The sequence below is a fragment of the Trichomycterus rosablanca genome, chromosome 3, assembly GCF_030014385.1.
Source record: "Trichomycterus rosablanca isolate fTriRos1 chromosome 3, fTriRos1.hap1, whole genome shotgun sequence".
Taxonomy (NCBI): Eukaryota; Metazoa; Chordata; class Actinopteri; order Siluriformes; family Trichomycteridae; genus Trichomycterus; species Trichomycterus rosablanca.
Window position 1 is genome coordinate 13,990,819 of NC_085990.1, and position 144,179 is coordinate 14,134,997.

The 144,179-nt window shown below is 39.3% G+C and overlaps 4 protein-coding genes across 5 annotated transcripts; 1 reads left to right on the forward strand and 3 right to left on the reverse strand.

The window, feature by feature from the left end:
• Positions 1-15,525: 15,525 nt before the first annotated feature.
• Positions 15,526-30,589, reverse strand: dedd1 (death effector domain-containing 1). Its single transcript, XM_062992742.1, has 6 exons — positions 30,511-30,589; positions 28,372-28,864; positions 28,144-28,236; positions 27,610-27,738; positions 19,516-19,903; positions 15,526-16,505 (listed from the first exon to the last, which is right to left on the reverse strand). The coding sequence occupies exons 2-6, from the start codon at positions 28,823-28,825 to the stop codon at positions 16,499-16,501; spliced, it is 1,071 nt and encodes a 356-aa protein (XP_062848812.1). The 5' UTR covers positions 28,826-28,864; positions 30,511-30,589; the 3' UTR covers positions 15,526-16,498.
• Positions 30,590-33,023: 2,434 nt separating this feature from the next.
• rabac1 (Rab acceptor 1 (prenylated)) lies at positions 33,024-44,074 on the forward strand. The gene is made up of 6 exons (XM_062991868.1): positions 33,024-33,110; positions 35,514-35,594; positions 36,876-37,085; positions 39,096-39,193; positions 41,187-41,288; positions 42,592-44,074. Exons 2-6 carry the CDS (start codon positions 35,524-35,526, stop codon positions 42,678-42,680), a joined length of 570 nt encoding a protein of 189 aa, XP_062847938.1. The 5' UTR covers positions 33,024-33,110; positions 35,514-35,523; the 3' UTR covers positions 42,681-44,074.
• A 3,657-nt stretch (positions 44,075-47,731) lies between these two features.
• On the reverse strand, positions 47,732-82,237 carry atp1a3b (ATPase Na+/K+ transporting subunit alpha 3b). 2 transcript variants are annotated; one of them, XM_062992744.1, is made up of 22 exons: positions 81,897-82,237; positions 81,740-81,787; positions 63,318-63,437; positions 63,146-63,205; positions 59,201-59,404; positions 58,975-59,088; positions 58,746-58,880; positions 58,303-58,420; positions 57,938-58,206; positions 57,653-57,851; positions 57,333-57,577; positions 56,420-56,612; positions 55,470-55,782; positions 54,535-54,685; positions 53,357-53,525; positions 53,114-53,268; positions 51,971-52,094; positions 51,356-51,501; positions 51,137-51,267; positions 50,941-51,042; positions 50,748-50,839; positions 47,732-49,324 (listed from the first exon to the last, which is right to left on the reverse strand). In XM_062992744.1, exons 2-22 carry the CDS (start codon positions 81,743-81,745, stop codon positions 49,296-49,298), a joined length of 3,075 nt encoding a protein of 1,024 aa, XP_062848814.1. In that variant the 5' UTR covers positions 81,746-81,787; positions 81,897-82,237; the 3' UTR covers positions 47,732-49,295. The 2 variants fall into 2 exon arrangements, with proteins under 2 accessions (XP_062848814.1, XP_062848813.1); XM_062992743.1 differs by lacking the exons at positions 53,114-53,268; positions 53,357-53,525; positions 54,535-54,685; ... (11 more) ...; positions 81,740-81,787; positions 81,897-82,237 and adding an exon at positions 52,209-52,253.
• Positions 82,238-108,899: 26,662 nt separating this feature from the next.
• Positions 108,900-116,879, reverse strand: LOC134310097 (nectin-2-like). The gene is made up of 5 exons (XM_062991614.1): positions 116,837-116,879; positions 115,098-115,224; positions 111,919-111,976; positions 109,703-109,771; positions 108,900-109,094 (listed from the first exon to the last, which is right to left on the reverse strand). The coding sequence occupies exons 1-5, from the start codon at positions 116,877-116,879 to the stop codon at positions 108,900-108,902; spliced, it is 492 nt and encodes a 163-aa protein (XP_062847684.1).
• Between the last annotated feature and the right edge of the window lie 27,300 nt (positions 116,880-144,179).

Below are 144,179 nucleotides of genomic sequence, written 5' to 3' on the forward strand. Positions count from 1 at the left end.
TGGGTGGTGGATCAGTCTCAGCACTGCAGTGACACTGATATGGTGGTTGTGTGTTAGTGTGTGTTGTGCTGGTATGAGTGGATCAGACACAGCAGCGCTGCTGGAGTTTTTAAATACTGTGTCCACTCACTGTCCACTCTATTGGACACTCCTACCTAGTTGGTCCACCTTGTAGATGTAAAGTCAGAGACAATTGCTCATCTATTGCTGCTGTTTGAGTTGGTCATCTTCTAGACCTTCATCAGTGGTCACAAGACGCTGCCCACAGGGCGCTGTTGGCTGGATATTTTTGGTTGGTGGACTATTCTCAGTCCAGCAGTGACAGTGAGGTGTTTAAAAACTCCAGCAGAGCTGCTGTGTCTTATCCACTCATACCAGCTCAAAACACACTAACACACCACCACCATGTCATTGTCACTGCAGTGCTGAGAATGATCCACCACCCAAAAATACCTACTCTGTGGTGGTCCTGTGGGGGTCCTGACCATTGAAGAACAGCATGAAAGGGGGCTAACAAAGCATGCAGAGAAACAGATGGACTACAGTCAGTAATTGTAGAACTACAAAGTGCTTCTATATGGTAAGTGGAGCTGATAAAATGGACTGTGAGTGTAGAAACAAGGAGGTGGTTTTAATGTTATGGCTGATCGGTGTATTTTCCACATGATAAACCATCATAATTGTCCAGTTATGTACAAGTTGAGAAGAGAAAAAGAGATAAAAACTACCAAAAAACTTAATGCCTGCTAATTCACATAAATGACACATCTGAATGTATAATATTTATTATGGTTTTACAAACAGCAAAAAAAATATTTATGAATAGGTCTGTCTGTATAATAGATTTAATATTGGAAACTACATATTTCATATTTTTACAAAATTCTTTTTTACATTGTGTATCAACTTAAGGTGCAGTAGCACCACAATGTTCTCTCCTAGTCCCTGACATTTGTCTCCTTCTGTACCTGTGAGTTTCTTTCCACCTGACTTTGATAAATTGGCTTTGGGATTGAAGATTAATTTAAAGTTGCAATGTAATCTGTGATGTTCTTCCGGCAGAAACGTTTTGGTGGAAAATTTTCATTTAACTCACAGCTCTTTGCCATTTGATTATTCACAGCAATAATAATAATAACAATAATAATAATAATCGTTATTGATACTAATAATAATTACTCTAATTATATAAAAACATTTTGAGTCATTTTTCCCATTTTCTCTGGTCACTAGACTCCCATTTCATACAACATTCATATTGTTTGTTTGTTTATTAGGATTTTAACGTCATGTTTCACACCCTGGTTACATTTATGACAGGAGCGGTAGTTACTCATTATACACAAGGTTCATCACTTCACAAGGTTATATTAAACACAGTCATGGACAATTTAGTGTCTCCAATTCACCTCACTTGCATGTCTTTGGACTGTGGGAGGAAACCGGAGCTCCCGGAGTAAACCCATGAAAACACGGGGAGAACATGCAAACTCCACACAGAAAGGACCCGGACCGCTCCACCTTGGGGATAGAACCCAGGACCTTCTTGCTGTGAGTCGACAGTGCTACCCACTTAGCCACCATGCCTCCCCAACATTTATATTTAATTTATATTCAAGAAAAACAAAAAAACATTGGTTTTTCAACTAGGGCAAGTTTTTCAACTAGCGCAATAGTAATTCACACAAATCTGTTTTGAGAATGCAGATGGTTTTTGTATTGATTTTCTGTTCTAGAAAAGATTTTCAGTTCAAATTTGAGCAAATTTGCTTGAGTGGTAAATCGCATTAGCCCACTAAGGCTAGGATCCAGGTTTTGAATCCTCAACGATGTAATCGGCCTTTCAGGTGTCTACATACAGACATGATTAGCTATGTCTGGGGGGTGGTATTCGGGGAATGGCTGAGGTCCTGCGATGGATTGACATCCTGTCCAGGGTGTGTTACTGGCTTGCGCGCCGTGTTTCCAATTGAAACTAGACCCGCCTTGACCCTGACCCAGTTGATAAATTTTTTTTTATAAAATAATAGTCATAGGTTGTCTAGTTTTCTTTTAAACAAAGAAGTAAAAAGAAGTTGGCTGGGTTGAAGAGCAATTGAAAAGTAAATGCTTACTTCTAGATTTGCACAAATTCAAAAAAATTGTTGGGTGCATTTTTATCCTGAGGGTGCACTTAAATTTAATGATTTTTAATATGCACTGTATTCTCAATGAGCTAGTGTACAGTTATTATCAACTGTAGCAATTACCAAGCCAGACTGATATTTAAAACAGCAAGAAGACATTGTGACTTTCAGAATTACATATTACTGGATTTTATACATTCTGTATTTTAATTAGAGTTGATATGTCCCTGGACCACCATGTCCAGAAATAGGCATATACCCCTCGTAATTAGTTGAGGAGTTTGGGCAACACTCTTTGTGACAGGTGAATTAAGTAAGTTATATAACATAAATTGTGCCTCTAACATTCTGGCAACATTTCAGAGAAGGCCCTTTCTTGTCCGATAATGACTGTGCTCTTGTGCACAAAGGCAGATCTGTTGGTTTGACGATTTTGGTCTGGCAAAGAGCCCTGTACTCAATGCCACTAAACAATTTAGTATTAATAAAAATGTGATTGAGTGTAACCCCATTATTGTGCTAGCTTGAACATTTTGTAATGTTCAGACCTGAAGATTAATTGGGCTGTTTTACAATAGCAGAGATTTTTAGAAATCACAGCAAAACAAAGTAAATACAAAAAAAAGAATAGAAATATACCAGCAAAAATGGAAAGATAGAAAAGAGAGGGATAGAAGACCCCAAACAAACTTGCTGCACAGATGTTCCAGTTTTAATGCACATTAGTCAAAATAGCAGCTCACAACCATGTAAGAGGATTTTTCTATAAAATGATTACAGAACAAATGTAATACAAAGAAAACCAGAAAGGACAAAGAAAAATGAAAGAAAAATTGGCTTATTTATTATTTATTAGGATTTTAACGTCATGTTTTACACTGGTTACATTTATGACAGAAACGGTAGTTACTCATTACACAAGGTTCATCAGTTCACAAATTTAATATCAAACACAGTCATGGACAATTTTGTATCTCCAATTCACATGACTGCATGTCTTCAGACTGTGGGAGGTAACCAGAGCTCCCAGAAGAAACCCATGCAGACAAAGGGAGAACATGCAAACTCCACACAGAAAGGACCTTCCCACCTGGGGATCGAACCCAGGACCTTCTTGCTGTGAAGCAACACTGCTACCTACTGAGCCACCATGCCGCCTGAAAAAATGGCTTATAATCAGGAGCTGGTGCTTATAGTGCTGGTGTGTGTCTAACAACTCATTTCAGTATGTGAACACCCCTTTTAATTATACAGGTGTTTTACACCACAACCATTGCAACCAGTTATATACCATTTATATAAAACCAATGGTAAGCCTATAGCTCAAGCCCTTTCTGATTTCAGCACAAAGCAAGGTTTACAGAGAACTGTAAGGCCACTTTGGGATGAATTGAAATGTTAGTTGTTACTCAGTCCTGCTTGTTTAATTTTACATGCTCTTTTAATGACCCCAAATTCTTACATAAACACTTTTTTGAGAAGCCTTCAGAGAGGCAACTCAAGAATAATGCCTATGGTTTTGAAATATGATGTCCAACACGCTCAGGGTCAGGTGTCCACATACTTGGTTATAAAATGTTTGTGGTATATAAAAATAATAGTTTTTAATTTTCATGATCAAACCGTTGTTTTTTTTATGTCCACAGTAAGAAAGTTTTTAAGTAATCATTGTGAAAAAGAGTTATATGGCAGTCAAAAACAAGTTTTGATTATAGCGGTCAAGAACATCTTAGTTTTAACTTTATCACCACATCATTAAAAAAACACCAATGGAAGGAAATCCGATTACAGCTGGAGAAGATTTGTGCAGGTTAAGATGCACGATGTACAATATCAAAGCAGAATATGTTTGGAAAAAAGACATGTGAGGGAAGACTGAGAATTATTCAAATGAGATTAGATTAAAATTGGATTAAACTGAATAAGATCTTTTTTCAGATTAGAACTGGATTAAATTGAAGCTTTTTTTAGATAAAAGCTGGATGACAGTGAAACTGGAAAAGACCAATCTAAAATAACACAGGATGAAAGTCAACTGAAAAAATAAGAGCTGGCTGAGATTAGAGTGGGGTGAATAAAATCAGATTGAAGCTGGAAGATATTGGAACAAAACAGGGTAAAATAAGAATGAAGTTTGGGACCTTTGAGTTGGATAGGATAACATCAACAATAAATTAGATGAGATTGGAGCTGGATAGGATCAAAAAAGGTCAAATATGCATATCCCTGTTTTTACTAGCTGCATTTTACCTTTTGTTTTTAAAATGAAATGTTGCATTGTGGGATGAACTGAACCTTATTGGTCCTTTATAAGACCAGAACTAGAAAAGATCAGTCAGACAAGATTGCACCAGAGCTGGTTGATGTTAGATTAGAGGTGAATCGGACCAGATCAGATCAATGAGATCGGATCAGGACTGAATATGATGGGGAGATAGGAGCAGGATCAGATCAGAGCTGAATCAGATTGAAGCTACCTGTGTTTGTTGGGATGCCGGGTGCCATGCTTTTAGCCCTGGCAGCATACAGGAAATTTCAGAATAATCAAGTGGTACTTAATCCAGTGATAATTAATCTAAACTAAATCTGTTTTTAAGTGATATAAGAGCTAGATAAAAGATGGAAGAAATTAAGTCAGATCTGGATGGATCTGATCACATCTGAATGACACTATTGCTAAATAAGATTAAGATTAACTTAATCATTAGTCATCTTTATAGTGTGTACTATTACTTTTGATGTAACTTGCTAAGAGGCCTCACTTTCCTTTGGGATTAATAAAGTATCTATCTATCTATCTATCTATCTATCTATCTATCTATCTATCTATCTATCTATCTATCTATCTATCTATCTATCTATCTATCTATCTATCTATCTATCTATCTATCTATCTATCTATATCCATCTTTCATACTTTGACTGGATTAAAGCTGGAGAAGATCAAATTGAGGTTTGATGGGAGTTATAAATTAGTGTTGCCTTATCGGGTGTAGTTTTCAACTTAGTATTTTGGAAACAGTATTACCATTTGTTTCTGGGATGCCATACAGAACAGTTTAAGCAGAATAGCTTTGATAATGTCGCATAAATTGACTGTCAATCGATTGGTATTTGTGTACTAAGTCTGAACCTGATTTGGTTCTGGATAAAATCAAAGCTGGAAAGGAGTGAAAATTGGTAATATTGAATCAGACTGGGAAAGCATCAGACTGAAGCTGAAGGAGATCAGATCAGAGCTGGATTACATCGAAGCTGGATGAGATAGAATAGGAGCTAGAAGAAGTGAGATCGAAACCGGATGAGATTGGATCAATGCAGGATGAGATAGGAGCTGGATGTGATCAGTGCTTAAAAAGACTCAAAATGGACATCAGCATTGCCTTCTTGACCATAGCTTTCCAATTATTTTAGAAATAAAAATGACCTTTTTAAAGTAAAAAAAACCAGCATCCTGGATAATTTTACCTTACTGGATAGTACATCAAATGTGCCGAATCTGAAGGATTCTGGTTAAGCTCAGCGCTGAAGGAGATCAAAGCTAGCAAGCATGTTGCTGGATAAAATCTGATTGGAGACAAACGGCATCATATCCAGGTGGGCTTGAATTAAAACCTGATTAAAGTGAAATGAAAACTGTATGATATTGGATTAAAGCTGTTCCAATCATACAGTATTTGCATTTTCTCTGCTTTTCACATAACCTAGACATTACTGTTGGATGGCTAATCAAACAGCTGACTCTTTTGTGCCTCACAGAGGTAACATGCAGAAATGCACTCGCTCCTGGTGGACTCGGACCACAACTAGGTTTGGAGTGGAGACAAAATCCCTGTTCCTCTGTCTGTTCACCATTAGTCTAGTGTTGCCAAACCAAAGAATGATAGCAAGGACAGCTCTCACAACCCAGATCTGCTGGCTTTTTTGTGCTGGCATTATGATCAGTGAGCATGCAGGTGCTTTCAATGGGTCAGTACGGCCTCTGTAGGTTATGCATGTGTCTGAATCTATTTGCACTATTAAATGAACAGATGACATATTCAAATTCGATGACCATCTCAGTAGTCCCAGTCTGTTCCTCGCACCCTCCACCATTGTACCATTACTCTTTGACCCTCGAGGTCATGCAATCGAGCAAGGGCGTCTGGATCTCTGAATTTGACCTCTGGCTGAATTTGACCCCTGACCCTGATGCCTGATCAGGTCCTAAAGACGCATAAAGCAAACAGCCGCACACACCAGACGAGAGTGGACATAATCAGGGTTATTTTGATCCATGTTTCATCATGCTGCAGCAACCGAAAGATCTGACCATGACCAAGACTGACTAGCCGTAAGGATTATCATTTTAAGTAATTTATATATATATAAGTGTGAAAATAAGTGTGAATTGATTACACAAAAAATAAAATACAACATAATAAAAAAATATTAAGAAACTCTTAAGCTTATTTTGCATGTTTTCCACAATTACCTATATATACGTATATATATATATATATATATATATATATATATACTGTATATATATATATATATATATATATATATATATAAATCAATTGTATTTATATAGAACAACAAATTATGCTCTAAATCTGTGCGTGCAAGAAGCTGTACACTACCGTGAAATATAAAACAATGAAAACATTTAATAAAAATGACTACATATACAAACACCAAAAATGGAAAATGGAAATCTCCATCTCTTTGGATCTGTTCTGACTAATTTGTAAAAAAAAAAAGAAGTCGATTCTATAAGCCCTGTTTTCTGCATGTTAAAGGATTTTGGTAAGAGTACAATTGCATAATAGTGTTTTTAGTCAGTCAAACTGGATACTGTTGCACCATTTGGAATAAAGTACCACTACTACTGTGCAGTTCTTGTGCAACACTTGTGAATGTAAATGTAAATATTGGAAATACCTTATCTTAGTTATTTCTTCCAGTTTTTTAAGTCTTAAGATTTATTTTATATTTAACATAGTTATTTGTTATTCATATTTCATTATGTTACACACACCGAGACCTGAGGAACTGCATTTCGTTCTAATCATGTACATGGTTTGAATGACAATAAAGCTGAGTCTGAGTCTAATCTAGTACTTCATAATAGTAAGACTATTAGAAAAAAATTATTGGTTTAGTACTACGTTTCTCATGTCCCATCTTGGAGGCCAACTGCCCTATACAGAGCTTTAACACTTAATCCAGCCCTAAATGACTTGTAATTACCCCGCAATCTTATATAAGAGCTTTTGCGTCAGGAGTGACGTTGACCAACCATTGTGTATATGTTCTGCAGGACACGACATATATCCATAGTGTGTTTCATTTGCTTAAATTCATAGTTTATCACACATGTAAACCGTGCATGTAAACGTTCAGATTAATAAAATCCGTTTTAAGGAAAGAAAATGATTAAAAAGTTATTAGCACAAAACAAAAAGATTTTGTGTAAATGCTTAAGTGATATACAGCTAATTGGTAGTCAATGTTTTTTATTTTATATATTTTTTTACATTTTAAGCTGAACATGCTTTATCTTCAGTTATATAAATGTTGCAAACATTGGCCGGTTTAAACAAGCAACCAACGGATTTGGTCTAAAGGTTCATTTAAGCAGCTGCTTCCAAAAATGCATTTATTTATGGTATCATCATTATTTTTAAAAGCTGACATTTGATTTGAATGAATCAGACTAAAAATCACAGCGTCACATAAGGTTCATTTAAATCGTGATTGAAAATTAATACTAGCCCATTATTATAATTGCAAGGCATATATACCACTAGAATGAAATTAAAATTATGTTCTAATTCATCACATTTAAATATTTAAAATTTAAATAGTGAGGTAAAATTTTATTAGATTCATTTGAACAGTTAACCGACCTTTTCCCACTTAATCATATGGAAATTAATACGGATTGTGCAGAACAGATCTATACAAAAATATTTAACTACACCAGTTCTCAGGTGCTGGAATGTATTTGTTGCTGGAACAAATTTATTAGAATACATTACATTTCTAACTTTTTGCGTAGTTCAGTAAGGAATTTTTTTTCCAATATGAAATGTCTTGGTATCTGGAGACATTTAATATAAAAAAAACTGTCCTATTGAATTGTCAGGATTTTATTAGGAACGTGATACAACATTTTAGAAAAAAAAAAACATTTTAGAGAAAATATGAGTCTACATTTTGCATATATTTAATTAATTATGAAATTACCATAATAAAATACATTTATTCTTACACTTACTAAAATATTGCGATAAATTAATTAAATTAAATAAGTACTGTTTAAATAAGTACTGCTTACAACAACGGATATTTTAGTGTCACTTCTAAGAAGGTTGGGGTTTTTGTAAAGAAAGAAAAATATTTGCTTTAATTTATGCCAATAAGCTCTTCTGAAATTTCTGTAAATAATGGTTATTATTCAAATATAATAACTACATTTACTTATCCAATGCTTCCATAGTAAAAATTACCTTACTCTAGTTTAAATAGACCACAGTCCAAGAGCACAACTCTGTTAAAAACCCTGTTGGGCGTTTTTTTTTTTTTTTGTTTTTTTTTTTAATATGCAAGAAATAAAGAGCAGGAGTAAGTGCATGTCAGCTTAAGTGCTTAGTAAAAAGATGTTTTTTTTAATTGTCTTTTGAAGACAGTAATGTAAATATAAATGTCAAATATAAATGTAAAATATAATAACTAGAATGTATGACATGTTAATGCTCTCGCTAGTAGAAAGCCGAACTCCGCGAGTTATCCCTAAAATAAACTGACTAGAGAATAAAACTCTTTTAGCGTAAATAAGGAAAAGTGGTTTCCTCCAGGTAATCAAACTGTAAGGTATACTGTACATGTTTGTGCTGCGATCTTAGTCAAGGTAACTGTATATTTATATGCAAAAGAATGAAATACTAATGTAAAACGCATGTATAAGTTTGGTGCTGGTACTGGAACCACATGGGCGCACACGCACTATCGTTCTGCTGACTAAATTCTACATAGTGCGCTAACAAAAATAGAAATATTTTGATTACATTTAGCACAGTTGCTCTAAACGAAGTCCGTTAAATTTGACAAAACCCAACAATGTAAACGAATGGGTTATTAATAACAAAACAAACTCTTTATCCTTCGGTTGTTATAAAGCTTAATTTCTTACTCTATCCCAGGAATATATAAGTGAAATTAAGGGGTATGAATTTCTAGTTGGAATCAATGCACACATTTTCCTATTAATTTTTATCCGATAAATATGTAAATTAATGAAATCTTAATGTATAATAATGAACACCTATGTATGTATGTTTTTTTATTTTATTTTATTGAAAGTGATGGAGCACTGAGCCTTGGACGTTTTATAGTTTGTTAATAAAGATTAATTATATTTTTGAATTTATAGATTAAAATAAACAAAATAAAAAGTAATTACTGGACTAACAATATGTCGCAAATAACCAAGCCATTTTTAAACATGTTCTTTATTTAAATGAAATTTCTTTGCAGATATTACTGGTAACTAAACTCAGCAGGACATTTTTTTATATGTTAAAACATAATCACATGTATAATTATTAGAGTACAGGCAGGTTTTGGTCATATAAAGTCCGAGAGACACAACCTACAGTGTATCAGTAATAAAAACCTGAGAGCACAAAAACACTCAATGCGGTTGTAGACTGTAGACACACACACACACACACACACACCTATCCATAGGCTACATCTCAGATGCTTCTTCACATCAGTAATCAAGAATAGCACCTACTGCACTAATACAAAGATACCACCAGTACATCAAATGTGTCTATAAGCCCAGTTGGTCCAAGAACATTATGTGATTATGTGAAGTAATGATGGAAATGCTGCAGTGTTAACACATAAAAAGCATTTTTAATAAATTTAGGTCTGGCCTAAATCTCTAAACTGTTCACAGGTGAACTGGTTAATATTTGTAGCCTGTTTTTCTTACTGTCAAATGCACTATGAAAAATCAAAAGAACACTGTGAGGAAGCATTGTTGAAAGATCTGAACAACTGTATTGTATTCTAAGAAAACTGTAACTGAAAACACCCACGGGTCGGTGTTTATTCTTCGTTAGGTTTACATCCTTCCTGTCAGTCAAGTTCTAAACAGACAACGTTTCAGAATAAACCTGGTGGACTCGTGTGCTGAACCACTTGTGTTATGGGGTCAACAAAACAAAACGTGTTTTAACATTGTATAGTTACACAATGTAGCTACAGTACATTAAATTCAGGGCTTCAAAAGTGGAACCAACAAACAATATCAGTAATATATTAATAAAAAAAAAAAAAATTAAAGTTATAGGTCTATCAATCATTGAAGTGTCCATTTGTGTCACAGTCCTTAAAAATAAAGGGATGTTGTAATAAAAGACCAGAGTAAATATATGATTTGGTTCCAAATAGACTCTAGACAATGTTGGTGTTGCAACAGCAACAGGCAACATTTTAGTATTGAATTTACATTTACATTTTTGGCATTAAGCAGACGCTTTTTTATCCAACCCGACTGTTTCAGTACTGTGCAGTTTTTGTCTAAGCAATTGAGGGTTAAGGGCCTTGCTCAAGGGCCCAACAGTGGCAACCTGGCAGTGGTGGGACTTGAACCAGCGAACTTTTGATTTGATTTGCCCTACAATAATTAAAAAGGGATTAGTAAAAAAAACAGTCGATATAAAATTAGGCTTATATATTTTTTATAATTATTAGATTCTGCAACAAAACATCGGGGTTGATTCTGCTGTGTTGTTTTCATGTGATTGTAATTGCTGGACAAAAGCACCGCATATTAAGATTTTATCCAAAAAAAAAAAAAAAAAGAAGTCCATGTTATGTGTGAAATGATGATATTATGTTATATTATAAATATGCATAAATGTATCCATATGTATAAATTAAATTATTGTCTAGTAAAAGATCTGTGATTATATGGATCATTCTGACAGAAATGAGCACAATTTGTGTTGATTGGTGTTTACATTTAGCTGTGATTGAATTGCTTGAGAACAGCACATCCACAAATAAATAAATCCACAAATAAGATGAATTAATGTGATTAATTAAATTCTATTCGTATTGCATATCAGCGTTTTAAAGCTATAAATAACACCTGGAGTGTTAAATGCACCATAGTGTAAATTATGAATAGCACTAACTGTGAAACATTGTGCACTGTAAGTGTTCCTTTTTAACACGATTCAGTGTCATATTAACACTATATGTTTAACACAATTATTGGTGTGATATTTACTCTCTGTAGAGTGGGACCATATATGCTCCAAAATCGTGTAAAATTAACTCACTAAACAACACTAGTGAGAGTAACAAGGTACACTGTAAGTGTTCTTTGTTAACACTGTTTGGTGTCATATTAACACTGCAAATGTAACACTCTTGGTAGTGTCATTTATACTCTATGTAGAGTGGGATCATATATGCTCCAACATAGTGTTAAATTTAACTCTTTAGGTGTTGATCTAACACTACTGATTTTACTGTGTAGTAGGTATTATTAAGGGATTTCGCAAAGAATAAAAAACGGTTGGACCCAAATATCACTGCTGCTGTTAGATTTAGCAGTGAGTTTAATTTCAAGCAGTAAAACAGGCATCGAGATTTTATCAAAAACCAAAAAAAAAAATTGTTCGTATATGTAGTGATGAATTAATCCCCAATGTGCATTCGTATCCAAATCAAACCCCGCAGGTTTTCATCGGCAGTTCTCGTTGTGTAGAAAGGAACCACTGATGTCTGGAGGAGCTGCAGCTATAGGAGAAGTATCCCTTCTGTCTGTACTGCAGCCCTGCTCGCTATTTAAAGACTGATCTCCTCCTCTTGATTGATTTTCACCTATAATTAACTCGGTTTGTTGATCGATTTCCCTTCGGCACGACTGCGCTGCGCTGTTATTTTACCGTCGTTATCGCGGATACCGCCGCCAAACAAAAATCGACCATATTGATTAGACAGCCGCGCCAAGGACTAAACACGATCTGATTCCCTGAGACTAAACCAAAGGAGAAAGAGATGCTGAACAACGTGCTGCCAGAGTAAACCTCACAATCTGACCACAACACATAACTAAAATCAGTGTTAAGCGTTTGACAATTGTTTCCTCAATTGGGACACATTGTGATTTGTTTGACACATTGTGATTTCACATGTTTAGTAATAATTCCGTTGTACAAATCAAGTGTTGAGATCCAGCAGCTGGACTAATGCATTTAAATAATATAGTGTAATAAAAAAAATAAAGACCTGTATTTTTCTACCACATCATATCAGCTGCAGGAAAAAATGGGAAAAGATCAAAGCCACAACAAAGGCAATGCAACAAACAAAGGCAGACAGGCTTCCAGACAGTTAGATAAAAGCTAGTGCTTTTATGATACAAAATCAGCACAAAAGTGCAAACTCAATCCGCAGTGTAATCCTCTCACATGCCTAACACATAGGGGTTATATTCAAATATTCCCGCGATGTGGAATATTCCACAGAGCGCGAGTGTATGCACCTATACACACCCAATGATCGTGGTGGCCACATGCAGAAGGGAGGGGGGTAAAGAGACAGAGCAAGAGGGAGCACACGGGTTGCCCAAAGAATTAGTTCAGACTAATCAATAACAGAAACTCCCAGCCTGCACAAAAATCATTAGAGGTCAGAACTTCCCGACGCACCGACTTGTTTACCTCTCATCTTTACTCTTCATTTAAGATCAGAATTAGTACTATGAATCAATAATGCACAGGTGATAAGAAACAGAAGAGATTACAGAGGAAAATGAGACGTTCAGCAGGACAGGGAGGGACTAAACCAGCAAAAAGAAGGCAAACGTAGAAATAAGCAGGTTATAAACATTACCAGCATTTCCCGTGACGCACGGCCGCAATCTCCACCATAAATGCGCAGTGTGGCTGGTAGACGCGCAAAGAGAGGCAAGAAACGGGGGGGGGGATAGATGGAGAGATGGGGGCGGAGGGGTGGCAGTAGGAGGCCGTTGCAGGGACAGAAGGGGGGACCAGGGTAAGGAGGCCGAATTTGAATCCGAGGTGAAAGGTGATGGGGGTCAGGCGCAAGGGGGGAGTGGGTCAGACCTGCACCTCTCATCACCCCCAACACCATCACCATCAGGCCCCCCTATCACTCACTTCGGCCGTGTCTCTAAACGGTTTCCATGGCGACCTGGTGACTGGTTTGAAAAAGAGATGGAAGGATCGAGGAGCCCAAAAGATAAAGGTCAGAAAGATGCAGATGTGATGCACCATGGACTGGTTTCTAGATGTTTGAAGGAAATATTAGTAATGGTACAGTCATTGCATTTAAAAGCATATTTATACTTATATTTACCTCCATCTGCTTAATGGTCTCAAATGGACCCAAAACACTTAGGGCAAGGCTGATTGACACCATGGAGAGAGAGCTAATTCAAGCCTGGACTTATTTACACCCAGATGGATTTTAAATCAGCCAATTTAACCATCCTACTTGTTTTTGAAAGGTATGGAAAAAGGAGAACCCACACATAGAGAGAACATGCAAAACTCTTTACAGACAGTGGCTGAAGGAAAAAAATCAAATCCAGTTCCCCACTGATCCATGTTGCAGTGCTGCCCTTACTCAAAAGCAGGTGGACATTTCTGGATTACAGTGCCACAAAGGGCAAGGTGAAGAGGATTTCAAAAGCATCTAGATGACCAGGAGGCACAAGGGACCATAAAGAAAAATAATTAAAGTAAGAGACCAGGGTGTTAACAAATCAGAAGACAAAATTCATATTGGTGCCTCAGGATAAAAAACATGCATCATTGGAAGTGATGCTGAAAAATCTAGACCAGTCGGTAAAAACGTGGCATGGCATTATGTATGTTTTTATTTACTAATGGGTGATGTAAAGTGTTAGTGAGGTGTCACCATGTGCAACCAAATCAGTTTTCACATGTCCTGGCATAGATCCTACCCCTCCTCGGAACGGAACTGGAGAAATGTAACACCAATATTTACGCTTCAACCCATTTTCTAGCCCACCACCCCTGCCAGCTTACAAATGCCCCAGCATATAAAGTTATAAGTAAAAATGACTTCAAATAGATCTGACCTGACCCTTGCCTTTAAGGGGACAGGTACACCTAAACATGCCAGTAAAATACTCCCACATAACAGAGACTCTGTTGTAAGGTTACACATTAAGTTCTGTACTTTTTTTTTTTGGTGTATGCCACACATGCACTCACTCATTAAGAATATAATAAAGAATAGCTTATTTGGCAAAATCTACATTTGATAACTGCTGAGCAGTGTTATGGAACAAACCTGGCTGAAAGCATCCGCATTTGTTATGTTTCTCCACTTATTTATATTTAGGTCGTTTCTTTGTCTCCCATTTGATTGAGTCGAGGCCCAGTAAAAAAAAACGTCCACATATGGGCTATAAGTTTATGTCAATGTAGCTTCATGACAACCCCTTCATCACCATGATGGTCAGTGCAGCGCTGAAGACCAGCTTCAGCACCATGGACAGCAATGATGCAACTGTTAAAATGCGTGGCTAGACCCCCTACCATTTCATTAAATTTCATTTTCACCATGGCTGTATCCTGGACAAGGTCTTGGTAACTTTGGTTTTCACAAAAACACTGGGGGCAAGGCAAAATTACACACCGGATGAGGCACCAATCCACAGCAATGCTTAAGCCTCACAGCATATCCTTTAAAAACTTTTTAACAGTAAGAAGTTGAGAGTCTTGGATTGCAGATTGTTGTTAGACCTTTCAGACTGGCTGGGATCCACAGGTTTGGGCATGAGAGTAAAAGCAAACAGGATAAGGTTCCTCCACATGTGGTAAATCTGCAAAAGACCCCAGCTGAGAAACCTGAAATCCCTACAAGAAGCTTTAATCGCCTTAGAATCCCAAGATAAGTCTTGGTGAGCATGAGATCTTCGATATTTTTTTAAAGGTTCTCTGTTCTGGGTAAGTGTGTGGAGCTTCTGTATTTGGAGCCTCAGAAGTCAGGCTGCTTGAATGGGAGCTAAAACAGGTTCATCATGGGCTTGTAGGAAAACTCACGCACTCCTGATCATGAGTAGCCAGTATCAAATTGTGAAGCAGATTCTATTTATTTTTGTTTGTTTTCTTTTCTTCTTTGATAACTAGTTCTGTAGCCATTTTAATAATAGAGAGTCATTTAGGTATCTTAATAATTCAGTAACATAAAGAGTTATAACTGTTTGCAAAAAAACTGACTTGTGCATTGTTGCACATTTGCTCCTCATTCTTTATGCTTGAAATCTGTCATATGAAATATGGGTTGAAAACATTTTCTAAGACAATTAAATAGAAAACAACATCAAAAATTGGGCAAATGTGATGTTTTATTTTTAAATAAATTTGAAATAAAATTTTCTACACACGTGTCCATTAAATTAACAGATTAAACAAAACAGACAGAAGTTTTCACACTTCACTGGCCTTTTAACTCCAAGTACAGACAGATCAGCTATGAACAACTAGAGTTTTTTTCTAAAACAATACAAAGATAACAAATATTAATCACCCATATATTTATATTACAAAACATATAAAGGCCCAGTGTGGTTGTGGTTTAAGTCAACTCATTTCATTCCTCTGTTCAAGTGATTGTGTGATTTTTTCTCCACGCATTTTGTTCTCTGGACACGGACATTTGGCTTGTCAGGCATGTCTGAGCATTGCTCAGTCATTTTGGACCTGGGACTCAGACTGCTGTCGTCTGTTAAGACAGACAAACTAATCCAATTATTACACTGCATCAAGCAGCCCTGTACCATACAGCTTGCAGAAAAGACACCATACCTGTATATGTATGTTTGGGTCATTTTTTTGAAATAAGGATAACTGAGCGGTGAAAGATTTGGGGTGGAATTTTAGTACTCTTGGTTACAAACCAGCTGCTAAAGCTTAATCTCACCTCTGCTATATAAATACCTAATCGTAAAAAATAATGTTGGTGAAAGCCCAGCTACTTTTAAATTACAACATAAAATACATATGTATTTTTATGTTCTCTTTTTAATTAATCAGTAGCTTAATCAAAAAGAGAAACCCGATCCGTCATGCAATTTCACAGCAGCATCATGTGTGTAGTCTGGGCATGTGTTCCCTTATTTTGACAACAAACATATTAATACAGCTGTGTCACTTCACTTTTTGGTAAGGTGTCCGTATCCAATTCTGCCAGACATGAGTCCAAACCTTTTTGTAAACCTTTAATCCCTACATAGCCTTTTCATTGGAAATGAAATAACTCATGAAGAATTTCCTTCTCTTTCTCCGTGTCCATGACGCTCTTCAAGACCTGTAACGAAATATAACAAGAGAAAAATGAGCACACATTAGTACTGGCACTTGTAATATTATAGCCAATCATTGGAGAGCATGTTTTACAAAGAGAAGGAAAAGGGGGGGAATAAAAATAAATGATGAGCAATAATGGGCAGAGGACAAGTGACACAAAAGAGGAATGAATGGAGGAATGGAAATAATGAGCAGCACATAGAATTAACATAGAGCACAGGTAAAATGAAAGGCAATGAATAAATGAAATTCTGCAAAATATAAACATGTAAATAAATAGATATGATAAAAATACTGTAAATAAGCAACATTAAATGTAGTGCCTTTTCAGACATTGCTAAAATGTAACAGAATTTAGACAGTGATCATCGTCAAGGGTTCAATTCTTTTGCATTCATGTGGCTGTTAATATTGACAAATGAAAACGGCTTAATATCATCTGCTGCCCCCTAGTGGCGAATCATTTTAAGTGTTCAAAAATCGCCAGTGGGTTTTAAGATACGATTTTATTAAAACAAACTTTTAAAACACCTAAAAAAAGAATAAATACACTTTTCAGCACATTACTTTATTTATTAATATAACGACATTAAAACATGTTGAGTTTTTATACATTAAAATTTTATTCCAAACATAATCCACTCACTAGCTTTGTATAATGCTATGAGCTGTCAGTTCTTAATGGGACGCCTCTAGTAACACCGCACCGCCTGCACTTCACTTCAGCTTTCAAGTCTTTGTAACAGCTCTGATTTGCACGAAAAGGTAAATTAACGTTAAGTATTTCATTTTGTGCTGGAACTGTTATTGCAGTAATAAAAAAAAAAAAGTCAATATTTTAAAGTAAAAACAAAACTTTTAGGTGAAAACGGGCCAATTTTCAAGTGCTAATCAATAGACCTTCACTAACGTTAGCCATCATAGCTAATTTACCTGGAAAGTTAAACGCAGCGACCAACAACAGTCACCAACATATTTAACTAACATTAGTGTCTTTATGTTTGCTTTACATTTGTTAAAAACCCATGTGGAGTCAAAGTGTTATTTATTGGAGCAATTAATGTGTTATAGAGTAGAAGTGCGTAGCTGCACAACCTGATATTGCAGAGTGAGATGTGGCCCTGGGTCAACAGGGGAGGTGCTTCAATCAAAACCGTTCAACCAATCACAAACTAGCTGCAGCTATGACATCACCACATTTGCTGGGGCTAGCTAATCCTAGCTAGGTAATGAGTATGCAAGCTAAAAGATCCGGCAACTGTGTTACTTTCTGTATTTGAAAGAATGTTGGAAATCATTGTTCCAAGCAAAATATTAACAGTGTGCAAAGCGTGAAATACATTTCTCAGATTTACCATTAGGTTAGCCAGCTAGCTTAACTACTACTAGCTAGTATAGCAAAAAGCTATGAGAGATTAGCCAAGCCAAGGCTAGCTACAATATGTAAAATATTATTCTGTGTAAAGCAAAAAAAAACGGTACTACTACATGTTAAGCATGTATTAGAACAAGGGGATTCAGTGCGTGCGTGGCACGGAGCTTTTTCTCTGGTTGAGGTTAAAAAATTAGAAAAATAGAAAAAAATGAGAAAAACGAGAAAGGCCCGGCAAATGTGGTGATGTCATAACGGCGGCTAGTTTGTGATTGGTTGAACGATTTCGATTGAAGCACCTCCCCTGTTGACCCAGGGCCACATCTCACTCTGCAATATCAGGACGTGCGGCAGTAGCTATCATTTATAGCATTTTCGTATCTTTCTGTGTAGCTACACTTGCTTAAAAATAGCATTATTGGTGTTTGATTAACGTGCTAAAAGTTTTTTTTACTAGTTAGCTTTCATTAACAAGTAAAAAGGGTGGCAGTGATATTCATGACTGGTTTTTTTTTTTTCAACAGCCTAAAAAACAGAAAGTTGAGAGCAATATGAACATAAATAATAGTCAGATGATTAGAGGTATACAGTAGTACAAAACATGCATCAGTTTTCCTTGATAATAATAGTTGCCAGTCAGATCAGATATGGTCAATATTTCATTCCTGAACATCATGGTAAACAAAAAAACAGTTGTTTATTAATATTTCTTTCATATTCACTCTGGTGCATTCAGAGTGCAGAAAGAGAGAGATGGAGAGAGTACAAAAATGCTGCCAGGGCAGTGAGAGCAGGGGACATGGAGGCGAGTGTAAAAAGTAGCAAATATTAAGGAGAAGATTATATATATATATAAAAGACTACAGCAGTGGTCCCGAACCACCGGGCCACGGCCCGCACATTTTTTGTCTTTGTGAAGCAGGATTTTCTGCAGTGACGGCAACCAAAACAAAGTTACGGAGTAGACTGTACATAAGGAACACACTTCAGGTGTTATTGTCTCCTATCACCACCAGGTGGGAGCATCTTGTTGCAGCAAAAAAGCTCAAGGTTCCCACTGATTTTCCAACATTGATGAGAAGTGGTGTTGTACACTAATTTTGTTTTATTAAATCCTCCTTCCCTCGCCGGTCCGTGAAATTGTATCTTATATGAAACCGGTCCGTAGTGCAAAAAAGGTTGGGGAGAGGAAAGCAGAACAGAGCAGGTGTCCTTGCTGTCCACCCAAGTGTACTTAAACATAAATAAAAACAATTTCCTAAACTTTGGTCATGGTAGCTGCAGTTGGCTTGATATACCAATGCATAGATTTCTGTTCATGTGGTTGTACTTTAATAATTCCTTTAATTCTTCGCCTTGATATATAGACAGACCAAGGCCATTTTTGTCTCGATAAAAAATTTAATTTAAATTTTTACAAATTAGTTTTGGCTTCTACCCATGCACAAATTTGCATACATTTTTATTTATTCGCATTTAAGGACTATAACGACTCTAGAGAGTGATTAGAGGTACCCATCATGCACTTTACATACAGCCTAAAAATTTGTAGAAAATTTGTCACTGTAATCACAGAGGAAAAAGTAAACTTTTTCTCATTAATTAGGCCCTGATCACTACACTCATTACACAAACTTACCTCTGTGTTGGTCTGTTTGCTGTGCTGTATTGCTGGTTGTTTAGCAGAAGCCTCCTGCCCTCCTCATAGTCGTCCTGGTCCACACAGACAAGCAGACGCACGCCCTCCTGACCGGCTGCTCTCTTTAGCGAGTCTGTGATAAAAACACCTTTGAGTGCCTCCAGGAGTGCGCCACTTAGATAGTCAGCCCAGAAAGCATCCAAGTTCTGCAGCTCTGAAAACTTGATGTCACATACGATAGAGCCAAGGTCACGGGCACGCAGCAGCATACTGGCTCGGCTAAACAGCTCGAACTTGCGCTCCAGCGGGTGTTGCTTGTCCGAGGAGACCCGGGATCGCAGGGCTGACTCGTGCTCAGAGTACTCGGCCCGAACCCGCAGCCGGATATCTGGCGTGAGGACAGAGAAAATGAAGACGAAAGAAAGGATGGAAGAGAAGAAGGGTGGTTGAGGAAAATAGGCAGGAAGAAGGTGTGAGAGTATACAGTATTAAATAAAGATAAATGAATAGGATATATTGGAAAAGGAGGTGAAAGAAGAAGCATGAGAATAGAGAAATAAAGGCAGAGTAAAAATAAACAGAAAAAGAAAAATCGTCAAATACCAAATAGACACAGCATGGGCATTTGTACTACTAGGTTGCCTAGATCTTAGGAATATGTTTCACACAATGCAAACTTAAAGCATTTCTTGATGGAATACATAATGGACTTTTTTGGTAGGAAAAGTCCTAGCTGTTGGCAGCAGAAAGCATCAAGCATTCCAAGCTTAACAGCAACAAACTTGAGAACTTAATTACCAAGAACTGAAATTCTTAAAAGAACATTCAGCTGGTCTAGATAAGGGCACAACTGAATGCTCATCAATACTTCCAAAGAATATGGAAAAAAACGGAGAGTAACAGAGCACAGACAGTCAAAAATGTGAAAATGTTTCCAGTTGAGCAAATTCTTGGGAAATAAACAATGGATCGGTGCAGACTATTTACTGTAGTTGGTCTTGTCAAGAGTAACATAATCAGTAAAGAGCCATGATGTTTTTTTTTAGTCAGCATCCACTGATGGCACACATAAATAAACTTTCAGCAACATTGGGGAATCGAAGCATCGTTTTAGGCCAGCGGCTTGATATGTCCTGTTTTGAGGTCTGTCAACCTATTACCCTTTTTGCATAAAGGTTTGTTTTTGACATTTCAACTTAAATTTATCACTTGAAAGTCCATCATAAAAAAAAAAAGAAAAGTATTTTTTTGGGAAGTTTAGTGGTTTAAGACCAAGGTTTCCAGACCCAAAAAAAATCAGAACTGGTATTTGGCTTTAAACTGAGTGGTTGTAACTTTAAGGGCCAGTAATCTGAACGATCACATGGTAACAAAAGTTGGCTCGACCCCATGATAATTTTGAGAACAGGAGGAAGAACTCATGTCATGCAACAGCACAGGGCACAGAGACGGCAAGATACGATTGGAAGATACATACTGAACCAGAGTTTCGCTGTGATGTCATTTCCTGTCATGTCAGAGGACGGTGTGGACTCAGCGATCTTCAGAACATTGCTGCAACAAAAATCCAACCTTCCCCAAACCAAATTTCACTCCCTCTTCACTAGTTTCTTTTAAAGCTTGCTAGACTTTCAGGAACTTAGAGGAGTGTATTTAAAAGTGTAACAACTGATAAGTAGTTTCATAAAGATTCTTTTTCCAAAAATCCAAAAGAACATGAACAGAAATCCATTTTTTCAGAGGCTAACAATTCTGGTGTATTCATTATAAAGGCAAAGTAAAACTAACTAGACGGGCTTACTACAAGTACAAGTCCATATATTTTGTACAAGCCAGCACACTGAATCCACCTACACTTTTTTTTTAGATGCGAAGCACCTTATGAACATGGCTTAAAATGTATTTACATATACAAGGGGAGTCACAGTTCCAAGGGGCTGGGTGGCCAAAACAGATTTTTTTCATCAAGTGAAATATTAATGACAGTAGTATCATTCTTGAAATGCACTATATTTATAGTTTAATTAGAACTAATATGTGAAAAATAATGACCTACTTGAGATCCAGGTAAGAACAAAGCTGGAGCGGATATACAGTGACAAGACTTGAAATGAGCACAATGAAATGTGTTTATTGTAAGATCACACTTAAAAATGACTTGTTTTTAAATCGTTTCATTAATCCCTTATGTTAGGTAGGTTTTAAACGAGAAGGTGTACAGAAGGACACGGGTTTAATAAGGGTTGTTAGAGAGAGGCTGTCACAAAACATGTTAAATTAATTTGATTATCTATTTGATTGAATAAAACTATTTAAAAGCAGCTAAGTAACAGTCACTGTGCCTTGTTGTGGGTGGAATAGGTCAAAACACTGATTACATAAATGTTCGCCATGAGTGTTACTGTTCTTGCTGAACATCCTCGTAACATAACTTCACAACATGGCCTTTATCATGTATAAATCAACTTTCTGACATTGAAAGTGACTAAATTTAAATGTCTGTTATAGCTATTCACAGTGGTGATATCAAATAAATAGGAGTTCCTTACAAACATCTGTAAATAAATGTAAATCATCCAGCCATTAGATTTTCAATCTAATAACTACTTGAAATAAAAAGAAACCGGAAATGAAGGTTTGTGCTGTGCAGTTTTAATGGTTGCATAGAGGTTTCCTGTCCCCCCTTAAATGGCTAGTACACCTCGATTGTGGTTGTTTTTGTTAGGACCACTCACACTGGTGCTTCGCATTAACAACACTTAGTCATTTATTTTCTTCATTGATTATATTAAATTGAAGCAAACAAAACTTAAAAAAACTGAAATCAGAGCAGTTTTTTTGTTTCTTACAGGTTATAATTCATCCTCCAAAAAATCTCAAAAATATTTGAATAAATAAATAGGTAAGCAATAGGTAACCATATACCTCAACTTTAATCCAGCTGAGTTTTTTAATCCATCACTGGTTTGAAAACAACAAACTAAAAAACACAAATCGTTGAGTTTCGAACAACTGGTTCATTAACAGTGTACATTTACATTTCCCGTTTGTTCCAGCACTTCTTATTTTGATCCATTTTCAAGCACCTCACAAGCTATCATGCAGCAGGACAGTGTTTTTCTACATGTTTTTTAAAAGAACAATGAACAGCCTTTACAAAAAGAACACCCTTTACAGCGACTCAGAAAGGAGCTCATTTTAGCATCTACAGAGCATCATTTGAGCTAAGTTACATTGATCCATAATGGAAGAGTTATGCATGTTTTCCTTTTTTTTCATCATTAGATAAAAAAATAAATACAGCTTTTTAATTTTTATTTCCCAGCAGCACCATCTTTAAACACACTTTCATAAGAAGTTGCTCCATGCGAAGAGCTTCCACAATATATCCATGCCTCTTTTCTGATGAGCAACAAACCAAGATCGAGGGAGAGTGAACAAGAGCTGACGATTGCTGACCAACAGCTCTGTTAGGCCATTACTGGCTTTTTTTATTGTTCTTTAATTTCACTCTCTCGCTCTCTTAGTATGTGAGGATGGCCAACTGTCAACTGTGGACAAAAGGAGAGAGAAAGACAAGCAGAGTTTGGGATAAACGTTTCCAAAGGTTGTTCCTTTGTTGGAATTAAAGCAGACAATTAAAAAAAAGCAATATTTATATAAATGAAAACCAGCTCATGTTCATTGTAGTATCTCAAATAATATTTAGCTCCACTATTAAAAATATTTTCAACGGGAGCTCTGTTGCGTCAATTTCCTCAGAACTGCTTACAATAGTAAAAACTGATGCTTCTCATCGTAGCTGCAAAATCAATTCTTGCTTGAATACAATGATTGAGCTACCACTCAAGGTAGATTCTAGTTTGAACATGTTTTTTCCAAATTAGCTTAATGTAGAAAATATTTGATCACACATTTCATGTCTTTTGGGTTTCAGTGTAGAAAAAAATCAATCATTTTAAAATATTTTCTCATGAAGTGTTTTCTAAGTGTTTCATCAGGTTAGCACTGTGATGACCATATCAGGAAAACTTCCAGAGCACTTACAAAAGGTTTCAGCTTTTTTGAGTCAGTTCTGTGAAACTCTGAGGCCCATTACTACTACAGAGTTTTGCACCAGTTCATTCAGAGCTGAATTTAACTAAAACTATGAAAGACTTTGTACGGTTTGAGGAAGTGGCCTGTCTAAAATTCAACACTTTAATCTTTAACATTTAGCACTTTCAGCCCTCCTCGTATCTGAGTGAGGAAGGTAAACTTTTTACCTTTGACATGGACCAGGCTTCATGAAGGAGCGAGCAAGTGAGAATGTGCGCAATGATCGCAGGGAGAGAGGAAAGCACACACACCATTTAGTGTGGCCTGCACACTCTCTTTTTCTCTATCCGTTCTCCTGCTTTTCCTACCCATTCCCGTGTCAACCTGCTGGAATCAAATGTGGAGTCAACAGAGCACAGAGCATTTTCATAAAGTTTAGGAGCAAAAAGTCAAAGGTCACAGGGCATTCATGGCAAAGCAGGACTGTAGCCTATAAGGCATTAGGATTATCTTAAGAGTATTAGTTTAAAGCCAACATGTTTGCAAAGCATCAGTAAAGCTCATGAATAGACAACCCAACTGCTGTTTTAAAATAAGGAACGATTCTAGACACCATGAACTAAAGCTATACATGAGCAACACTAGTCTGTCTTTCCTCAAGACAGGCATGCAGCCCTCCAAGTGTAATGTATTTTTATTTTTCAAGAAAAGGGACGTTTACCGAAATTTACAGTGGCAGTGCGTATTAAGGTGTAACAACGCAGGTACTTTTATAAAAGGTGTGCATCTTTACACCTCTGTTTAAAAGTAATGGGACAGTTGTTTTTTTTTCTGTTGTAAGGCTAAAGTAAGATCTACATTTAAAGAAAAAATGAGATATATTTGTAGTTACTTTGGAATTCCAGATTTTAAATAATAGCAATGCATCTTTCCAATCTGGGTCAGTACAGAGTGTCCTCGGTTAGAGATGATCTGTATTGGTCAGTATCGAGTAGTGGCCGTTAAATAAAAACATAGCATTGCAAGATTCCTAACATTTTAATATCAAACCAGAGGTTTAAATTAACTGTATTAATGATTGCAGGTTTGCAACACTCCCATAGCGCAGGTTTCACTTTCCAAATGATAAAGGAAGGGGAAATAAATCCAGTCCACTGTACTGCCACACATACCCACAATGACTTTGGGGTTTTCTGTAAATTTCTCAAATGCCTATAGTTCACAGCAATTACATTTATTTTAAAAGAAGTGAAAACATGACCATGCACAGTAAAAAAATGCCTTTCTCTGATGAGGTTTTTCATAAACTCTACCATGATCAGAAATGGAAAGCGGACAGAAATCACAGAAGGAACTCAGTTCATTGAAGTAAAACTAAAATAAACATTTGATGATATCTTCCAGAAAGGCAAATGTCACATGTGAGATATTTCAATACCAGTTAAAGGTCCACTAAGTAATACATTTAAATTTTAAAACGAATGCTAAACTTCAATAATTACAAACGCTGGTTCATTTATTATTATATGCTTCTGGTATGCAAAATCAAGCATGTGAGAACTGTAAAAACTTAATTTGATTCCTAAAAGTGTAAAAGCATTATTGCTTATTAGTTCCTATTACAACTATTAAGATAGGCCATTGTTTTTGTTCTGTTCATAGCCAATTAATGTAAGACAAAAAAAACTTAATTAATGTTGTATATGGTAAAGTGTAAAACAAATACACCTTGTCAGCAACTTTTTACATTTACACTGGCAGTGTCATCATCGTCTGTAAGCGTTTCTAAACTTAAGCAGACCTTTGGTGCCATGGTTTCTCTGATGCCAAGCAAAAGAAAAATAAACAATAGACGTGGCAGTACAGCATACTTTACTGGCTATTATCTAATAACAATTTGATCAGAAATAAGATTTCTTTCCCACCCAGTCTTTGCTCATAATTTGATTAAATTAAATTAAACTTTGCTCAACTTTCTTGTGTCATCGCTCACTTTGCATTGCCAACATTCACGCTGCCTCATGTCACTGGAAATTGTCAGTTCTAATTGAAAATGAATGACAAGACAGTTGCTTTGTCGCATCACTGTCAGTGTAAACGCAGGGTTAGTAAACATGAATGTAATGTTCATGCATTATATAAATAAAAAATGATTGTGGCTCGTAGATTGTCTATCACCAGCACAATTAATGCCAAAAAGTGCTATTTTGCCATAAGTCACCTATTTTCCAATAACTGCTAACATGTAAGAAACCAGAATGAAATATAATGTTAAAAATGCAATGGGAGCATAGTATAGGAAACGCTGTTCGGCCAACACTGGGGCATTCACCCTTAGTATAAGTACATACAAACAAATCAAAGTTGGCAAAAATTCTAAGATGTTAAGACCCCCCTTTTGTTTTTAATATTAAATGATGCATAAAAAAATAAAAAAACTTGCTAAATGCCATAGTATTTGTACAAATAATGTTAAGACGAATATGACCATGTAAACCTTCTTACAATGTTACAACTTAGTGGACCTTTATTACTGCATAACCCATGCTCACTTTCAGTTCCAAGGATCCAACGAATGCTGTTGTTTCTTTACCTGGGTTGGCTGGGGAGCCTTACACATAGCAGCAATTTGTAATGATGGTGAGGCCAGCTATTACTCATATATCACCCTTTATGCTGTTTAAACAGAAAATATGAACCATCAGCCATGATGTCGTGTTCGGGTATACTTGAGCATACAAACACTGTTTCCCCCGTTGCTAATTTATTTTGGGCGGTCACCTTGTGAAAGACCTAGCATTTGTTACCTCACTGAGTAATGCACGGCTCTATGCATGAAGCAATAAATAATTTTTTGTGTGTTCACTGAGAACAAAAGTACACAGGTCAGAACAAGGCCATTCTTTTAAATGAAGAATTAATTCATCCACACATGTTGAATATGTTCCCTTTTCCATTAGTAGAACCACATTTATTCAATAAACGCTTTGATCAGCTGTGATACACTAGCTAGGTCCAAGGTGTCTGCAGGTACCATCAAGTGAGACCAAAATGTATTGACTTGCTATCAGACAGTGACTGGTCAACCATTTCTAACACTAAATTACTTTTAATTATTTTTTTCAAGTGAATGACAGCAGGCACCATGTTTAAGTACAAACGTTGGCAAAGACAATTTTAGGTGTTTACAATTGTATTGTGTTCTGTAGCCTGTCTGCCTTTTGCTGTGCATGAAAGATTTACTTTAATTCTCTCTATTTTTAAACAAACACATTGTACAGTATAATATGCACTGTGCTCATAAATTGTTAAAATGAGTCTTTAGCCAGATTGAAGTCACCATATTAACTGTAGGTTGTGGCATTAAACTGAAATTTACTCTACTTTTAGACTCACAGACACCATGTCAATTTCTTGCTTGTTTTTACTATAGTCAGTGAACACACAGGATTTGTCATTTGTGCACCCACTGTGTTCTGTTGCTGGATACAGTCAACAGTTCCAGCGTTCATATTTTAACACAATTATATTTTAATGGTTTTCGCCCATATTATCAAGAATGTAAGTATCACTATTAAGATCATAAAATAAACTTACAGCCATGTGAATGTGCAGATCAGATCAGAGCCGGCTTTTTTTAACCAACAGCCTTTGTGTGATTAGCAAGACATGTGTCAAACTGTAAAATAAGTGAGGAAAAAAGCAACCCCCTTTTCCTGGCTTGATTATGAAAGACATGGATTTTTTTATTCTGGTTTCTACCTTTAAACAAAATTAACACTTGTGATCTGAATACATTACAGTTTTTTTGACTGCACTAGATGAAAGACTAAACACTTTTTACTGCTTTATGAAGTGAAATGTCTGAGGCTGTTGACTGTTCAAAAAATCCCCAACATGTTAAAACAACTGATTCAAACTGTACTTTAAAAAAATGTAGCTAAGATAATAAAGGATGAAAAGCAAAATGCACATAAAGACAACAAAGAATATCTCTAGTAAGGTTTGAGAGAAAACAATAGGGAAAAAAGAGAATGATGGGGAAAGTAGCCTTACCACAGGTCACTTTGTTAGGTGTAGGCTGAGGTGTGGTTTCTGTGGTGTCTCTGGTTTTTCTGGTCCGGCCACGGCCTCTTCCCCTTCTTCTTCGGACTGGGGCAGATGCCGTGGCAGTTGCACCCACACCTAATTACCAGAGACAAACATTAAACATTGTGACTACTACTAAAGCATAGTTGCATTAACTAATAGAGCACAGACTGTTACCAAAGATCAAGAATTGGGCTGGGGTTAGCGGCAGCAACAAGGGAAAGATAAGCTCCAACTGACTTGGATGAAAAATTGAACCTTTTTTTTTTTTTTACCAGATCTACTCTTAAGGTGTCTCATAAGGTATTAAAACACACCTGCCAGTCAACCGAAAATGTACTCTTCCCAGGGTCATTTAGCAAAAACACAATTTAAGAAAAAAATTATTGTTTGTTCATGTCTGCTCAAACATTTATGACAAAGCTTTAAATGCCTAAAATAGCTTTTTATAAGTTTAAATTACCCTAGTTCCCAAAGGGTTACATTATTTCCCCATCTTACCTGTTTTCCACTGAGATGCCAGGTCTGTGTGTGAATCTGTGAGGGTAAGTCCTCCACTTTCTCCATAAATTACAGATTCTCTTTCTGGTGACACTGATGGAAAGAATTAAATATCATTCAACACATGCCAAAAACGATTAACCTTGATCATTTTAAGTGATGTGGGGACAAAACATGTCATTATTCGTATAAAAAGATGCTGTAAAATAACAAAGTCTAATAACTCACCTGTTCTCCTTTTTTTGGTGGAGACAAAAGGCAACAGATCATGTCGAGTAAGGATTCGAAGGAGCTGCAGCAGAGGTTCTAAGTTTCCCTCGTGCAAGATGCCACGTCTTTCAAGTTCAAGCAATACAGCAACACCGCTCTTTGGCCTACAGAGGGAAGCGATGGGGCATGGGTTACCCTTAGGACGTATTCTACGCCAGGCCTCTAGGAGGCGTGGGCAAGGAGGTTTTAAAGGTAAATCAGAGTCCGGTGAAACTTCTACATTCCACCCCTCTGGATCAAGTGGGTGTTTGTTGGGATAGGCTTCATCTAGAAGGCATGACAGAACTTCAACATCAGTCTCTGTCAACTGGGAACCCACAATTTCAAAAACTTCATGAAGAGACAGCATGTCATAGTAGCTCATGCAGTCAGTCTCCTCCCAGTAGAGCGGGTATCTTGGGCATGCTGCCATGGTTGTAGATGCAACAAAACAGTCTGGCACCAAATGTATCTGCAACAGAAATATTTTTTGTCAAAATGAGAAATATTAATTACATGGCTATTTATTTATGCCATCATACTGCTAGCTTAACAGTTTATAAATATAATAAACAAATTGTTTATTATTTATTTATTTATTAGGATTTAACATCATGTTTTACACACTGGTTACATTCATCACAAAAATGGTTACTCATTACACAAGATTCATCAGTTTACAAGTTTAATGTTAAACACATGCATGGACAATCTTGTACTTTCAATTCACCTCACTTGCATGTCTGGACTGTTGAAATAAACCGGAGCTCCCAGCGTAAACCCACGCAGACACAAGGAGAACATGTAAACTCCACACAGAAAGGACCCGGACCGCCCCACCTGGGGATCAAACCCAGGACCTTCTTGCTGTGAGGCGACGGTGCTACCCACTGAGCCACCATGCCGCCCAATCAACACATTGTTAAAATCTTCATAATCATGCACAATTCACTATATTTAAATTCTAATTATTCTATTTTAGCTTGTTTAACCAATTCCACATAACTCATACAGATGCTTGGTTTTTTGCAGGCTAAACTAAGGTTTAAGATATGATTAATTAATCTACTTTGAGAATAAAATTGGAAATATTCAAAATTCTTTCATGACATCTGTCATTTAAATATTATTTAAAACAATACATATTTTAATTGTATACTAAAAAATAAAGTATTGGCTGAAATTAGGCTGCAAAATTAGTCAGAATAGCAATTATTGAACATAATACTAGTGGATAATTAGAAATTGATTTAGCAATACATTTAAAAGTAGTAAAAATTTACGTTCTTAGTCAGCTTAAAAAATTATAAAAAAAAACACTCTTATTGTATACCTTATGCTAGACTTTATTAAAAATATCCAATTTTGTCTATGCAAAACACATAATATGCTACAGACAACTGTATCTCAAACCCTTAAAGTTTACTGTTAATACCGCAAAAAGTAAAACAAGTATTTTGTTCTTAAGCTGTCAAAACAGCTGAGAAATGTTAACCTATATTTTAGGTTAGGGAAATCACTGGGCAGGCCTGTAGACTGGGTTTCACAGAAACGCCCTGACAACATAAGGACTTACATAACATCACATGTACATCTCATATAATGTCGTTTTAAAGCATGAACAAGTGGCTCGCATTTGTAAGAATAATGTCATGAGCTATAAAGCATAACAGCAAAGATGTTTATTTCAGCGTCAGGGCCCTGTGTAGAGCTGCGTCAGCTGTTAGCCTGTCTGCTCGCTAGCAGCTAAATACTTAACCACTCAGAGACTGTTTACCCTAACCAACTGCAAACACCGTTAGCTTGCAAACATTCCCACTGTAACTATATAAATGGTCCATAAATGCTTGTTGTCGCTTACAAACTCGAATATTTAGTCGAACATATTGTAATATATGACAATTATTTTATTTATGATAATTCTATATGGTTCACACTATAAGAAAAAAGCAGTTGCTATTGTAGGCTAGTTTATTTGCTTCCGTGACGTTAACACCGTCAAGTGACTACAGCTATTTCTAACGGGGGTATAATACTGAATTACTTTTCATGACATTTTAGTCCTAACTAACCACTAAAATAAACTATTCTACCTGTTAAATTTAATTTAATACTTACTTTAGTCAACGACCATCGGCGGCCAATAAACAGTTTTTTTCCGAAAGCTCTTTTTTCAGCAGCGGGTGGTAAAGATAGAAACAGCACAACAACACAGACCGACCAATCAGGTGTGAGAATAACAATACCAAGCCACCAAAGCCACACCAATCAGGTTTAAGTATAGCCATGCAGCCCGACCAATCATGTATGCAGAAATCGCCCTTAGAAAGACGCCATATTGTTAAGGAAAACATACAGATTCGTTTGTATCAGTGGAGTCGACTATATTTGACTGAATTTCACACTTACACATACACATACAAAGGGGCATTGTCCTGCTAATTACACTTTTTAATAATTTGAGAACTGAAGACACCACTTATTGCTGTTCAACAATCCATAGTTATAAGCTGTTTACTATAACCAGTCAAATCAGAATCGTGCTTTTACAAAGATACAATGATTTATTATTCTATCCTACCCATGTCTGATTTATTTACTTATAAATTATTTATCAGCTGTGCATGATTATTAATTTATCAATCATACACAGGAGGTGCGTACCCAGATTATTTCAATATTACATTATCTTATTCGCATAAAACGCGCACTAATATATTAATAAAAGAAGGAACAAACGTGTTAAATAGTTCGTTGTGTTTATTAACGTGATTTATTGAAAGTAATTATGATATTCTGAGGTGAATGTCCGCTAGAGAGCGCTGCTAGACTTTAATTTGCATAGGCCTACATTTTAAGTAGCGCCTGAGTAGTGTGTGTTGCATGGTGTATACGAATTATTCAAACCTCAATCCTCCAGTTTATTTTTATTACCTACACTTAGTGAACCTGAGATATTTCATGGTTTGTCTGGTTAACTTTATTTCATTTATTAATAAACATCCATTCCTGCATTTCAGGCCTGCAACACATTCCAAAAAAGTTGGGACAGTAAAGCATTTACCACTTTTTGTAATGTTGAGATTCCTTTTCACTACACTTTAAAGGCGTTTTGGCACCAAAGAGACCAAGTGATTTAGAGTTTCAGCTTTTGTTTTGTCCCATTCTTCCTACAAACACATCTTAAGTTGTGCAACAGTACGCATTTTTCTTTCAAAATTCTCCACACATTCTCTATTGGGGACAGGTCAGGACTGCAGGCAGGCCAGTCCAGTACCAGTACCCTCTTCTTCCGCAGCCATGCCTTTGTAATGTGTGCAGCATGGGGTTTTGCACTGTCTTGTTAAAAAATGCATGGACGTCCCTGGAAAAGATGAGGTCTTGAAGGCAGCATATGTTGCTCTAAGATCTCAATGTACTTTTTTGCAATTTTAGGACTAAGCTGTATTTTTACTTTGTTCTTAACTTGACATACAAATGATAAAACAATGCAGGTCACCTAATTAATAGTGGAAATTAAAAATTGGCCTGTTGTTCATATGGGTGGGACTAAGCTGGATTTGGTCTCTCTCTCATGACTAATGCAATTACGACCTCTGCTGGCTGATTGATGGCGCCTGCACAGAGATGAGAAAAGAGTGCTCTTTGGGTGTGTCCCTCCGTACACACAGCTAAGCTGCACTGCACTCGTCAAAGTGTAGCCGATAAGATGCATACGGTATGCTGCCCACGTGTCGGAGGGGGCGTGGGTTAGCTTCGTTCTCCTCAATCAGAGCAGAGATCGGCATTGGTGGAGAGGAAGCATGATGCAATGGGGCAATTGTACGTGCTAAAAGAGAGAAAAAGGGAGAAAATGCATAAATAAAATATTTTTTTTAAATTAAAAAAACAATTACTGAATCAGACTCGATCAGGCACAGCAGCACTGCTGGAGTTTTTAAATACTGTGTCCACTTACTGTCCACTCTATTAAACACTCCTACCTACTTGGTCTACCTTGTAGAAGTAAAGTCAGAGACGATTGCTCTACTGCTGCTGTTTAAAATGATCATCTTCTAGACCTTCATTAGTGGTCACAGGACACAGACCACGGGGCGCTGTTGGCTGGATATTTTCGGTTGGTGGACTATTCTCATTCCAGCAGAGACAGTGAGGTGTTTAAAAACTCCATCAGCATTGCTGTGTCTTATTCACTCATACCAGCACAACACACACTAACACACCACCACTCTGTAGTGGTCCTGTGGGAATCCTGACCATTGACGAACATGGTGAAAGCAGGCTAAAAGGTATGTAGAAAAACAGATGGACTACAGTCAGTAATTGTAGAACTACAAAGTGCTTCTATATGGTAAGTGGAGCTGATAAAATGGACAGTGAGTGTAGAAACAAGTAGGTGGTCATAATGTTATGCCGAATCGGTGTACATGGATTTAAAATTAGAAGGGGCGTCCCAATACTTTTGCCCCTGGAATGTACTGTTGATCCAGCTTTTCTTGAGACGTGCGTGTGTGTGTGTGTGTGTGTGTGTGTGTGTGTGTGTGTGTGTGTGTGTGTGTGTGTGTGTGTGTGTGTGTGTGTGTGTGTGTTTTCTGAGCAGTAGATGTCAGTGAAGCGCAGTACACACAAAAATCTGACTGTAGATAAGAAGAAGAAAATCAACCGCTCCACATCATCACGTCCGCCTTTTAACAACACCACAAAACACCTCAGATACAGTAAGAAAATGATACTTTTATTATTATATCATTTAGTAACATTATAGTATAGTACATACCGTATTATTTGGTTGGTGTTCTTCTATATTGTGCGTATATAAGAACGCTAAGAGTATTGGGTGTAGTTCGTGTCCAGATTAGTTATTGTTTTGCTTTGTAAAAGATGTACTATTAGCTGATTATATTTTACTTTAATAGATTTTAAAACCTTGGTCTTAATTTAATATAGCTTATTAATAAATATCTGGTGTATTGACATTTCGGATAGATTCTAAGGGTGGAACAATGTGACGCTGTTTTTTCCACCACATCATCTGTTCTTGCTCTAACACACCCTGGAACACAAAGCTGTTTACTTCTTGTTTCTGTCTAAGAAAAATGTTCTCAAATCTCAAAATTAAAGATCTTAAAGTACTTTAAAAAAAGTAACATCCCGGCTGAGCCTAAACTGGTTGTATCACCTTCAGCAACAACAATTGCAACCAAGCACTTTGGTTACTGTAGTTCAGTCTATAACACTGTTCTGGAGAAATTTGGGTCCATCTGTCATTGGAGGATTTATTCTTTTTGGACACATGGGGAAAAAAACAATCAGGTAGGGCTGGTCGGTATGACGGTACATTCGGTATACCGTCTTTGATTCCTTATACCGTATGGATTTTTCAAATACTGCCATACCGAAGCATAGTTAATACACCAACTGTAGGCTTCAGTAGGCAGCAAATCATATAATATTCCTCTATAGACAGTCGAGAAAGAAGCTTTCAGAGCAATATTTAAAACTGTGGATTCCAGGTATGTCTTACGGGGCGAAAATACTTCATGTTAGTCGTTATAAGCGAACTAGAAGCAGAGATATATAAAGTCATCCACTTTTCTACAACAGACCTGTGGTTAAGTTGTACAGTGGAGTTCACAAACGTCGATTTATTTGGTAAAAGGAGAGCCTAGGGTAATTGTACAATATTTTGATATTAAATAAACAATACAAATTTTATTTATTGCAACAGTTTCACGCTGACTGATTTGATCATATACTGTGTCATTTTATGGGGCCAAGCATAAAACATACTGTGATGTACTGTGAAACCATCAGAATCTTAAAAAATACTGTGATACAAATTTTTGGTCATACCGCTTTTGATGGCCAGACATACTTTGTGAGGATTTTCTGGTAGAGAGCAGAGGTTTCATGAATTCTCTCAGGTCGTCCATTGCCCTAAATAAGTCCAGCTTACCTGTGTCATTACACTTTCAAGACCATAGTTGGTCTTGTCCTAAAAGGACTTGTTGTCCATATTTTAAACATTTTATGTGTTGTTCCTATTTAAAATTATAATGTGTGATTCGATGAAATCCGCTTCAGGACCTTTATAATCACCAGATTTTGACATCCTTTAATTTCTGAGTACTGCTTCATCACAGAACCTTTCAAACAGGGGTGTCAAACTCACTTTCACCGAGGGCCACATCAGCATTATGGTTGCCCTCAAAACGCCATTTGTAACACATCCTGCTGCGATTACAGTCTGACCTTTATTTACAATTGTTGTTTTTCTTGAAGGCTAAATTGTGCATACTTAGCTCTGTGTTTGGTGTCAAAATGGAAAATGTATATTGTATATCTATGCTGTATATCTATTTTGTTCTCCTTTAGCACCGACACGGCCTCATAACACAAAAGACATATCGTTTTTTCTTCTTGAAGCACAAACTTGTATTGGCTTTCCCATCTTTCATTAAAGTGCCTTCCTTCTGCATCAGTTTTCTCTGTTTGGACATTTTGGGATTATTTGTAGATATTTCTTAACATCACTTGTTGGAAAACTGAATCATCTAGTGGCGGGATGCAGTCACTTTACAGGTCACAAAATCGACATAAATTGTGGAAGATGTAGTTGATGTATGATTTTACAATGTATTTTAAGACAATCATACACTTTTTAATCTCGCGCAGGCCACATAAAATTACGTAGTGGACCTTGAGTTTGACGCGTGTTCTAAAAAAAGGCCCAACATTCCACCACGAACAAATGGTTGCCCTGCTTTTATTATATTAATTATATTATATTATATTATATTATATTTATTATATTATATTATATTATATTATATTATATTATATTATATTAATTATATTATATTATATTATTATATAATATTATATTATACTATACTATACTATACATTTTTTATCCCCTATAGTATTATATAGTTCATATCATGCCTGTCATAATTACTGGCAGTGTGGGGACACTTATGATTTTTATTTTTATTTTATTATAAGTACTGTAACCTTATTTGTATAAGTGACTTGACCATATGACAGCAAGCAACAACTGTTTTGCATTAACTCCCAATATTCCAGCCATATGTAATTTTTGCATATTTGTTATGAAATAGGTGAGTAGAAATGGATGGAAAGATGACTGATCCCTTCAGCAGTGAGGCGGAAGAGCTTCCTGCAGCACGACTAGTCAACAGGTGAGTAGGATTATTTATTATTACTTTTTTTTTACAATAATAGCTTCAATACGTCTTTGCTTGATCTGTCACGATTATTACATAATTACCAAATCACAATGAATTGACGCAATTGTGATTAAGATCCCTGCAATGTTTGTCAGATTCCAGAGAGCTTAATATTCATGCTTAATCAAACATAAGGTTTATTATTAATGACATTGTTATATTTTATTTGTTTATTGTTATATTAAGTAAATGGGCAGTTATAGCCTAGTGGTTAAGGTACTATACTAGCAATCAAAAGGTCGCTGGTTCAAGCCCCGCCACTGATAGGTTGTCACTGCTGGGCCCTTGAGCACTGCCCTTAACCCTCAATTGCTTAGACAGTATACGGTAACAGTACTCTAAGTTGCTTTGGATAAAAGCATCTGCTAAATGCCAAAAATGTAAATGTGAATTAGGGCAGCATAGTGGCACATCAAGTAGAGTAGATGCTAAACAGCAATGTGGGTCCTGAAAACCTGGGTTTTCTTTATTCAGAAGGTGGACAGGCTTCTCTAAATTGCCCCTAGCTTTACGTAAGTAAGTGAGCGAACAAATGTGCGAGGGTGTGACACACTGTGACGGATTGGCATCCTGTCTAGCGTGTGTTTCTACTTTGTACTGCAGGTTAAACATAGACTCTGAGCAGGATATAGCAAGTACTAAACAATTAATATAATCAACTCGCTGTATATACTATCAATTTCTGCACACAGGCTTTAGTGGTTGGGGAAAAGTAGATCACAAGATAAGATAAGACTTGATTTCAAGTGTTCTATTACTTTTATACAACAGGTTTGCATCAAATAAACTGTTTAATATGGCATATTTTGAAATGTAGTTTCACCACAAGTGCCTAATATAATATTTATCTTAAATAATAGCAAAACGAAGTTTACAGTATTCATTATCTAACCCTTCTAAGTTATCTGACATACAAATTCAAATAAGCAACATATCAAGCACTACACAAACTCCCCCAACAACATATATACAAACATATAAATAGCCTAATAAATATGGAATTTACCATAGTAATGTCAAGTCTGATTAAAAGTCAGATTTCACTGTAGAATCCATCTTTTATACTATTTAAGGCTGGTTACTCTCAAAGTTTCTACTAAAAATGACACAGTAATATTGTCCATGCCATTGTCACCTTACTCATTGGAGGTCTAGATTTTGATTTGCTTAAAGCTGCTTTGTAATAATGTCTACCTGTCCTCATTCTCTTCTCCTCTTTCTTTCTGGCTTTAGGCTTTTCCCCAAAGGCTTCTCAGGTATGGTAGTGAAGGACTGGCTGGACCGACGTCGGAAGTCTATCAGGCCATGGGCTGGTTTTGTCGATCAGCGCAAGTTCTCCAAGCCTAAGAACTTTGGAGAATTGTGCCAGCGTGTTGTGAAGAACCTGGACACCTACCACAGCAACTATACCTTTATCTTCTTGGGGCTTATTCTCTACTGCATGTAAGAGATACTTTAAACTTAATGTAAATATGCACACTTAGACTATATGGCCAAAAGTATTTGCACATCTGACCATAAGCTTGTTGAACATCCCATTCTTATAAACAAAGGGTTTTGAAATAGAGTGACCTCAAGGTGACTTTTTATCTATAGCATTCACTCCTCTGAGAAGGCTTCTCACACGAATTTAAAGTATGTGTGTGGAAATTTGTGCCCATGCTATCAAAAGCATTTCCATGGCTGGACACTGATGTTGGTCAAGAAAGCTTCAACTGATGTTCCAGTTAACTCCTAAGCTGTTTAGTGGGACTGAGGTCACCGCTCTGTGCAGGACACTGGAGTTTAAACCGAGCTTCTCTTAATGTCTTTAAAGACCTTGCTTTGTGCACAGGGGCTGCAAAGTTGGAAGCATATCATTTCCTTTATATAATTGAAATAAATGTATATAAATGATTTATTACACTTGTTAGCAGTTGTTTTGACTGGTACACATGAATTTAAAAATTAGAAGGGATGTACCAATAATTTTGTCCATATAGTCTATAATAGGATTATTATTTAGGTTTTTTTCACTGATTAATCAGATGGACTGTGGGTACTCATTCCTTGCTGTTTCGGAGATACTTTCAGCCAGTCATCTGGTTATAACAACTAGTCTCTCCAGAGTCACTAAGGTCTTTATGCTGATCAGATCTGCTGCATTCAACACGTGAACTACAGGTAGCTACCATCAGCCCAGCATTTAATATATCCCTGACCATGACATGCATCATTGTCATGAAATAAGCATTGCCATGCAGATGTAGGTGATAGTCCCAATGTTCATCTGTGCTACTTGCTACTCACTGGCAAAAATACTTAATGTAATTTTTCTGCCATCAACATAATTAATGTTATGTAAGAAAAATGTACTTAAACACCAGCTAAGACTATTAAAAGATGAGTGCTTTAATTATGAAGTGTTGCTACATTATGGGTCACTCAACATTGGAAACAACATGAAAATGATAGTATATTTTATTTAAAACTGTCACAATGTCTGCTGAAATAGTATTATATAAGGAACATGCTCTATATGGCCCAAAGTATGTGGTCATCTGACCTTTTGGCAGTGTGTCTGTGGAAATTTGTGGCCATTCAGTAAAATGTGCATTTGTAGGGTCGAGCACTGATCTGGACGAAAAGGCCAAACTCAATAATTAATGTTCCAGCTTCTACTAAAGGTGTTCAGTTGGTTTAAGGTCAGATCTCAGGCCACTGGAGTCATTAAACCATGTCTTAATGGTATTTGAGAACAAGGGGCAAACTGGAACAGAAAAGAACCTTCTCCAAACCAATAAGCAGAAAGCATATACACCGATCAGGCATAACATTATGACCACCTTCCTAATATTGTGTTGGTCCCCCTTTTGCTGCCAAAACAGCCCTGCAACTGTGAGCTGCCCTGCAATTTGAGCTACAGTAGCTCGTCTGCTGGACGCTCCCCACGTGCATCAATGAGCCTTGGCTGCCCATGACCCTGTAGCTGGTTTACCATTGTTCCTTCCTTGGACTACTTTTGATAGATACTAACCACTGCAGACCAGAAACACCACACAAGAGCTGCAGTTTTGGAGATGCTCTGACCCAGTCGTCTAGCCATCACAATTTAGCCCTTGTCAAACTCGCTCAAATCCTCACGCTTGTCCATTTTTCCTGCTTCTAACTCATCAACTTTGAGGATAAAATGTTCACTTGCTGCCTAATATATCCCACCTACTAACAGGTCCCGAAATAAAGAGATAATCAGTGTTATTCACATCACCTGTTAGTGGTCATAATGTTATGCCTAGTCGGTGTACTTTCCCTTGCACCTGAACTCAGCATTTAGGAGGGGTGCCCACATTCTTTTGACCATATAGTGTACTGTTCATAGTTATAAGTGCAAACTACAGCTACATTGTGTGCAATTTGCAGCTGACATATTTTCCTAACTCCATATTTGCTGACACACTACTGTTTTTTTCACAGAATCAGCTCTCCGATGCTGCTGATCGCCATGGCTGTTTTTGCCGGTGCATTTTACATCATCCACCTAAAGTCTTTGGAGTCCAAGCTGGTTGTTTTCGGTAATTGTGTGTGTGTGTGTTTGTGGCTGTACAAGCTTTTATGCTCATCCAGCATAATTTGCATTTATCTGCACTTTCTTGGCTTTTCGTCATTCTCACATGCAGCACAATATATCAGGTTGCTCCATTTTGCACATAAAACCTGGTATAACCATGTGACATACAACACATAGCACATTAAATAACTGTTATGGAATTTATTATTTAAACACTGTTGTTAATGTTGGCATGGTGGTGCTGCATAGCATCATAGATTTTGGGAATTCTAGTTTGTTCCTTACCTCTGATTACTGCCTTTATGGAGTTTTGCAATTCTTCCCATATCCATGTGGGCTTCCTATGAGTACTCTGGTTTCACCCACCTCACAAAATCATGCAAAAGGTTAACTGTACCTAAGTGAACATGAGGTTTGTCCTGCTATGGATGCTCTAAGTCCGGGGTGAATTCCTTGCACCCCGTGTTTATCAATCCTGGTCAAGCCTAAAACATGAAATGCCAAAATATATACTACATTTAAAAAGATGTAGTTTGAATGATGCTGGTTGTACATACACTGATCATCCATAACATTAAAACCACCTCCTTGTTTCTACACTCACTGTCCATTTTATCGGCTTCACTTACCATATAGGAGCACTTTGTAGTTCTACAATTACTGACAGTAGTCCATCTGTTTCTCTGCATGCTGTGTTAGCCCCCTTTCATGCTGTTCTTCACTGGTCAGGACTCTCCCAGGACCACTACACAGCAGGTATTATTTAGGTGGTGGGTCATTCCCAGCACTGCAGTGACACTGACATGGTGGTGGTGTGTTAGTGTGTGTTAGTGTGTGTTGTGCTGGTATGAGTGGATAAGACACAGTAATGCTGCTGGAGTTTTTAAACACCTCACTGTCACTGCTGGACTGAAAATAGTCCACCAACCAAAAATATATCCAGCCAACAGCGCCCCGTGGGCAGCGTCTTGTGACCACTGATGAAGGTCTAGAAGATGACCAACTCAAACAGCAGCAACAGATGAGCGATCGTCTCTGACTTTACATTTACAAGGTGAACCAACTAGGTAGGAGTGTCTAATAGAGTGGACAGTGAATGGACACGGTATTTAAAATCTCCAGGAGCGCTGCTGTGTCTGATCCACTCATAGCAGCACAACACACACTAACACACCACCACCATATCAGTGTCACTGCAGTGCTGAGAATGATCCACCACCTAAATAATACCTGCTCTGTGGTGGTCCTGTGGGGGTCCTGACCATTGAAGAACAGGGTGAAAGCAGGTTAAAAAAAGTATGTAGAGAAACAGATTGACTACAGTCAGTAATTGTAGAACTACAAAGTGCTTCTATATGGTAAGTGGAACTGATAAAATGGACAGTGAGTGTAGAAACAAGGAGGTGGTTTTAATGTTATGGCTGATCGATGTACATACTAAGTTGTAGATATATTTATTAGAAAATGGTAAAATAATGATTAGGTTTAGCATGTTGCTGTGACAACTAAAAACCGGCTCTGTCCCCTCTTGTCTTTGCACCCTATTTGGATACGCTCAAGCTCTCTATACACTCCGGTCACACCCAGATGGCCGAGGACCACACTGATTTCCACATATTCTTCCACTGCCTGTGTTGGTGCTTCCACCTGACAGTAGAAGTTGTTGCTGCAGCAGCAACAAATTGATTTCCCAATCCAGTCTTTCCTCCTCCTGACATTTCCAGTTGTGTCTTTTGTGCAGCCGACCAGGCTTGACTGGGTCAATGCATTAACCCCTCTGCAACCCCCTTCCCTCCTGAGTGGCCTTATTTGCTTTTATTTGTTGCATAATGTTCTGATTCAGCATTTCAAAATGGGGATGTGCTTTTACATAACACCTAGCTGGTGAAGTGCAGTGAAGTGTGAAAGAGTGTTGTGTCTGTTCATGTTGGAAATGCCTTTGAAATTTCAGTACTAATTAATTAAAGCAATTAACACATCACTGCCCTTTTTGTCAGGCCGAGAGCTGACTCATGGTCACCAGCTTGGACTGGCTGGAGCGGTTTCACTACCGGTCTTCTGGCTTGCAGGGGCTGGAGCGGCTGTCTTTTGGGTACTGGGTAAGTGTCGTATTGTTCACATGCTTTTATGGGACTTTTGGTTATTGGAGTAGCATTAATAGTGTAAACAATAGCTTGTGAGCTAGACCACAAGTATGAAAAATGCAAACAGTGAAATATGTTGCAGATTTTTTTTTATTCACAATAATGTCACTTTCCCAACAGCTGCACCATGAAGTTAAACAAAAATGAGTTTTTATATATAGTATACCCATTATGGTGTATATATTTTTTAATGTGTTTTTGTTTTTAGTAAGTTAACATAATTGCTATGAGATATTTAATTACTTGAAATTTTAGTGCTTAATTGTAATTTATTTGCTGAATTTAAGAATTAGAAAAAAAAAACCAGAAGAAAGCATACAAACCGATGGTATCCAGGGTTCAGATCCCCAGCTGTGCTATCAACTGGTTAGGTGTCTTCCCCAAAGACATAGCCAGTCATGTCTGTATGTAGAGAGGGTTGTGCCTGAGGCCCTGTGATGGATTGGCATCCTGTTTGGAGAGTGTTAATGCACTGTGCCTGGGGATTCTGGAAAAACCAGACTCATCGCAACCATGACCAGGATAAAGGGGTGGTAAAACATGACAAGGGGGGCAAAACCACATACAGCTATTTAGATTATTAATTATATGTTATGACACTACACTGCAATGACACTACGTAGTAATAACATTATTGGGCTGTATTGGGCTGTATTGGGCTGTATTAGTGTGTATACTTACATTTTTGACCTTTTATCCAAAGCGAGACAGTACTGTGAGAGTATTCTGTCTAAGCAATTGAGTGTTAAGGGCCTTGCTCAAGATCCCAACAGTGACAACCAACTACAGCAGGTGCAGCAGTGTTATTTTAAACACCTCAAGCCAACAGCATCCAGTGATTAAAAGGTGTCCACTGATAAATGATTAGAGAAAGATCAACACACGTTATGCATGAAAAACTGTACATCTACAGCCAGTGCTAGGAGGGCATGTGTCCAGTATTCCTAACAACACTGCTGCACCTGATATACCAGAAGAACACACACTACCAACACACTTGTACCACTTTAATGCTGGGAGAACTGTCCACCACCCAGCCATCATCTGGTAAATAGGGGACCTTTAAGGTCCTTTTTGATTGATAAGTGGGTACAGGGTGGTGTTCTACAGAGCAACAGATGGGCTACAGCCAGCAATTGTGTACTTACAAAGTTGATCTGATTAATAATTGTACATACCAATTTGGTAAACCTAGTGAAGTGCTTAGTGAGTGTATGTCATTTAATCACTGATTGTTATTTGGTCCTGTTTCCTGCAGGAGCTACTCTGGCCGTGATCGGTACTCATGCTGCCTTCCGTGAACTAGAGCAATCAGACATGGAGGAGCTTCTGATGGAACCGGTTTAACCCCTCGGCTGTTGTCTGACCTCTCGTTCATCCAAACCGTCTCCTTTTTCTTGCTGCAGCCCCACACATGAAAGGCCTAAACACTGACCCAATGACTAGCCTGTTTATTCTGGACTGAATGCATATTATGCACATAAGGAAAAATCAACAATTTTATAATTTTTTTAAATGATGTCAGCCGATGAATAGAGGAAATGCATGTTTACTGAAGGAATAAGCACAGTAGATTACATAATCATTGATTGATCATAATCAATATTATACTATGTATCTTACATATCTGTTACATATACTGGGGCTGTGCATGTATCTTTTAACTGTTGTCCATTCAATCTATTGTCACAAAGGAAAACCCCATGCACACATTAAATTATGATGTGTAAAAAGCAAGCACATCAGTTAGAAACCAAAATTTTGGCTTTCTATATTAATATTCAATGTTCTTACAGTGGCATTATTTAATTGTGGATGTTTGGTGCCATCTCTGGTAGAAATGCGTTATTGCAACATGTAACCCATAGATTCATTTAGAGCTTCAGTTTGTGTCTTTAATTAGCTTCGCCTTAATGGTAAACATGTGGCATTGCAGGGTATTCCTACCTGAGTATTTACTTAAAGCTGCAGTATGCAACAGTAGTGACCTACCTGGTAAAATGCAAATAAGCAGATTTGTGAAACCAGTTTTGCTCCTCTATCCTTAAATTGAACTGATTTATTTAAAGCTGCAGTATGTATCTTTGGGAATTTGGTTCATCATACTGGCAGCAATGTGTCATTGAAAATAACCTACAAATCAACATTTTGAAAATCTGGTTCTTTACTAAATGAAACACATAGTCATTGAATTAAAGCTGCAGTGTGTAATTTTGTATTATTTTGAGAGCTGATAGCCAACAAAAATGGCATAATTGAAAAACGTACATGTTTGTGCTGTGATGTATTTTTGCGAGAGTTTGCTATGTTTTGGTCTTTTTTCTGCAGTTTTTACAGAAATGGCTTTGTCATGAGACAGCATTTTTCTTTATAATATATCATCAAACCTAAAGCTTTATTTTTACAATAATAGGACCATCACAGTAGTACTAATTTGGCATATTTTGCATAATAGAGTACAATTTCTTAATGCAGCTTGAGATGTTCTTATATATAAAACAAATCTTAAATATGTCTTTTCATATAGCTTTACATTTTCTAAGTTCTCTATTTTTTTCTTTACATGGTATAACAAAATATATCGAGCTTTTATCCATTATGTGGTATCAATACACCAAGTGCATTTATTGCAGGTTTGTTTCTTTGTTACTGATGCTTTTAAAGCTGTTTTTATTTAATTTCTCAACTTTTATCTTTGTTACATTCAGCTCAAAATGAAAGTGCAATAAAATCCTCATCCTGTAAAATGCTGTGTTCAGAGTCACTGAGAATAATGTGAAGAGATGAGATGAAGACTGAGTCTGTAATCCTTCAATTCAGCTACAAACCCTTTGCGTTGTGCAGTCGTAATTTTTCTTTCTCTCCTGTCTGACTCCTTGTCTGACTCCGTTGACCTTTCGCACCTCTTCTCCCTTCCTAGGACCATTTTAATTTCTCAGGTTGCCTTAGTGACGACCTTGGAGACTAGGCTTCCCCTCTTGCTTTAAATCAAACTGCGGCAAAAGCGAGCAGCGATCGATACTCCATTACAGTGGTGCAGTGAGCACAGGAAGGGAGGGGGACCCCACTGCAGTGCACCCGGTGTGTGTGTGTGTGGGTGGGTGTTGGCTTGGGTTGCCCACCCACCGCAAGTCACGACTTGGTGCTGATGTGGAAACATTTTGGGGAAAAGTGCAGCCATCAGCATGAAAGGTAAACAAGCTATTGTCTTTAAAATACATCAGTGTGTAAAATTATACATCATAGGGCCAAAAGTATATAGACAGCGCTTCTATCTACTAATTCCAGATGTTTAGGCACACCCATAATACGAGGTCCATAAAGGCAAGGTTTGACAAGTTTGGTGTAGAAGATCTTGACCTGACATGAACCCTACTGAACATGTTTTGGATTAATTGGAACGTTGATTGCGAGCCAGGCCTTAGACCAACATTAGTGCCTGACCTCTCAAATGCTCTTTTGACTGAAAGGCCCACAGACACACTTTAAAATTCTGTGGAGAGAATTTTTAAAAGTGTAGAGGCTGTGGGGCAACAGAGGGGGCAACTCCTTATTAATAACCATGGTTGAATAGAATGTTCAACACAGCTCATGGCTAGGTGTCTACATACTTCTGGATTAAACAAGTAGTTTAGCTATTACACATTGACCTCTGCATCTACAGGGATGAACAAAGCAATGGAAACTTTTAACAATATATTAATATCAGTACGTCCACCGGTGGCACGATGGACGTGGTGGGTAGCACTGTCGCCTCACAGCAAGAAGGTCCTGGGTTTGATCCCCAGGTGGGGCAGTCTGGGTCCTTTCTGTGTGTGTGTGTGTGTGTCTGCCCTGCCTGCGATGGACTGGTGCCCCGTCCAGGGTGTTACTATGTGCCTTGCGCCCATTGAAAAGACAATGAGTGAGTGAGAGTGAGTCTAGAAAAATTGTTGCATTGCTGCTGTAATGACGGAGGGTAGCACTGTCACCTTACAGCAAGAAGGTCCTGAGTTTGATTCCCAGGTGGAGTGGGCCGGGTCCTTTCTGTGTGAACTTTGCCTTGTGTCTGTGTGGGTTTCCACCAGGTGCTCCGGTTTCCTTCCACAGTCCAAAGACATGCAGTTAGGTTAATTGGAGGTACTAAAATTGCTCTTAGGTGTGTGTGTGGGTTCACCCTGTGATAAGACTGCCGACCTGTTTGGGGTAAATTCGCCTAGTGAATCAGACCCACTGTGACCCTGAATAGGATAAAGCAGAGGTACAACAAACAATAAATAAATAAAAGAATGGTCTGTGACAGAATGTTGAAGCATTTTTTTTAAGAATCTGACCATGATTGGCTATGTCTTGGGGGGTGTTGGCCAAGGCTCTGTGATGTATTGGTCTCTTGTCTGTCTTAATATTAGGCAGTGTTTGAATTCGCCTACTACATACGGTGTACTGCATACTGCATACTGCACTCAGTATACAACATACAGGTAGTATGCAGTATAGTATAGAGTATGCAACAAACGTATGAAGGTTCCACCCACTTTTAAAAGGCTGTGTTGCATGACGGGATGCAGTACCCTACAAAGATAACTCTGGTCACATAGCAGAAATTTTGGCCAGAGTAGTTGGTCATCCAGGTACCTTTCTCATACTGGAACAAAATCATTTTGGTCACGTACTGTCTACTGCTTACTGATCCCATCAGTATGTGAGTAGTATTAAGTAGGCTGTTTGGAACACAGCCTTAGTTTTAAATAAATTATTAGCTGCAGTTCTTATTGTTCTGCTGTAAAGAAAATTGCAGTTACAGTATATTAGTACAAGGTCTCATGTTGTGATTGTGCTCCCATGTCTTGTTTTTCCTAATAAGTCTGTGCAGTTCATCTTTCTGTTTCCTATTCAGTGCAAAGTCTATTCCCTGCCATTTCTAGCTCTGTCCTAATCTTGTGAAATCTCTAGATAATACTTTCTTGCACTGTGTATTTCCTAGTTTATGCTTTTATCTGAGGTTTGAACTCATGATTATGAATTATTATTAAGTTTCGGCATCTGCTTGTCCTCTGCTTTGGATGCTGGCTGTGCCCTGGCTGTGGGACTTGGGAACAAAACTTTTGTGTTTCCATACTAGTGCTAATCCTAACATCATCTTTGGTTTGACATTGTAAGGCTGCGTTCACGACTGTGTTTGTGGATAAGCTTATTTTTCCACTGGGAGTGTCACTGGGAAATTTGCATCTGAATGACATGCGTAATACAAAAAATATGAATAAAGAAAGAAAAATGATGATGATAATGTGTCAGGTATTTTGAACAGTATGTGAAGTGGAACACAGCCAGAGATCAATTTTTGTGTGCATTTATTGGCTTTCCTAGACACTTGATAAGACAAATGAAAAAAACATGCTGGTGGTAAAATTTGCACACATACCCAAAATAATAATGATGAATATATTTAAACCTGTAACCTATTTAGGTTTCTATTTTGTGATGGTAAAATTCACAATAGAGCTAAGCTTACCATGAGTTATTTGACTGTTTCTATTCCTAAACTATGAGCTGTATGTTTGAGCTGTTACTCCACAAGGTATTGGAGACAAAATAATTTGTCAGGTCAAGCCACTGATATTCAATCCCAGAATATGGTTGGATTTAATTACTTGATGTTCCAATTTATCTCAAGGTTTCAGTGGGGTTGACATCAGGACTCCCTTCACACCACACTCACCAAACCATGTCATGCCAAATAAGGGCTTTCCCTGACGTCCATTTTCCTCTGAAAAATAAACTGAAATGTGGACTCCTCTGACCAAAGCACATGCTTCCACTGTCGTTCGATTCACTGGAGATGAGCTTGGGTCCTGAAAACAGATTGCTTTTCTTGATGCAGCGGTAGGCTGGATTAGGTAACAACAGTTTTCCTAAGTATTTTTAAGCCCATGTGGTTATATTAATCACAGAAGCATGACAGTTTCATAAGTATTTGAGGGTCATGCACATTTAACAGTGGTTTCTGTCTTTGCCCTATGTGAACTGCGATTTCTCTGGCTTCCCTGAATCTTTTCACAATATTATGTATGGTAGAAGGTAAAATACCTTAATTATTTTAATTGAAAATACTTTCCTGATGTTTAGCACAAAGCTGTGATTTGTGTGCTTGTCAGTTATAAAACCCCCACAAATATTCAGTGGACTGGGAGACTAAAGACAATTTGTTGAAGAGAATGAACCAAAATTTAAACAAATCATTACTGCTTACAGTAGACTAAAAGTTTTTTTGACATTGTGCGTACACTTAAAGTGCATATATGCACTACAATTATATTAAATACCAAAAACAAAAGTGGTTGGACACTGGAACCACTAAAACCTTTATTGGTACACTGCAGGAATTCTAAATAAAATAAAAAGACACAGATTTTTCTCAATTGTATTAAATGTTCTAGATGTTTTATTGGTGTCAGTTTCATTGCTTTCAAACACACTGGTTTCTACAAGTTGGTATAGTTATTGTTGTTTTTATTCTTTAATCTCACCCCCCACACCTTGCTGAGATGGATGTAGCCTTGGGCAGGCTACAGTGCTGTCCCCCACCATACACGCTCACACACACACTTTCACACACACACACACACACACACACACACACACACACACACACACACACACACACTCATACACAAACACACAGATCAGGACCTGGAACGCTCCACACCCCATACACCACCGCACCACACGTTCGTTTGATAAACCATCAATAAAGACCCAAAACACACCAGGTTCTTGGAATAATAATTGAAAATGTCATATGTTTAGATAACATTGTCTAGTCTAAAAATAATTGTGGTGCTTAGAAATCTAAAAACATATGAGATAGAATTTAATGCTAATTAACCCCCAGCAAAACCTGTTTTGGTCAGACTTGGTATGGCAGTAGAACCGGAAACATTATATCAGAAACATACTGTATACTGATACTGTATACTGACCCTACCTGATCATTTATGTCCCTGTTTTTTGCACCTAGTTTCCAAAAATAAAATAAACATGCAAGAAAACCATTCTTTCTTTAGTGTTTCGTCTTTGGACAGGATGTTTTATTGAATCTACTCTGATGTGATATTGATGTATATGTTTTTTTTCTCCTTCCTAAAACACACAATCTGAGGTGGTATTTGAAATAGTTACTATAGCAGTGAAATACAAAGACTGGCAGAAAAAGAGAACAATATTATGTTTTGGATGGAAAGAGCCAACACACTTCTCTCCATCGTAATAAAAATGACAACCAAGACAGTAAAGCTGCCCTGCTTCTCACCTAGGTACATTACTGCAAAATAAATAAAGATCTCCAACATGAACAGCAAAAACTCGGATGTGGACGTGTCTTCTTCCAGACATGAGCCAGAGTGAGTATTAAAACCAGAGTATACTGATGTCGCAGGTGGCGTCCAAGCTTGAGTCGTGCACACCCTTGTGCAAGGGAGGACAGGCGGAAAGATGAAAGGATGAACAGGATGAGTAAAGCGGAGCAAAGAGGCATAAGGGAGTTGCAGGATAAATAAAGGAGGAAAGCAAATGTGAGGAAGAAGCAAAGGGCCTGTATTAGCCAAACTCACAAACACACACACACACACACACTCATACTCCTGTATAGTTTTGAAAGCTCCCCTCGGATCCAGATGATTATGCAGCTGCCACTGGTAAATATATAATAGACTTTATGTACACACCCAAGTGAAAAGACATGCAAAGAGTAATACAGGGGCAATGGGAGCTGGACGGGGCAGGTGGGTCAAGGACACAGACATCTAAAAGGTGTGTCGCAGTTTTCTTTGGGGCGGACAGGGTGTTGGCTCTAAGCTGTTGTCTCTTGTAATGGGGAATGAGAAATGGGGAGAGCATGGCTGTGCATCCTGAACAGGAATGGGAGGAAAAGGAGTAGAAGAAAAATGGAAGATGTAGGGGTGTGAGTAAAGAACAATTTGTTGATCAATAATATGTCTCCCTTTCCACCCAACCTGCAGTAAAGAAGAGAGAGAAAGAGAGAGATAGAGAAAGAGAGAGAGAGGTAGATGTCATTTAACAGTGTTCCATACAATGTATCGCATACAATAAAGTGGGGACATTGTTTCTTGAAATCTTTCATGAGTAAAAAGGCCAGACCAGACCAGACATCTAAGTAATGACATCTTTGTGTTTGTATCAAGCAGGAGAAGAACTCACCCTGATACATTTTTACCATTAAATGATGCACGTTCCAGTTTATGGAACAAAATGTACTGTTAGGAGCTGAAACCATACCCTGCATCATTTTAAATATATGGCATTACACAACCTTTAAAATAAAAAAGGCAAGCCTGACTGTTTTCCTTTATTTGTCCATATATTTAGAGTCTATTTTCACCCCTCCCTAACACTGTACTTGGCATGAGGGTTGCGAAGGGTCTGGTTCAACTGGAAACACATTGCACAAATAAGGAATATGCTTTGGACCAGGTGACCATTCCCTGCCAATTATCAGCCTCCCACCCCACCCCCAAGACAAAAACAATTATGTCCGAATGCTCATCTTAGCATTATTATATGCATTTTGTAGTTATTAATTGTAGTGTAGTTCTATTTAGTTATTAGTAGTTGTTTGGTAAGCCGTTCTTCACTGTACCAGTCAGGATATGGTTGGCCTGTAACCATCGCCTTCAATCACAGCCAGTGATCTCAGCAACCCAGGTGAAGTAACAGTTCCAACAGGCTTCTTATGAGTGGCTTCGTTTGTGAACTAAGCTTAGAAGTGTGATCTGACCCAGGCAGTGTGGCTGTAATTACATATTTTTCTAATATGAGGTATGTTTAGTGCTGTCAAAATAGTGTTATATGTGCAGGAATTAAAAACAGCTGATTTCTCTGAATTTTTTACACAAATGTGTTACATAATTAACTTTTTTTTACTGTAAGGACACTGTTAAACAGCTTTGGCTTTTTTATTTTTGATAGTTTATTTTATAGATCTACTGAAAAAAATACTAAGTTTGTATTGCTTGTCAAAGTTTTTTCATTTATAATAAGAACTATTGCTCATACATGAAATTACCAGAAGGAAATGGACACTCCTTCTGAATTTAGGTGTTCCAGCCACACCCATTGCTAACACATTAAGACATTTATGCCTCCAACTTCCAACTGTGGCAAAAGTTTGGCAAAGGCCATTTTCTGTTCCAGCATGACTGTGCCCATGTGCACAAATACCAAACCATAAGGATTAGTTTGGTGTCAAAGACGCACAGACGGGATGATTATCCAGTCCGACATCAGTGCCTGACTGATTGAAAAGACACACTCTAGTGAAACTTGGAATGTAATGTCCAACAAGCTTATTTTAGGTGTTCACATCCTTTGGGCCAAACAGTGTTTGTATGCGTTTTAAAGAGGTGGATAAAAACGTACCTCCAGGGTTTCGGCGCAGGAGAAGCTTTCGGATTTCATCATACACAAAGATTAGGAAACTGTACGGGAATGCACAGAACCACCAGGAAGGTCTGGACAAGTGAGAGAAAAACAAAGAGAATGCAAATATGATTACGTACAGTTCATTAAAATTAGAATATGAATTTATATTGAGTGTGTAAGTGTGACTCACTTTAATGGGTACATTCTAAGTGCCACATCCATGCCTGGGCAGTAGGACAGGAAGGCAGCCAAAGCTGTTTCCTCAAATAGGCCGAAGATCAAAATCTTATTCCTGTAAAACATAAGCAGACAAGTTATGTATGAGCCCCAAAACTGACACATCATGCAAATGCCCTTTTACAAATAGAACGAACGTAAAAACTCACCTCATTCCCTGTTGGAAGACAGAGTTGCGCCTGGTCTTGCAGATAATTACATCAGCCCACTGTACCACCACAATACTGACAAAGAAAGCTGTGTGGCATGTAAACTCCACTATCTTCCTCTGCTCATAGGTCTGAGAAGATCAAATACATTGCATTCTAAGCATCAATCCTAATAACACACACACATATACAAACTGAAACACAGTTTCATGTACTTACCCACTGCTGACCATAGCTGTCTTCTAAATCGTTGACAGAGCGGTTGTCCCATAACAGTCTGATGCCCACCAGGTGAGAGGGAAGGAAACCGTTTTCAGCCAAAATCACAAAGTAGCTGAAAAAACCTCCCAGAGCCTGGATCATACCTGCACACACAGAAATAGTTTGTAATTTCTCATCCACCACAATTTTTCTCGCAAAAAGCATATAACTGCAGGGCGCTCCTTTGCATGCATTTGTAAACAGAACGGGTGCATGTGCACTACAGGTGGATGAGGCTAAATCCAAGTGTAAGCTTTGGAAAAGAATTTGAAATGTCATTTTAACCTGATAGCATCTTTGTGCAGTTATCTTTTAATCATTACCATCTCACATTTTAATACAAACTTGTTTTTCATTTTCGGTCACACCAAAATGCAAATGTCAGTGATATTATTAACTATTTAATATACATACACTTTCCTACATTATAGAACACAACAGTGGGTCTTTTACTAATACCAGCCATGCACTCTGGGTTTTTTAATCATGTTGATGAGTTGTATTATTTGCTAAGACTGATCACTTAAACAGACGCTTCACCAAATACATGTTTAATTAATGTGTTAACCTTACCAATCTGTCCATAGGCGATGCTGATGAGACGCTCATTCACCAGTTTGTCCCGACTTGGGTTCCTGGGCTGCCTCTTCATGATGTCACTCTCAGCTGCCTCATATGCCAATGAGATAGCAGGAACCTAGGGAAGTGCAGAGTGCCAATGCTTCAATTTCTCCACGAACATTAGCCAATAATTAACACGCGCCCACTTGCAACAACACACACACAGATCTTGCACATGACACAGACTGACCTCATTTAACTTGGCTAAAAAACATGAGGAGTTGAATGGATTACTGTAATTCGTTGGTTTTAAATCTCTATCTGATATCGGCTAGTAAATGAAGCTCAGGTATCATTATGGTATTGCCATTCTATCTGAAAGGAACGACTGTTATTCAGCTTAGTTGTCTTCTCAATGGCTAGTGGTTTCTGGGGGAGACACATTTTTAAATATAAGGTGTCTTAAATAGGCAGAAAAGAAAAGAATTATGTGGAAATGAGTTATCTAACTGGTGCATCCATATACACTAACTAATTATGTGAAGACCTGACCATAAGTCTGGCAATAATATGACCAGAATTTGGGTTTAGATTATAACCATCTCCACTCTGGAAAGGCTTTTCACAAGATTTTGTGTACCTATTTAGTCAAAAGAACTTAAAGGCCATCTCCAATTGGATTAAGCATTTCTTTATAGACCTTGCTTGTGCATATAATGTTGCCACAAAGTTAGAAGGATATCATATTGATTTTATACACTTGTAAGCAATGGGTGTGGCTAAAACACTCATCATTAGTAGGGGTGTCTACACATATAATGGTCATATAATGTACTTCCCAAAAGACACTTAAAAAATATACACTAGCAACAGAGCTACATTATGTGGTTGTATGCTTCATAAAAGAAAAATCATACTTTAATCATACAAGTTTTTTTTTAGTTAGAAGAAGATATACTGTATTTGTCATATATACATAGTCTAGTTAGTTACATAGATAGTTCCTAGTCTCAATAAGTTTTTTAAGACACATATTTCTACATCTGGGAACAAGAGTTATGTTTAGCTTTGCTTGAGGCACCTAAACTGTTTTTGAATATAAAATTATAAACACTGAATAGCATATGAACATGTATATTTGCTCTAAAATCTCACCATGTCTGTTCCCAGATCGATGCAGAGGATGGTGATGGTACCCAGGGGCAGAGGGATGTTAACAATAATGAAGAAGAGGAAAGGTGTGATTTCAGGGATGTTGCTGGTCAGAGTGTAGGCAATGGATTTCTTTAAGTTATCAAAGATCAGACGACCTGCAGTGAGAGGGAGATACATCCTTAAGACACTCATCCCCATGACATATCATGATTACTATACCTTCCCGACTTTTCAACCACTTACCCTCTTCTACACCAGTAACGATAGAGGCAAAGTTGTCATCCAGGAGAATCATGTCGGCAGCCTGCTTAGACACGTCGGACCCAGCAATCCCCATGGCAACACCAATATCAGCCTTTTTCAGAGCTGGAGAGTCATTCACACCATCACCAGTTACAGCGACAATAGCTCCCTGAGAGACAAAGACACAAAGAGTTTAGACAATCAAGTCATCAGTCTGTTTAAGACTACAGATAATAAAAAAACTATCATGTATATGCATCAGTCTGAATACTGGCATTAAGGTCCTTCTCAAATAAAATTCATTTAATGTTTGCTTTCCTATGATGTGCAAAAACTGTGAGAAAAAAGTAACAAAGTTTTACATAGTTAGGGATTTTTTTGGACAAGGAGAAAGCAGGAAATCATGCTATCCCCCTACCACTGACATCCAGGGTTCAAATTCATAGCAGTACATTTGACCAGTCTGGCATCTACATACATACAATGATTCCAGGAGAATCGGACCCACCTCAACTCTGACAAGGATTTTGGACAATTCTCACTTACTGTTAAGTATTAAAGACATGAGGCCAAAATTATGTGGATGACCCAACCCTACATATTAAATGTTTAGCCACACACGACTAATAGGTGTATGAAAACAATTACATTAAGTAAATTATATGCTTCCAGCTTTCTGTTTCAACATGACCGTGCCGATGTGTACAAAACATCTATCAAGACAAGATGCTTTGACTAATTTGGTGTGGAGGTACTCCAGTGACCTGCCCTAACCTGTTCTAATGTCAGCTACACTGAACATCTCTGGGACGAATTGGAACACTGATTGCCAAACAGGCCTTTAAGGCTGACATTGTTGTCTGAACAGTCAAAATGAATTTCCCACTGTCTAAAATATCATGGATGTCCTTCAAGAAAAGTGGAAAGGGCTGTTATAGCCACTAGGGGCAGGACTCCATATTACATTGCCTGTAGTTAAACTGCATAGGATGTCAAACAAACTCATGGTGAAGTGTCTACAAACTTTTGCTCATGGGTAATTAGCATAAGCATTATTAGCAGAAATCTTTGACTTGACACACAGCCACTGTTTTACCATGACTGGACCAAATGACTACAATAAAGGAAAATGTGAACACTGATATTGTGGGGACGTATATTGAACTGTGTGAGTGTACCTGTCGCTGACAACCCTCTACAATAATAAGCTTTTGCTGGGGAGAGGTCCTGGCGAAAACAATTTCAGTGTGGTTTTGCAGAATCTCATCAATTTGCTCCTGAGACATGTCCTTAAGTTCTGTGCCATGGGTCACACAGGCTTTAGCATCCCTGGAACACACACATTAGCACATTTCTTTGAGTGAAAAGTGAACATAAAAATATCACCTGAAAGTGTGGGCCTACTAGACCGGCATTCCTTTTGATATGTCTCTTATTTTACGATTTGTAAAATGCATTTTTCTATGGAGAATTACACCTGATTAATGAATATAACACAGTTTCAATTAAACAATCTGATTCCATAATATGAAGTGACATGTTGCTTTTAATACAATCCTAAATTCACTGGCTACATACTGAATACTGGGTCACATGAGCAGCACTGTTGGAGAAACTGGTAGAATGGGCGTCACACAGAAACATGGGTTAAGGGTCTGGAATTTAATGCTCTTCACCACTGTCTGTAAGGAGTTTTGTATATTTTCCCAGTGTCTACATGATATATAATAAAATTATTATTAAGTGCAGCGAACCTGACTAGGATAACATGGTTGATCAAAGATCATTGATTTTAGGGTAGCACATAAATATTTTTTTTCTGATTTACAGGCTCAGATAACAGTATACTTAATTAAACCCTATATACCAGAAATGGGATGGTCAAGAGCCATACTTTCTGGTGGACAATGTGGCAGTGGGAAAAAATGAATAGGAGCTAACAGCACAATTAACAACTATGTGGCTTCAGTAGTCTCAGTCTTCATTATGAATCGCTATGGTAACTACGCATGATTCACATTTGTAAAAATGAATAAATGTAATGTGTAATGGTGTAATGGTGTAATGGTGTTTATTTTTACATATTACACCTACATATTAGTGTAGGACCTACCTGGGGTTGACCTGGCTGACTGGGATGTTGAGACGAGCTGCAATGTCTTCCACTGTCTCTGTGCCTTCAGAGATGATGCCTACTCCCTTGGCAATGGCCTTGGCAGTGATGGGGTGGTCTCCGGTCACCATGATGACCTTAATACCAGCTGAGCGGCACTTGCCCACTGCATCAGGCACGGCAGCACGTGGTGGGTCAATCATGGACATCAGACCCACGAAGCATAGGTTATCTGTCTGGAAGTTAACATCCTCTGTGTCAAAGGCAAAACCTTTGGGGTACTGATCCTCGGGCATCAAGACGTGGCAGAATCCTGTAAAAAGGAAACGGAAGTAATGTTATATAAAAGTGTTACTAAGACTAGTGTTTGTGAGGTTTGTCTTTTCAGACTCAAATCAGCATTTACTATTTTAATCAGTTTGCAATATATTTAAGTAATGATAAAGCTTAAGCAAATTAGACAATGATTTTGTTGTTAGCCTGTCACATGACTCACGTATACCATGAAAATACACACGCACCAAAGCTCAGTCTCTGTTCCTGATTTATTATAATTTAATTCAAATGTATTAATTTTATATAATTTATTGTATTTATTTAGGCTAGCCCACCACTGCTGAGACCCAAGTTCGAATGTCAGTGGTGTTATCAGCTGGCAGGACATCTACACAGATGATCAGCTATGTCTGAAGAGTAGATGGCCATAGCCTGAACTGGATCGGCCCTGTCCGGGGTATTCCTGCCTTAAGTCCAATGTTTCCCAGTTGACTCAGACCAGATATAATCTGATTCACTCCAACTGTATTTATTTAATTGTATTCAATGTATCTGAATTGAATAGTATTTGAAATAGTATTTCAAAGACAACCAGTAAAACAAATTCAGTCCCATTTTTTTGCTGGAACAATTTTCACAGTTTTCACTCTCTGTTTGTCCCCTCTCTCACCTACCCAGCACTCTTTCTCCCAGTCCTCCAAGCTCCAGGTAAGCATTTTGGAAGGCCTCTTTCATCTCCTCATCCATGGGCTGTTCTTTGCCCTGCAGCATGATGGTGGAGCAGCGATCCAGAATACGCTCTGGAGCCCCCTTCATCACCAGCAGGTAACGATTATCATTGGGGTCTTCAGTCTCATGGATAGATAGCTATGGAAACAAGAGAGAGGGGTGAGAAGAGGTGTACAACAGTCAACTGTTTAATAGAGACAAGTCATTAACATGTTAATCCTAGTAACCTGATTCATGCAACTAAACACAGATTAGAAAATGCAGTGTAGAATCAACAACATATTTTAATATTGTGATTGTGATGTGTGTAAGCCTACAAACAATAAAGTACACTATCCTACATTGTTTAGTTTGGCACAGCAACAATACTACAAAAAGCAACTGTGAGTTTGGTTAGATTAATGAGTTGTTGGAAAGCAAGGAAACAAAGGAAATTAGACAATGGAGATTTGTATTAATTGATACTGTGATTGAGTTGTGAATACTAGTGTTCAGTGCCTTCCTTGCTTCATATGTAATATCCTCCTGTTTAACAAAAAGCATATAAGCTCTATAGTGCATTGACTGATCAAAGCATCCTGTTTCTAACCAGTGTAAAAAAAAAATAATAATAATGTGGCACATTTGACCAATTACATTACTTGATTGGCGGCCTCAGAGTGAATAAAAATGACACACAATGTGGTCAACAGCAACCTCGGTTTACTCAAATCCCAGGGCCTATTTTCAAGTGGACCAGAGTAACCTGATTATATACCAAACTTAACATTCCACCAGACTTGATTTTAAGCTGCTATTCCATGAATATCAGACTTTTTTTAAACGTCTCTGTCTTTGGATGATTTTTTTAATACTGACCTGATATTTGTTGGTGGAGTTGAATGGAATCTCAGCCACTTTCTTGTTCTTTTCTCTCATCTGTTTAACGGAGCCGCATGAGAGCTCGATGCACTTGAGCAGGGCGGACTCAGAAGCATCACCTGCCACATCCCTCTTTAGGATTGGTAAAGCGCCCTGGGCAGCCTTAAATACTGCTCTGTTACACAGGGACGCAACACGAGCCAGACCCACCCAGGTCGGTGAGGTCTTGTCAAATGATGCACCTGCAGAAAGGAAGTTAGTTGTGTTAGTTGTGAGATGTTAGCTAGATGTTGTTGGATGTGGTGATGATCACTAACCGGACTGGTCTTCAGTGGTGTCAGCCTCGTGGATCTGGTTGTCGAACCACATATGGGCCACGGTCATACGGTTCTGTGTCAAGGTTCCAGTTTTATCTGAGCAGATAGTGGAGGTGGAGCCCAGAGTCTCTACAGCCTCCAGATTCTTTACCAGGCAGTTCTTCTTTGCCATGCGCTTAGCCGTCAGGGTCAAACACACCTAACAGACAAAGAAGAACACGATCAGCTTTGTGTATTTCCTGTATGTCTCTCCTTCATATTGTACGAATGTCCGAGAATGCTTACAGTGACAGTAGCCAGCAGCCCCTCTGGCACATTGGCCACGATAATGCCAATGAGGAAAATGACAGCCTCCAGCCAGCTGTAGCCTAGGATGATTGACAGGACAAAGAAACTGACGCCAAGAAAGACGGCTACTCCTGTGATAATGTGGATGAAGTGCTCAATCTCCTTGGCGATAGGGGTCTTTCCTGTCTCCAGCCCCGATGTCAGAGTGGCGATGCGGCCCATCACTGTACGGTCACCAGTGTATACGACAATGCCACGGGCAGTACCTGGGAGACAAGGGAAATTATTTTGTATATTTAGTTTATTCAGATTATAAAGAAACCATTAATATGTTGAATAATTGTGAGCTTAAGAGGAGGTACCTTCAACACAGTTAGTGGAAAAGAAGGCAATGTTGCGGGTTTCCAGAGGATTGTCATGGGTGCAGTCAGGTGATCGTGTTTGTGGTTCGGATTCACCAGTAAGGGAAGAGTTGTCAACCTGTAAACAAATGCGTTTCAGTTTATGACTGTGCAGGATTAAAAACTTGTTTGCTTCATTATATTTGCACGTATTTATTCTTCATCCATCAATTGTTGGATTTAACATTAACATATTTTAGAACTTTTTGCAAGTGCTCTTTTTTTGTGAAACAAACAAAAAACCTTCTACAAATCAAGCTAATTAATTATGGATTTTGTAAAAATATGGATACATTCTCAAAAAAACAAAACAACAGATGATCATTTTGGTCGTCTAGAAAGTTTTATAATGTCATTAATGCACAAACTTTTTTCTTTTAACTCTTCATTATGACTGTACGTACCTTGCATCCATGAGAGGAAATGACTCTGAGATCAGCAGGAATTCTGTCACCGCCTTTCACCTCCACAAGATCTCCTGCAACAACCTCCTCTGCATTAATCTGCATCTTCTCTCCTTCACGGATCACCAATGCTTGCTGCAGGCAGAGAGAATGTTTTACACTCTCACAAATGCATCACCTGTATCTTCTCATCCCTGCATGTTTAAAGCATGTGGTAAGTGAACCATACCTGGGGCACCATGTTCTTGAATGACTCCATGATTTTGGAGCTCTTGGCCTCCTGGAAGTAGGAGAAGCAGCCGGTAATGATGACCACAGCTGATAACACGATACCTAGATACAGCTGAGGGACAGAGAGAACAGGAAATTAGATCAGTTAGTAAAACATTTGTATAAGTATACATTTGTACATTAATACATTTATATTTAGATCTAGAAATCTTTTTAGTTCTTACATTATCCCCGGCGGGATCGTCCTCAGTGACAGCCTGGATGGCATAGGCCAGAAAGCAGAGAATGGCACCGATCCACAGCAGGATGGAGAAGCCTCCAAACAGCTGCCTGCAAAACTTGACCCATTCCGGAGTGGTTGGGGGAGGCGTGAGGGCGTTCGGACCATCACGTACAAGAAACTCAGCTGCCTTGGCATTGGTCAAACCCTAATGATGGGAAAGAAACAGAGCTGCACTTTACAGACTGCCATGAAGACTAGCTGATATTGATATGAACTATGCTTTCTGGCTGACTGAAATCATTCTGAGGAATCTTGTCTGGCAAATCTGTCCAGGGATGATTTGTGGTTCCATTAACGTTTTAAAAATAACAATTGCTAATTGTGTCAATTCCTCACAACCACTGTCAATGTTAAACCAGGTGTAAACATTTTAATATCTGCAACAACATTTATTTGTATAAAACCAAGGTCTGAGATCACTAGTAAAAATGGCTAAAAAGTACAAATTATTATTAGCATAGATGGAAAATGTCAGTAAATAGCTTGGGTGAAAAGTTTAATCTTTAAAAACGTACATGAACTTTAAAATTCCTTACTAATTGGTATGCCAATTATTAATTGGCTTTTGTTGTAATGACAGCATGGGCTCGAGCTGGCATGGATAAAATCTAATGATCCATGTTTTCCCAGCATGATTTCACAATATTCCAAAGAGCATCTTGTGTTAGTACTGACTGTCTAGCTTTTCTCTGTCTTCAAGTGCCTCCATAAATGTTCAGTATGGTTTAGGTCAGGTGAATGGAGAAAAGTCCATGTCAGTCAGCTCTTCTTTGACTTTCCAGATCTTCTTTGGTTTTCAAGTAGTTGTTGCATAGTTTTGGAGTTTGAGATGTGTAATAAAAATTTATGCAACATTTATAAATATTAATACAGTAGACCCTTGAGTTACGACGGTTTACCACATTTTGGGTTACGAACGATCCTTTTCAACTTAACGTACCAACAAATTTCGGATTACGAAATGAAATTCGCAAAACACGTGACGTCATGAACAAGTTGTCTCCGACAGTCTCTCTCTCTTTACATATACAGTGTATCACAAAAGTGAGTACATCCCTCACATTTCTGCAGATATTTAAGTATATCTTTTCATGGGACAACACTGACAAAATGACACTTTGACACAATGAAAAGTAGTCTGTGTGCAGCTTATATAACAGTGTAAATTTATTCTTCCCTCAAAATAACTTAATATACAGCCATTAATGGCTAAACCACCGGCAACAAAAGTGAGTACACCCCTTAGTGAAAGTTCCTGAAGTGTCAATATTTTGTGTGGCCACCATTATTTCCCAGAACTGCCTTAACTCTCCTGGGCATGGAGTTTACCAGAGCTTCACAGGTTGCCACTGGAATGCTTTTCCACTCCTCCATGACGACATCACGGAGCTGGCGGATATTCGAGACTTTGCGCTCCTCCACCTTCCGCTTGAGGATGCCCCAAAGATGTTCTATTGGGTTTAGGTCTGGAGACATGCTTAGCCAGTCCATCACCTTTACCCTCAGCCTCTTCAATAAAGCAGTGGTCGTCTTAGAGGTGTGTTTGGGGTCATTATCATGCTGGAACACTGCCCTGCGACCCAGTTTCCGGAGGGAGGGGATCATGCTCTGCTTCAGTATTTCACAGTACATATTGGAGTTCATGTGTCCCTCAATGAAATGTAACTCCCCAACACCTGCTGCACTTATGCAGCCCCAGACCATGGCATTCCCACCACCATGCTTGACTGTAGGCATGACACACTTATCTTTGTACTCCTCACCTGATTGCCGCCACACATGCTTGAGACCATCTGAACCAAACAAATTAATCTTGGTCTCATCAGACCATAGGACATGGTTCCAGTAATCCATGTCCTTTGTTGACATGTCTTCAGCAAACTGTTTGCGGGCTTTCTTGTGTAGAGACTTCAGAAGAGGCTTCCTTCTGTGGTGACAGCCATGCAGACCAATTTGATGTAGTGTGCGGCGTATGGTCTGAGCACTGACAGGCTGACCCCCCACCTTTTCAATCTCTGCAGCAATGCTGACAGCACTCCTGTGCCTATCTTTCAAAGACAGCAGTTGGATGTGACGCTGAGCACGTGCACTCAGCTTCTTTGGACGACCAAGGCGAGGTCTGTTCTGAGTGGACCCTGCTCTTTTAAAACGCTGGATGATCTTGGCCACTGTGCTGCAGCTCAGTTTCAGGGTGTTGGCAATCTTCTCGTAGCCTTGGCCATCTTCATGTAGCGCAACAATTCGTCTTTTAAGATCCTCAGAGAGTTCTTTGCCATGAGGTGCCATGTTGGAACTTTCAGTGACCAGTATGAGAGAGTGTGAGAGCTGTACTACTAAATTGAACACACATGCTCCCTATGCACACCTGAGACCTAGTAACACTAACAAATCACATGACATTTTGGAGGGAAAATGACAAGCAGTGCTCAATTTGGACATTTAGGGGTGTAGTCTCTTAGGGGTGTACTCACTTTTGTTGCCGGTGGTTTAGACATTAATGGCTGTATATTGAGTTATTTTGAGGAAAGAATAAATTTACACTGTTATATAAGCTGCACACAGACTACTTTTCATTGTGTCAAAGTGTCATTTTGTCAGTGTTGTCCCATGAAAAGATATACTTAAATATCTGCAGAAATGTGAGGGGTGTACTCACTTTTGTGATACACTGTATACAGTGAGCAAACATTCGGACAGTGGGCGGTGTTTTTCTGGTGTTTTCTTTATATTTTGTAAAAATTCAATATTAAAATGTCCCCAAAGAAGCTGGAGAGAAAGCCTAGTGTTGAAAAATTAAAAAATCTATTACATTTGTTGTTGTATAATTACTCCTGCCAGTAGCTGTCACTGTGTATCAGACAGCGGGGACAGTGAGTAAGAAAAAAGAAGGATGTCGGCTGAGTAAAGTATTCTTTCTTTCATGCAATTACACTTACAAAATACAACGTTATTGGAATAAAGAAGGAAATAATAGAGAAATATGAGAGTTACTGTTGTTTCTGTTGATACATTTTATAATAAAAAAAAGGACATTTATTATGGTGTATGGTACTGCACACGTACTGTACTGAAATGTGATGTGTGTGTTTTTATGTACAGTACAGTACTACTGTGTATTGTTGTTTATTATTGTTTATTACAGTAATGTCTATTCTATAATTTAAGATTTAAGGGAAAATATACTTGTATTTATAACAAAAAAGACAATTTAAGACATTAGAGAGGTTATGTAAGGGGGTGGTTTGGGAGGTCTGGCGCACGAATTAATTCTATTTACATTATTTCTTATGAGAAAAATAGGTTTAACTAACAAACATTTTGACTTAAGAACAGCCCTTCGGAACCAATTAGTCAAGGGTCTACTGTACAGCGAAAACATTAAAAAAATTTTTTTACATATCTTTTGTATCCTTACAAATACGTTCATGGCACTAAAATAGCACAGTGGTTTGTTATTCTGGCTACAGCTTTTTTGTTCATGTTCTTTTTTGTAAATTTATAAAATGTAAAAATGCATACTGCTTGTAAATCTAAAGTTGTAATAAATAAAAACAAACCTACAGTTTGTTAAATTCTTTCCCTCACTGTACATCGGTGTTTTTCAAATTTGGCAACATGATTTCCTATAAGAACTACGACGTACTACGTTGGGAAAGCTAAAAGGAAATTGGTGCCATTTAAGAGAAACCTGCATATTAAATGAAGAAATGTTGCTGTCAATGCTAAAACCACCTGGCTTTAAATGTCATTGAAAGCAGAGATGGCAGCTACTGAAATGAACTGATGCTACAAGAGGTAAGCAGCGCTTGAATACACTGACACCTAGTGGATAAAATGAAATGTTGCACTAGAATCGTGTGAATTGTGATGAATGAACGATGTTCACCTGAACGATATCTGTCTGGAACTTCCGACACACTTCTTCCACTGACATCTTATGTTCCGTCTGACAAAGGGGAAAAAAATGAAACACTGTTGTAAACACATGTAAATGTGTGTGAGAACTGTAAAACGTACTGGAAGCAAAACATTTGTGTTAGATTTGTGCATCATATTACCAGGGGCACTTCCTTCTTCAGATCATCCAGATCCTTCCCCCCTTTTTTATTCTTGTCGGGGGATCCACCATCATTTTTGTCCTGCGTGGTAGCCACGCGGTAACTGTCTGATCGTCCATACTGAAACACACACAGAATACAGAACAATCAGAATCCACCAAACACAAGTGCTCAGGTCAGATATGGTGCGAGGTGTGATTAACATATTTAAGTGCATGCTGAGCTTTCACGCTGGGAAACACTCTGAATTAAATTAAACTGGATTAAATTAAACTGAATTGAAATGAATTGGACATCTACTTGTGTCTCTTGAATAGAAATGATATCATTTACATTATACAGTACAGCTCTGTCAGGAACAGTACAAGCAGTAGGCTAGAGCAAAATTTGTATAATTGTACACATTTATATTCTCATCAATATACTCTGTGTGAAGTTTACATGGTACGAACACGTTCAATATATGACAAATGAGCATGGACAAGCATATCAGGCAAATTTGTTTTCCTCAACCACAAAGACCTGTAATTAGGCCTATTGACCATCGTTTTTAAAGATGCACTGGTTTGTCTCAGTCTGTGATCTTACCCAGATGAAACGATGGTTTGAAACCTAAAGCAAGCCCCACACAGGTTTAACAAGAAGCGCCTGCATGCTTCAAATGGACATTAAATTGATGTCGGGTTGCTTTATGTTTTGTCAGGATGAGAGACTAGAGATCAAAGCCGAGACAACCTTTGTAGTAATAATATACTATATGATTATTAAAATTACATTTGGGTTCATTTGGTTTCCTCTTCCCATCGTAAAGCAGCTGCCACGAGATGTGAGCTATAATCAGGATAGTGTGCCCATCACTGAGTGATTGTCCAATCAAGTTTTAGTATTTAAAGGCTCTGATACTGTCAACACTCAACCCTTTCCTACAACCTCAGGCTCTGTATATTTAGCAATCTGAGAGAGTGATCACATCCACTAAACCCACTTTAGAGAGCCAAGCCAGCATTATTGTAAAGGTCAGAGGATTTGTTTTAGTAAAGCTGACCCTTCTGAATGAATCATTCCAACATAATTGTCATTTACACAATTATCCCCTAATGTGTCCACAAATAGGTCAACCAGCTGATCAGCGGTACATGATAATTTAGCTTCGGTAATGCCTCAAAATTATGTTGAGGAAGATATTCATTTGAGGGATACTGTAGAAATGTCAGTTTGACTCTTTTTGAAATTTGATTTAATGTTCATATTTAATTACTGCTTTATTAAACTTAGGGTTGCGGAGGGTCTAGTTTTCTTGGAATCACTGGGCCCAATGCAGCAACAAACCCTGGACAGGACATCAACATATCAGTGTCAATCGGGCCTCGGCCATCCAGAGAGAAAGCCAATCATGTCTGAATGTAGATGCCCAACTGGTTAATTGAACCCTGAATCCCAGCAGTAGTGGTCTAGTTCATCTAGTTCAAATCTAGTTCATTCTGTCTATAAAAGTAATGTTGCTAAATTATTAGACATATTAAGGCTCTGCCTTAGATCTTTGGAATGGGCGTAATAAAGTGCCATTAAATATGCAGACGAAATTTAAAAAACAGAAAAAAAACATGCAAACTTTCTTTGCATTAAAATAAAAAAGTCAGACAGCAAATGTGCCTTGACTGCGTAGATTCCATTTCTGGTTCTTTAGAGCTTGCAGTGAGTAATAGCTTTTTCATTTCAGAAACCCAAGTTCAGTCTAGTACAGTCTAACGAACGGTTTTCTGAATCGATATGAAGCTTCCAGTAGAAAAGCTGGCCAGACATCCTCCAGGATAATTGAGAGATGCTATTTTGGTCACACTGCTGATACGCAAAGTGAACCGACTTCCAGGAAACCACTCAGGAGACAACAAGGGTGTGAGTCAGAAGGTTTTAATTCGGCCGATAAGCTCATAACAAACCGGGTGCAAACGTGTCCGAGTTCGAGCCAGAGAAGTTCCCTGCTGAATGACAGGTTTAGAAGAGTGGCTCTTAAAATTTATCAGCTGTGTTGATTGCACTTTGTGGACTGTTGTAAAGTTGCTGATCTAAAAAAAATCCCAGGCTTGTTTACAAGACGTGTCCTCAAATGACAGTTGAGCGTGTGGAAATGTGGTGCTTATTTTATGGACATCAAACTCACAAGCTCATTTTTTAGTAATTCTATTCAGATGCAACTTAATTAATTATCTGTCACTGGCCAAGCTGTTTTTTTATGTAAAATTATTTTCGGTGCTCAGCACAGCAATCTGTTGAACTAGGTTTGAATAATTGAATGTCTATTGCCGGAACTGGGGGACAAGCCCTGCTTTGGATTGGCGCCCTATCCAGGGTTTTCCTGCCTTGCGCCTAGTGTTTCCCGGTGGAAGCCGCGACCCAGACCAAGATAAAGTGGTTGCTAAAAATTAAATTAAATGTTGACAATGATTGCAGATATAAACATTATAAAATTAAAGTGCTAAGTCAAAAGTAACTGCCTATTGTATATTTAGCACAACAAATCATGTATAATTCAAAATTCTACATCATTTTTAAATATTTTTACACATAGTAGCAGCATTCAAACTTAGCCTAACTGGTCATGTAATTTATACCGTAAATACAAATAAATTTGGTCTATTTAAAAAATATTTACCTATCATTAGATTTGTCTTTATAACTCCTTTGTACACAAACATTTTACAGCTGCAAGAAAACGTATGTGAACCCTTTGGAATAACCTAGATTTTCTCAATGACAAAACAACATAATTAGTAACACAAAGACTGCAGTGACTCATTGAACCTTAAGGTGAATGGGCTACCACATCAGGTTTCAGTCAGTCAAGAACAGGAATCTGAGGCTACAGTGGGCACAGGCTCAACAAACTAACAACTGTGGATTGGAAAAATGCTGCCTGGTCTGGTAGTCCAGCTCCTCCAGGATGGCACATCCATATGTGCTGTCACAAGACGGTTTGCTGTGTCTCCCAGCACAGTATTCAAGAGCATGAAGGAAATATAGTACAAGCCATTACATGAGTAGAGCTGGACTGGGACACACCATTCAGCAGCAGGACTGGGATCTAATCCTTTACTCCGGGCTAGTTGTGCATGTTTCTAACCAAACTGTCAGCAACAGTCTCTATATGTTTGACATCTAATGGATCTTGTGCTTACAGTCCAGCACCATGTAGCTCGATTGGCATTTGCCAGAGAACAGCAGAATTGGCAGGTCCACCACTGGTGCTCCATTTTCTTCACGGATGAGAGCAGACTCACACATGTCACAAATGTGAAAGAGTCTGGAGATGCCGCAGTGAACAAGATGTTGCCTTTGTCTGATCAGGAGGATGCCCAGACATTGTCAAAAGTGCATACGAGCATGTGGGTGCAATACACACTACTGAGTCACATTACGAATTGCTGTGATAAAATTCACACAAATTGGATCAGCCTGTGATTTCCATTTTTGCCGTTAATATTCGGTGTGATTTTGAATCCAGGCCCCAGTGGGCTGATTTTGTGTTTTCTTGACTGTTGTTACATCATTTTGTTCTCATAAAACCTGACAATCAGTCCGCTCTTTTTATTTCCCAACCGTACTGACCAAGGACACACCTGCCAACACCCCCACACACATCCACAGATGTGCATACTGGTATACAGCCACCCACCAGGTGACATGCAATTAAAAGAGAATGAGCAGGTGAGAGGGGAGATGGACGATAAAACAGAAGCAGAGGACAGATGGAAAGAGAGAGCAGTGTGGGGGAGGAGAGACTGACAGCCTGGTAGCGATATCCATCCAGATACACATCGCTCAACTAAACGAGACAGAAACAAGGTGAGCAAGAAAATAAAAAGTGTGATCTAAAAGGAATTAAATTCATATTACAAATAGAGCTGCAGATGAGCATTTTGTCAGGGTGATGAACAGCATGCCACTTAACAGCATGCATAAGCTACTAAAAGGCTTTGACATTTGGCAGTTTAATAGGTCAAATTTCAAAGCAACATGTGGCAACTAACTGTCTATAAAGGCCAGATAGTGGGTGCATGAAGTGTAGGTGCAAAAATAAAAAAACTATATAACAAATATGCATGATCTGTGTAAGGAAAACCTAGAGGAAGCCAAAGGAAGCTTCAGCACATGTGTGCTGGTTGGAGATCCATATTAGAGTAGACTACAGCCATCAAAATGAAGGCAAACATTCTCTTCCGATGACCTAATATTTCAGGATGATAATACCTGTATAGATACTTGGGTGGCGTAGCAGTCTACTATGCTAGCCCACTATCAGACGGCCATGCGGCTACTCACACATCACAGTCTATGTCTATTGATGGGTAAAGCCCTGTGATGGGTTGGCACCCTGTTCGGGGTATTCCTGCCCTGCGCCCCAGGGGCATAACTACCTGGGGGGCAGATGCACTGGGGCCCATGGCGAGGGCTCCACGACATGAACTCAACCCCCCACCGCACTGCCCCCCATTGGCTGCACTTGCCAGGACGTTATTATTATTATATTATATATTACTTTTTCGTTAAGTAAAATATTGAAATAGCTAAAAGACAATGAAATATCAGAATACAAGTAATAAAAATATGCAGTGAGTGCACAGCAAGGGATTTTGGAAATACATATATACATATATATATATATATATATATATATATATATATATATATATATATATATATATATATATTGTATATATATATATATATATATATATATATATATATATACAGTGTATCACAAAAGTGAGTACACCCCTCACATTTCTGCAGATATTTAAGTATATCTTTTCATGGGACAACACTGACAAAATGACACTTTGACACAATGAAAAGTAGTCTGTGTGCAGCTTATATAACAGTGTAAATTTATTCTTCCCTCAAAATAACTCAATATACAGCCATTAATGTCTAAACCACCGGCAACAAAAGTGAGTACACCCCTTAGTGAAAGTTCCTGAAGTGTCAATATTTTGTGTGGCCACCATTATTTCCCAGAACTGCCTTAACTCTCCTGGGCATGGAGTTTACCAGAGCTTCACAGGTTGCCACTGGAATGCTTTTCCACTCCTCCATGATGACATCACGGAGCTGGCGGATATTCGAGACTTTGCGCTCCTCCACCTTCCGCTTGAGGATGCCCCAAAGATGTTCTATTGGGTTTAGGTCTGGAGACATGCTTGGCCAGTCCATCACCTTTACCCTCAGCCTCTTCAATAAAGCAGTGGTCGTCTTAGAGGTGTGTTTGGGGTCATTATCATGCTGGAACACTGCCCTGCGAGGGAGGGAGGGGATCATGCTCTGCTTCAGTATTTCACAGTACATATTGGAGTTCATGTGTCCCTCAATGAAATGTAACTCCCCAACACCTGCTGCACTCATGCAGCCCCAGACCATGGCATTCCCACCACCATGCTTGACTGTAGGCATGACACACTTATCTTTGTACTCCTCACCTGATTGCCGCCACACATGCTTAAGACCATCTGAACCAAACAAATTAATCTTGGTCTCATCAGACCATAGGACATGGTTCCAGTAATCCATGTCCTTTGTTGACATGTCTTCAGCAAACTGTTTGGGGGCTTTCTTGTGTAGAGACTTCAGAAGAGGCTTCCTTCTGGGGTGACAGCCATGCAGACCAATTTGATGTAGTGTGCGGCGTATGGTCTGAGCACTGACAGGCTGACCCCCCACCTTTTCAATCTCTGCAGCAATGCTGACAGCACTCCTGCACCTATCTTTCAAAGACAGCAGTTGGATGTGACGCTGAGCACGTGCACTCAGCTTCTTTGGACGACCAACGCGAGGTCTGTTCTGAGTGGACCCTGCTCTTTTAAAACGCTGGATGATCTTGGCCACTGTGCTGCAGCTCAGTTTCAGGGTGTTGGCAATCTTCTTGTAGCCTTGGCCATCTTCATGTAGCGCAACAATTCGTCTTTTAAGATCCTCAGAGAGTTCTTTGCCATGAGGTGCCATGTTGGAACTTTCAGTGACCAGTATGAAAGAGTGTGAGAGCTGTACTACTAAATTGAACACACCTGCTCCCTATGCACACCTGAGACCTAGTAACACTAACGAGTCACATGACATTTTGGAGGAAAAATGACAAGCAGTGCTCAATTTGGACATTTAGGGGTGTAGTCTCTTAGTCTCTATATATATACAGTGTATCACAAAAGTGAGTACACCCCTCACATTTCTGCAGATATTTAAGTATATCTTTTCATGGGACAACACTGACAAAATGACACTTTGACACAATGAAAAGTAGTCTGTGTGCAGCTTATATAACAGTGTAAATTTATTCTTCCCTCAAAATAACTCAATATACAGCCATTAATGTCTAAACCACCGGCAACAAAAGTGAGTACACCCCTAAGAGACTACACCCCTAAATGTCCAAATTGAGCACTGCTTGTCATTTTTCCTCCAAAAAGTCATGTGACTCGTTAGTGTTACTAGGTCTCAGGTGTGCATAGGGAGCAGGTGTGTTCAATTTAGTAGTACAGCTCTCACACTCTCTCATACTGGTCACTGAAAGTTCCAACATGGCACGTCATGGCAAAGAACTCTCTGAGGATCTTAAAAGACGAATTGTTGCACTACATGAAGATGGCCAAGGCTACAAGAAGATTGCCAACACCCTAAAACTGAGCTGCAGCACAGTGGCCAAGATCATACAGCGTTTTAAAAGAGCAGGGTCCACTCAGAACACACCTCGCGTTGGTCGTCCAAAGAAGCTGAGTGCACGTGCTCAGCGTCACATCCAACTGCTGTCTTTGAAAGATAGGCGCAGGAGTGCTGTCAGCATTGCTGCAGTGATTGAAAAGGTGGGGGGTCAGCCTGTCAGTGCTCAGACCATACGCCGCACACTACATCAAATTGGTCTGCATGGCTGTCACCCCAGAAGGAAGCCTCTTCTGAAGTCTCTACACAAGAAAGCCCGCAAACAGTTTGCTGAAGACATGTCAACTAAGGACATGGATTACTGGAACCATGTCCTATGGTCTGATGAGACCAAGATTAATTTGTTTGGTTCAGATGGTCTCAAGCATGTGTGGCGGCAATCAGGTGAGGAGTACAAAGATAAGTGTGTCATGCCTACAATCAAGCATGGTGGTGGGAATGCCATGGTCTGGGGCTGCATGAGTGCAGCAGGTGTTGGGGAGTTACATTTCATTGAGGGACACATGAACTCCAATATGTACTGTGAAATACTGAAGCAGAGCATGATCCCCTCCCTCCGGAAACTGGGTCGCAGGGCAGTGTTCCAGCATGATAATGACCCCAAACACACCTCTAAGACGACCACTGCTTTATTGAAGAGGCTGAGGGTAAAGGTGATGGACTGGCCAAGCATGTCTCCAGACCTAAACCCAATAGAACATCTTTGGTGCATCCTCAAGCGGAAGGTGGAGGAGCGCAAAGTCTCGAATATCCGCCAGCTCCGTGATGTCGTCATGGAGGAGTGGAAAAGCATTCCAGTGGCAACCTGTGAAGCTCTGGTAAACTCCATGCCCAGGAGAGTTAAGGCAGTTCTGGGAAATAATGGTGGCCACACAAAATATTGACACTTCAGGAACTTTCACTAAGGGGTGTACTCACTTTTGTTGCCGGTGGTTTAGACATTAATGGCTGTATATTGAGTTATTTTGAGGGAAGAATAAATTTACACTTTTATATAAGCTGCACACAGACTACCTTTCATTGTGTCAAAGTGTCATTTTGTCAGTGTTGTCCCATGAAAAGATATACTTAAATATCTGCAGAAATGTGAGGGGTGTACTCACTTCTGTGATACACTGTATATATATATATATATATATATATATATATATTAGGGCTGTCAAACGATTAAAAAATTTAATCGCGATTAATCTCAGAATTTTATATAGTTAATCGCGATTAATCGCATTAAAAAAAATCTGTGTAAATGTTATAGAAAACAAGGATTTTTAAGTGAAATGTTAACATTAAAATGGTGAACACATTTTATGCTATATGTACTTATGTTAAAAACTGCTGGGATAAGAGAAAACTGTAAAGGGAGTTTTATTCACTCACATACTAGGCAGTAAATGTCAGATTGTAGGTTAAAATTTCTCCATCAGCAAACATTGTAGATCAGCGGTGCTTTAGGTGGGATAAGGCGTAGTTATTGTAACAGACTTTTCTGTGGTTGTATTGTGACAATGGTTTGATGGACGTTTCTACACGAAGTGAGTGTGTTTTGACCCTTTTGGGCTTCCATAGTTCATGGACTAACGTGCTTGACTCAGCTTTCCGGTATTTGGTACCGTAACAGAATAAGTAAAAAAAAAAAAAGTATTCTGCTCCCGACAACTTGTGAATATAGCGTGTATTTATTTCTTTATTAAGCAAGTACATCCCTACAACGCTCGGTTACATTATGATAACAAACCGCAAATGAAAAACGGTGGCAAGTCCGACATTAAAACGTTTGTTCTACCAGTCAAGTTTCAACATGAACTAGAATTTGCGTTAATGGCACTATTTTTTTTAATCGCGTTAAATTGAAATCGCGTTAATGCGTTATTATCGCGTTAACTTCGACAGCCCTAATATATATATATATATATATATATATATATATATATATATATATATATATATATATATATATATGAAATTTGTTGAGGGGGCCCAAAATGTTTTTTGCACTGGGGCCCATAAGCTCCTAGTTACGCCACTGCTGCGCCCAGTATTCCAGCTTAAACTGGACCCGTCGTGACCCTGACCAAGATAAAGCAGATAAAACCTTTATATATACTTCATAATGATTTAAGAATGGTTTGATGAACATCACGATTTAGTCAAAGCAGCATGTATGGTTTTACCAGATTTTAACATGGAATCCTAAAATTGTAGTCCTGGACCTTAATCATTCTTTCAAGAACTGAACAGTTTTCTTCATGAGGAACGATCTACAAACCGGTCTCTTGTTTGGCAGCATTCCAAGAAGAATAAACGCTGTCTTGGAACCGAAAGTTCACCATATGCCGAAATTAGCACTTTTATATCAGAATATTATTACATGCTTTAATATTTCAAACATGTAGGAGAGCAATTTTGAGTCATTTTCTTCCTGCATGCTAATTAGATATTAACCTGCTGCTCTTTCAGCATGTGAGCTTGTTGCCAACGGCGATGGCATTTATCGCCTGATGGCTCGTTCTAGCTCACCACCTGCCCCTTTTAATTGAACACAAACGCTCACATTCATGTAAACACACAATGTCCATTGGATCACATACAGCAGATTACTTATGAAAAAGCTCATTCTATAGCTGCACGTATCTGTGTGTATTTGGTGACTTTTGAATGATTAATGAGAGCTTAAATGGAAAGGATTGCCCCTATCAAAGCACCCTTGTTTTAAATTTCCTCACTGACACATATACACTGTCTAACCTGCCCTGCTTTAGGCCTGGAATGTTCACATAGCAAGATGAACTGCTCAATTCCGATTTTTTGCTACCTTCTGACTTTTTCCCTAAACTGGCATCCACATGCAGCCTGAAATGTATTTAACCATACAGACTACATTATTTGCTTAACAATAATAGACAAACAGACTGGCTTCACACTGGCAAATAAGTACTGACAAGGCTGCATTTCATCACCATTCCAGTTCAACCTGTATGCTGAACATATAATCAGAGAAGCAGGACTGGAGGAAGATAATCAAGGATTCAAGACTAATGGAGGAAACATCAATAACCTTCAATATGCGGATGACACAGCACTCATAGCAGAAAATCAAGGAGACCTGAATGCCCTTTATAAGGAAAGTCAAAGAACAAAGTCGACAAGAGTAAGACAAGACTTTAGAGGACATGACAACAGGAGACCAATAACTTTACCATATATATATATTAGTAATTTTCAAGCTGTAACCACAAAAAGTAGACTGTTGGATAAGGGGGGACTACTGTATTCTAATTTAATATTAAAAAAGAGAAAAATGACACCTGACAGCAATGGGTGTGACTGAAGCACCTAAACTAAATGATAAGGAAGGTAAACCAAAGCATATGTTAATCTTTCATGGAGGTCTAAGAACTAAGATGAGGGGCGATTCTGTCCATTTGATATCAGATAAGAGTCGCTCTAAAGATCGGATGGAATCAGATATCAGATGAAAGTTAATCAGATATCACATGAAAGACGATTGTGCTATAAATGACTGAAAGGATGAGACTATGCAAGGAATGGGAATTTCAGTTAAATATGCGAAGGATCACTGGTTGTGAATTTCCATTAGTATCTCAGTATACGTAATATTGTATGTTTTGGGGATTTGCTTGTCTGAAACTTACCCATAAAGTAACCGAACCAGAGTGCATGGGCTGGAATTACATCCTAGCACATTTCTACTGACTGACTGAGGACACAGCAGCAGCCAGCTTCCTGAACCCTGATCACTAATTATTAATGTTCCTGAAACTGGAGGCCTCATAGTGTGTTGGTGGAGCGAGGAAAAAGGACAGAGATAAAGATATAGAAGAAAGTAGAGAGAAAAAAATGCAAGACCTTGCAAGGTATTAAATGTCTGAGCTGAACATGTGGGCATGACAAAGCACTAAAACAAAGCAAATTCTACATTCTGTAATATCTTTACCCAAGTGAATCATGCCAGAATTGGTTAAACGCAATGCGACAGAGAAAGAGAAAGAGAGAAAGAGAGAAAGAGAGAGAGAGAGAGAGAGAGAGAGAGAGAGAGAGAGAGAGAGAGAGAGAGAGAGAGAGAAATAATATAGTCTTTCTGACTAAGGGGAAATATTCAGATATGGATTTACTTCTAGTTCTTAGAATAATAAAAGCATTATTATTTAAAGTAGGGGTGCTTGGGTGGCACAGCAGTCTATCACAATAGCCCATCACCACTGACATCTGGGTTTGAATCCCCAGCAGTGCTACTGGTCGGCCAGACCAAGATAAAGCGGTTAATGAAAATAAAATGAAAAAATATATGAATAAATATATAAAGTCTAAGTAAAACCATTATAAAAATTATAAAAATAAGAGAAACATCTTCTTTTGATAAGATGATTTGGTAAAACTTCATTCAAAGAGTACCTACATGGAACTAAACTATCACCTGATTTAATTGTAACAAATTCCCAGTAGCCTAACATCACATTGGTGGATAAAATTGGGTCTTTGGTTCATTTCTTTTCCTGCTGACTCCACGTCTCATGAGACTGTCCACTAACCAAAGATTTTTATCTAAGGATCAGAAAAAAAAGATTTATTTTCATCAACTGCTTTAGGGTTGGTCCACTGGGAAACACTGGGTGCTAGGTAGGGAAACCCTGGACAGGACGGCAATCCATTGTAGGGCTTCAGTCACCCCCTTCCCAGCCAATCATATCTGTGTGGATGACAGGCCGGCCGATAGCAGCGCTGACTTTTATAAAATAAATATATTTGCAGATCAGATCAACGGTGATACATAAATAAATTTAATTCAGTCTGATACTGATCTAGTATTTTAGACCACCATTGGCTCTGAGTATTAGTATTAGATCTGTAAAGTAAAACTATTGGTTCTAAAGTTTTATTATTGATTGTACTCACAGTATGTTCTAGTGGCCATCACTCGCTAACATGACTGTCCACAAACTGTCCATCACAAATTTGAATGTGGCTGGAAACAAAATAAGCCCTATTTTTAGATTCAGATTATGTTGCTCTATAACACACAGAAGCACTACCATGCTTTAATAAAAAGATTTTATTAAAGCATATTTTTGATGATGAGATGTCCTGAGCATTACTCTCAAGCTGTTTAATAAATCTGTGCACTTTTTGCTAAAGTTCAGTACGTCATGTGGAATTATCCTCTACACAGCACACAGATGCTGAGGGCTCTGGGCTGTCCTTTCCAGATACATCTCAACATTAGGCCTGATTTGCTGCTCACAGAGCATGAAGAAACATCCAATCTAGCAGCAAGACCATGAGGCAGCTCGCTCTCCTTCACTAACCCCAAACTTAGACACTAAGCTAAAAAGAGCTGCTCCCACTAATCTGAACATGTTGTTCACTCTAGAGACTCCAAGGTCAAGTAAACCGTACTTAGCTAAAAGCATTTGTGTATTTGCATTGAGTATGTTCCTAGTCTAACCCAGAAAATCACAAACAGTACTCATTTAACCTTTGTTTTGATCTAAGATCAGTTTCTCTAATGTGGTTTAAACTGGGGGAGAAAAATATTATGTTAATGACAATATAAAAAAATACCAATATTTTCACAGGTGTCCAGTGGGAGATTAAGCTGTAAATGAGAAAAATGGTGACACTGCCCCCAGAGAGCTGTGTGATTCAAAGTGTGTATGTGTGTGTGGCGTTAATGTGCATGTCCATGCATGTGCACATCATTTTTATTAAAGCAGACTTGCTGATCTTGCCCGAGTAGACTGACCTCACATTATATCAGAAGCTCTTGCCCTTGCGACTGACATTGGTTCTGTGAAAATGATTCAGCAATTGTGACTGACAGCATGTGTGTATATGTGTGTATGTACTGTATGTGTGTGTTCAAGTGCGAGTGTCCTTGCTGCTACTCAGCCATCTGCTGCAGTTCTGCTGTGGGTTACGGTAGGACTGAGTGAGTACAGATAACATAATCTGATTATAAAATGCAAGGATTAGCCTCCACTTTACTCACTAATTCACCACTGCTTAGTTTGGAGCCTGTTTGTACTGTCCTAGCTAATAGTTTTACGTAAGCAAAATGTTCTCGGAATGGTCTTTGCAAAGTTGGTTCTTTTAACATTAAAACAGAAATGATTCAGGTGTTCTTATAATGTTTTAACACTGATATGCATTGAATACCAATAACACCAATGATTCAGACGAAAAATGACATTCATTTGAATGAAACATGCAGCAATGAGTGAATCTGCATTTGTGGCCAATAGCTCAGCTTCTCTGCTGTGCTGACTTCCAAATGAGGCTGGTGCTTTACCTTGGTTTACCTTGGTACCTTGGTGCTACCTAAATCTTGATGTGTACCGGGTGAGATTTAATACAATATTATGCAACATAACTACAAATGATTTGGTCAAAACCTAGAAAAATGGTTCGCAGTTAGCTGGCACCTTCTGGAAACCTTTAAAAATATGGTGTCTCTTGTTCTTTCTGCAATGAGACCAGCAGGATCTGCAAGCAGCAATGCAATTTCCCACCTATTTCAATCAGGCTTGTTGACTAATTAAAGTTACTTTGTTAGAGCCTGGGCTGTAACAATTTGGGGGTTCACTCAGGATCCCGAATGGGAGAAGAGATGCTATTTTTCACAATGTTGTTTAAGCAATGTTGTAAAATATTTTATCATTATAATGAATAAATATCTATATAATATAGGCAGATGGAATGCCTGGATTTGTTATTTATACAATTACACCTGCAAAATACAATGAAATACTTTTTCTGTACATCCAAATAAATACAAGACTGGTTAAAAATGCATACTGTTTTACTACTATTTTTTTGTACTGTTTTCTTAAAAGAATGCAGTTTAATCAACATTTGCTAAATTAATTTAAGCAAAAATGAACCAAATATTTCTACAATGCATGCCACCAGTCACCAATTTACCAGAAAATTTGAAGGCAGTTTAGAAATGCCTTGCGTGTAATTTGGAATTAAACAAATACGAGACAAAATCTAAAATCCCTTTCAAAGCCATACCTTATTTGCCTCCCCCCCGACTAACCCCAACCACACATCTGTCTATTTATCTACTCACCCTGTCTAAAAGCTTTGCTACATTTTAGCTTTTCTGTGTGTGTGTGTGTGCTTTCTTTATACTGACACAGTACACAGTACATAAAATATGTATACGATTGTATTGGTTCCAGTATAAAAGTGGACTGTCAAAAACCTTTCTCCTTATTACCACCCAGCGCACAAACACAGAGAGAAAAGCAGATCACTTTCTCTGTTTCCCAGCTATTCAGTTGCCTTCAGGACCAAAACCTGACACCTCGTAGGTCTCATGTCAAACTATGTTGCTTCATGCCAATCATACTTTTGAAAACATTTCCATCTGACCTGTTATTCAGGTGAAACAAAAAATAAAACAAAAGCAAGATCCATTTTCTTTCAAAAAATGTTAAGTATTTTTTTGCACTTTATCTAACAGTAAAAGAGAGTAGCATAAATAAATCATGCTGTGTTGGATAGGAATCCGAAGCCAGGCCCTCGTGAAGGGGGCTGAAACCTCACCACACCACTACCCATCAGGGGGAACAGTAGGAGGGGTAATCCTAGCTTGGGAACCAAAACACACATCGATATACCAGGCAAAATGTAAGACAATAAAATCCCAAACAACCAATCAAACTTCCCATCATAAGTTCTACCTAACACCGTAACACTCCTCCAGGACCAGAACTGGTGTACTTCATTTCACTATGAAGATCTAAGATCCAGCTTGGTCAGATCCAGTCAGAGATTACATAATACATATTTTTCAGTATTTAAGAAAAAGCCACTAGGTAATTTATGAGTCAATACACCATCACAGAGAATTCAAACTTGTGTTTGAAAGTTCGAATGAGCAGTGCTACCTGTCTGGCTTGGCACTCATCAGACACAATTGGTAGTGTCTAAAGAATACAAGGACTGGATAGGGTTCCTACCCACTGCATCTACAACAGCAACTTTTTTTAAAATTCTTTAAAAAGTTGAATTATTTGGAACTGCCAGCCCACCTATTGGCATGTTTTGGGTGGTAAGAGAAAATTCCCATACCGAGAAGTAATGGGTAAAGGTAGGGATAATGCAGTTTACAAGATGCACTTTATGGTGCACCTGAAGTCTATTATCGAGGGGTTGTAATCTCGATATTCCTTTTATATCCTTTTATATAGGCAGTGATAGCTCAGTGGTTAAGGTACTGGACTAGTAATCAGAATATTGCCGGTTCAAGCCCCACCAACACCAAGTTGCCACTGTTGGGTCCCTGAGCAAGGCCCTTAACCCTCAATTGCTCATCGTGTTCAGCTCATTGTGTAAGTCGCTTTGGATAAAAGCGTCTGCTAAATGCTGAAAATGTAAATGTAAAACGTAAATGTAAATATCTGCACTATCAATGCATGGTGAGGCAGAAGAGGGAATTTCCATTGGTGTGGCCCCGCCCAGCGGCCGACGCTGAACGCGCAGGGGCGCACAAGTGCAGGACCAGGCAGCACTGCGTCAGGATGAGGAACACCAAGTGAAACTGACGAGACTAAAATGCCGGCCGGCACCGTCAAGCGACCGGCGCAAGGATGAAATAAACCGATGCTTGCGGCTAAACGTGTTCTTAAAAATCATTTTGCATGTAACGCACAGACTTTACAACACACACAAGGAGAGACACAGAGCCGCCATTAACGCATGGCTAAGCAGATACCGTGCGCATGAACACAAGAGCATCTCAGAACATTGCTGATCAGGTCGTTTTGCCGCAATGGCGCAAGTTTGACATTCAGATCCACACCTAACGTATGGATCACATCTCCATCAGTTCCCAGGTACCACTAAACCTTTCTGTTCTGCATTGATGATTCAAACGTAATGATGTGACAATGCCATGTCCTAAGTCAAACACTTTCGTGCTGAACACTGCGCCCACTGCGCCACATGCTAACCTATCAATGTCTATAATGGATACAGTTCAGAATAGGACATCGTGTCCTTCACATACATTCAAAAAGCAATCATCGAGTGTGCTTCAGTCAGATCACCAGTAAGCCAAAGGAATCACCTCCCTGATTATTTACAAAATGTAATGGATTGCGCGTGGCTTTTTTTTCCTTCTAATTTTACCCATGTATGCACATCAGTTGACATTACAGGGTCCTAAACCATACATTTACGCACTTTACAGTGTACATACTGTGGCGCCGGCGAGCAGGAAGGCGAGCGTCGGGACCTCGAGTGAGCTGCCCTTGGCAGATCTCTCAGTGGTTTAGGACGTACACTCATACATTCACACATACATTCATACAACAGACAAACATATAAGCTACCTATCCAGCTCTCACCGCAGCCACCCAGTCTCCCACACTGGGATACACGCTGACGGTAAGCCTGGATACCACGGCTCCTCCCACTGACGCTACAATACTATGACAATCTTAGCAAAAAATCTATTGTAATGTACTGTTCTGTACATCCTTCACATGAACCTACAAATCTGAACTGATATTGTTAAACACATGCTTTTTTATATAAATAAGATTTCTTATTTATCGTCATGTGTCCGTTTGGAGGTGCAAGTACTTCTGTCTAAACAATGTGCATTGTGCAATATTGCTTATTTGAGCTGAATCAATAAAGTAAACCGACTCCGAAGAAACAGGAGTCGACTCTCCTGACTTAATAGGAGTATTGAGGGAATCGACTCTGGAATCGATTCCCAGTTCTGCAAATCGGTACACTAATTCCCCAGGGTTTTTTCTTTTTCCTGGGTTTGTTTGTTTGTTTTCCCCGTGTTCGGTCATTATTAATTCCTGTACAAAAACTTGCTATTGTATATTTAGGCATAGTTTTGTAATTGTCAAAAGTACAGATGGCAAATTTAAGAAAGGCCTAAACTTTTCAGTGATTCAGTGTATTCCCTAAGCTGAATACTTACATACTTACTAGTAGGCCTATTATAGTAAGAAGTCCGAGTTGTATATCATACAACGTAAATGATGTACAATGCGATATGACACTTTGCCCTTCACATAGACTGTAAGTCTTCATTATGATAAAATGATACTAAAAATGACATAGCATAATACAGTCGTATAAGCCTCGCCTAATGACCAACATGTTTTCGCAAGGTCATGTGTTCTCAGTTATTTTTAATGAGATGGCACAGCAAGATGCTCACTATAATAACTCGTGTGGATCGATGTTATATTTCCTATAAATGCTGTTCAGTGAGACAGGACACGATGTCCTTTACATAGCCGACATTCCTGCCATTATATCTAATCCGTTAAACATGCCAATAAAGAAGCAGAATTGCCTTTAACAGAACTGCTTTAATGCACACAAATCATTTTGTCATTTCATCCGACCCAGATGATTGTGCTGAAATCAGGTCGAGTGCGATTGGTCAGCGGCAACTGTCGCTGTTTGACGCATTGGCACACTGGTATAGCCTGTAATCCTCAGCTTTTAGAAGGAAGGAATATACGTGGCTATGTTTAATCTGCCAGCGGGAACAGATCACTCAGATCCCTGAATGCTGTTATGTCAGACATTAACCGGAGAAATAAGCCGACTGAGCGGTGATACCCGGTAACCGCATTATGACGCACGGCTCACCGGTGCGGTTTTTATTTCAAGGACGTCAGGTGCGCTTCTGATCTGTCCTGTGTAAAATGTCTTGTATGAACCCCTGGGTATGTACACATCTTTTTGGAAAACGTGCTGAAAGTATGCCATAAGCGACCACTATGACATTGACACTCCGGTTACTAGAACATGACTGAGGGGATTTATGCTTACTAGTGTACACATTTATAATAAAATGTATGATTGGGGAAAGGCTCCTTTAAAAAAACAAACAAAAAAAACCGATTATACTAAAATGTAAACGTTTGAATTTGCAAAATCTGTAGTTAACCAAAGTAAACGTGCTCTGCTCACCTGGGTAAACCGCTTAACCCAAACCAACAAGGTTATCAATCACAATACCAGTAAAATAAAGTGAAAATCAGATCATAAACAGGACCGCGGTTTAATTAGAAATAAGCTAATGCCTAATGTAAGGTTACAGTATTGCCTACTGCAATCCCAACAGTTGACCTTCATCAATGAAATTTCCATTGATTATATCTCTGTCAATGAAACAAATACATATTACTGCAAATTGTATTCGTTTTTAACACTGAAATAAGAATAGATGTGAATGTAATAAATAAAAAGCTAAATGAGCAATGTATAGATTCCTGTGAACTGTACAGTACGACAGACAGTGAATAATTGTCATTTGACTATAGTTGAAATTAAAGACATCATGCAGGTAAGATCACTATTAGTTGAGACCATTAGCTGCTGTCTCACTTACGCGTACTTAAAATAAGAGTTTAAAACTACAGATGACCGTGGTTGCATTTCACCAGTCTATCCTTGAACATAATCAGTACGCACTACATTAAGACAATGTAAAAATGCAACTGTCTCGTATCATTTAGACGGGGCAGAATCCGCATTACAGTCAATGTCACAGATCAAGCGTGACACTGCAGAACGAAATTGAACGCAAAGTTCGCGACGCCGATGAATGTTGCACAACAATCCGTCTTCTTATAAACCTATATAACAAAGACGTAAACAGAAGTGGCATTTAATAATAAAAAAAACGAATGTGAGTTGTTGGTCCTTACCCCCATGGTTGCGCACTCAGTCTGGTTTCTTCAGAGACGTTGTCAGCCCTTTAGAATGAATGAGAAATTCATGAAAATTAGGTTTTAAAAACATGAAACACGACTTTAACTGAGATAAGGTTATAGAGCTACAGAGTATTTTCTAGAAGCGCCTCACCGCTGGTGTTTAAAGTTGACACAGGTTTTGGAAATGAGTCTTTCCTCGGAACATAAAGCTATTATGTGTGAACTTTAAAAAGACTAAAGGCGAATAAAATTAATGAAACAGAGAGCAGGGCAATGCCGGGGGTTGAGGATGCCGGCGGTGTTGAATGCTGCTCTCCTCCGTTATACCAGAGCCGGCAAAACTGAAACCGCACTGGAACGCGTCTCTTCTTTCGGACACTGTCTCCCTCCGCGCCGTAGCACTACCTGAAAGTAGTGACTGTGGCTTGATGAAAATCCGCCGCTCAATTTAGTGCGAGAGGATGCGACTGATGCAGCGCCCTGAACCTGTCGACCTGACTCATTAGCCAATCTGAAACGCCTCCATGCAGGTTCGGGTATATTGACGAATACTCTGACCAATCAGTATGCACCAGGTTGATTGGATGGACCAATCGGAGAGAAGTAGATGCCCCGCCTACGTTACTGCAGATTCCAGGTTGAGTGCTGGAATATGAGTCTCTCCTCTAGTGCGGGTTCTGTAAAAACCCAATCCTGACTACTACAGTGCATGGTAGAACATGTATGGCTTAAAATTCAGCTGGAATATACGATCATTTAAATGAATCGAGTGTTTGTGCTAGCAGATTTAGGTGTAAATCCATTGCGGTAGGCCTCAATGTCACTTTCAGCTGACAGGATGTCTATTCTCAATAATAATTTGGTCACCATGTCCTACGTCAGGAGATACATGTGTCCCTCCGCCCAATAAAATAGTCTAGGTGTGTTCTGTACAACACATATTCTTGTTTTTTTTATAATAAATGCATATATTGCATATTTCTTGTATTTCATTATTTTTTAAGAATGATAACAGTTATAGCAACAATGTTTTTAAACTACCCACAGGCAGGTGACACTATCCACAGTTTGACAAGCTTTATATCACCGTAATCTTTAATTCAAAGTTAGTGATCAGGAACTAACTTTGAGCTCTGACAGTCAAGTTAAGATATTGGCAAATTTTCACATACACTCCTGATCAAAGTCTTAAGACCAGTTAAAAAATTGCAAGAATTTGCATTTTGCACTATTGGATCTTAAGAAGGTTCTAAGTAGAGCTTCACAATGCTAAAAGAAGAAATGGGAGCAAGAGACAAAAGTTAAAGACCACAGCCTTTAAAAGCCAAAATCTGCGCAAAAATTTGGATTCCATGTCATTTTCTGTCAAGTATTCACACTGTCAAGACCTGATGGCAAAAGCAAAAAAGCTCACTGACTTTGAATGTGGTAGGATTGATGAGCTGCATAAGCAAGGCCTCTCACAACGTGCCATAGCTGCTGAGGTTGGACGCAGTAAGACAGTCATTTTGCATTTATTAAAAGATCCTGAGGGTTATGGAACAAAGAAGTCAAGTGGTAGACCCAAAAAAATTTCACCGGCGCTGAGCCGCAGGATCCAATTGGCTGTCCGTCTAGACACTCGGCCATTACTGGTGCTGACTGCAGCTCAATAACCATCAGACGGCATCTGCAAGGGAAGGGCTTCAGAAACAAAAAATGTCTTTAAAGGCCACGTCTCCTTCAACGCCCCAAAATTGCCCGTTTGGACTTTGCAAGGGAGCACCAAACATGGGACATTGAAAGGTGGAAGAAAGTTTTATTCTCTGATGAGAAAAAATTTAACCTTGACAGTCCTGATGGCTTCCAACGTTACTGGCATGACAAGGAGATCCCACCTGAGATGTTTTCTACGCGGCACAGTGTTTTTTTTTTTGAGCTATGGTCTTAAACTTTTGATCAGCTGATGAACAGCCTATTTCAGTTAAATTGTTGTTTTCAATAAATTGCCTGCTCAAAATCTTTTGTCTCTTGCTCCCATTTCTTCTTTTAGCATTGTGAAGCTCTACTTAGAACCTTCTTAAGATCCAATAGTGCAAATTCTAGCAATTTTTTAACTGGTCTTAAGACTTTGATCAGGAGTGTACCCTTAATTTAAAACAACAGTGACAAAACAAAATGCACTCATGATATACCCACCTTTCTGTGATTTTCACACTTTACCAGCTGTGCCAGAGTGCTATCCTAAACTGTAGTTATGTGAGGTGCTATTGAAATTGCCACAGGTAGAAGGTTTTGCCAAAATCATTTGAATGCCACTGGCCCAGTGGGATGTATCCTGTAATAAAACGTGATAAATGTCATGGTTTCATACAAGCACGCACAAATGCACCAGAAATGACATTTCTAATAACAGAATAATTAAATCAGAACTGATATTATCAGCCAGATGTTACTAGCGAGCTGACATTAATGCATTGTGCCAGAAAGATGCCTAGCTAGCTTGATTAATAACACATGAAACTGCCAGGGGAAAAATCATATTCATTACTATGTATTAGGAATTTGTCTCAGTGTTTCGTCACATCAGTCTACATTCAACATACAGTATAATGCACCTTTAATAAAACATAATAAATCATTACTTTGTACATGTAGCCACAAATAAAATCAGCTGCATTGCATTAGGCATTCAATGAAGTAGTACAGAAGTAATACACCTCATGAATTACTATTATGATACAGTGTATACAATAAATGTATTAGCTATAATAATATTTGACATTATAGGGATGCTGCAATTCAGTATTTTCCATTTTTAATGATACTGAAGTTGTGTCCTGTATACAGTATTTCAAATTAAATTCACTACTCATGTTATACATATAATAGAAAATGGCTAGAATAATAAGCATCAATAACAATTATAATAGAATAGCTGTAACATTGTTACAACCAGCCTGAATACTGCTTAGCCAGCTAAATCATTGAAAGAAATTGCATTCCATTTTTGTTAAATGTGCACAACACATATCCTCATTTCATTTGTTTATTTTGCAATGTAAATGTTGGGGCTCAGTGAATAGCACTGTCGTCTCACAGCGAGAAGGTCTTGGGTTTGATTCTCAGGTGGAGAAACAGACAATGAATGAATTTGTTGATGCAAAAAGCTCTATAATGTTGTTTAACTTTGACTTGGCTTTTCAAATCCTTGTTTATAAATGAACTGGAACAGTGGTTTCTTTGCCAAGGTTGCAAAGCAAACTGTCACTTTATGCTCTAAGGAAATTTGTAGTCATATGTTATCCAAAAACCTGCAAAAAACAGGTCTGCCATGAATGAGAAGCTGTTGGAACACGGGTAACATATCCAAAAGCTTAAAGACTTCAGTAGATTTTACCAGTTCCAATATTTTAGCGTTAGAACAATACTGTAAAATGGAATTTTTATAAGATGCATTGAAACTAACCCTATCTGTATGAGCAGACAGAAATCATACAGTCAAAATCACTAAGAAGGAATGAGGATGACATGCCACTAAGTTAAATGACATTGTAGAACCTTCTATTCCACAAAAGAGGACATATGAGTGGCTTTATGTATATATTTATCTAGCATACTTATGTTAAATCCTATTAAAGATAAAAAGGAAGTTCTTATAAATCAGCTACCACAAAAACAGAGAAATCATTAAACTCTATTTGTCTTACAATCGCATGTATTCTTCTGACTTTAATTACATATACAGTATTTCATGTCTAAAGCACTGGGCATCTGAATCATACCTGAAACACACCCATACACTCATACACACACAAAGCTGAGTGATGGGTTAATTTGCAATGGAAATCAGGATCATGGTGGACGAGGAGGAACACTGAGCTTATGTCTGAGGTTAAGCCTGACTTATTAGTGGATGAGGCAACCTCCTCTAATGACCTCAGACACTGCAGTATGGCGGAGACCTCCTCACTGATACCTGATCATGCAGAAGGCTTGTTGTACGAACTGCACCTGAAGAGACAGAATGTACCAGAGCTCACTGTGTGTCTTTTTAGGTTTTATATCTTATCAATAGCAAACAACGGTCATTCAATGTACAATACCAGACCAAATGTATGTAGACACTGCTCCTATTTATTATGGTTATGTGTTTTAGCCACACCTATTGCTCAAAGCTGTAAAATTTACAATATTATGTAAATTATACGCTTTCAGCAAAGACCCTGAGTGGTCCCTGGCCTTATAAAACACTGTTGTTGTCGCCCCCCCCCTTTCTCCCACTTTAAGCGCATCCATATTCTGCCCGTCAATCATCCTCTCACTAATGCTGGTCCCTGCTCCTGATTGGGGAGGACGAGGCTGCTCTACACCCCCTCCGACACATGCACAGCAATCGAACATCTTATCACCTACACTTGACGAGTGCAGTGCAGTACAGCGCTGTGTACGGAGAGCCACACCCTCTACCGCACTCCTTTTCCATCTGCATGCAGGCACCACCAACCAGCCAGCAGAGGTCGTAATCGCACTAATCTGAGATAGAGTCCCTATCTGGCTTATTCCTGCCCCATCTGAACAACAGGTCAATCGTTGTTCATGTGGCCGCTCAGCCTCAGCCGGCAGGCAGAGCCGAGATTCGATACGATGTATTCGAGATCTCAGCTCTGGTGAACAGCATGTGTTTTGAAGAAAGCCTTCCCAAAACAGTGGAGGCTGTTACAACAGGAAAGGCAACTCAATAACAATGATAATAATAATAATAAAATGGCATGTCTGTAATGCTTATGGTCAGGTGTCCACATACTTTTGGCCTTACAGTGTTTAAAGATCATTTTCTAGAATGGAAAAGTGTGTCCATAACATTATGACCACTGACAGGTAAAGTGAATAACACTGATTAGTTCTTCAACACGGCACCTGTTAGTAGGTGGGATATATTAGGCATGTGAACATTTTATCCTCAAAGTTGATGTTGTTAGAAGCAGGAAAAATGGGCGAGCGTAAGGATTTGAGCGAGTTTGACAAGGGTCAAATTGTAATGGCTAGACAACTGGTTCAGAGCATCTCCAAAACTGCAGCTCTTGTGGGGTGTTCCCAGTCTGCAGTGGTCAGTATCTATTTAAATTCTATTGGTCCAAGGAGGGAACAGTGGTAAACTGGCGACAGGGTCATGGGCGGCCAGAGGTCATTGATGCACGTGGGGAGCGAAGGCTGGCCCGGGTGGTCCAATCCAACAGACGAGCTACTGCAGCTCAAATTGCTGAAGAAGTTAATGCTGGTTCTGATAGAAAGGTGTCAGAATACACAGTGCATCACAGGTTGTTGCGTTTGGGCCTTCAAAAGGGAGACCAACACAACATTAGGAATATTGGTCATAATGTTATGCCTCATTGATGTATTTTGTACTGTATTGCTTGTATTGTATTATTTGTTTTTTATGACAATATAGTAGCTTTAAGTGTAATTAAACCAATAATATACTGTACATTATATTGTATAACTTTTAGATTTTACAGTAAAGTACATAAAAAGATTAAATATTAAGTCTTTTTTTTTATTTATTTCACAAATGTCACTATGTCCAGATAATAACCCTAGTAATTTTACCCGCTGTAATACTGTTAGCGGTTCAGTTTCTAAAAAATGTTCCTGTTTCTGCTTTCAATAAAGTTTTTTCACATTTTTTGAAGAACCAAAATGGCCACCACCATGTCTGTGAAATCTCCTTCACTCTCACAACCCCCATCACCCCCAACCCCCCACCTGCCATCCCCGTTCTCTCTCTCTCTCTGCAAAGAGGATGGAGAGAAAATGATCCCGGATTCTTGGTCTTCGGGTTCCATGGCAACAGCGGTCAGACGACCTTGCATCAGTCGATTTGCTGATTCAGAGAAAAGTAAAATAGAGGGAGATACAGATGGAGTAGATGAAATGTGTTAAAAATACAGAGAGCCTGGCTTCTCACAAATGTTTCATCTTTATGCCTGAGTAAGCACTTCATAAACAGAATCACTGAAACACTGAGAAATGAGTATGATATTTCACTAGAACTGCTGTGTGTGCAAGTGTATGTGTGAATATGTGTCCTTATCTATTTTAGATGTGATATCTCTGATTCTTCTGTACAGGTTCTCCTGTGGTAGCAGAGCAATAACTGGGTGTCTTAAAAGACGAGAACATGGACCATGTGAACAGAGTAAAAAAAGAAAAGAGGAAGAAAGGCAGATGACAAGGAAATGGGCAGAAATGAGTCAGCTAACTGAGAGAAGGAAGGATGGAAATGTTATTACTTATTTATTATACTTACAGTGAAAAGCACTGTGAGTTTGAAGCATTGTGGTTCAAATTCAGCCCATGTCTTTAATGGACTTACAATTTCAAAATTGTCCATATGTTTTCAGTGGGATTTCGATCGAATATTTGGCTACACCATGCAAGTAGCTTCACCTTTTTTAAGAGTTGTCATGTAGAAATGTCCAGATTTGCAGATAAGATTACATTCTTCTCTAATAAATAACCCTCCGCCCATTTACATTAGCATATGTATCAGCAGGTATCAGCAAATCCTGACAATTTACTTTTCAGTTAATTTTTTAGACTAGCGTTAACATTCATTGTCTTGAATACTTGTCGAGAGAACAGAAACAGGTGGGCATCATAGTGCACCCTGGGAAAAGCAGTTTATATATGGTCACTTTTCATTATGAATCGGAATGGCACAGTGGCTAAGTGGGTAGCACTGTCACCTCACAGCAAGAAGGTCCTGGGTTCGATCCCCAGGTGGGGCGGTCCAGGTTCTTTTCTGTGTGGTTTGCATGTTCTCCCCGTGTCCGCGTGGGCTTCCTCCGGGTGCTCCGGGTTTCCTCCCACAGTCCAAAGACATGCAAGTGAGGTGAATTTGAGACACTAAATTGTGTTCGATATAACCTTGTGAACTGATAAACCTTGTGTAATGAGTAACTACCAATAAGGAGTACCGCAGCTGGTGAGAATTGCTGGTAGTCCTTACCAAGAATAAGTCACATAAGTACATTTGCCAAGAGTAAAATGTACAGGTGCCAGTACTGTTTACAAGTGAGTACTGGCTATTTCGCATCCAATGTATAGCCCAGAACCCATTTATAGAGAGACACAATTCATGATGTTCCTGTTTTTGTTTTGTCTGACCATTGTTCTGATTTGTCCAACAATATTTAAGATGCAGCTCTGTGTTTGAGGTGGGTTGTAGGAATGAAGATGATTGCGATAGTGTTTAATCTGAGCAACTGTTGTTCCAGTTGTCTTTTGGTCACCCTGCATATTGTTTGAGTTGCTGCTGGATTCTCTCTGATCTTCTAGATGCACCTGTCCGATAGAAATGTTCTGGTACCATGAATGTTCGTTCTACTTTCTACTTTAAATTGCTATTCATTATGTGAATTCTTTCAAGCCAATGGCATCATCTTTTATAATAAAACCAGGTACAATTAACATTTTTCTTTTTCTTCAGTGCTACGTTATTATGTTATAATAACATTATTTATTTTGATGTTACCTTTACTTGTACAGGACATATTTTAACATACGATCTGAATTCTTTTTTCATTATTTATTTATCTATACATTTCTTTATGCTCCTTAGGATAGTTTTTATAGTTTTATAGTATAAAGCCTAAAGGCACTGTGTGTATGTGTGTGTGAATTTGAAGTGGATATATGCACTGGATTTGAAGAGGCTGACAGTGTCAGTGTGCAAAATATGGAAAAGGTTGGTGCTCGAGCACCTGTCTCTTATCTCTTGGTGTCAACAATTTGTTTGTTTTAGCATTAAAATGGAGAGTTAAGCTAATGGTACAGCTGGCAAAGTAGGGGTAGCTCAACAACATGGGTCACTGTGAGTAGTTTTCCTATGTTCAAGTGGGTTTGTCTGGATACTACAGTTGTTGCTCATTTTGAACTAGTTTCCTTCGTACTGTGGAGTCATAAAAACTGGCCATATCTAAAGCTTTTTTTCCAAGATTTTTTGCATTTGTGAATGAAATGCAGCTATGTACTGGGAGAAATTTTAGCAGACTGACCACTATAGTAAATTTACCAGTGATCCAAGTTGAGATAGTGATGGTCATTCTTATAGTGATTTGGTGGCGTCCTAGAACCTTAGAGGATGGAGGATATGGCTTTGCATTTCTTTTTAGACATCTACCATTTATTTTAACAACATTTCAGTTTAAACACATTCCATTTAAACACAAATGCACTGTGTATAAAATGCGTAGCAAATAAATAGTAAAATCAGATCTGACTGTCAGTCTTATCTACTTAGGCATCTGCATTTGTCCATCTGTTCTCTACCATCATGTCTCCTCCTCTTTCTCTTCAGCACCAAGCTCCCATCCCCCCAGCGCACACCTATTAAGCTAAAGTGGGTCAGTTAAATCTCTCAAAGCACTATTCTTTCCCCAGAAGCTCAAAATACAGCATACTGAAGCTAAAATCAGTAGGACGCATGCGTCATCCATCTCTGCGCCCTTAAAGACCTGTATGTGCTCAAATCCACTGCACAGCTGAAGCAACCAAGTTCATTAGGTTGGCTTGATGCCTAGATCATGAATAAAACAGCCGAGTTACATAATCATAACAAGTCGTTCAAAGTAGAAGTTTTTCAATTTGTGTGATGGCATGAGTGCTGACTCTGCAGTCATAGCTGTCTTACAATGCATGGATGCAAAGAGCCATGTGTTCGGCAGGATGCTGTCTCTTTAAAACATAGCCAGCCCACCAGGAGGCAGACAGTGTGCCTGGGGTGTCCTTGGTAACGACCTTGCAGGGGTACAAGTCGGGTGAGAAAAGAGAAGAGGAAGGATCTTATGCTTTTAGAAAAGATGCTATGCTCGTCCCCAGAGATTTTACAGTCTTATGACATTTCGAGGGGCACACAAGGTGAAAAGGGAATGGAGATGAGAGGGAAAAGGATTATTTTAGGAACAGGGCATTAAGATGATGAAAAGTCTTTGACTCAGTCATACATGCATGTACTGGTACATCATTCCATCCAGATTAAAGTGACCCAACCCTACTGATACTCAGAACTAAAGGAATTTTCAAAGGGATACTAATAGAGGAGAACAGTAATGAGGGGATACATGGGGGAAAACATGGTTCAGGGTTTAAAAAAGGTTCCCACAATCCACATTCTGCTATGGTCAAAAAGTACATGCTCAAGAACAACACAAAGCCTTTCTAACATGCAGTGATACCTGCAGGCCTACTGAATCTGACAGCAAATTGATTTTTGGCCATATGTAGGGGGTTGGGCATTTAGTATACGTTAGATGAAGTAGAGTCAAATGAAGCGTGTTACTTACACTATATGGCCAAAAGTATTTAGACACCTGACCATGAGCTTGTTGGACATCCCATATCAAAAACCAGTTGTAATAAATAGAGCTATAGGTGTCTTCAGCTATAAGAACAACCACTCTTCTGAGAAGGCTTTGAATGATGTCTGTAGGAATTTTTGTCATTTGTGCCATTCATTCAAAGAGCATTTGTATGGCTGGGCATTAATGTTGGTCTAGAAAGGCTCAATTTATGTTCCAGTTCATGCCAAGGCTGTTTACTGGGGCTGATGTCAGAGCTCTGTGCAGGACATTGGAGCTTCTTTAAACCAATCTTTTCTTCATGTCTTTATAAACCTTGCCTAAACTGTGGTTGCCAAGTTGGAAGCATATAAATTAATGTCTAAAATTTAGCAATTGTTGTGGCTGAAATACATGAATTCAATAATTAGATAAGGTGTCTCAATGTGTCTATATGTCTATAATGTCTATATAGTGTACGTGGTTGCTTCTCTGTAAAGAACATGGAGGCATGACATTTAGTGGATGCTTTTATCCAAAGCGACTCACAATTGTGACTGAACACAATGCAAGCAATTGAATGTTAAGGGCCTTGCTTAGGGACCCAACTGTGGTAGCTTGGCAGTAGTGGGGTTTGAACTAGAAACCTTCTGATCTTAACCAACAAGCTACAATTGCCCTTGCAAATACTGAAGGGCACATAAATGGAGTGAATGGATTTTAGTGTTCCATTCGATTAGGAGCCTCATTGGCTAAACTAACTGCAGATATAAAGCCAAACTAATTAAAGACTGGTTAACAAAAATGGAGGTAAAAGTTCTTGCAAGATGAAGCCAAATTTCTGCTTTGAATCAAGTTTAAAATATTTATAGACGATTTGCAAGTCAATCAGAGAAATGTGCGTATAGAGCAGAAGCTAAATGGGCTGATGCATTAGTGTACCTCTCTTGTGTAAACTGGTTGTGCTAACTAAAACAGCTGTGTACGAACCCTGTTATGCTCTTGTGAAACATGCACATCCTCACTCGTGCATGCTCCCATGGCCAGCTGTGCAGTTGTTCCCATTCTATCAGTGGTTATAATAAATGTTGTTGGGATGATAAATGAGACTAAGAGGAAGGTGCGGTGCTGATACATTCAACAGAGGGAAGTAAAATCCAATATTGAGCATCAGCTATAATCCAACATTGATCTGTGAGCTGAATACTCAAAGATACTGGATGGTCTTTCTGTATGCAAGTTATGCAGAATGTTTCAGACATAATGGCGACATACTTTAAGATCATTAGTGTCCTGTATTAATGAGCAATATTTGTATAATATCATAAACCACACTATATGACACTATTTGACACATGACCATTAGCTTGTTGGACATCCCATTATAAAATCATTTGGCAATAATATGCAGTTGGTCTAGTTTTCAGCTATAACAGCAGTCAGTCTTTTGAGTGTGTCTGCGGGATTTCTCCCATTTCAGTCAAAAGAGCATTTCTAAAAGCATTTGTATGCTCAACCATACAAATGCTCTTTTAACTGAATGGGCACAAGTTCCCACAGCCTTTTCAGAAGAGTGGTTGTTGTTATAGCTGAAAAGATCACACAGAGATCACTCTATTTTAATACCTATTTTTAAGCTCATGGTCAGGTGGCTTTAGGGCAGTTGTAGCCTAGCAGTTAAGGTACTGGACTAGTAATCAAAAGGTCACTGGTTCAAGCCCTGCCGCTGCCAGGTTGCTGCAGTTGGGCCCTTGAGCAAGGCCCTAAACCCTTAATTGCTCAGACTGTATTCTGTCACAGTTCTGTAAGTCCCTTTGGATAAAGGAAATGTAAGTGTATCTAAGGCCAGGCACTGATGAACATCCTGATGGTGATTGGGTCACAGTCTACATTTTGATACATTTTAAAGATGTTCAGTGGGGTCAGATTGAGGCTTTGGACTTTGCTCTGTGCACACTGGAACAGATAGGGCCAAAACATTGGACACATTTAGTTTGATTTTATCACAAGTTGGTTAATACCTCAGAGCTCAGTAATAAAAGAGGGTGGTTAGGTGTCCACATACTTTTGACCAAATAGCAGTTCTCAGTCCTGTATGGATGATTATTATAAACCATTAATAATGAGATTATTACCAAAGCATATAATACATTTTTATGGTGTGTAGAACTTTGGGCTATTAATCAGAAGGTCTGGGTTTAAATCACAGCTCTGGCATGCAGCCACTGTTGGGCCCTTAAGGAAGGCCCTTTATTTTCTCAGTTCCAGGGGTGCCGTTAAATGGCTGACTATGTGCTCTGACCCCAGCAACCAAAGAAACTGGAATTATGAGGACAAGGAATTTCATTGAACTGTACGACAAGTAAAGGCATTTCTATTCCTCGAACGTTAGGATTAGACTAGAACCCCCTGCAATCCCCCACACACGGTACACACATCATGATGAATAAAAAGCTATTTATAGTGCTATGACGTCATCGCCCCACCTCCACATCTGCCCGTGTGCTATTTATGTTCCTCTCTCTGGGGAACACACATGTACGCGCAGTGGGTTCACAATGACACCATCACTTCATCCTCCCAGCATCATGCAATTAATTTATAAAAAAACCCCTCTCTCTCTTTCTCTCTCTCTCTCTCTCGCTCACACACACACACACACACACACACACACCCACAGGCATACATACACACATGCAAGAATGACCTTGATGAACAAGGTTTGTCCTTAGGATGCAAGATTATTCACTAGGCCTTACATTCCCCCACTCACCCACACAACCACCAACACAGAGCAGCCAGTCAGACTGCAGCCTATACCTGGGAGCCATATGATTGGCTAAACCGCATCATATAGCCAAAGGAAGTGAGTGTATAAAGGAGACAGGGCGAGAGAGAGAAAGAGAGAGAGAGAGAGAGACTGATCTTGGTCACTGCAGTGTGTGTGATGTAAAACCAATAAAATGCTTAAGCATCATATTCTAAAGATGCTTTACAACAACTAGCAGTCTGATCATGATTGACACCAAAATGAATAGTGCACAATATAAAGAGGTCGTGAATAAAAAACTGCTCTCCTCTAAATATAAAAGCTTAAACTGTGAAGAACAGGTTTGCACACTGACCCATAGCACACTGTCACTGGCTTAAAATAAAGAAAACAGTCGTGATCTTAACACCATTACACATCTGTGCTGATACCTTAAAACTACTGTACACCACAGCTTCCCAACAAATCTAGCAAAAAATTGTCCATCACGTTGTTGAAAACTGAGACATATCCAGAAAACTACTTGCTGTAATGGCGGTCAGTCATCTCAGAGAAGTATAATCAGTAGAAATAATTAGTGTTTTGCAGCATTGTGATTCAGTTTTGACCCACTACTATTGGCAAATTGTCTTCAATTCTGCAAGGTTACGAGAGCCTCACTAATGGACCAACAACATTAAAATCCTCAGTAAATGTTTAATAAGCTCTAAGTAAGCAGATCGGCTAGGCCATGTAAGTACCTTCACCTTTAAAAAAAAGTCTGAAGTTATTTTAGCTTTATGTTTAGGGTTGTTGTCTTATTAGGCATTAAAGATTTTTCCTCTGGTATGTCAGTACATTGCTTTATTTTTTTCTTTCCACGATGCTTAAAAGTTAATGTCCTGGTACAATTTGCAGACAAGCAGCCCCGAATCATGATGTCATTGTTTTGCTGATGCAGACATGGAGTTTCTGTAAAAGGACGTCGGGCAGTTGTAGCCTAGTGGTTAAGGTACTGGACTAGTAATCGAAAGATCGCTGGTTCAAGCCCCACCACTGCCAGGTTGCCACTGTTTGGCCCATGAGCTAGGCCCTTAACCCTCAATTGCTTAGACAGTATACTGTCACTGTACTGTAAGTCGCTTTGGATAAAAGCGTCTGCTAAATGCCAAAAATGTCAATGTATTGACGGCAACATAAGTCTCTCCAAATTACCAATATAATCCTTTGCATCAATGGTCCCCTCACATATATGCAGATCAACCATATGCTATCACAGATTCTGATTTTTGCATTTTTTATTGGTAACAGTGTTGATGGTCATTTTCATCATTGGCTCGTTGCAATTCTCAGTGCAGCGGTAGACTGTGTCAAGTGACAAAGTACTCCCAAGCCCATGTAGCTCTGTCCCTCACAAGAGTATGACGGTTTCTCTTTAATCACACATACTAAGCAACAGTTTCCAATTTTGGCTTTTATGCACCAAGATTTCCCCAGACTCTCTGAATCTTTTCATGATATTATCATAAATCACATTCTATTGTTTTACAAAATACAAGTAGTTAGTCAGTGAAAACACAAAAAAAATGTTTTTTTGTACTTTCATGAGTTCATTAAAAGTGCAAGAGATTTAACAGATTAACTGATTTAACTGGTTTTTATCTTTTGTTGAATTGTTAAAGTGTTCCAAAGTTTCTGGAAATTGGGTTTGTATAAATACAGCCATGCAGTTGTAATCCAACTAGGAGACGTATTACAACATAATCATCAAATGCTAATATTAAATGTGTGTGTGTGTGTGTTTGTGTGTGCGCAAACTGCCAGACACATCTGATTCTTAACAAAATAGTTCAATCCCCGAGCTATTACAATGCATCTCCTTTCCATGTGTCATTATGTAACACACACACACACACACACACACACACACACACACACACACACACACACACACACACACACACACCATTTAATGTTTCTAAAGACCCAATCTTTCTAAAGTTAACCCTAACCTAAACTTCCCTAAATGTTTATTCACTATTAGCAATGGACAGTAAAGAAAACAAATGTTGTGAATACAGGATGTGATGTCAGTCTTGGGATTTAATAAAGTATAAACATGCTGTAATGTATATATTATTATATATTTTTATCTTATTTTTAAATTACATTTTATTTTATTTTATTTTATTTCCTTTGCACTACATTGACGTGTTTTGTGTGATGCTTGTGATGTTTGTGAATTGCTCCTGTACCACTGCAATTTCCCTTTGGTAATCAATAAAGTAATCAATAAAGTAATCATTCAATTAATCAATCAATTTAGACTCAAGTTAGCAGGAAGAAATTATACAAACCACAATGAAAGAAGATTTATAAATGGGCCACAGATGGCAGGAGCTTTAGTCACCAGGACTGTTTAGTGGCTTTTGTTTTAATAGAGAATGTGTGGCAAACAAACACCAGGAGAATCGTAAAAACCTAAACGCTTAATTCATACAGTAGGGGAGTCTGGTAGGTCTGTTACTCTGTGAGGAACATTTCGTTAGCATGGTTTGGATTTTTCTCCTTGAGAAAATGTTCTCTGTACATCAATCTCAAGTAATTCTGGTTGAGTATGATTGAGGTTGATATATGGAAATATTTCTATTGTATTGGAAGTGGTTTTTCCAAGAAATGTCCCCATCCACAGGACAAGAGGGGTCACCTAATAGTTTTATTAGTAGAAAAATGATTTAAGCCCTTAGTACTTGGCTTTAAACTCAACAGATGAACCAGACATAGCCCAGTTAAACAGAGATTCTGAATGACTGCCATTTAAAAAAATGCTGTTTCCTTTTCTTTGATATATTTCTATAGTAATTTATACCAAGAGAATTAAGGCTGTTCATGTAGCTAATGGTGAACCAGTCTTAATTTCTTATCCTTCTGTACCAAAGTGTAAATGTAGTAAGTTTTAATGTGTCATAAACATGTGATATGTGAATAACAGTGTTGGGTGTGGTGGGCTCCCACATGATTCATCAGTTCCACCCAAACAGCTGCACATGAACAACAGTTTATTGAATAAGAACAGAACAGTTCAGATCTTAGTCAATGCCTGAATGTATTGCACAACTTTGATGGATGCATATATTGTACGTTTTACTGGAAAGCATTTGACTGCCGCACCTTTTTCCTCTCCCAAAAAACATCTGATGAACTGCAAATGTTTCACCTATTCAACCGTCTTCCCTCAATGCCTGGCAAAATCTATAGTGCCACCTGGAATTAAACTCAAGAGCTTAATATCGCTGCAGTGATGGGTTGGCGCAGTCAACTGCTAAGTGTTTTAATACACTATATGGCCAAAAGTATTTAGACACCTTACCATGACCTTGTTGAACATCTCATTTAAAAAACAAAAGGTATTAATATACAGTGACTTCTATATGTTCTTTTCAGTCAAAACAGCAGCCATTTTTTCTTAGTAGTGTATATTTGTGCCCATTCAGTCAAAAGAACATTTGTATGGCTGTACACTGATGTTGGTCAAGAAAGCCTCAGTTGATGTTCCAGTTCATTCAAGGCCATTCGGTAGGTCAGAGATAGGAGCTCTGTGCAGGCCACTGGAGTTTCTTTAAAGTGAGCTTTTCTTCATGTCTTTATAGATATTGCTTTTTGCATACGGGTACAGCCAACAAATATATATATTAATTATATAATTGATTTATTACACCTGTTAGCAATTGTTTTGGCCAAAACACATGAATTTAAGAATTAGAATAGGTGTCTCAATACTTTTGTCTATACAGTGTATGTTTAATTGACTACTTATAATTGTTTTGCAGCCTTTGTTTGTGATGCCTGATTTTGAAGTGGAATTACTTACAATTTGCAGAACTATTCATTTTTTCTGGGTGGGACAGTTCTCTTATTAAAATGTCCAAATTTACTTTCTTAGCCCAGATTACTGATTAATAATTATCTCCTAATGTGTCCCAGGCCAGTTATGTTTCTTATGATTTATGCTTCTTTCTCTGATGTGATACCCAGTGCAGGATATCATGGTGCTCCCACCACTGTAGGTACAATATTTACTGTAGGTATGGTATTCCTGAGATTATACATAAAGCTCATTATGACCAATATTTGTATTTGTTTTAATGCTTGTGTGCAAATTTAAGAGACACTTTTTTAGCAGGAGGTTTGTGTTAAGTGTAGGTATAGCAAAGCCTGAAGAAGTTAATTATTTATAGCTTACCTTTCTGATACTTGAGACTTGTGCCATATTTTCTCACTGTCTTTCCCAGAATCTATTTCTTGTGTCATACATCTCCACCCCTTAGGGTCACTAGGAAAGGACACAAGGAGAGAGAAATCAATGACAATCATATTTGGGCAGTGAGAAGTTCTCGCTCACCAAAGCACCACTTCAAAGTGATGTCACTTATTGACTTATTGATGATTTTGCACAACTGTTATCACCTGCCTTTAAAGATCTACACACCCTAAACTGGAAGGAAACTGTAATTCGAAACAAAATGAACATCAATAAAAAGTGTAAATTACCTTTGCCAAGAGCACTGACACAGCCCCATACCATGACAGACCCTGGCTTTTGGACTTAACAGTCTGGATGGTCCTTATCGTCTTTGGTCCGGAGCACACGTCATCTAATTAAAAAAAAAAAAAGACCTGAAATGCTGATTCATCTGACTACAATACACGTTACTACTGTGTGATGGTCCATCCTAGATGCCTCAGAGCCCAGAGAAGTCAACGCTGAATGTGTTGCAGGCATGAAATGCAGGAATGGAGATATATTAACAAATGAAATTAAGTTGATCAGACAAAACATGAAATATTTTGGGTTCAAACTGTCTGCAATCAAATAAAAGTCAAAGTAAATGTAAGGAACATTGCATTTTTATTTTATTTGCATTATTCATACTGTCCCAACTTTTTCTAATTTAAAGAAAAACAACTCAAATAGTCTGACTAAAATAATGCTCAAACCTCAAAATCATTTACTCTTCATACAGTCACACAATTTCCATTTTCATGGTTTATTAATTCTGTATTGTTTTGCCTTTGTTATTATTACCTTTTTATTTTATGTTGTAGGGGTTGAGAATTTATGTCGTGCACTTACATCGGCTCTATAAAAAAGGCATACTCAGAGGAAGACACTGTGTTCTTTCACTGTGATGCTCCTCTTTTTTCAGTTCCTCTGAAGATGGCAGACTATGATCAATAAACCGAAGGACAATGGATCATGTACTCATCAGTTAGAATGTTAGGAAGCATCTTTGCCTGCACTGGGTTACATTTAATGGTAAGAATGTTTCCATTTTCCAATACTACATCAGTCCATGTCAAAGCTGAGACATGGTTCTTCCTGAGTGCTTCTTTCAAGAAGAACGTTTTTAATCAGCAGCTTTCCTTTTTATTTACTTGGACAATGTTTGCATCTTGGTGTCCAGCACTATGACACAATATGTCCTTCTTGTTGATTAACATCTGGGTCATGGTCTGAAGGGCGAAGGAACGGAAACTCAAGGAAACATCAAACAGAGCATTAAGAAGTGCTAGTAATGTGATGGACAGCTCCTGCTATTATTTATGTGTAGGGCTGTAATAGCATGCAGCAGAAGAATTCAACACCAAATATTGAAATAATGTATTAAAACCGATCCTTTGAGTCAGTGGGTCTAACAAAGGGCTGCGTAAATAATTGAAACACTCCACAGAGCCAGCAAGAGTCCCTCTAATTACTCAACCCTGTACTACGCCTACACTGCTGTCCTTCAACATGCTCTACAATTACCCCCCTTTTGTCACAGAATTGATTGTCACAATCTGGGACTTGTATTGATTTGAATGGAAATTTTTACCTCCACTGATTTACACGTACAGAATGAAAAGTGGAGAAACAAAACATGTAAATACAGTCAGTGGTTTTTGGATAAGTCTCTAAGCTTTCAGGAGCTCTTCATCCAAGATCTCTTTGTACCATTTATACATTGATTGGTCATTTGACTCTTTATATATATATTTATATATTGCATTCTTTATATATAAATATTTGTTTATCGCCTTTTTCTCCCTTTTAGCGTGTTCAATTGCCCGATTGTGTCATGCTTCCTCTCCACCAATGTCGATCCCCACTCTGATTGAGGAGAACAAAGCTAACCCACGCCCCCTTCGACACGTGGGCAGCATGCCATATGCATCTTGTCACCTACACTTTGACAAGTGTAATGCAGATCAGCACTCTTTTCCTATCTCTGTGCAGGCGCCATCAATCAGCCAGCAGAGGTCGTAATTGCATTAGTTATGAGAGAGTCCCTATTTGGCTTTTTAATATCCCACGCCTATCTGAACAACAGGCCAATCGTTGTTCATGTGGCTGCCCATACGATGTATTTGAGATTCCAGCTCTGGTGTTCCAGTTTGTGTTTTTACCGCTGCACCACCTGAGCGACGCTAAATAGCATTCTTATAGCATGATGCTACCAGTACGAGATTTGACAGAAGAAAGCTGTTGTTACTTGGCTTATCAACTTTAGTAAGAATTTTGCCACACAGAGCATTAACAATTTAATTACAAAACTCTACTTTAGTCTTATCAGTCCATTTGGGAGTCTTGCAAGTCTTCTTCCCTTCAACTTCTCCTCGACTTTTCCCTTTTAGTGTTCAGCTTTAGCTGCAGTCACTAAAGTGACAGTAACTGTTTTAACTAGTCCACTTTAGTTCATTGACTAAGTTTAGGTGAGTAGCCTTATCTAGGCAGCAAGACTGTTGTTTTATACTTCCTTAATTTTTTTAATCATTGACTGTGCCCTTGAGATGGTCTTGTATCCTTCTGAATGCATATTTATATTGATCAGCCATCTACTACAATAATATAAGTGAGGGTGTGTGGCCTGACCTAGGTGTATGGCTGCAGTTTCATATTTTCACGACTTTAGATGTTTGTTTGTTTATTAGGATTTTAACGACATGTTTTGCACTTTGGGTTACATTCATGACAGGAATGGTAGTTACTCATTACACAAGATTCATCAGTTCACAAGGTTATATCAAACACAGTCCTGGACAATTTTGTATCTCCAATTCACCTCACTTGCATGAAGTGGCGATTTCTCTAAGACTGCAAGGGCAGCCCAGCTTCCCCTAAAATGTCAAAAATTAAATGGTTGAATATGTACAGTTGTGTTAACATTTCACTGACTACAAATGCGTTAGAACACGTTCATCTTGAAGACGAGTTCGTTCAGAATCAGCTATTTATCACAAATCGACTGACTCGAACTTCTCATACATTCCCGTAGCTCAATGCATTTGCCCGCAGACGCTGAGCGTCTCTTCACTTCTAAGGGGCTGCATGGGTTTTTTTTTTCATTGCTTCGAAACTCGCCGGTCATTGGATTAATGCCGTGATTTTGTCCCGCCCCCGGACGCTGAGCGTCTCTGGGGGTGAATGGAGCTGTGGGCGGGTCTGGACGCCGAGCTTCTGCAAGATGATTGGAGGATCAGTCGAAAGGCTGGATCCCGTTTTGATTGACAGCTATCACTGGGAGCTTCAGTCATCGCGGATTTTGCGAGTGAAGTCGAAAGACAAACTGCAACCCATTTCAGGACATTTTCTTGAAAAGGAACGGAGGGCAGAATTTATGTATAAATAAATTGACAAATTTTATGATGTAAGCCGACAATGAGCTTCCCCTCTTTGAAAGACCAGCAGCCGCCACTGCTTGCATGTCTTTGGACTGTGGGAGGAAGCCGGAGCTCCCGGAGGAAACCCACGCAGTCACAGGGAGAACATGCAAACTCCACACAGAAAGGACCCGGACTGCCCCACTTTGGGATCGAACCCAGGACCTTCTTGCTGTGAGGCGACAGTGCTACCCACCAGCCACCGTGCCGCCCTCACAACTTTAGATGGACTGTGCTGTTTGGGGGGGTCTTGTATACCTCTGAATGCACATTTATATTGGTCAGCCATCTACTACACTAATAGAAGTGAAAACAGCAAATCCAAAGCTAGGGGCATTAATATTTTTTCTAATCTACTTTCCTTTTACACTTTAGTATACACCTTTCTCTCCTTCATACCAACATTCACTCACCATACTGTCTGATTGTTCTCTTCAGTACCTTTACACTAATTTACAGTCCTCTCTTTTCACAAAGTGGTCGGAGGTAAAACTGAAATGAGGTAAGTAAAGAAGCTGAGATGTGGACTACAGAAGATGTAATTTAAAAGAGGCAGAATAACAAACACAATTGGTCTGAATATTGAACCACTAATCCCCATGATCAACCTGCCTTACTGCTGTCTCAACACACACACACACACACACACACAGACGCACGCACGCACGCACGCACGCACGCACGCACGCACGCACACACACACACACACACACACACACACACACACACAAACAATTACATTACAGGAGTGGGAGAGGGATGGAATTTATTGTGGACTGGGAAACCTTCTGTCCATTTTTTATTATTTATGTCTACCTATGTTTGAACAAATATTGCCTATTTTACACAATTACAAGCAGGGGTATCGGGTGTTTGGGGACCAGTTCCACGGTCATTGAGTCAGAGAGGGACACAGAAATATTGTAGCATGTATGTACTGCATATCATAATTAAGCTGAGCATATACAGTATGTTGTAGCTGTAATACATGACTACATGGTCTTTGGTTTCACTTTAAAAAAATACTCATCTAGTTCAGCATCCAAGCTAAAGATAGGACTAGCTAATCCGATAGGAATAGCTACTCACTTCTGCATTAAGAGCTGACTGCATAAGTGTCCATACTTATTGTAACAGGGGCATCACTCCCCTAACCGACTCCCAACCCTTATTCAGAACTGCAACTGTCTGCAACCCTGTCCTAACAAATGTGGAATAAAAGCGGGACGTCCTGCAACAAAAAGCTACACGAAGCCAGAAACGTTCCTTCACATTCCTCATCCCTCCTCTCAGTCTATCAGTTGTTGCTGCAATGATGTCACTGGTTACCTGGCAACAGCTGTCCCCGGGTTAACCCTGACTAAGACTGCAACGGGAACATTTGGGATTATTTAGGGGCATCCAGTTCATATCTCTGATGTCTGAGCCTAAATCTCTGTGAGAACCCTTTCCTTCTCTGAGAAAAGCTGCTAAAGCGTCAGCATGCCATTTATACCTGAGCGGACGGGGCAGAGCTAGCACAGCGCTAGCAGAGAGCTAGTCTGATGACACAGCACATTGAGACTTACTCGTCTGCTTTTCATGGATAAGCGTTTTTAGATGCATTTTTTTCCAAGTTGCTCTTTCAAATTTGGACGTCAACGTTTGTGGCAAAGCCTGAAAAGTGTCTGAGGTGGCACTGGGTACTCCTGAAATATGATTAGCCACTCTGTGTGCCCAATGCCCAATCATTAAACTCATTAATCATTCAATTCAGAATGCAAAGAGTTCACAGGAGGGAAATGCAAATACAATAAAATAGAAAATGCAAATACAATAAAAATGTTCCTTACATTTACTTTGACTTTTATTTGATTGCAGACAGGATGAACCTGAGATATTTCATGTTTTATCTGCTCAACTTCATTTAACTTGTTAATATACCTTCATTCCTGCATTTCAGGCCTGCAACACATTCCAACACATTCCCCGTTGGGATGGGGGCAATTTAGGTGATTGTAATTAAAACCACATGCTGCACATATTACAAAGGCATGGCTGTGGAAGATGAGGGTACGGGTACTGGGCTGGTCTGCCTGGATTTGCTTGTTTTCTGTTTTGCTACAAACACTTTGAGTCTTTGTACTTTGCGTCTTTTGTACTATCTTTATCTGTATTATTTGACCAGAGTTTAATGAGGGTTTATTTTTTACCAATATCATCTTCTGAAAGAAGTTTGTTGGCATGGAGGTGATGTCTATTTTTAGATTTAAAGACCCCCTCATTTCATCTCCCTCATTTAAACTGTTATTCTTAATTGGGGCAAAATAATTTTGCATCCTGATCCAGGCAGGTTCATTTCAGCTTTTCATTAAATGACAGTGAATCTGGCTGTTATATTTATACCCCAGAGAAACATAACTGATACTTGGGGAAACTTGATTCAGGTACTTCAGATCTTGGTAGCCTAGTGGTTAAGGTACAGGACTAGTAATCCAAAGGTCGCTGGTTCAAGCCCCACCACTGCTAGGTTGCTGTTGCTGGGCCCTTGAGCAAGGCCCTTAACCCTCAGTTGCTCAGATTGTATACTGTAACTGTAATGTAAGTTGCTCTGGAAAAATGTGTATGCTGAAAATGTAAATCTTTAAAGATTAATTGTAACCTAAGGCTAGATTTTACTCAGATTTTGAATCTGAAATTAATTCAATAATTTTTTTAACAACCTTTATCAAGGGTGCCAACAATTCTGGAGCTGACTTTAGGTGATAGCACGCTTAATCTAGCCCTCTATATCATCTAAACAATGAGCTTTAGTGAAACCCCTTTCACATCTGAGATCAGTTAATTCATATTATGGGGACTGATGTCACATTTAATGTAAATATGTAACATTGTAACATTGAACAGAGTCAGTGCCCATGTTCATACAGGGCTTGTTTAGTAGTTTGGGTTGTAAGACAGCGCCCTCTTGTGGAAAAGATAAACACTGAGGCTAACTGTGTTAGTTTAGTAAGCGAAACCCGATGGCGTTCGACTAACCTGCCTTATAAGTCATTGACTTATTAGAATCCTCTCTACTGAGGCAGCTGCCTATGTAGACAGTAAGACAGCAAGGCAGCTCCCTAGGTTTTCGAACCCTATAACACCCGTAAAAAGTAGTGTTTTCATTGCTGATGTATCAATCTCTAATTCTTTATTCTTTCAGTGCGGCCTGGTGGTTGTGCGGGTCCGCGGCCCAGTGGTTGGGGACCACTGCTATAACTAACATGAACAACAGTCTGCTCACCTTTAAACCACAAAGGCCAGAATTGCACCTGTAAGGAAAGCCAACAGAACTGGCCAGTAATGAGCGCACACAGAATGAGACAGACTGGTAAAATGTTTTAATATCATTTTATCCCTCTAATACATGTTTACAAGATATACGTATAAACCACCACCAATTTACTGAGCGAATACTGTCAGTTACGATATATTGTAAAGACTTTGTATAGATGCGTACAGATTTTATCAAAAGCTAAAAAAAACAGCAACAGAAAAAATAGTAAAAAAAATCTTGTGCTTGTCACAGTATAAACATCGTCAAATGGCACAACAGAAATGTAAATAAAAAAATCAGAGTCAAGAGCAGAGAGAAATCTTCTTTGTTTTCTGTTCATGTCTGATATAGAGCAGTTATATAGTATAAAGACTAAATCATAAAATCAAAAACATATCGTTTCAAGTGTAATGCAATTATGTAACAAAAGAAAAGAAAACACTAAAACCTGCCTTTCCTTTACAGCTAAACAAATCAGAATTCACATTTAATCACTGGTTCATTGACCTATACAGCAGTGTACTAAGTAAAATCAGATCAGCTCTAAATAAGCACTTGCTAACACTTTATTTAAAAGGTAGGTTTATCAGGCCTGATTAACACCTTCATAAGCATTACACACTTTTTTAAATAGCAATTCTAAAGTTGGGCAGCACAGTGGTTCGTTGGGCAGCACAGTGGTTCGGTGGGTAGCACTGTCGCCGCACAGCAAGAAGGTCCTGGGTTCGATCCCCAGGCGGGGCTGTCCGGGTCCTTTCTGTGTGGGGTTTGCATGTTCTCCCAGTCAGGTTAATTGGAGACACTGAATTGCCATATAGGTGAACGGGTGTGTGTGTGTCTGCCCTGCAATGGACTGGTGCCCCGTCCAGGGTGTTACTATGGTGCCCCCCCCCCACGACCCTAATTGGATAAGTGGTTAAGAAAGTGAGGGAATTCTAAAGTTTTTATGAAGACTTTGTGTCAAAACTCATAAGGAAATCTGAATCTTGGATGTAATTGGAAGTTGTAGGAGGACAATGATCTAAAACACACATTGAAACTGGTTTTGGAATTGCTAAATCAGGCTAAAATTAAGCTTCTGACCTAAACACGGCCAGTCCCGTTACCTGCTGACCTACATTCAGATCTAAAATTTTCTTCATTACTTTATATACCGGTGACATTTGCTTTTATTCTTAAGTTTAGCAAACCTTTCATTACAGACACAGTGTTCACTACAATAATCTATTCCCTGTTTTGTTCTATTGCTTAATTATAACACTGTACTAACAAAATTTTACTGTATATTAATTAAATACATGATACCTAAACTAAACTAAAGTGGCAAATTAGAGTATTTGTCATCACCCTCCACTCGTCTTTATCTCCCAATTTAGATATTTCCAATACATGATAGTGCCGCTTACACAACACTTGGTCAATCTGCAACCAGTGTCTATCACCTGCTAGTGTTGGGTTCCCTCCCTCAAACCCGGCCAACTGTGTTTACATACATTGCTTTATATATAATTTATGTAGTGCTTATTTATGTGTTCCACTTGCCTAATGTAGGCAACATTCAAAAAAAGCATTAGCAATTACATAGGAAAATAACTAAACACAGGAAGGACGATGAGAAGACGATTAATTACCAAATACATTCACTGCTCTGCATCACTCTTGGCAAAAAGTGCTTAAAACCTTAAAGGCTAGTAAAACCATTAGTAAAATGTTTTGATTTGTCTTGTCAAGGTGCATCCATATTTTGCTAAAATCAGCCCAATGTTAGGAAATTCTGATGCTTCTGAGAGAAAAATGCCAGACAGGCTGCAGCAGTTTAATGCGCTTGTCCACCACCGCTGAGATATGAGTTTGAATCTCAGCTATGCAAACAACCAGCTGGATGTCTACACAGATACAAGTGGTTGTGTCAGTTGGCAGTGATGGTTAAAAGAATTCCTTATTACAGCTGCAATTGTGCCCTCTGATGGCTTGTCACAGGTGACTGTAAAGAGATGGTGAATAATGGGGAGCAGTGCGTGGCTCTCAGTATGTGATACTGTGCTCTGTGTGTACCTGTCTCTGGTAAGTGAAAAGAAGAGGTTAGGAATTGCATACATGTCAGAGGGCCCTCCTCGGTCAAAGGGTCCGCAGCAGTAGAGGAGAGATACAGTTGGGGAATTGGATATGACTAGTTTGGGAGAAATAGGGAAAAATGCAATAAAAATACAATAAAAACATCTAAATAATTGATTTCAACATCTGATCTATAGTTTAGAAACTACCTAATCATGGTAAATCATTACTATGTAGATTACATAGTAGGTCTTAATTGTAAACTTCATAATTAACCCAGCCAATCACAACACAGCTCACAGCTCCAGTACAATCAGTGCTTAATCCCTAATAATTTCTAATCAGACTCTACATCATGTTATAACATAGTGTTATTTAAGAAAGCCCTAAGACTGCAAGGAATTACAGACAAAACCAGGATGCTTCTGGAATACAGTGGTCAGTTAATATTTCTGGTGTGCTTTCAGTAATAGATAAGTAAAAAAAAAAAAACTTGTAGCTCTACACTGCTGCAGTGCAACTGAATTACAAAAGTCAAAATCATACAACACTAGTCTGTGCATGAGTGTAGTAGCCTTATTTAGAGCAGGGACAGAATAGCTAGATGGGAGAGACATTAGTAAAAGCCTGAGGAAACTACAACTGACTCAGATACTATATTGATAAATAACTATAGGCATTTTGTATGTATCCAGCATGCAATATTTCTCTAAAACAGTTAGCATTTTATTTAAAAAGACATTTCATAAAGGAGCTCTAGTATGTTCTCAGTATATTAACCACCCCTGGATCCTGATGATACTGGAGCATGGTAAATAATTTGCCTGAATATATTGATTGGTGAATTCGTTCGTTTTTAACATTTTGATGAATTTCAATGCAAAGACGTCTGGTCCCCTGATTAACAAGACTAAGCACTATGTTCCAAACTGCAAACTGCATAGCACTTTGTGTAAATGTTTTATCCAAATAGTAGTAGTGACGCTATGGCAGGGCCTACAGCGCGCTAATGAGGAGGTTTTGGCACTGATCAGCCCTCTAGTAAACACCAGTCAGCCATAACATTAAAACCACCTCCTTGTTTCTGTACTCACTGTCCATTTGATCAGCTCCACTTACCATATAGGAGCACTTTGTAGTTCTACAATTACTGACTGTAGTTCATCTGTTTCTCGGCATGCTTTTTTAGCCTGCTTTCACTCTGTTCTTCAATGGTCAGGACCCCCACAGGACCACTACAGAGCAGGTATTATTTGGGTCACTGCAGGACTGAGAATAGTCGACCAACCAAATATATCCAGCCAACAGTGCCCCGTAGGCAGCGTCCTGTGACCACTGATGAAGGTCTAGAAGATGACCAACTCAAACAGCAGCAAAAGATGAGCGATTGTCTCAAGATGGACCAACTAGGTAGGAGTGTCTAATAGAGTGGACAGTGAGAGGACCAGGTATTTAAAAACTCCAGCAGCACTGCTGTGTCTGATCCACTCATACCAGCACAACACACACTAACACACCACCACCATGGACACCTCTAGTGTCACTGCAGTGCTGAGAATCATCCACCATCCAAATAATACCTACTCTGTGGTGGTCCTGATCATTGAAGAACAGGGTGAAAGCAGGCTAAAAAGGTATGTAAAGAAACAGATGGACTACAGTCAGTAATTGTAGAACTACAAAGTGCTCCTATATGGTAAGTGGAGCTACAGTGAGTGTAGAAACAATGAGGCAGTTTTAATGTTATGGCTGATCGATGTATATCTCTATCTCTATCTCTAATTTTTAGGCACACAGAAGGAAAGCATACCAGCACTGCTCATATCACATCTGTACCCATGACTGTACATGCAATTATGAACAGTATAATTTCAGCCATAGAAGTAAAAAACATAAATCCAGTTCACAGCTCTGCAAAAAATCATTGGTCAGACTTTGGCTCTACGATACATTAAAACAATTTGTGGAAAGTTTAAACTTATTTCTGTTTCTCCAGTGTAATCAATATAATCTGGCCCTGTGTGAGCCTCCCTACACGTTAATGGGGTCGGAAACAAAACTGTCACCCCTAGCGAGATTGGAGGGCAAATGGAGCTGGCCTTGACCATCCAGCTCTCTGTGATCGTAATATGGAGGCTGCATGTCTCTCTCCTCCCAGCTGTTTGGGATTTTGTGGTCAAGTTGGCTTGGCAGATCCTCGTCCTCACCGTGGTACGAGTCCAGATCCTGTCCAGAATTAAGAAAAAAATTGAAGTAATTTACTATACATGTTACATAAAGAGAGGTGTTTTAGAGCAGGGGTCCCCAACCTTTTTTGCACCATGGACCAGTTTAATATAAGATATAATTTCACGGACCGACCAAAAAGTGTAACAATACTATTCCCCAATGATGGAAAATCAGTGGGAACTTTGAACTTTTTTTCCTGCAACGAGTCGCTCCCACCTAGAGGTGATAGGAGGCAATAACACCCGAAGTGTGTTCCTTATGTCCAGTCTACTCCGTAACTTTGTTTTGGTTGCCGTCACTGAAGAAAATCTCACATCACAAAGATAGGATGTTGGAAATGGAAGCAGTGTTTCATTGCTTTTGTAGCAATCTCTAATTATTTATTCTTTCTGTGCGGCCCGGTAATAAATGACCCAAGGACCGGTACCGGTCCATGGCCCGGTGGTTGGGGACCACTGTTTTAGAAAATAGCATCATAGCATAATAAATGAAATGAATAATAAAACGTATTTTAAAAAAAGGATTTATAAAAAAAAGCACATAATAAAGAAATGAACCATGAAATTGTGAGTGAGTAAATGAGTAAGAACAGCAGGTTTTCTTACGGTCACTGGTTCTGCATTTTGAGTCTCATAGTAGGTAAGTGGACTATGAGTATCTTCAGTGTAGGTCATCTGCACAAACACACACATTTGTTTCTCTGAAACCGATCATTATTATTAGAAAGGTCCAAATCTAGTCTAAAAAATAAATAATAAATATGAATATAATATACAGTGTATCACAAAAGTGAGTACACCCCTCACATTTCTGCAAATATTTCATTATATCTTTTCATGGGACAACACTATAGACATGAAACTTGGATATAACTTAGAGTAGTCAGTGTACAGCTTGTATAGCAGTGTAGATTTACTGTCTTCTGAAAATAACTCAACACACAGCCATTAATGTCTAAATGGCTGGCAACATAAGTGAGTACACCCCACAGTGAACATGTCCAAATTGTGCCCAAATGTGTCGTTGTCCCTCCCTGGTGTCATGTGTCAAGGTCCCAGGTGTAAATGGGGAGCAGGGCTTTTAAATTTGGTGTTTTGGGTACAATTCTCTCATACTGGCCACTGGATATTCAACATGGCACCTCATGGCAAAGAACTCTCTGAGGATGTGAGAAATAGAATTGTTGCTCTCCACAAAGATGGCCTGGGCTATAAGAAGATTGCTAACACCCTGAAACTGAGCTACAGCATGGTGGCCAAGGTCATACAGCGGTTTTCCAGGACAGGTTCCACTCGGAACAGGCTTCGCCAGGGTCGACCAAAGAAGTTGAGTCCACGTGTTTGGCGTCATATCCAGAGGTTGGCTTTAAAAAATAGACACATGAGTGCTGCCAGCATTGCTGCAGAGGTTGAAGACGTGGGAGGTCAGCCTGTCAGTGCTCAGACCATACGCCGCACACTGCATCAACTCGGTCTGCATGGTCGTCATCCCAGAAGGAAGCTGACGCACAAGAAAGCCCGCAAACAGTTTGCTGAAGACAAGCAGTCCAAGAACATGGATTACTGGAATGCCCTGTGGTCTGACGAGACCAAGATAAACTTGTTTGGCTCAGATGGTGTCCAGCATGTGTGGCGGCGCCCTGGTGTGAAGTACCAAGACAACTGTATCTTGCCTACAGTCAAGCATGGTGGTGGTAGCATCATGGTCTTGGGCTGCATGAGTGTTGCTGGCACTGGGGAGCTGCAGTTCATTGAGGGAAACATGAATTCCAACATGTACTGTGACATTCTGAAACAGAGCATGATCCCCTCCCTTCGAAAACTGGAAGGATAATGACCCCAAACACAACCTCCAAGATGACAACTGCCTTGCTGAGGAAGCTGAAGGTAAAGGTGATGGACTAAACCCAATTGAGCACCTGTGGCGCATCCTCAAATGGAAGGTGGAGGAGTTCAAGGTGTCTAACATCCACCAGCTCCGTGATGTCATCATGGAGGAGTGGAAGAGGATTCCAGTAGCAACCTGTGCAGCTCTGGTGAATTCCATGCCCAGGAGGGTTAAGGCAGTGCTGGATAATAATGGTGGTCACACAAAATATTGACACTTTGGGCACAATTTGGACATGTTCACTGTGGGGTGTACTCACTTATGTTGCCAGCCATTTAGACATTAATGGCTGTGTGTTGAGTTATTTTCAGAAGACAGTAAATCTACACTGCTATACAAGTTGTACACTGACTACTCTAAGTTATATCCAAGTTTTATTTCTATAGTGTTGTCCCATGAAAAGATATAATAAAATATTTGCAGAAATGTGAGGGGTGTACTCACTTTTGTGATACACTGTATATCTGATCTAGGTGTTATTTTACTGCTCTGGTGTTATCTACTGTATATAAAGGCCGACCTATTTCTGATCCTACACTGTTTAATCAGTCCATCTCAGATGACTTTGGGCTCAGAGAACTCACTGGCGAACTTTTGTTCAAAATTAACAAATAGCTTTCACTTTGCATAATACAGTTTTAAACTGCATTTTAATGCAGTGGCTCACTGTGCTAAGTGACAATAATTTACTACATGTTAATGTACAATAAGTAGTTCTAAGTGGCTATGCATATCATGGTACCATAACGATTTCTCAAACAATATAAACAGTGTACCATTAAGACATATTTAAAGTGTTATGAGCTAAGCATTTTCATATAATTAGATTACTGATTTTGGGTCTACATAATCCACAGCAATGTTCAGGCACCTTTACTTTGGGTATGTGATTATTTATTGTGACATTTAAATGGATTAAATGGATCTGACTCACTGTGTCTGGGATCTTGGAGTGCTTCACAGGAGGAGGAGGCTTGTAGGTTGGAGGGCCACTGTGAAACAAACACACAGGATATACAGTTAAAGTCAAATGTTTGCATATACAGGAAAAGGACACATGGAAGTGTGTCATGGAAGATGGAAGTCTTGGGCTTTTAATGATTTCTGCAACTGTTCTGTTTGTGTATATATACAGTACAGGCCAAAAGTTTGGACACACCTTCTCATTCCTGTGGTTTTTCTTAATTTTTTAAAATTTTCTACATTGTAGATTAATAATAAAGACATCCAAACTATGAAGGAACACATATGGAATTATGTAGTAAACAAAAAAGTGTTAAACAAACCAGAATATGTTTTATATTTTAGATTCTTCAAAGTAGCCATATTTTGCTTTAATGACAGATTTGCACACTCTTTGAAATTTTCTCAACCAGCTTTATTAGGTATCCACCTGGAATGGTTTTCAATGAATGTTTGTGCCTTGTCTGGAGTGAATTTTTGGAATTTGTTGCTTTTTTAATGTGTTTGAGACCATCAGTTGGGTTGTGCAGAGGTAGAGTTGGTAAAATATAAAACATATTCTGGTTTGTTTAACACTTTTTGGTTCACTACATAATTCTTCATAGTTTGGATGTCTTCAGTATTAATCTACAATGTAGAAAATAAAAATAATCAAGAAAAAACATTGAAGAGAAGGTGTGTCCAAACTTTTGACTGGTGTGTCCAAACTTTTGGCCTGTACTGTATATCCAGTTACCCAATTGCATTACGCTTCCTCTCCACTGTTGCCGATCTCTCCCTGATTGAGGAGAACGAGACTAACACCCCCCCCCCCCCCCCCCGACATGTGTGCAGTAGCCGACTGCATCTTTTCACCTGCATGAGATGAGTTCATATGCAGATCAGCTTTGTGTATGGAGAGCCACACCCTGATCAACGCATTATTCCTCGACTCTGTGCAGGCGCCATCAATCAGCCAGCAGAGGTTGTAATTGCATCAGTTATGAGGTCCCTATACGGCTCCCATCCTGTATGAACAATTGTTGTTTATGTAGGTGCCCAGCCCAGCCCAGCCCAGCCGGATGGCAGAGAGCTGAGTTTTGAACCAACGAGTTCGAAATGTCAGCTCTGGTGTGCTAGCACGTTTTACCGCTGCACCACCTGAGCGCCTGAGTAAGTTTTTTTTTAATTTAACAAACACTGTTGGCTCAAATATACACTATAGTGCACATAATATTTGATTATTTTTCACTTCAACAGCTCTGTTCACCATTATAAGCCATCAACAATCTGCTAGCACAACCTTAAATGGATTATTGACCAACATGAAACAAAATTTGTTGTTTTAGTGGCACGGACATAACCTTTTAGTTCAGCCCTTTTATTATTGGACATTGAAAAGGCCATTTATATCTAATTCAGACATTCCAAAGCCAAGTTTGACAAATATTTTGGGTCAGTGTCCCATTGGAAAATACGGCTTTGACCAAGATCTAACCTCCTGACAGATGGTTTATAGGCTGTACTAAAAAAAATTGAGGTAATCTTCCTTCTTCATTATTTTGTCCACCTTCTGCAAGACACCAGTTCCACTAACAGACATAACACTGCCATAACAACATTTGTCAGTAAGTACAGTGATGTTGGGTTTTAAATGCTTACTTCACACCCCATCCATTCTGTATAACATAAAACACAAGGTGGAGATTTAAAACAGGGGCTATTTTTGGAGCTTCAAAGCCCATGTCAAGGTAAAGCTGATTGCTTCTGTCCATCCAGTTTAATTTTCTGCCAGCATAAGATGTCAGTTTGAGTTTTCTGTTATGTCTTTGGCAAAGTGACCTTGGTTCCATGTACTTTGTCCTTACAGACCATTGTTTGTGCAGATGATCTTGGACACTAAGTTGCTTAGAAATGGGTATAAGTCAAATCTGTTGTCTGCATTTTGAGACCTGTATGAAGCTTTCTAGACTCTTCAATTTTATACATACACCGATCAGCCATAACATTAAAACCACCTCCTTGTTTCTACATTCACTATCCATTTTATCAGTTCCACTTACCATATAGAAGCACTTTGTAGTTCTACAATTACTGACTGTACTCCATCTATTTCTCTACATACCTTTTTAGCCTGCTTTCACCCTGTTCTTTAATGGTCAGGACCCCCACAGAGCAGGTATTATGACACTGACATGGTGGTGGTGTGTTAGTGTGTGTTGTGCTGGTATGAGTGAATCAGACACAGCAGTGCTGCTGGAGTTTTTAAATACCGTGTCCACTCACTGTCCACTCTATTAGACACTCCTACCTAGTTGGTCCACCTTGTAAATGTAAAGTCAGAGACGATCACTCATCTATTGCTGCTGTTTGAGTTGGTCATCTTCTAGACCTTCATCAGTGGTCACAGGGCGCTGTCCATGGAGCGCTGTTGGCTGGATATTTTTGGTTGGTGGACTATTCTCAGTCCAGCAGTGACACTGAGGTATTTAAAAACTCCATCAGCGCTGCTGTGTCTTATCCACTCATACCAGCACAACACACACTAACACACCAACACCATGTCAGTGTCACTGCAGTGCTGAGAATGATCCACCACCCAAAAAAATACCTACTCTCCCAGGACCACTACAGAGTAGGTATTTTTTTGGGTGGTGGATCTTCCAGGACTCTTCCTGACCATTGAAGAACAGCATGAAAGGGGGCTAACAAAGCAAGTAGAGAAACAGATGGACTACAGTCAGTAATTGAAGAACTACAAAGTGCTTCTATATGGTAAGTGAAGCCGGTGAAATGGACGGTGAGTGTAGAAACAAGAAGGTGGTTTTAATGTTATGGCTGATCGGTGTATAGTGGCTATAAGTCTAATGGATGAAGTTAAACTACCCCTATTTATTGGGCACAGAGAATTTACCAGTTGTGATAAAGCATAATAACTTACAAGAAATTGGGAAGTCATGTTGCAAATTTAAATGCCATTATATTACTTTATACACTTTTAATTAATAATTTAAATGGCAAAATGTGCATTTATGAACCCTTTCTGTAAGAGAAAAATACAGTCGCAGAAATCACTGAAATCCCAACACTGGCTCGACATACATGTCCCTCACAAGTGTGTGTAATCTTTTGCTTAGACAGGTAGAATTAAAAGAGAATAGAGATACTGACTCTTTGTTACAGCACTGTTTGCGGATCAAGATCACAGCAGTGGCGATGAGGGCGAGAACAAGTATGGCTCCAATAATACCCCCGATTATACTGCCAGTGGCAGCGCCCTTCTGTGGCAGTGGTTGTTCTGTAAGGGAAGGAAAAATTAAATATGAGTCAAACCAAAATGATGTATTAAAGTGGGCTAAAACACTTCAGCTGCTCATCAGTCTGGGACCGAGTTATATATTGTGGTTCATAATGCACCACACGTTTTAATGGGTCTGGACTGCAGGCAAGTCAGTCTAGCACCTGCATCTTATTCCAAAATAATGCTGCTCTATGAAATGTGCAGAATGTGGTTTGGCACTTTGTGTGACTAAACATGTCTAGCTGGCAACTTATATTACTCCAAAATTTGCATGTACCCCTTAGCATTAATAGTGCATTCACAAATAAGCAAATTACCCAGGACCATAACATGATAGTTATTTACTTATTTATTTATTAGGATTTTAACATTATGTTTTACACACTTTGGTTACATAGATGACAGGACATATAATTACTGGTTACACAAGATTCATTACTTCACAAGTTTAATATCAAACACAGTCATAAATAATTCTGTATCCCCAGTTTATCTCATGTGCATGTCTTTGGACTGTGGAAGGAAACCAAAGCTCCTGGAGGACAACCCACAAAAACAGAGAGAACATGCACACAGAACTCCACACAGAAAAAAAACGAACCCAGAGCCTTCTTGCTGTAAGGCAACAGTGCTACCCATCGAGCCACTGTGCTGCCCCCACACTTTAGAACTTTCCATATTTAAGAGATCGAGATTTCCTTACTGGGTGCAATGCTGTTGCAACACACCCTAGACAGGATGCCAATCCCTAGCCAGTCTGGTCTGTATGTAGATGCCTGACCAGCTGATAGCACTTGGGGATTTAAACCCTAGATCCCAGTGGTAGTGGGCTTGCATAATTTACTGCAAACTGCACTACCTGAGTGCCCTGTAGCTGTATAATTTAAATAGAGTAAATAGAAACATCCACAGAACATCCACTCTGTGTCCACAGAATTGGTCGGGAGTTTTCCAAACTCAGTTACCCGAGTTGTGTTTTTAGCTTGCTTTATCTTGGACATTTTGACTAAGCAATTGCAAACTAAATTGCTGTAGGATTGCTAGGACGCCTCACAGTGCAAATTAACCAGTAATCGTGAAGCACTTAAACGCTACACGAATAATACATCTTAAATCACTAAACACAAACCTTACATTTTGAACTTCACATCAAATTGCATATTACACAGAAAAAGGCTCATTTCATGGTCCATGCCGTGAATTAACCCTTTCATGCATGAATTATAACAACATGAATTAAGATTTTTTTTCCAAAATGGTTTAATTTCCCTTTCAGGCTAATAAAACTATTGAATTGCTTTTTTAAATTTTAAATGTAATTTATTAAGAGTTATTCATGTGTCCACTCAGGTGGACAGCATGCATTTGAGTTTCACTGAGAGTGATATTTCATTAACAGCCCAATGAGTAGAACAATAATTTTTAGAAATAAATAAAGTAAAATACAAACTTTTAAAGATGTACAACAAATGCTATCATGTTTTAACATGTACTGGACCGGCTATAAAAAAACTTGAACAGTCTACTGCCCTGTGAAAACATAGAAATTTACGGTACATTAACAAGACAGCCAGGGCAAAAAGGCACAAAACGTTTCAAGCTAATGTACTTGGTCTATTGCGTGCATAGAGCATCTTGGCATCTGTGTGCATTTTTCATTCCTTGGGCGAAGGCCAGTAGTTTCCAGGCCCAAATCTGATCTCAGTACATCTCATCTTGGTACAAATGGTAATAAGAACACGTTGTGATTCTTTTCTGTATATAATCACAGAGATGCAAAATAAAAAAATATTAATTTAATACTATAAAAAATAGTGTGGTTTACAAAAGAAATCAAAATACGATGTATTTTCTTTAAAATATGGATTTACAGTAAAAACATTTGGTAGTTGAAATATCCCCAGAATGCATGATGTCAATTGTAGTGGACATGTGGTTAATTGTAATTTACTGCTTCCAAAAAATACATATTTGAACAAAACAATGATTGTATTGCTTCTTAGATGTTGCTTTTTGTGCTTTATTTACCAGCAAAGATGCCTTTCAGTAGAAGAATTTTACAGAATTCCCCGAAGCAGATGGAGTTTCTGACATTCCGTCAGCTATTTTGGTTTACCATATAATTTGTTGCACCTGCAATTATTGGCCAGATGGTGGCCAATACAGAGTTGTTTGGTAGTGTCCCCTTAAAAGGCTGTCATGCATGAATAACAGTAAAACCTGTGCACATAGAAAATGACTTTTAAATAGCTGTCCACTGCAGTGACCACCATGCACAAAAGGGTTAAGTAGGGCCTTAAATATAAAGTAAAATGCAATCACATTGTCATCCACAAGGTGGTAATATAGCACTGTGCATGAGAAACCCATTCTCCAGCACTATGAGGACCTGACTGGATTCTAATAGACTATTTCTGTCCTATTCATTTCCAATCTAGATTCACTTTCTGCCAAATTGCTCTCTCAGAATGAGCTGAATGCTTGGTTCCAGAACATCAAGTGTAGTGTATTTCACGCCAGTGATAATTTATGTAGATGCTATGTCTGCATGTACTCCATTACAATGATCAGTGCCTTGGATTTCATTTAGCTTTGAATTGATAATCAGTGTTGCACCAGGGTGGTTTGCAGCTTTAATATGAAAGAAAGAAGGAAAAATAGGAACAGAAAAGCTGCAATAGATAGTTACATACACGAATAGGGTTATGTGTCATGGTAGGGTTAAGATTTTAGACTACCAAGGCATGCATGTCCTTACAGCTGTATGTAAACTTTAGAATTTAGTCGTATGTGACCGACCAGAAAGACCTGCTTACAAGCACAAACAGGGCAACGCTAAAAGGAAACAAAAGAGCTGCTCCGGGCTGTGTGTAATTCAGCAGTCCGAAAAAACTAAAACCCTGGCACAATGGCACAGACTGCAATGCTGGTTTGAATTCTCACCGGCTAAACCGGCCAAGAGCTTGCTTCACACACACACACTCTCTCTCTCTGGCTCTCTTTTTCTCACACACACACACAGACACACACACAGACACACACACAGACACACACACAGACACACACACACACACACAGACACACACACACACACACACACAGACACACACACAGACACAGACACACACACACACACACACACACACACACACAGACACACAGACACACACACGGCTATCACGTCTCAATGCTGTCAATCAGACATCTTCCTCCCCGTATTGTCCCTTGCTGTGTCAATCTCCCAGCATCGCCCTCCAGCATTCCTTTTTAATCTCTCCACCACACACACATCCACCTACACCCCCCCCCCACACACCTACACGTATAAGGCTAAGTATGTGTGTTTAAACTGTAGAATAGAAAAGGAAAAAGCCAGCAAGTGTGTGCAAGAGAAAAAAAGACAGTAAGAACGAGTGAGAGAGACAAAAAGCCAGAGAGAAGGAGCGAGGAAGGGAAGAGAGAGATGTATAGAGAAAGTGAAGGTCACTGCGGACAAAGATGGAGTGTGTGCGCGTGTGTGTTTGTGTGGAGTGAATGTCAGTAAGTAAAGAGCAGAAAAATACAACCTCACCGAATAAATCCCCTCCATCATCCCCACGACATCTTCATTTAGAAAGTCATGAGTGCAGCATCTTCTGTGTGTGTGTGTGTGTGTGTAGTGGACTGAATGTGTGTTTATACACATTATATGGTCAAAACCATGTGGATGCCTGAACATAAGCTTGGGCTCATGACGTACCCCCCTTCACCCCTGAGCATGAGTTGCTCTCATTCAAAACTGTGCAGTGTTTTTTGTAATAACTTTAAGACCACAGAAATCAAACAGGTTATACAGCCCCAATTCAGAAAAAGTTGGGACAATATGGAAAATGCGAATAAAATAAAAATGCAGTGTTCCTTACATTTACTTTGCGCGATCCCTCAGACAGCACTGCATCAAGAACCACTACTCAACAACAGCTGATATAACCACATGGGTGAGGGATTACTTTGGCAAACCTTTGTCAAGCACTACAATACAGAGTTACATGCACAAATGCCACTTAAAACTTTACTGTGCAAAAAAGAAGCCTTATGTTAACCATGTCCAGAAGTGGCGTCGACTTCTCTGGGCTCGGCGGCATCTAGGATGGACCATCACACAGTGGAAACGTGTGCATTGTGGTCAGATGAGTCAGCATTCCAGATCTTTTTTGGAAAAATGGACCAAAGATGAAAAAGACCATCCAGACTGTTATCAACTGCAAGTCCAAAAGCCAGGGTCTGTAATAGTATGGGGCTGTGTCAGTGCTCTTGGCAAAGGTCATTTACTCGTCTGTGATGGCAGCATTAATGCAGAAAAGTACATTGAGATCTTAGAGCAACATGTGCTGCCTTTAAGACGTCATCTTTTCCAGGGACGTTCATGCATTTTTCAACAAGACAATGCAAAACCACCTGCTGCACACATTACAAAGGCATGACTGCAGAAGAAGAGGGTACGAGTACTGGAATGGCCTGCCTGCAGTCCTGACCTGTCCACAATAGAGAATGTGTGGAGAATTTTAAAACAAGAAATGTGACAACAACGACCCCGTAATGTTGCACATCTTAAGACGTGTTTGCAGGAAGAACGGGACAAAATAAAAGCTAAAACACTAAATCACTTGGTCTCCTCGGAGCCAAAACGTCTTTTAAGTGTGGTGAAAAGGAACGGCAACATTACAAAGTGGTAAATGCTTTACTGTCCCAACTTTTATTGAAATGTGTTGCGAGCCTGAAATTCAGGAATGGATGTTTATATCTCAGGTTCATACTGTCTGCAATCAAATAAAAGTCAAAGTAAATGTAAGGAACACTGCATTTTTATTTTATTTGCATTTTCCATACTGTCCCAACTTTTTCTGATTTGGGGTTGTACAAATAAAACGGCATTTTTCATAACCAGTCTACAGGAAAGCTGGTAGCGTTGGGTAAAAACATTTACAGCTGTTCCCCAATCCACATTATTTCATTCTTTATGCATGACAAATAAATACACCATCATTAGTGTTGGTACCATTTAAAACACTATTGGATTTAGAGTGGTTGGAGTACCACGTTTTCTAGTAAAAAAAAACTTGATCAACGAACACCTGTGACACACATGAATGCACAAAAACATCTAAGTAAATACAGCCTAATACGTGCTCAATACAGAGATTAGTGGATCATTTAAAAAACTGAGCTGTTTGCTTCCCACATGTACCAGTATGAGGGTTGAGAGACGATCTGAAAAAACAACAACACTCTGTAATTGCGGACACTAATTGTATGAACTTTGATTTGTGACACCGTGCTCATCAGTCTGGGTCCCAGTCATACACTGATCGGCCATAACTTTAAAACCACCTCCTTGTTTCTACACTCACTGTCCATTTTTTCAGCTCCACTTACCATATAGAGGCACTTTGTAGTTCATCTGTTTCTCTACATACCTTTTTAACCTGCTTTCACCCTGTTCTTTAATGGTCAGGACCCCCACAGGACCACCACAGAGTAGGTATTATTTAGGTGGTGGATGATTCTCAGCACTGCAGTGACACTGACATGGTGGTGGTGTGTTAGTGTGTTTTGTGCTGGTATGAGTGGATCAGACACAGCAGCGCTGCTGGAGTTTTTAAATACTGTGTCCACTCAGTGTCCAATCTATTATTATTATTAATTATGACACTCCTACCTAGTTGGTCCACCTTGTAGATGTAAAGTCAGAGATGATCGCTCATCTATTGCTGCTGTTTGAGTTGGTCATCTTCCAGACCTTCATCAGTGGTCACAGGACGCTGCCTACGGGGCTATGTTGGCGGGATATATTTTTGGTTGGTGAACTATCCTCAGTCCAGCAGTGACAGTAAGACCAGAATTGCTCTGTCTTATCTACTCAAACCAGCACAACACACACTAACACACCAGCACCATGTCACTGCAGTGCTCAGAATGATCCACCACCTAAATAATACCTGCTCTGTGGTGGTCCTGGGAGAGTCCTGACCATTGAAGAACAGCATGAAAGGAGGCTAACAAAGCATGCAGAGAAACAGATGGGATGGACTTTCAATATTTATGGTGGTCCGATAAATAACTTGAATATCCAAAATTCTCAAGCTTTGGTCTGGAAAAATGGCCAGATCAAAGAAAAGTCAGCTTTTTCAGCAGCGTTTTGGCAATATGTGTGTGTTTCTTTTATTTCTGATCATTTGATATAGACTCAGTCGTTCTGCATTTGAATCACTGTCAGAGTCAGACACGCTGCTCTCTGCCCCGGTTTCGTTCCGTCTCAGTTCTAAGTAGCTTTGCATAAAAGCATCTGACTAATGAAAAAAATTTAATTGAAATGTAATATGTGTCTGTGTGGTTTTCGCTTTGAGGAAGAGTGCAGAGCAGCAGAGGCGGTAATTCGGTTAACAGGCCTGATTAACGTGGCCCTTCATTACTGATGAGAGCAACCGAAGTGCAGGGTAGATAGAGAGCGGGTCATTACACTGTTGGACTCTGTAGTCAACCAAGCATAAAATAACACAAGAGACCATTTTTATAGATAACACTGTGGCACACAGTTTCATTCCAAACTGGGTTCATAGTCTGCACTCTGCTGAACTGCCAGCCATGAACAAAGTTGGGCATTACAAACATTTTTTTGTACTGACTGGCATTTTTGCTTGTATTTGAGTCAGGACAAACATGTAATTTTATTGTAACATATAAAATTATGTGGCTAAATCCTAAAGTCCAGAAATGGCAATGACTTGTCTGGGCTTGAGTTTACCTAAAATAGACTGATGCACAGTCAGTATGTGTGTTGAGGTCTGACGAGTCGAACTTTCAGATTACCAACGTTCTCCGGGCCAGATAGAAAAAGGATCGCCCAGACTGTCCAGTTTAAATGCCAATGTTTGTTATTTTGAGTGTGTGTGTGTGTGTGTGTGTGTGTGTGCAACTGTGTGTTAGTGTGTGTGTGAGAGATTGTGTTAAAGTGTGTGTATTTAACTGTGTGTGAGAGAGTATGCTGGTGTGTGTGTGTGTGTGTGTGTTTAACTGTGTGAGAGAGTATGTTAGTGTGTGTATTTAACTGTGTATGAGAGAGTATGTTAGTGTGTGTATTTAACTGTGTGTGAGAGAGTATGTTAGTGTGTGTATTTAACTGTGTATGAGAGAGTATGTTAGTGTGTGTATTTAACTGTGTGTGAGAGAGTATGTTAGTGTGTGTATTTAACTGTGTATGAGAGAGTATGTTGGTGTGTGTGTGTGTGTGTGTGTATATTTAACTGTGTATGAGAGAGTATGTTGGTGTGTGTGTGTGTGTGTGTGTGTATATTTAACTGGGTGTGAGAGAGTATGTTGGTGTGTGTGTGTGTGTGTGTATATTTAACTGTGTATGAGAGAGTATGTTGGTGTGTGTGTATATTTAACTATGTATGAGAGAGTATGTTGGTGTGTGTGTATATTTAACTGTGTATGAGAGAGTATGTTGGTGTGTGTGTGTGTATTTTTAACTGTGTATGAGAGAGTATGTTGGTGTGTGTGTGTGTGTGTGTATATATTTAACTGGGTGTGAGAGAGTATGTTGGTGTGTGTGTGTGTGTGTGTTTAACTGTGTGAGAGAGTATGTTAGTGTGTGTATTTAACTGTGTATGAGAGAGTATGTTAGTGTGTGTATTTAACTGTGTGTGAGAGAGTATGTTAGTGTGTGTATTTAACTGTGTATGAGAGAGTATGTTAGTGTGTGTATTTAACTGTGTGTGAGAGAGTATGTTAGTGTGTGTATTTAACTGTGTATGAGAGAGTATGTTGGTGTGTGTGTGTGTATATTTAACTGTGTATGAGAGAGTATGTTGGTGTGTGTGTGTGTGTGTGTATATTTAACTGGGTGTGAGAGAGAATGTTGGTGTGTGTGTGTGTGGGTGTGTATATTTAACTGTGTATGAGAGAGTATGTTGGTGTGTGTGTATATTTAACTATGTATGAGAGAGTATGTTGGTGTGTGTGTATATTTAACTGTGTATGAGAGAGTATGTTGGTGTGTGTGTGTGTGTGTATTTTTAACTGTGTATGAGAGAGTATGTTGGTGTGTGTGTGTGTGTGTGTGTGTATATTTAACTGGGTGTGAGAGAGTATGTTGGTGTGTGTGTGTGTGTGTGTGTGTGTATATTTAACTGTGTATGAGAGAGTATGTTGGTGTGTGTGTGTGTATATTTAACTGGGTGTGAGAGAGTATGTTGGTGTGTGTGTGTGTGTATATTTAACTGTGTATGAGAGAGTATGTTGGTGTGTGTGTGTGTGTGTGTGTATATTTAACTGTGTATGAGAGAGTATGTTGGTGTGTGTGTGTGTGTGTATATTTAACTGGGTGTGAGAGAGTATGTTAGTGTGTGTATTTAACTGTGTATGAGAGAGTATGTTAGTGTGTGTATTTAACTGTGTGTGAGAGAGTATGTTGGTGTGTGTGTGTATATTTAACTGGGTGTGGGAGAGTATGTTAGTGTGTGTATTTAACTGTGTGTGAGAGAGTATGTTAGTGTGTGTATTTAACTGTGTATGAGAGAGTATGTTAGTGTGTGTATTTAACTGTGTGTGAGAAAGTATGTTGGTGTGTGTGTATTTTTAACTGGGTGTGAGAGAGTATGTTAGTGTGTGTATTTAACTGTGTGTGAGAGAGTATGTTAGTGTGTGTATTTAACTGTGTGTGAGAGTATGTTAGTGTGTGTATTTAACTGTGTGTGAGAGAGTATGTTAGTGTGTGTATTTAACTGTGTGTGAGAGAGTATGTTGGTGTGTGTGAGTGTATATTTAACTGTGTGTGAGAGAGTATGTTAGTGTGTCTATTTAACTGTGTGTGAGAGAGTATGTTAGTGTGTTTATTTAACTGTGTGTGAGAAAGTATGTTGGTGTGTGTGTATTTAACTGGGTGTGAGAGAGTATGTTAGTGTGTGTGTGTGTGTGTGTGTGTGTATTTAACTGTGTGTGAGAGAGTATGTTAGTGTGTGTGTGTATTTAACTGTGTGTGAGAGAGTATGTTAGTGTGTGTGTATTTAACTGGGTGTGAGAGAGTATGTTGGTGTGTGTGTATTTAACTGTGTGTGAGAGAGTATGTTGCTGTGTGTGTATTTAACTGGGTGTGAGAGAGTATGTTAGTGTAACTGTGTGTGAGAGAGTATGTTGGTGTGTGTGTGTGTGTGTGTATTTAACTGGGTGTGAGAGAGTATGTTGGTGTGTGTGTATTTAACTGTGTGTGAGAGAGTATGTTAGTGTGTGTGTATTTAACTGTGTGTGAGAGAGTATGTTGGTGTGTGTGTATTTAACTGGGTGTGAGAGAGTATGTTAGTGTGTGTGTATATATTTAACTGTGTGTGAGAGAGTATGTTGGTGTGTGTGTACTTAACTGGGTGTGAGAGAGTATGTTGGTGTGTGTGTATTTAACTGTGTGTGAGAGAGTATGTTGGTGTGTGTGTATTTAACTGGGTGTGAGAGAGTATGTTAGGGTGTGTGTGTGTGTGTGTGTATATATATTTAACTGTGTGTGAGAGAGTATGTTGGTGTGTGTGTGTATTTAACTGGGTGTGAGAGAGTATGTTGGTGTGTGTGTATTTAACTGTGTGTGAGAGAGTATGTTAGTGTGTGTATTTAACTGGGTGTGAGAGAGTATGTTGGTGTGTGTGTATTTAACTGTGTGAGAGAGTATGTCAGTGTGTGTGTGTATTTAACTGTGTGTGAGAGAGTATGTTGGTGTGTGTATTTAACTGTGTGTGAGAGAGTATGTTAGTGTGTGTATTTAACTGTGTGTGAGAGAGTATGTTGGTGTGTGTGTGTGTATTTAACTGGGTGTGAGAGAGTATGTTAGTGTGTGTGTATATTTAACTGTGTGTGGGACAGTATGTTAGTGTGTGTGTATTTAACTGTGTGTAAAAGTATGTTAGTGTGTGTGGGTGTGTGTATTTAACTGTGTGTGAGAGAGTATGTTGGTGTGTGTGTATTTAACTGTGTGTGAGAGAGTATGTTAGTGTGTGTGTGTATTTAACTGGGTGTGAGAGAGTATGTTGGTGTGTGTGTATTTAACTGGGTGTGAGAGAGTATGTTAGTGTGTGTGTGTGTGTGTGTGTATATATATATATTTAACTGTGTGTGAGAGAGTATGTTGGTGTGTGTGTATTTAACTGGGTGTGAGAGAGTATGTTAGTGTGTGTATTTAACTGTGTGTGAGAGAGTATGTTGGTGTGTGTGTATTTAACTGTGTGTGAGAGAGTATGTTAGTGTGTGTGTGTGTGTATTTAACTGTGTGTGAGAGAGTATGTTGGTGTGTGTATTTAACTATGTGTGAGAGAGTATGTTGGTGTGTGTGTATTTAACTGGGTGTGAGAGAGTATGTTAGTGTGTGTGTGTGTGTGTGTATATTTAACTGTGTGTGGGACAGTATGTTAGTGTGTGTGTGTATTTAACTGTGTGTAAAAGTATGTTAGTGTGTGTGGGTGTGTGTATTTAACTGTGTGTGGGACAGTATGTTAGTGTGTGTGTATTTAACTGTGTGTAAAAGTATGTTAGTGTGTGTGGGTGTGTGTATTTAACTGTGTGTAAAAGTATGTTAGTGTGTGTGGGTGTGTGTATTTAACTGTGTGTGAGAGAGTATGTTGGTGTGTGTGTATATTTAACTGTGTGTGAGAGAGTATGTTGGTGTGTGTGTATTTAACTGTGTGTGAGAGAGTATGTTGGTGTGTGTGTGTGTATATTTAACTATGTGTGAGAGAGTATGTTGGTGTGTGTGTATATTTAACTGTGTGTGAGAGAGTATGTTGGTGTGTGTGTATATTTAACTGTGTGTGAGAGAGTATGTTGGTGTGTGTGTATTTAACTGTGTGTGAGAGAGTATGTTGGTGTGTGTGTGTGTATTTAACTGGGTGTGAGAGAGTATGTTGGTGTGTATATTTAACTGTGTGTGAGAGAGTATGTTGGTGTGTGTGTATTTAACTGTGTGTGAGAGAGTATGTTGGTGTGTGTGTATTTAACTGTGTGAGAGAGTATGTTGGTGTGTGTGTATTTAACTGTGTGTGAGAGAGTATGTTGGTGTGTGTGTATTTAACTGGGTGTGAGAGAGTATGTTGTGTGTGTGTATTTAACTGGGTGATTTAATTGTTTGTTAGTGTGTATTTGTGTGTGAGGGATTGTGTTAGTGTGTGTAATTTTCTGTTTATTAGAGTGTGTGTATTTAACTGTTTGAGAGTATGTTAGTGTGTGTGTGTATTTGTGTGTAAGAGATTGTGTTATTGTGTGAATGTGGGTACTTAAGAGTGTGCGTGAATTGTTAGGGTATGTGTGTGAGAGATTGTGTTAGTGTGTGTAATTTTCTGTTTATTAGAGTGTGTGTATTTAACTGTGTTTAAGAGTATGTTAGTATGTGTGTATTTGTGTGTGAGGGATTGTGTTATTGTATGAATGTGGGTACTTAAGAGTGCGTGATAGTGTGTGTATTTGTGTGTAAGAGATTGTGTTAGTGTGTGTAATGTTTTGTTTATTAGAGTGTGTGTGTGTGTGTGTGTGTGTGTGTAGGCTAGTATGTGTGTGTTTCAGCTTTATGTATCATTTGCACATAGTCCCAATGTGAGTGGAGACCTAGACACAAGCCATGCATTTCAACCAGACTAGAATTAAAGCCGTGTCAGCGATACTGAATCACTTCCTGCGCCACTGTATGTGTGTGTGTGTGTGTGTGTGTGTGTGTGTGTGTGTGTGTGTGTGCGTCTCCTGGGGAGCAGTGTGGTTTCAGCCAACTTGCATTAAGACAGAAGACGATTTCCACAGGAGGAGGCCAGACCCTGATCCTTTACAAGGTCACATACTCCACCTAACCACCACTCCCCCTACTCACACATATCAGCCTTGCCCTGCATTCACAGTAACAGTAAAGGGACCGAAAAACCGGTGCTATTTATTCTTAAAAAGGGCTGCCAATGATCAGCGAATTGAGGTGCAGAAACAATGCCACTGTATGCAAATAAAGAGCAAGTGAATAGTGATAGCCAATCAGAGTTTAGTGCAGTACTACATGCTTTAAAACAAACAGGGTTTAAACCTGGTTTTGCAGGTTCTTCCATCTCTGCACAGGTCTTCTGGAGTGCTTTTAGAAAAGCAGTTCGGTTCTTTCTCTCTATCTCAGAGACTAAATCCTTTGTGCCTAATTTGGCAAATGACAATTCTTAGGAACATTTAAGGTACCAAATGTCTTTTACTTCACAATTTTTGAGGTCACTGCTACCAGATCCTAAAAAAACTCCATAGGTAATATTTTTAGTTTGTCATATCCTTGACCTGATCTATGTCTTGTCATAAATAGATAGTGGAGTTTCACAGACAGTTACTTGCCCTTCATGGCTGGGTATTTATCCTCATAATACAGTGTAAACTGAGGGCGCTTATAGATCCAGTTCTGTCCAAACAAAGGCCAATCAATTCAAATTGAATCAGATTGACTCTTATTCAGTTCTAGACATACAGTATATCTAAAATAATTAAAGCAAACAGGTTGTGAACCTGTGCGGCACGGTGGCTCGGTGGGTAGCACTGTCGCCTCAGAGCAAAAAGGTCCTGGGTTTGATCCCCAGGTGGGGTGGTCCAAATCCTTTCTGTGCGGAGTTTGCATGTTCTCCTTGTGTCTGCGTGGGTTTCCTCTGGGAGCTCCGGTTTCCTCCCACAATCCAAAAACATGCAGTCAGGTTAATTGGAGACACTGAATTGCCCTATAGGTGAATGGGTGTGTGTATGTGTGTCTGTCCTGCGAAGGACTGGCGCCCCGTCCAGAGTGTTACTGTGTGCCTTGCGCCCATTGAAAAGCTGGGATAGGCTCTAGCACCCCCGTAACCCTAATTGGATAAGCGGTTAAGAAAGTGAGTGAGTGAGTGAGTGAGGTGGTGAACCTGGTTTGCAGGTTCTTCAATCTCTGCACAGGTCTTCTGGAGGGGTTTTAGAGAAGCACTTAGGTTCTTTCTATCTCCATGACCAAATCCGTTTTGCCCAGTGACAATTCTTAGTAACATTTAAGCAACCAGATGTCTTTTATTTCAACATTGCTGAGGCCACTGCCACTATATCCTGAAAAAAAAACTCAACACTATTGAGTAATATTTTTATTAAGTGTCATTTCCTTCACCTGATCTATGTCTTGTCATAAATAGATAGTGGAGTTTCACAGACAGTTACTTGCCCTTCATGGCTGGGTATTTATCCTCACAATACAGTGTAAACTGAGGGCGCTTATAGATTCAGTTCTGTCCAAACAAAGGTTAATCAATTCAAATTGAATCAGATTGACTCTGATTCAATTCTAGACATACAGTATATCTAAAATAATTAAAGTAAATAGGATTCCATTGACCACAATTTGAAATGCCACAGCAAAATGCCTTTATTTGTTTGTTTGTTTATTAGGATTTTAACGTCATGTTTTACACTTTGCTTACATTCATGACAGAAAACAGTAGTTACTCATTACACAAGATTCATCAGTTCACAAGGTTCGAACACAGTCTTGGACAATTTAGTGTCTTCAATTCACCTCACTTGCATGTCTTTGGACAGTGGGAGGAAACCGGAGCACCCGAAGAAAACCCACACGGACACGGGGAGAACATGCAAACTCCACACAGAAAGGACCCCACCTGGGGATCGAACCCAGGACCCTCTTGCTGTAAGGCGACAGTGCTACCCAATTAGCCACAATGCCGCGCATTTATGAAATTATATGTATTAAAATTCAATATAAAATACAATAAAGATACTTTCTGAATTCACTGTACAAAAATAAAGAGCCCATGTGTGAATTTTCCTTTCTTATATGACCATTAAGGGTGATTTATTTTTGCCCTATACCTGCAGGTTATTAACAAATCAATGTAATCACACTCGCTCCTAATGAAATGAAAAAACTACATGGGGTGGTGTGTGGTAATGGGGTCGCCAATATATTGAGCCCTTAAAATAGGGTCGCTGGCAACACAAGGTTGAGAAGCACTGAATTAATATTTAGCAAGCACTCTTTATCAGAAGTGTGTGTGTGCGTGTGAATGAGACAGGCAGATGTGTTGAGTTCTCGCCCAGAGCCCAAAACAGCTTGGTTTCAAAACCACCAACCTCAATTACAGAGCCATTACCTCAATTACACTGCATCATGAAGCTACAGGGGCCTGTGTGTGAATGTGTGTGAATGTTTGTGTACGTGCGTGTGTGTGTACGAGTCAGTGTGTTTACCTGTTAACTCAGAATCATCTGGCTCCATTAGAAAGCGTTCATGCGTTATAGAGCTGTAATTGTGGTGTTTTTCTGCCACTCTGAACCTGCTACGAGCCTACAAGCTTTCCACCCTGTCTCTCCTGCATGGCACAGGCCGTGTTCGAGAGCGCAACACACCCCGGCGCATCCCGATACATGTCAGACCTGTAAGCGTTACCCCTCCGCACAACTTTAAACCTGTAATTACATGGATGTGGTACAGATGGGTGAACACATGAGAGGGCTGGTGAGCTGCTACATGTCAGTACTGAAATAGCTAAGCGAGTGGGGGTTCGTCTCAGACTGTAAGTCATTTCCTGACTATAGTTCATCAATAAATAGTCAGAGAGAGAGAGAGAGAGAGAGAGAGAGAGAGAGAGAGAGAGAGAGAGAGAGAGAGAGAGAGAGAGAGACTCCGGCATTGATTAGTGTCAGGCAGTAATATTCTCTGGTGTTCTTTCTGCCCTTTTCTCAGCTTTATTCTCCCATCTTCACACTCTCTCTCTCTCTCTCTCTCTCTCTCTCTCTCTCTCTCTCTCTCACTTTTCCCTTTTCTTCCACTTTCTCTCTGGTGTTTTTCCCAGCAGTACCTTGGCATGAATGTCACAGCTAATTGCTCATGCAGTTTCATAAACTAATAGACTGAGATTAATAATTATTATTCTAAACAAAAACCCTGAACAAACAGTGAACTGAGAAGTATTCAACCCCCAACCCCGTTTTTTCAAACATAAATGGTTGTTACATCCAGTGATTTGGCTCCATTATGACAAAAAGGAGAGAAAACTAAGAATTACTTACAACAAGTGAAATATCAATCAGTCAGTCAGTCAGCTTCAACACTGATATACCCCGATCAGGAATAACGTTATGATGCACTGTGTATTCTGACACCTTTCTATCAGAACCAGCATTAACTTCTTCAGCAGTTTGAGCTACAGTAGCTCGTCTGTTGGATCCGACCACACGAGCCAGCCTTCGCTCCCCACATGCATCAATGAGCCTTGGCCGCCCATGATCCTGTCGCCGGTTTACCACTGTTCCTTCCTTGGACCACTTTTGATAGATACTGATCACTGCAGACCGGGAACACCCCACAAGAGCTGCAGTTTTGGAGATGCTCTGACCCAGTCGTCTAGCCATCACAGTTTGGCCCTTTTCAAACTCACTCAAATCCTTACACTTGCCCATTTTTCCTGCTTCTAACACATCAACTTTGAGGATAAATTGTTCACTTGCTGCCTAATATATCCCACCCACTAACAGGTGCTGTGATGAAGAGATAATCAGTGTTATTCACTTCACCTGTCAGTCGTCATAATGTTATGCCTGGTCGGTGTACAATTAAAAAACACAACAAATACAATAAATATAATTAATTGTGGAGATGCTTGATCTTGGAATGCCGTATTCCTGAGCGAATTCAGTAAGGGTGCATTCACATGAGAAGTGGCACAATTGCTTTTGCGCTGGCTGTGCCGTTATTTCCTATGGAATTTCATTAGTGTGGAGAACTTATGAGCAGTAATAATTAATAGAGGTTTCGTATTCCTGTGTCGTTCTTTTAATACATTAAGTCACATTAAGCTTTTTTTTTTTTAACGCTAAGTGTTTTAAACTCTCTCAGAAAAGCTGATTCTCACACAAGTTAAATACAGCTAAACACAGATACATGTGGAGCTTTCAGAGTGGATTTGATGGTTATTTCACACAAATGCAGATTCGTCTCATATTCGCACTTTGATGACGTTTTACTGCACCGCATAAGTCAAGCACTAAACAAAGCAACCGTCGCACACACGTCGAGTTTAAGGGTACAAATTCCTCCATGAAGGGCGTCGAGTTTTAAAAATTTCGAGTTTAGGGGGCGTCGAGTTACAAGGTACCACTGTAATTTAGTCTAACTAAAAAAATGAACAACCAAAATGTCAGTCAGCCCAACAATTCATTAATTAATTAGCCAGTCATTTAGTCAGTCAATAAATCAATCAAATAAGTCTGCTAACTCAGTCAGTCAATCAATCAGGAACATAAGTAAACCCACAGTGCAAACAAACAGTTCAGTCTGGGTGGCATGTCGGCTAGGTGGGTAGCACTGTCACCTCACAGAAAGAAGGGCCTGGGTTCGATTCCCAGGTAAAGCAATCTGGGTCATTTCTGTGTGGAGTTTGCATGTACTCTTTGTGTCTGTGTGGGTTTCCTCCGGGAGCTCCAGTTTCCTTCCACAGTCTGGGTAATTGGAGATGATAAAATCATCAGTATGTGTGTGTGTATGTTTGCCCTGTGATGGACTGACAACCTGTCTGGGGTCTTCTCTATGTTTCGTCCAGTGAATCAGACCCACTGCAACCCTGAATAGGATAAAGTGGTGGTAAAACATACAGTGAATGCCCTCAGTCTTAAGTCCTTAACCATTATACCACATAACAGATTATCTTAACCTTTTATCTTTTATTATCACCAGCATAATAAACAAAGAAATTGTTTTAGAATTCATGGTTCCATCAATTAAGAGGAGTCGTCCAGGACCTATCAGGCAAAGCAACCCCAGACCATCACACCACCACCATCATGTTTGACTGTTGCTATGATGTTCTTACAGTGAAATGTAGTGTCAGCTTTACTCCAGATGTAACAGGACCCATGTCTTCCAAAACGCTCCACCTTTGACTCACCAGTCCACAAAAAAACACCCCCAAATGTCATCTTTTGGCAATTTGTGCCCAGTGCCTTTTGCAATCTTAATAATAAATATTTAAACTACATATTTACTCTCCCTCTTCCAGACCGTTTGGTTTTGCAGTCTTAGTCATTGCTACTGCCAGTGCGCACGTACACACGTACACACACACACACACACACACAAACACACACCTTAATAAAATTTGGTTTTAGTGTGGAGGAGGTAGAACAGAGGTCAGAGTGGGCCGATGGGGGTGTTGGTAATTGAGAGCAAGTCTGAGTGCATGTACAAGTATGTGTTTGTATGTGTGTGTTAAACCTGAGGGGTTATTCAAATAGCTGAGTGGGACTGGAACACTGTAATAACAACCATCTGCAAATACAACCAGAGGCCTGAGCAAGGAAGCAAAGCTTGTTGGTATACAATATGACCAAAAATATATGGACTTACTTATTGAGGTCAGGTGATTCAGCCACACCAAAACTGAGTATATGCTTCCAGATTTGGGGAAGACCCTTTTCAGTTACAGCATGACTGTGCACAACATGTCATCCATGAAGACAGTTGGGTGTTTGATCTAGAGAAGATCTAACCTCAGCTCCATGGAATATTTTTGGAATGGATTGGTCACCAATTGCAAGCCAGAACTTGTTATAACTTTTTATTGGTCAGAATGGACCTACATTCCTACAAACACACTTCAAAATGTGGAAAGTCTTTCCAGAAGAGTGGAGGCTGTTATACCTGCAAACTTTTTTGGAAAAGGATTATGTCCAGGGCCCAAATTTACCACAGAAAAACCCCAAAATGTGGAAGAATGAAGGCTGTTTTAGCTGCGAACTTCATTTTACTTGCTCATGGTTTTGGAATGGGATGCCGAACAAGCTCGTGGTCAGGTGTCTATGAACCAGATTCCCAGATACACACTCCAAACTGTGAGAAGTCTTTTCAGAGGACCGATGGCTGATATAAGAGTGGAAACTGTTATAATCGCAAACTTAATATCAATGTCAATGGTTTTGGAATAGAATGTCCAAAAAGCCCACAGTCAAATATCCAGGGCCCAAATTCCCACACAAACATTAAATAATGTGAAAAGTCTTTCTGGAGGAGTGGATGCTGTAATAGATGCAAAGGAGGGGCCTTAAATCAGTGTCCATGGTTTTGGAAGGGAAATCCAACAAGCTTATGGGTAGGTGTCTAGTGCTCAAACTCCCAGAGACACACTCCAAATTGTGAAAAGCCTTCCAAAAGGACTGATGGCTGATATAATTACAAACTTCATATTAAATGCTCATGGTTTTGGTGGGTTGAATGGGTTACCTAACACGCTTAAGGTCAGGTGACAAGTCCCAAATTCTAACAATGCACACTAAAATGTGGAAAGTATTTTAGGAAGAGTGGAGATATCAATATCAATGTCAATGGTTTCGGAATAGGATGTCCAAAAACCCCGGGCCCAAGTTCCTACAGAAACACTCCAAAATGTGGAAAGTCTTTATGGAAGAGTGGAGGCTGTAATAGCCGCAAAAAAGGGGCCGACTTTAAATAAGTGTCCTTGGTTTTGGAATGGGATGCCCAAAAAGCCCACAGTCGAATATCCAGGGCCCAAATTTCCACAGAAACATTCAATAATGTAGAAAGTCTTTCTGAAGGAGTGGATCCTGTAATAGATGCCAAGGAGTGGACTTTAAATCAGTGTCCTTGGTTTTGAAAGGGAAATCCAACAAGCTTATTGGTAGGTGTCCAAATACTTCTGGCCAGTGTATTTCTCAGTGCATTTTTTTTACTTTTTTACTGTGACGAAGCCAATCTGAGCAAACATTCACTCCTACCTCCAGATAAAGAGAAAGAAAACAACTCCACCTTAAATATAAATGAAAATATGGCTTGCATTTCTAGCACTCGCAGATCCCGGCAGACCTCTCATACAAAGTCAATGCCACTCTTTTTCTCTCTCAATGCATGGACATGAAGGGACATAAATCAGAACACTTTCTCACGGCCTTTGTAAAAAATTAATGGGGCAGCGATCGCAATAAAGAAGTCCTGACATTTAATAAATCAGACAAAGGTAGGTGAGACGCCCGTGGCACCACATTCCACTATTAATACTATTACAACCAACTACAGTCTCATCACATCCGGCGGGAATACAATATCAAAATATCGCTTCATCTGATTTCTCCGAGCCTCGGCTGCTTTAAAGAGGATAGGTTGGTCGGGTAGAGCGCCACGGCGACGGTCTCCTGGGTAACAGCGAAGAGATGAGAGATCTTATCTGCCTTTCATAGTGTAGACTAGAATTCTGCGCACTCGCATACTAACAAGTATCTGCGAGGTTTGCATGTGTGCGCTGTATATTTCCTCCTTTACTCAATCTACCTTCTGCATGTTTTGGGAGGTACTAAAAATGAGGATGAACCCCGCAAAATCTCGAACAAAAGATCAAACAACTTTCTATAGGAACAGTGACCGACGACGAAGACTGAGCCCATGTGCCACCCTGCAGGGGTAAAAAAATATATACGTTGCACATACATACTTTCTTTTTTTTTTTTTTTTAGACACATCCAATTCGCACTCATTAAATTTTCAACCCCTGCCTCATGCATAACATCAGTAACAGCCAAGCAAGGGTTTCCCTCAACATGTGTGAAGTCATCCTCATGCCTCGTTTTTTCACCAGCCAGCAGAAGAACCCGCTATGCTCCAAGTACAGCACGTTAACAGCAGCGGTCATTGATGCAACACCAACTGGGTGTTATCCACTCCGATTCCCTCCCTTGGACAAGGTCAATTGTTTCTGTATAGCCACCTGTCAGGCTGCTGAGTGGTGTAATAGACTGCTGAGACAGGGTTATGGAACTAAACGTACTAAACGTGCTACCTTGGTTCCACAAAATAAGCACAAATACACAGAATTTGAATGTTTTCCAAATTTGAGACATGGGGTGTGTTCGAAAAGCTAGTGAGCTCTCTACATAGGCAGCATTTTACGTCATCCTGTGCGCACTCCCGAGAATGAGGCTGTTCGAAATCCTAGATGCCTTAAAATCTTCACTTCTGAGGCATCTTAATATTTCAATGTTATTTTGGCTCAAGAACGAGTGAGCATCCGACGCTGCCTTAGTGATCAAAGCAATCCCAGAATTCATTGCGGGTCGGGCGCTCTTCTCTCACAGAAAAATAAACATGGCTGACGGGGCAGAGAAACGAATGGATTTATTTTCAAACGTAAATAAAATATTACTGATTTTTAACTTGTATAAACTTGTACCGAGTGTTTTTATTTGCAAGTTCGGGCTTGTCAGGAAATGTAACTGTTATCGGTACATGAAGGGAGGTGTTATATTGACGTTAGCGTGCTGTGCTACCTCAGTTTATTGGTTTTAATGGAAATATGCTAAATGCTAAACGCGAAATGCGAAACCCGATGGAATCGCTGTCTAAGTAGTGCGTTCGAATAACCTGCCTCATAAGTCACTGACTTATTAGAATCCTCTCTACTAAGGCAGCTGCCTATGTAGACAGTAAGACAGCAAGGCAGCTCCCTAGCTTTTTGAACACACCCTTTGTGTTGTTATTATTTTTTTTTATTTTTGTTTATGCATTTTTTCCCTTTTTTTCCCGACTTTAGCGTGTCCAATTGCCTGATTGCATTGTGCTTCCTCTCCACTGATGCCGATCCCCGCTCTGATTAAGAAAAGAACAAAACGAACACACACTCCCTCCGACACGTGTGCAGTAGCCAACTGTATCTTTTCTCCTGCACTAGGCGAGTTCATATGTGGATCAGCTTTGTGTACGGAGAGCCACACCCTGATCAACATACTCTTTCCCCGTCTCTGTGCAGGTGCCATTAACCAGCCAGCAGAGGCTGTAATTGCATCAGCCATGAGAGAGTTTTCTTTCCCACCCTGTATGAACTACAAGCCAATTGTTGTTCATATACAGTGTATCACAAAAGTGAGTACACCCCTCACATTTCTGCAAATATTTTATTATATCTTTTCATGGGACAACACTATAGAACTAAAACTTGGATATAACTTAGAGTAGTCAGTGTACAACTTGTATAGCAGTATAGATTTACTGTCTTCTGAAAATAACTCAACACACAGCCATTAATGTCTAAATGGCTGGCAAATTGTAAATATTTTGTGTGACCACCATTATTATCCAGCACTGCCTTAACCCTCCTGGGCATGGAATTCACCAGAGCTGCACAGGTTGCTACTGGAATCCTCTTCCACTCCTCCATGATGACATCACGGAGCTGGTGGATGTTAGACACCTTGAACTCCTCCACCTTCCACTTGAGGATGCGCCACAGGTGCTCAATTGGGTTTAGTCCATCACCTTTACCTTCAGCTTCCTCAGCAAGGCAGTTGTCATCTTGGAGGTTGTGTTTGGGGTCGTTATCCTGTTGGAAAACTGCCATGAGGCCCAGTTTTCGAAGGGAGGGGATCATGCTCTGTTTCAGAATGTCACAGTACATGTTGGAATTCATGTTTCCCTCAATGAACTGCAGCTCCCCAGTGCCAGCAACACTCATGCAGCCCAAGACCATGATGCTACCACCACCATGCTTGACTGTAGGCAAGATACAGTTGTCTTGGTACTTCTCACCAGGGCGCCGCCACACATGCTGGACACCATCTGAGCCAAACAAGTTTATCTTGGTCTCGTCAGACCACAGGGCATTCCAGTAATCCATGTTCTTGGACTGCTTGTCTTCAGCAAACTGTTTGCGGGCTTTCTTGTGCGTCAGCTTCCTTCTGGGATGACGACCATGCAGACCGAGTTGATGCAGTGTGCGGCGTATGGTCTGAGCACTGACAGGCTGACCTCCCACGTCTTCAACCTCTGCAGCAATGCTGGCAGCACTCATGTGTCTATTTTTTAAAGCCAACCTCTGGATATGACGCCGAACACGTGGACTCAACTTCTTTGGTCGACCCTGGCGAAGCCTGTTCCGAGTGGAACCTGTCCTGGAAAACCGCTGTATGACCTTGGCCACCATGCTGTAGCTCAGTTTCAGGGTGTTAGCAATCTTCTTATAGCCCAGGCCATCTTTGTGGAGAGCAACAATTCTATTTCTCACATCCTTAGAGAGTTCTTTGCCATGAGGTGCCATGTTGAATATCCAGTGGCCAGTATGAGAGAATTGTACCCAAAACACCAAATTTAACAGCCCTGCTCCCCATTTACACCTGGGACCTTGACACATGACACCAGGGAGGGACAACGACACATTTGGGCACAATTAGGACATGTTCACTGTGGGGTGTACTCACTTATGTTGCCAGCTATTTAGACATTAATGGCTGTGTGTTGAGTTATTTTCAGAAGACAGTAAATCTACACTGCTATACAAGTTGTACACTGACTACTCTAAGTTATATCCAAGTTTCATGTCTATAGTGTTGTCCCATGAAAAGATATAATGAAATATTTGCAGAAATGTGAGGGGTGTACTCACTTTTGTGATACACTGTAGCTGCCCAGCCGGATGGCAGAGCTGAGTTTCGAACCAAAGAGTTTGAAATGTCAGCTCTGGTGCGCTAGCGTGTTTTACCACTGCGTCACCTGAGTGGCCGAGACTTCGTGTTATTGTAATGGATTCTAATACTACAGTGATTTAGCATCTTTAAGATCTTTTAAGCAGTGTCCTAATACTTACTTTTACACATCTTGTGTACGTTTGTTTAAATTAAGGTGCACATTACATCATGAACGTCTGTGCTTTCGTAAAATTGTGTTGTGACTTGCCGAGAATCCTTTGGAATAAATGAACACCAGGTACTTTTAGTAGCTCAGTTTACTATGTTAGAACTAGAGCCCTGCTTTATCACAGGACTACAGAGGGACTCAGGCCTTTTGCTGAATGGAAATGTGTCTATATAGTAAGAGGAAAAGGCAAGAACCTAAAAAAAAACATGTACACTACAAATTGGAAGCTGCTAATACATGGGGGACAGTGTTCACTGTCAAGCAAGTTCTATATTATATTTCTTCTCCTTAATCAGCTAGACTGAAGGTTGCTAATCACATGGATGAAGATAAAGAAAGTGCAGGGGCAGTCCGTGTTTATATGGGCACAGAGAAGTCACCAGCTATAATTAATTATGTAATAAATAATAACAGATAAACAAAGCCAGTACAGTGCAAAGTACATTTTACAAAGTACATTTTTTCAGGATAATTAAAAGTGGTAATATGGCGATAATTAGTAGACTAATATCAAAACTCAAGGAACATTAAAAGTTGGGTATTTGTTTGCCACTCAGGTGGCACAGCAATCTAATATGCTAGACCAGGTTTTTTCAAACCTGAGGGTCGCAAGCCAAAAAAAATGGATCGCGGAGAGAAATAATAATAATCAAATAAACTTGTACATGAATGCCCCCTTGTGGAGGCTTTTTGTTACATTTTGTAAACCACAGTAGGACCAGATTGTACAGAGCAGAGAGAATAAGATGCATTGTTTGTGTTGCCTGGGTCGCATAAAAAATCATGGACAAGGCGCTCAAGTGCCGCAGCGTGATAAGTTGCTAGCAAACCAGCGCCAAGATTCTGAACTCCGCGGTTCACGTCTCGGCTCTGCTACCGGTCGGGCAGGCGCCCTCTAGCAGGCACAACTGGCTAATGCCTGCAGCAGTCAAAACTGGCCTTCAGTCTGCTAGTGTGGGAAATAACCATATTAAACAGAGGGGTGGGGCTGTGTAAGGATTCTGGTTGCCCAGGTTCAAGTCTCGGCTCTGCTACCGGTCGGCTGGGTACCCTCTAGCAGGCAGAATTGGCTAATGCCTGCAGAAGACAAAATTGGCCTTCAGTCTGCTAGGGTGGGAAATGACCGGATTAAACAGAGGGGTGGGGCTGTGTAAGGATCCTGGTTGCCCAGGTTCGAGTCTCGGCTCTGCTACCGGTCGGTTGGGCACCCTCTAGCAGGCAAAATTGGCTTCCAGGCTGCAGGGGTGGGAAATGACCAGATTTAACAGAGGGGTGGGGCTGTCTAAGAATCCTGGATGCCCAGGGCGCCTGCACAGCGGTGGAGGAGTGCAGAGGTCCGGGCGTGGCTCTACGTGAGCGAAGCCGGCCTCACGTACAAATCCACCGAGGTGTGGGTGTATAAGAAGGGATCAGTAGACTGCGTACACAAGGGAAGGAGTGTGTGTCAGTCAAGTCACCCCCTCCTTGGGCACCACTAGGGGTCCCCAGCAGCAGATTGACTGAGCTAAATTGCTATGGAGAGTTTGAGAACCTAAGGTTGAGTGTTAGCGGTGATATTGGCCTAACCAGGTGCTTAGTAGACACAACTGGTTGTGTTTAAAACAGGAAAATCAGATAGGGTTTCTCCACAATGCTGGCTGGTCGAGGCCTTTAAACAAGTTGTGGATGAACGCATACACAGTACGGCTCCTGGCAAGAACCCATAAACATCTGCCTGGTCAAACAGAGATACCGAAGGGGGCTGGTGCTAATGTGCAGCCATACCCGGCCAAAGCAGTGGAGGTGCAAGCAGCAGTTCAATTGGAAATGAATACATTGGGACAAAATGTGCAAAATCCAGCAGCAGAAAGCACCTGAAATCTGTAATACAGGATTTACTCTTAAAGTTCTTCAGCAGTCACTGTGGAAAGCAGGTAAGAACTCAAAAACAACCCACTCCAGCCACAAACCTCAGAGGGGTTGGTACCTCAGAGGGGTTGCTTTTTCTGTTTAAACATCTATCATCACAAGTAATACACAGTTAAAGGTCAAAGGTTTACCTACACTTATAAGGATTGTACAAAATATGGTCAAAAATATGTAGACACCCCTTATAATGAACAAGTTTGAGTGTTATTATCATAAAAAAACAATTAAATAAAATAATGATATGCTTCTAGTGAATTGTTGTAGTGTTACGGTAAAAGCCACACTGCTGATAAAAGCAGTGCTGAGGATACGGCAGAGATGTTTACAAGTCACAAAATACAAGTCTGAGTCAAGTCAAAAGTCTTTAGGCTAGAGTCAGAGTCAAGTCACAAGTCTTTAGGCTAGAGTTCGAGTCAAGTCACGAGTCTTTAGGCTAAAGTCTGAGTCAAGTCACGAGTCTTTAGGCTAGAGTCAAAGTCAAGTCACAAGTCTTCAGACTAGAGTCCGAGTCAAGTCACGAGTCTTTAAGCTGAAGTCCGAGTCAAGTCACGAGTCTTTAGGCTAGAGTCCGAGTCAAGTCACGAGTCTTTGGGCTAGAGTACAAGTCAAGTCACGAGTCTTTAGACTAGAGTCCGAGTCAAGTCATGAGTCTTTAGGCTAGAGTTCGAGTCAAGTCACGAGTCTTTAGGCTAGAGTTCGAGTCAAGTCACGAGTCTTTAGGCTAGAGTCCGCGTCAAGTCATGAGTCTTTAGGCTAGAGTCCAAGTCAAGTCACGAGTCTTTAGGCTAGAGTCAGAGTCAAGTCATGAGTCTTTAGGCTAGAGTTCGAGTCAAGTCACATGTCTTTAGACTAGAGTCCGAGTCAAGTCACGAGTCTTTAGGCTAGAGTCCGAGTCAAGTCATGAGTCTTTAGGCTAGAGTTCGAGTCAAGTCACAAGTCTTTAGACTAGAGTCCGAGTCAAGTCACGAGTCTTTAGGCTAGAGTCAGAGTCAAGTCACGAGTTTTTAGACTAGAGTCCGAGTCAAGTCACGAGTCTTTAGGCTAGAGTCCGAGTCATGTCACGAGTCTTTAGGCTAGAGTCCGAGTCAAGTCACGAGTCTTTAGGCTAGAGTCCGAGTCAAGCCACGAGTCTTTAGGCTAGAGTCCGAGTCAAGTCACAAGTCTTTAGGCTAGAGTCTGAATCATTGTCACACAACTAATGTTAACACATGCTGACGCTAGGGACTCTTGTTGTTTACGAGTCATTTTTTTGTGAGTCATGAGTCGAGTCAGAGTCATTTGAAACGAGTCCGAGTCGAGTCTGAAGTCGCTGTGTGTGCAACTTATGTGCGACTCCCCCAACTCTGGGATACGGAGATTTAAATCCAGAGCCGGGATCACAAATACAGAAGGCGCATGGCGTTACGTGAACCTAGACATTAAGGGGACGAATATCAGTCCACTCTTAGAGCTGGTCATATAGATATGGCCCAGATAAATAGGAGGGTTCCAGGAAGGGTATTCGATGATAGGCTTCCAAATTTGTGGCAACACTTTATGGCCACATAACTGTGCTCTTGAGGAAAAAGCGAGGTCCAAGGTTTTAAGTAGAAGAACCCCAGATATCGAAATTTAAGGATCTGAAGACCTCTGTAGCTAAAGCACATTTCTAAATGTTACAAGGGATCTTCAAAAAGTTTCCGCACTTTTATATTTTGGTTGGAAACGGTGAGGGCGGGAGGAGTAGTAACTGGTCATGTCTGAGAGACTGAGAGAGAGCCTATAGTCTGGATTTAGCGCCATCTGATTTCTACCTTTTTGGATGGTCAAAGAAGCTTTAAGGGGAAGAAGATTTTTATGTGATGATGATGTGAAAGCAGCGGTGCATTAATGGCTACACGCTCAACCAAAAACATTTTTTGCTGATGGCATTAAAAAGTTGGTACCACACGGGGAAAAATGCATTGGAAGGTGACTGTAAAAAAGTGATGTCATTTGTGTTTGAAATTCTTAATAAATAGAGTTTAAAAAAGTGTGGAAACTTTTTGAATAAAGCTTCCTTAAGCTTAACGGCTTTGTTGCAAATAGTGTGATTAGATGTTAGTAGTTTTTCCCTGCTGCTTACTCCTGGATCAACCAAAAGGTGCTGCTTCCAAATGCTATAACAGCAGCCCTTGAAGAAACCACTTATTAGAACAAGCTAAGGGCTAGCTTGAGAAAAGACACTACTTTAGTGCTAAGGAGCCAGAGAGAAGGCAGCACTCCAGTGCTGTGGCCACTCCATTGCAGCAGAGCAAACAAGGAGGCACCACTTCAGTGCTACAGCGCTACGACTGAGCCACCACTCCAGTGCTGAGGAGTCACCAAGACGACACCACTACAGTGCTGTGGAACCACCTGGAAGACCATTCCAGTAGTGTGGAGCAACCCAGGAAACATTACTTTCAGTGTTGTAGAGCCACTAATGAGACATCACTGCACTGCCGACAACATTTTAGAGCTATAAAGCCTCCAGTGAGACGCCTCTCTAGTGCTGTGGAGTCAGCAATATTTATTATAATGAATCATTTCATTAGGAGATATCATTTCAGTGCTGTAGATCCACAGAGAGGTTATCACTTCAGAGCAGAGGAGTGTTGAGAACACAGAGGCGCCGCTAATGCTGGAAACAAGAAGTGGGAAACATTACAGCCAATTCATGTATGTAAAATAATATAAAGTAATTAAGTAACTACAGTAATTCCATTTCATTTGAATTATTGATGTCATACAACAAAGTTTGGGTTGAGAAGCATTTTTCAAGCTGAATGCAGCACATCTGTTAAAACGTAACTAGAATGCAAAGAGGAATTGAATATATCTAAAATTGGCACAACACTGCACAAAGTAGCACAACATTTTGTACACAGCACATATACACTGATCAGCCATAACATTAAAACCACCTCCTTGTTTCTACTCTCACTGTCCATTTTATCAGCTCCACTTACCATATAGAAGCCCTTTGTAGTTCTACAAGTACTGACTGTAGTCCATCTGTTTCTCTACATGCTTTCTTTTAACCTGCTTTCATCCTGTTCTTCAATGGTCAGAGCACCACAGAGCAGGTACTATTCAGGTGGTGGATCATTCTCAGCACTGCAGTGACACTGACATGGTGGTGGTGTGTTAGTGTGTGTTGTGCTGGTATGAGTGGATCATATGGAGTTTTTAAATACTGTGTCCACTCACTGTCCACTCTATTAGACACTCATACCTAGTTGGTCCACCTTGTAAATGTAAAGTCAGAGACGATCGCTCATATATTGCTGCTGTTTGAGTTGGTCATCTTCTAGACCTTCATCAGTAGTCAGAGGATGCTGCCCACTGGGCACTGTTGGCTGGATGTTTTTGGTTGGTGGACTTTTCTCAGTCCAGCAGTGACAGTGAGGTGTTTAAAAACTCCATCAGCATTGCTGTGTCTGATTCACTCATACCAGCACAACACACACTAACACACCACCACAATGTCAGTGTCACTGCAGTGCTGAGAATCATCCACCACCCAAATAATACCTGCTCTGTAGTGGTCCTGTGGGGGTCCTGACCATTGAAAAACAGCATGAAAGATGGCCAACAAAGCATGCAGAGAAACAGATGGACTACAGTCAGTAATTGTAGAACTACAAAGTGTTTCTATATGGTAAGTGGAGCTGATAAAATGGACAGTGAGTGTAGAAACAAGGAGGTGGTTTTAATGTTATGGCTGATCGGTGTAGCAGCAATAGTATTTCATGCACTGTTATATGAACCACCACACAAAAACTGGTTAAAGAGTTAAAGAACTTTACAACTTCTTATGTTATTAATTAATTAGGTTATTTTTAACAAAGCATTTGGAAAAAGCTTGCATAACCTTTATCTTTAAGAATTAGCAAGGGGCCATGCTATAAGACAGTGGTTCTCAACCAGGGGGCCACTGCCCACTACTGTATGCTATTAGCATACAGAAGATCTATAGTGATGTCATAAAATTGTTTTAAACTACCTATAGCTAGAGCCTTAATTGTGCACTCATAAATTGAACGATAGAATAAATGGAAACTACAATACACAGCACAGCTACCTGAATAGTTGAATGTAAACCTAAAACATCCACGACGGTGCAAGGCTCCGTCTAAAATACGAAAATACTCATCCGTGTTTCGATTCACGCCCCCCCTCTGCATCCACAGAATTGGTTGGAAGTTTTCCAAACTCAGTTACCCGAGTCGTGTTTTTAGCTGCTTTAGACTTCAACATCTTGGACATTTTGACTAAACGATGGCAAACTGAATTGCCGTAGGATTACACAGGAAAAGGCTCATTTCACAGCCGTGAATAAAGTAGGGCTTTA

What these genes read in the sequence shown, in the direction of transcription:
- LOC134310097 (XM_062991614.1), bottom strand. Translation starts at nt 116,879, where the DNA reads ATGCACACAGATGCCAAGATGCTCTATGCACGCAATAGACCAA. An exon ending in ACTCCAAGATCCCAGACACA is followed by an intron (nt 109,772 to 111,918) that starts GTGAGTCAGATC and finishes GTGTTTGTGCAG; the next exon opens with ATGACCTACACTGAAGATAC. An exon ending in AAAATGCAGAACCAGTGACC is followed by an intron (nt 109,095 to 109,702) that starts GTAAGAAAACCT and finishes AATTCTGGACAG; the next exon opens with GATCTGGACTCGTACCACGG.
- rabac1 (XM_062991868.1), top strand. Translation starts at nt 35,524, where the DNA reads ATGGATGGAAAGATGACTGATCCCTTCAGCAGTGAGGCGGAAGAGCTT. An exon ending in GGGCTTATTCTCTACTGCAT is followed by an intron (nt 37,086 to 39,095) that starts GTAAGAGATACT and finishes TTTTTTTCACAG; the next exon opens with AATCAGCTCTCCGATGCTGC. An exon ending in GTCCAAGCTGGTTGTTTTCG is followed by an intron (nt 39,194 to 41,186) that starts GTAATTGTGTGT and finishes CCTTTTTGTCAG; the next exon opens with GCCGAGAGCTGACTCATGGT.
- dedd1 (XM_062992742.1), bottom strand. Translation starts at nt 28,825, where the DNA reads ATGGCAGCATGCCCAAGATACCCGCTCTACTGGGAGGAGACTGACTGC. An exon ending in CACCAAAAAAAGGAGAACAG is followed by an intron (nt 28,237 to 28,371) that starts GTGAGTTATTAG and finishes TCTTTCCATCAG; the next exon opens with TGTCACCAGAAAGAGAATCT. An exon ending in ACCTAACAAAGTGACCTGTG is followed by an intron (nt 19,904 to 27,609) that starts GTAAGGCTACTT and finishes TCCTCACGCCAG; the next exon opens with ATATCCGGCTGCGGGTTCGG.
- atp1a3b (XM_062992744.1), bottom strand. An exon ending in TAGAGGGTTGTCAGCGACAG is followed by an intron (nt 53,526 to 54,534) that starts GTACACTCACAC and finishes TTTGTCTCTCAG; the next exon opens with GGAGCTATTGTCGCTGTAAC. An exon ending in CGTTACTGGTGTAGAAGAGG is followed by an intron (nt 53,269 to 53,356) that starts GTAAGTGGTTGA and finishes CTCTCACTGCAG; the next exon opens with GTCGTCTGATCTTTGATAAC.